We start from the raw sequence: 142,835 nt of genomic DNA, 5'->3' as shown, positions 1-142,835 counted from the left end.
CATTCCCCCCTTGTCTGCTGGTGATCTCTGGTCAGACACAGCTCTTGAGGTGCCCTGCTGAGTCACCTGGCCAGTGACCACAGCATGTTGTATGTGTAACACCCGGCCTGCTGGCCGTGCAAGCTAACACTGGCTTCCTGGCCAGAAGCGGTGTCTGTGCCCCCCTACCTTTGTCACACTGAAGGGAAATTCCCGAGTGTTGTCTTCTTTAAACGCTGCCTTCCATATCCCTTTGAAGTAAATGGCATTCACAAGGACCAGCATAGTATCAAGATCAACAGAGCCTGGTTTAAGGAAATCTTGAATCCGTCCTTTAAGGAAGAAGCAGGGCAGAGAGGGGTAAGTTTCATAGCAGTCACCTTGCATTTTAGAGGTCAATCAACACACTGCTGCTTGACTTGACTTCCTCTTCTTCAAACATCTGCATGTGGAATTCAGGTTCGTGAGGATGATTTTATACAGACTGGCTGGCACCTGGCCAGACATTCTTCAAGAAGACAGGTAGGTTCAAGAGTAGTATACATCCCTGGGAATATTTCTTGGAAATTCTGCTTGGAAAAAGATTTATATAGAAAAGAAGGAACAGCAGAGGGAAGTGTAGAACAGCACTACAGATTTATGTTCCTCACTGCGCTCATTTCTCACTCTTGACTCTTGTTATTCCTCCCACCTCAGCACAATAAATGTACGCAACCTCCTGAACCATTCCTTTCCCACCGTCAGCCTAGTGTGTGCACTACTTTCTCCCCTGGCAGTCCACTTCTTACTCATCCAGCACATCCTTGTAAAATTATGCCTATATTCTAGAGAGGCTGGAACTAACCTTGCATGAGTTAAGCTCTCCAGACACAAAAAGTGTGCGTATGAAGTGTGCATGTCCTGGCACCTCTGCCTCTACCAGATATGTTTAAAACACCGTCACTGCCACACAGGTGCAATAGAGTCATCCCTTTCCACAGGAAACATCCATTAATGGGGAAAGGAGGAGGAAATTTATCCTCTAATGTTCAGTCTTTCCAGAAGTTGTTCAAATACAGTTGTGAGAGGGAAGTATATTTCAGAATCTTGTCTGACCTTACCATTTGTATGATTTTCCACCCAGGAATTAATGAGCTGTCTGGACTGATCTGATGCTGTTTTGAAGTTGACTAGTTCCAGACCTGCTCTGTACAGTTTCTTCACACATTTTAAGTAGATCTGTAAAGACAGCAATTGTAGCCACCAAACTAGTCATTTTTTAAAAACAGTATGAAGGTGAAATAAAATATAGCTAAAAGGAGTTTTATAGTGATGCCATGGTTAGGCTGTTCTCGTTGCTTACTTCCTGGAAGAATCTGCTAAAACTCGGCCAGAAAAAATTATTCTGATCCATGACATTTTCAGATCTGACATTTTTATTGCTTGAACAGTTTAGAGTATATATTAGAAATGTTTAAATATTATCTTGAAGAAAGCCTGATCCAAAAAGAGTTTCAAAGAGTTTCAGGTTCGTGTTTTATTATCATTATGTCCACCCATTTTTAATTTTTTTTAAGCATTTTTCCTTAAAGATAAGACATTTCTTTGATTTAGAACACTTTTATCTTTTGTTTTGAAAGTGTCAAATGAAAGATTTTTACACTTTCAAAAGTTGTTTTTGAGGTGAGGTGAAGTTTTGAAGTGATGTGCTAAAGTCAAATTATTTCCTGGAAAAAACCCCAATCAAACGACCTATTAAAATGAACAGGCTTTGGGGAAGCAAGCAGGGACTGGGGAATTACATTACTAAATAGTTTTGATTATAACTCCATTCATTTTTAATTAGGGCTATCTTTTTGCCTGGAACTGCTTTCCACTCCAGTAACTGTCAGGGCTATGGCAAAAGCAAAAGCCATGGAAGTCCACATCAGGGGAGACCACTGGATTAACGGATCACTGGCTCTGGTTAGTCCTCCTGGATTACAGTTTTAGACAGTTTAGCAAGAAGTCATGCTAATGCACAACTCACCGGTAGGATTGAACATGTCTTTTCAGCATAGAGTCTGTTGGCAATGTGGAGTGAATAACTGGCTTTTGGTGCAGTGATATCGGAGAGGAGTTCTTTAAACAGTATGTGGATATTCACAGATTTGCCACACTGAGTTGTTGATAAGAAGAACAAAAGGTATAGCTGTTAGTTTATTTTGCTAGGAAAAGAATTATTTGTAAGGTACAAATAACATGGGAAAATGGACAGGATTTGGGCATTTGCAAATGAACATGTACTACAGTCTAAAAGCTCCATGGGAGGGATGTTCAATATAAACAAATAATGATGTACAATTGATTCATAGCATGTAATGACACTCATTCTAGGTGACAACAAGCAGAAAACATCAGGGATTAATCTGAAACCGTATGGCTCAGGAGTGAGGTGACAAGAAAAATTCAGGTGTCAATGATTGCAGCTGGTAGGTTATCATTGATGTGTAGCCTCTAGTTCCCAGCTTCTGCTTGCATTTTCTTGGCAGCTTTCTGCTGAAGCTGCAGATGGGAGGAGTGCAAGATAACAAGTGAATCAGGAGGTATCTCACAATACAGTGAAAAAATGGATCAACTGTCTAATGCCCCCCAAATAGTGCTCCAGGTGACACATCTAACAGCCTGTTAAGAAAAATGCAGAACGATAAACAGTGGCTGGGATTTCATTTTATGAGAATTGTATTGAACTGCTCCTTTCCAAATGCTTAACCAGCCACTAAATGTTCTAACTGATATTACCTTTATTTTTTAATTATTTTTTTTTTTTAAATCTTGTTCCTTGCAAGTCCCACCTTGTGCTTGTGGATGGGGATAGACCAAGGAGCATGGCTTGTGTTATCTTTACAGAAGCAGCAGATTAACATGGAGAAAAGCACACAGGTGGTATCAAGGTACTGGGGCCCCTCATGGTGCTCTTGGGGTAGCAGTGGGACTTGGATGCTGGACAAGTCTCTGTAGATTTTGGAAGAGTGTGCTTGTTTTCCAGCCTTTTAGGCTTCTGGGTTTTTTTCTGCTGAAGCACCTTCCCGCCCCACCTTGGAGTCTCAGCTACAAGCCTGACTGCAGCACCCCGAGTCCAGATGTTGAGCCTCTTCCAAGTGTTGTCCCCCAGCAGCATTTGCAGGTGAGCAGATGCTCATCTACACAAGAAGGTAGCCTGGTGCCCAGAGCATCCTGACCTGTCCTGTCACTTGTTCTGGTGCAACGTGTGCAGCCTGTCTTCTTTTTCTGATTTTTGGTTTTGGTTTTGCTTTTTTTTAACTTACATCTCTTAAATCAAGAGCATTAACAAGGTTTGGGAAGGTGTCAAACTTACTTCAAACACAGTCAGAACAGTCTATTCTCAGGGGAAAAATATGAAAGAGAAGTAAATGTACCTTAGGTTTCTGTACCTTGGTCTGAATAGTTCCTCCAAGTCCTGCAATTTTGTCAAAGTGAAGAACCTGCAATTGAAAGTAGTAGTAGAAGAAATTAAGTATGTGAAGTCCACTGAGAGTCACTGACATTTGTGTTGAAACTATAGGTTTGGACCAACGAGGTCTGATTAGCACATAAATGAACTGAGACATTTCATGTGAGCTTTAAACCAGTTTTTTTACTGCAAGTGCCACACTGAAAATGTGTAACTATGATCCTCAGTTAAGTTCCCTTCTTTTCCAGTTAATGGTATTCAGTCTATAAACCAGCTACAACCATGTCATATTGCATTTATAATTGTGACTCTTGTTTTCTAAACGTTTAATCTTTTGATATTACAAGTTGTCCTTTCCACTTGGACGAAATCAGTTCTGTGAGATAATATAAGCTGAAGCAAGAGACCGTTCTTCAGCACTGCTCTTTCTTAATAAGAACCAAAGGCTGCTTTTGCTGTTCATAAGGAAAAGCAATGGGAAGTGAAAACTCAGCTCCAGATCCAAACCTCAGGGTTTGGAATGCCGTTCTTTTTCTAGGCAGGTTTGAATCTAGGGCCAAATGTGACTATGTGGCTTTCTTCCCTCAACTGGAGAAAGTCCCAAAGATGTAAGTGGATAATCTGTCATTGTGTTGAACAGGATCAAAAGGAGTTTGTATCCATTTATGTAACTTACCTTCTCCATCTGATACTCAGTGTTACCTCTTGCTCCCAGATAGACCATGGCCAGGGCTGCAATGATGCTCAGTGGGGAATACAAGATGTTGTCGTTGGCATGGTGGACTTTCAGCTCTTTGAAAACATCAAAACAAAACTCTGCATTTGCTGCACTGATGGAGCCCATTGTGAAACTGGTGTTGTCTGAAGCAAACAGAAATAAGACTGTGTAATGGTGATACATAGCACTTGTTTTAAAAAGTACTGTCAATAACCCAGAAACTGCTAATTCATTGTGATGCTGGACCAATGAATGATGTGAAGTCTACAAATTTCGTGATCATTAGAAATGTTGTAGCTCCTGACCCATTTATTGCTGAATGCATATCTGTTTTCTTTCAGCAAGATACTAGCTCATCATCAAGATAGTCTTTTGTACTTGCCCTTTAGAAAATAGATAGTTTCATCCGTGCTTCGATATGATAGACATAACACTGACTAGATGAGTTTCCCTATGGTGATATAGAGGACTCTGAATGATGTGTGAGTCAATGCAAACTTCATATTTCATTTCCTTCTGTGGCTGCTCTGGACCATGTTCTGGACCTTTAAATCAAATGTAGTCAACTCACTGTACGCTTAGTGTACTTCTTACTGTTGCTTAGTACAAGCAGCCACAGATTTGGAGGTTGCATTCCTGTAGTTTACAGGAGTAATGGAAGTAAATTGATCGGCAAACCCAGCCAGTTGCTTAGATGCTGAGCTATAGATTTAGGGGGTTCTTTTCTGTAGTCCCATTTCAGACATTTAATCTCTGCTGATGCCTTTTTTTTGAGAAAAAGCACAAGCATATATATCATAAATACGGGTTTTGGCAGTACAGTTTGACACAGCATAGAGCTGCATTCAGTCAGTCAGGTGCAAGTCCTGTACATGCAAATCAATGTGACACATTAAGGATATTCACTGAAACCTGCAGGCATTCTCTATTTTGAATAGGAGACCAAGAAAGTTGCATACTGTTCGTGTATCTCTAAAACAGTTAAAGTTGGAGGAATAGCAGCGTATCCATAGTCTGGAGCAGATATGGTTGATACGTGACCTGAGAGGCATCTGACACTCATGACTGTGGAACCACAGACTCTGTGAATTGTCATACTGTACCTCACCTGCATTCTCCAGAGAGAGAGGCTGAGAAAAAAGAAGTGCCTTTTTTCCCAAAATAATTATGTAATTTCCCGTATAACTATAAAATAACAGTTTTAATGTGACACCAGATTTTCCATGAAAAAAAGGTATTTCCACTCAAAGCTGTGGTGTACAAATGCTCACACTTTGCACATCTAGAAATATTTGACAGTCAAACAGTATAAGATATATTCATAAGGCAAGGTAAAATTACTGTATATGCTGTCTTTTTACATATCTGTTTTATACTTACCTTAAAGTTCTGAAACATAATATCTCTTTTTTTCCATATTAAAGAATACAAATTAGAAATTATATTTTACTTGGAGAAATACTTACCCCACAAACTTCAAAACAGCATGGAATAATCCAGCTTGCCAGCTGAACCTAAACAGATTTCTGAGCTCTTGGTGATATATATTGTACCATTTGAGACACTCCCACTGTAAGCCTTCAAGGAGTCATCTTTGGAGTCACTACCTTTTGTCATGGCCTTTTGATTCATTGCACTTTGAAACACTGAGTAGACCAATGTTAGACTGGTATTCTGTCCTCAGCAAGTCAATCTTTATTTACTGAAGGAAAACCTAATAAAAAACCGAATTATTTAAGCCTTTTCTGTAACTTACAAGGCTGCACCAAAGCAATTGGAATTCAATTCTAAATCTGTGTCTCATGCAGTTCTTTTGAATTTACACGTTAATGTGATTGGGCCATATTAAGTAACTAGAGCCAAATGAAAATCAAACGCAAAAACCTGAGGAAAAACAGCGTTACAAATACATCCAGCAAAACAATTCATTTTTAATAAACCTAGCTGTAACATCAGATCAGGTGATTCTCAGAGCCAAGTGAAGCTAAAGGTCCCAAAATATTACTGGGAAATAAGACCTAGTCATGGTGCACTGATCTGGGAGTGAGCAAGCAGTTCCCACCACAGTTCATTGTTAGTGATCATCCATGGATATAGTTGAGGAAAGAGCCTTGTATTACCAAGGATTGCAAAAATGTGCATCAGCCCCCAAAAACCTAGCTGTTTCTCTTCTTACCTACAAAGTACTATGAGTGACACATGGAGCAATGTGACACAGTACTCCCACCAGGCGTGGAGGGAAAAGTGGATACTGGGCTAACTGCTGAAGGACTAATATATATGCAACAACTCACTACAGTGTCTGTGCAGTGCAACAGAGGTTAGTTCCTCATGGACAGTGACCATCTGATGTTGCCAAAATAAATTCCAAGACAGCTGCAATCATTATATCCGCCGGGGTGTGTATGTGTGTGTGTGTGTAGGTTTGAAGTGGAAATTTTCCATGTAAGAACAAACCCAAAATTTTCTGTTTATTTTTCAAGACCAAAATTGTACTGAAAGGTGTTTTGATCTGCCAAAATGCAGATATATGTTCCTAGAGTCCAAGGACTGGTGTGGTTTATAACTCGTACAAGCACAGCCACATCTATTTTTGTACCTCGGTAAGACCAAAGGTTTTTACCTGAGGTCAAACTATAGGGACTAAAGCATACATGTGGAGGAAGGGAGAAGGGCTCTGAGGAGAAAGTATGTTCTGCTAAAACTTCATTTTGATGGAAGCATTCAGAGCAGCAGTGCTGAGATGAATTAGAGGTTGGATGGTGGGCATGGCAGAGGAAAAGTCAGGAATTACATATTTGCTGGGCTGTGAGTCAGACCCCAGAGTAATCAGATGTTCAGAAATGGATTTTAGCCAGCTGGTAGGATTTAAAGGATGATTGAGGGTCAGCTTTTAATTTTCATTCTCTGCAGGTCATGGCACAAGGCCCGTGGTACATGCACAGGCCATTCTCATAGATCTTCCATACTTACCTTTTTACTATGGCAGGTGAATAAACTACAGAATCTGTCTGCTGGAACATTCATGGTCTGTTAGACAATCATAATGCACAATATCAAATATAATTCAATTGTAAGAAGCTATTACTCTTTATTGAATAATAGACTTGATGAGCAGTAAAGAAACACATCTGGCATCTGTAAAGGTCATAGGGATGGATAATAGAAATCCCAAATTTGTACATATTAAGTGACAGAGCACAGCGCAGCAGAAGCACCCTCTGTGAAAAGGAAATTGAGCTGCTTTACCCTTAACAGTGTGTTTTGTTCTGCTGAAACACAGGCATGTACATGCAGAGCTGGATGGTTGGAGTGGCTTTCAGTTTCCAAACTCAGAAAGAACTTTTTATCTGAGGATGTTATAGCAGGATGGGATAATCTAAAAACAGTAAGCAGCTTTGTTCTCACATTCTTCAACGCTCCTTGTTCTGTGAGCTGGGCTGCTGTAGCTTTTACTGTGTTGTATCAAACTGCTACTGCCTGAGGGCCCAGGTTTGCATGGAAAGAACTGTAGTGTGTCTTTTCTTATTCTCCCATTTTCACATATTCACATTAGAATTCCAGCTACTGGTCAGAAGGTGCTCAAACATGCCTTGGGGGCCTCCATGAAGAGCTTTCCTGGTCACCCACACTCCTTTGTAAGCTTTGGTTCAGTGTGTTTGTACTGTGTGGACACCTATGGAGCATGTACCTGAAGGACACAACTGGCCCTGCACGGGTGGCCAGCTCTTTGCCTCATGTCCAGGATTTTCTCAATAAACATTTTGTTGCGCCGACTCCTCTAGAAGAGGCCATGTAGATGTTTCTGGTATGTTCTCCCAGCCAATATGTTTGCCTTCTTTGTACACTCCGCATTTCGTACCTCTGCAGCAACATGATCGCCACAAGGGCTCTCCACGCAGGTAGGTTGCTTGAATGTCTGGTAACTGCTCAGTTTCTGAATTATGCTAGCTACCCTAATGTGAAAAACTACATTGCCAAGGCAGGCAAGATAGTTAACCCAAAGTAAATTAGCTCATGGAAGAGAGGAAGTTTGGTTCTGCCAGTAGTCATTGATGGGACAGTACAACTTCTTCAGAGACTAGTCTGTCACTACACACCCTTGGGTTTGTTTTGTATTTTTTCCTACACTGAATGTTAGTGCAAAAGTGCAGAAGCAGCCTGTGAGGAGCTGAAAATTTTGATTAGAATGGACTATCCATATGCAGTCATCAGCAGACAAGTGCTCTTTTCTAACTTTGCCTAGTTAGGGCACTGGACCTGGGAAAATCAGATGCTTCTCCTGAAATTCAAAAGCTAAGAGCGTGGTAGCAATGTAAAGGAAGACAAGCAGGTTAAAATATGCTCCATATCCATGTTTGTCCCAAGAAAGAAGTCAGCAAAGACTCTGCTGCTCTTTGTGCCTAAACCAGTTCATGGTGTTTGCCCTTCTTCCCCAGTGCTGGCATAACCAAAGAGACTTTAAGCAGCAGAAACCCTGGCTCTTTCCAGCATTTCTCTGTTCAAATTTTCACACTAAATGTCTTATGGTTGCTTAGAAACCATTGTGCAGTGTCTGGGGGCAATGTTTGCTTATGCTTTGGGTGGCCTGTCCAACTGCACCACACTTGGCAGAGGCTATACTGGCATCTCTCAGTGACCTTACATTAACTGAGGTGTGGCCAAAGAAGTCCCACTTGTAGGATTTCAGCTGCTTTTTATTCAGTCCTGACATTTGCTGTGCTGGAGGTGGTCAGCTCTGCGTGGTACGCACACAGTCTGAGGCAGACTGTCATTGGAATCAGTGCTAGCCCTTTTAAGACAACCGGCATCTTGTATTAAACCTCTCAGAGAGTCAGTGTGTCAAGCCCAGGGTAAAATGAATGCCTAACATGTGCCTTCCCCTTCAGAGCTCATAGTACCTGGTATGTCAGTGTGTATTGTGTTTGCACAGCAACTCAAGGCAAAAGGATACCAAGCACACCCACCAGTCCTCTGTGCTCCTTCGTTGTAATAATTCAATTTGTTATAATAAAGCAGCAATAAAACTGGGACTTTTTTTCTGCTGCACATGCTTGCCAAAAGCAAGGAAGAGGCTTGCTCTGTTGCCACTCCTCAGGTAGCTGGATCTCACTCCCTGCACGTGTCACGCTTGTGGTGTTCTCTGGCGAGCAGTGCTGCTCTTTGCCCGGTGCACACAGCTGCTGAGTAGCTTATCTGTGCAGCCTCTGAACAGATCTAAGCTTATCAGTGCCGCCTTCTTTTTCTTTACGTTATTAGCTCCAATAAGTGGCATTTGAAGTGATACTCTACGCACTGCCTTTCTTACTGGGATCTTGAACCAGGATGTCCTGGTGTAAAGCCTTCTGCCAGTTATAGTTTGAAAGAATTAAGCATTAGTCTTCATGTGGGAAAAAAAACTTACTCAGAACTGCTTTCTAGCTTTTTCAGTGCCCTTCAGTCCACCCATTGTAAACCTCTTGAAGATATAACAATCATGTTATACAAAGGTACTGAGAAACAGCTTAAAGGAAAGCAAAATGTCAGAGAAAAATGGGGAGAACTGCAACCATCAGAGATTCGAGTCCAGTGGAAAGGTGAAAATGTGAATTGAGAATTACTCAGTAATCAGACCACGGAAAGACACAGATCTGTCTAATGTGGGACAAATGGGTGTTATCTTTCCATGGATGCTCATGCAAATAGTATTTGACTTCTTTTGCTTTGCTTTTTGGCAGTGTGTGTACTTGTAGGCAGTGAGATACGCTGGTGTAGTTCAACAAGCTGTGCAGCAACACTCCGCATCAAGCCTGTCCCTGGGCAAGAAGCAGTGGCAACCCCTCCAGGGTTGTGTCTGCTCCATGCACCGTTCAGTGTCCAGCTTTTCTCTGCTCTGCAGGCTCTCCTGTTCGGCATCGTTACAAGCTATAGTTCCCCACTTGCACTTGCTGCCAGAGTAGACTAGTTAACCTTCTATTTTTAAGTAAACATCTCTGATTCTGTGGGACCATTGCCCTCTACACTGGGAGCTGCTACAACTACACTAGCAGCAGGAGGCTACTTTCCAGCTCCTAGCTGTTTTCACCACATTTTTAGATGTTTTATAAATTAAGATGGCAAATAGAAAAAAAGATTGTGAGGAGAAAATAGATAGTTTTTTAAAATGTATATTGTATTTTGTTCCTAGTTTTGAAATTATCTAGATATCCCTGAAGTAAGTTTTTTTAAAAAAACCCACAAAGATTGTAAGTGACTACTTCTGCTGTAGTAAGCTAAGTGGCAATCCTTGCTTCAGCCACACCTTCTCCTTTGCTCACACACAGAATTACTTTTCCTGTTGTGAGACTCATGCTTTTGGGGATAATATTTTACAGCACTTGCCTTTATCACACATGCCATTAATTGTTTTTCTTTTACATTTTACCTGAAAATATATACATCTGATTATACAAGATATTACATTCTAACACTGTTCATTTCACTCTTTTTTTAATAAGTAATTAATATTTGACACAAACCAGATATACACAAAATACTGATGGATGTTGTTGAAAAACATGCATGGCTAATTTGTGCATACCCTGTTCATGAGAAGAGCCCACAGCCAGTGTTCGGTGTTCTCTTATCAGCTAATTGACACGAAAACTGCCTCTACTGGTAATTTTACTATTTCAGGCTGTAATTCATACTGAAATTGCAGCTGTGTGAGACAGCTCTGGAGACTATCGTGAGTCTGCTTTATTTAGCAATTGAATTTGTGTCAAGTGCTGTAATTTGCTATAATTTTGCATGCGTATCTCAGCATTTGGGACAACCATTTGAATCCTCAGTTCTGAAAGGGCACTAGCATGCTCCCAGCATTTACCTTCTTCCCATCAGTGAGCAACAGGAAGAGTCATCAAGGAGTAGAATATTTTTTCCTTTAAAAGCAAGTATTTTTCATATATCTGTGGATGTTGGACATTGCCTACTGCCAAACTGGGCAGGCTGCTCTGTTCTCCATAACCCCACATTATCCCTTCCCACCACCTATTCCACAGGAGGTGGTTTAGGGAACTAGGTCATCAGCAAGAAAATTAACTTTACCAAAAATTCTCCTCTTGATTTATGTCCTAGAGAACTGCTCATCACCAAGTCAGGCAAGTAACAGTGATGGTGTAAGGGAGGGAGCAGAAACACATGGAAGGAAAGAGACAAAGGGAGCATTTTCCTCCTCCTCCTCAATGGCATTGGACTGGCTCAGCCGTGTCCTAGAAATTCACTCTTAATTCCCTCATAAAATCAAATACAAGAGAGAAGCAGCAGGCGAGGTTCGAGGCTTGCCTATCCTAATGTCAAGCTGTCCAATGCATAAATTTAGCATGATGAATATTTTAAAATGAGAGGGAGACTTCAGTGTCACATTTTTGAAAGGATTACCAGTATTTTTACTTGCTATATTAAGACTATGCCTCTGTCCATTTAATTCTGCAGACTACTACATTTAATTTGCAGTATATCAGTTTGCAGTGGTTTTATTATGATAAATGGAACAAAGACAGGCTACCCATCTAAATACCATTTCTATAAATATTTTAAATCATTTTTTTATGCTATTGAGGAATAAAGATGAATCAAGAAACTCATGGTATCTGGGGCACAAAGAGAGCTGTTTTTTAGAACTAAGAATAACTGATCACTGCTTAAAGTTTTATGTGGGAATTAAGTCTCTAATTCACAGCCATTGCAGGGCAGGCCTTGTCAGAAAAGGCCTTCCACTACCCTAAAAACCTGTTTGTTATGTGAAAGTTTACGAAGAAGTTAGAGAACTAAGACATACAGGATTTCTGACAGAAAAAAATAAGCAATGGGCCTGCTCTGCTTGAGAGCAAGCACAATTACACCAGAAAAGTCTTGTCCTTTCTCTGCTCTCAGAGAACAAATCCTGAGATTTCCAGTTTGAACCATTACCCCTGATCAACATTTAAAGGAGGCTCTCATAGGAATACTTTGCTACTCCCATACAAAGTGGCATTGTCCTTGAGACCTATACAGAGGTTGGGCAGGAAAAGCTAGAAGACTGAATACCTGAGTTCATCCTTTTAATGCAGATCCCTGTCCTCCTGTCTCCTTCATGTGGGAGAATGTGTCACTCATAGGGCACTAGAATCATGGGTTTATTGGAGACATATTACATTAGGAAAGACTCAAAATAAGATTTTCTATGTACATGCCTCTCCAGGCCTACAGCTCTTTGGTAAATAATCATATAGTGTATTTTAAGGTAGATGTCATTTTAGTGAGGCCCCCTAAAAGTAAAACATGCCTGAAGCTGATGTTAGAAAGGCAATAGTTAACACTTTTTAGGTTTTTATCTCCAATTTGGCTCTTATCGGATGGTCTTTTGTACAGCAGATTAACACATTAGAATAAAGCCTGGCGAAAATGTGCTTGTCTCTTGTTCTCAGTACCTGTCAACAGGGATGTTAGCTGGAGAAAGATCTAATTTCCAAAATAACCTCCACTTATGGGGAGCAGTATCTTCCAAAGAAGAGAATGGTGTCAGTTGGGTTGTGTCTGATGAAGAAGAGGAACGGATGGTCAGCTTTGAACTCATAACAAACTGGGTGACACAGAGGTATTACAACATGACCCATGGCACCAGCTGCTTCAGTGCCCTCTTCACTGACTTCCATGAATGACTTCTGGATGGCCTTGGACACAACCAAACCATCCTTCCTAGAGATTCCTGACAAATCAGCTTTTCCCCAGTCAAAAACATTCTTCATTCCCATCTCCTGGAGAGTTTTGTTTAGAACGTAACTTTCCTCGATCTTGAACTGAGGCAGGTACACCTTCACTCTCAGCTGTTGCATTCTAGCCGAGCTGGTCCATCCTGCCAGTTTTTCATATGTGAGGCTGCATTCAAGCTGTAAGGTGGTATTGATAACAATGAATGACACCATAATGAATGGAAGAAAAAGACAGTAAGGTTCAGTTTTTCCCACTTGTCTTCTGACTACACTGGAGAACTGTTAAAGTATTGCTTTTTACAGCCTGTTATGCATGCAACTAGAGACAAAAGGAAGTATTACCTGTTCTAGGCCAGTGAAGTCCTCACAGACCACTTCAGGAAGAAGAATGAACATGCTTAGTTCATCATCAAAGTATAGGAGCTCTATCACTTTCACTTTCAGTTCCTCTATGATGGCCATGTTAAAATAACCTTCTTGAAACATCATCTGCACTGTCCTTTTCTCATTCTGGAACATATGAAACATATTAAACAGAAAATATAAAAATGATCACCCTGGTTTTAATTGGTTTCAGATCTGAGTTAGAGTTCAGTCCAGAAACATTATTTACACTGGTCATGGGTTTAATGTACTTGTAGCATTGATGTGTTCCTCTCTCTTAACTAGCCCCAATGAAGTTATCTGTTTTAGAAGCGTAAAATCTACTTTTCCATTTCTACTGGTGCCAGATTGCTCACACCTCCCTCGTTACACCCTTCTTTTTTTCTGGCATGTCAGATGAGGAAACTGATGCATCTGATGCAACCATGAATCTAAATCCTTCATGAATAATGTATACGTTCTCCTGAGATAATTTGCCTTTAGCTCATTTTTTCCTGAAAACAAATACTGTTCTGCTGGTAAATAGTAGCAGAGGAACAGAATCCTCAGATTCAGTCTCAAACGCCGACTATTTTTGAAACAGCATCCTTAGTTGCAAAATCCCCGACACATGTGCTCAGTGACTTTGACACAACCAGGATCTCAGCAGCATGAGACCCGCTTCTGATGTGAATTGATAGAAACAGTCACACATTTGGTTATCAAACTGGAAAGAAGATGTAGCTTTCTATTGCTCTAGCTGAAGACCAGTGTTTTGTCTTGGAATAACAGAAAGGAGGAAAGATCTCATCTGTTGTTGCAGCAGAGACATCTTATTTCTACTCCCCAGCTGTTTCAGTTCCTGCTCATACTGACCTTGTTCAGCTGGAAATACATTTCCTTAGTGTCCTCTTTCTTAAATTCTACTGCCCACTTTCCTTTAAAATATATAGCGTTGACCAGGACAAGTACAGTAGAGGGATCAATAAATCCAGCAGCAAATAGGTCCTTGATTTTACCTTTAAAAATAATGAATTAAGAATTACTACTTTGTTTGGGCAATCAACTGCATTTGACTATTAATAATTATTTCTGTAAATCTGAAAAGTAGTATAATGCTGTCAGGCAAATAACAAAATATTTATGTACAGCTTTTGAAGCCAGGAACTCAAGGCACTTTTGTGCTTCTCCCTACATTCATCTCCTGTTGAGCAAAAAAATGCAGTGAGGGTTTTAAATATAAAAATCTCAGTACCTTTGGAAAAAAAGGTGGAAACTGAAATTCAGACATGGTATTCCTAACTGGTTCAGTTGCAAACCAAACAACCTGCACATTTTCTTCTTTACCTTTTGTCTCATTTTCCACCCAGAAGTTAATCTTCTCTCTGGCTTCTTCTTCAGTGTGTTTAAAATTGACTGGTTCCAGTTCTGCTCGATAAAATTTCTTAGTTGAATCTAAGTATTTCTGGGAAGTACAATAGACAGAAATTTATCACAACATGATGATTTTTATGATAGATAATTTCATGGTTTCAAGACAATCCCATGTAGTAGATCAGCAAGAAACGAATGAGTAAAAGAAGGCATATATAAGAAATTCACTGAAATAACTCAAGCATTCAGATTTTAGAGATTATTTATAAAAAAACATATCTGCAAAGATATTTTTCTGTATTTTCAAGCTGTACTGAGCAGCAGAAATTTCTCAGCACAGTAAAAAACTTTTCCAGACTGCTGGTCACCTTTATCTGGCTCTGAAAAATATCTCTTTACCTAGAGTGTAGTGTTTTAGAAGAAAGATGAAATCTTGACTTGAAAAGAGAAAAGTGGTTACAGAGAAAAAACAGTGCTGTTTTTAGCAATACTCTTATAAACACTTAAAGTCTGGTTTCCTGAGGGAATTATTTGCATGCACTTGCATTGCCTCGGCTGTCAGTATTCCACAGGAACATTCTGAGATGGTCATTCCCACTGAAATTAGACTAATTGACAAAAATGTCAAAGCTGTAACTTTCTTCTAAGCCTTGTTTGAAAAGGCAGCAGGAATCAGAGTCCCGTATTCGCATAGACTCTGAAGGAAAGGTGGAAGAGTATGTACAATTATTTTATTAGAAACAGAGAAGACACTGGGGAAGGAAGAAAGTCTTATGGTCACAGAGCTTTGTTCCTTGGATAGAAATGATGCAGCAAACACGAGATCTATTAGACACCAGGCATGTGTGGGAAAGGTGTGTTGACAGTGATTAATGCTCTCATGTTTTCTGGAATACCCAGGGACAGCTTTTACATAGATCTGTTTGTTTATATTAAAGCTTTTAAGTCATGGCTTTTCCATGTTTTGCTGTTTGCCATATCTCACCATGGGCAACTGAGATGGAAAGGCTTCTTGACTGAAAGAGCTGTGGAGTGCAGCCATTTGGCAGCACACCCTGCCAGCGTTGTTGTATTTCATTACCCTTTGTACTTTATGATGGAATAAATTCTGCTCCCAGGAGCTGTTAAAATGGACACCATGGCCACTTACCTGGAAGAATGGATAAGTAGTTTCTCCAAAGAGCCTGTTGGCAATGGTGAGAGAGCATCCTGGTCTGGGCTCACTGACTGCAGCCAACAGAGCCTGGAACTGGGAATGCACTCCTGCTTCTTCAGACTTCAAACAGGAAAACAGAAGTTTCATGGTAAGCTTGAGCTTTCCTATGCAAAGCTGGACCTGAGGGTGAATTGCATCCTCTTTCTGCATGAGAAGCCTGACTCCACCCAGCTGATACAGGAACATTGGAACAAATGCATGAGGACACCACCTCCAGCTCCCCCTGAACCAGATGTCCAGAATGACAAAATGATTCCCCGTCTGGCCTGCACTAGTCCACCCCCAAATCACAATGTATCCTACAGTGATGGCTCTGGGCACACCGAGCAAAAGTCTGCTGGCTTAGAGCCTGGGAGGAGCAAGCTCCAAGATGCCTTTGGCATGCCCTGTAGACAAACCTTTGCAGGTGGCAAGTTAAGTACCGATGACATTTTAGATTGGTACTGCTGTTTTGGTTAGAAACCTATAATGAGAAGGCTTAGCTGCTGAAATGTGTGATCTCACAAGGCCCCTAATAAAAGAACAGTAATAAGAAGGTCTGCAGATCTAGAGAGGCTGCTCAGCCCTGCAGTGCTTTCTGATTAAGTGATCGTTTGCAAGGACAAGGGTGGACAAACCAGCACCCATTTCTTCATCTCAGAGCTGCAACTGTGTCTTACCTTCTCAGAAGGGTATCTGTTTCCCTGGCTTGTACTGCTCAAAACTTCACTGAAATGAAATACCTGCAATGTAAATGTTGGGTGAATGCAGCTGAGTGATGGTACCTTAAAGCTAAAACAGTGTTTCAAGCCTATCCCAAAACGCAACCAGACACAGTCAACTGGGAAAGTCCATTTGTCCTTTATTACGAGACCCTTGCAAGTGAACAATAAGGTTTTGTAGAGGGTGAGCTCATGAAATATTTGACAGCTTTATTCTTAAGAAAGAAGACTTTAGGTATCCAGGGAAAGCAGAAGACCATATGAAAGGGAACCACTACTTCTGAGTCCTGGAGGGTGGAGGAATACCTTCAAAACACTTTCTTTACCACTGATGTATTCATTGAATGATCAATTACTGTAATAGTGTTTAGTCTGAAAAAGTTTGGTATTAGGAATATCATAAGAGAGGGCATTTGTAAAGGGCCCTCTATGTGCATCACTTCTCTGGATACTTAGGAACTATATCAGATGGTACGATCAGCCTCACGGCTCACATCTGGCTACTCTCCCCTTTTCAGAGCAAAGGAAACTCACCTCCTCAATCTGTTTGAGTGTGTTGCCCCTAGCTCCAAGGACAACCATCCCAAAGGCAGCTGAGAGACTTAGCGGGGAGAAGAAGATGTTTTCATTTCTTTTTCTTTTGCTCAGCTCTCTGAAAAAGTCAAGACAGAACTTGGCATTGGCTGTGCTGAGAGAGCACATTGTGGCACTGTGATCGCCTGCAACAAGGGAAACAAAGATTTAGGTTTCTTGTCCTTACACCTGCTAAGTTTAGGTGCCTTAGTAGAGCACAGTAAGGTTTTTCTGTGGTAGCATGGCTGAACTGTTCATCACTTCATGGAAGATTCCTGATTCACCACATCTGGGATTTCACAGTGAATCTGAAAACCAGCGCCCTGAATGGCAGGAGAAACACATTTTCAGAAACAGAATTCTCAGTTCAGGTGTTTCTCCAGCACTAGCACTTAGCCCTGACTTTGTCCTAACTACAGTCTCAGCGCACCTTACGTCCCCATCATTTTTGCCTCATGTTGTCTAAACATAGGTCTTATTAATTTCACCCCTTGCTTATACCTCACTCTGTCTCTCTCTAAAAAAAAATTGTGTGTATTAATCAGCTGTGTCCTTCTAAGGCTGGGTGCTTAACAAACATTTGACAGAAAATTGAACTACAGATAGGCTCACTTACTAAGATTTTCAGCAAAGGCACATTGTATATTAGGGGCAAATTGCAGTCACATTTTATATTTTATCTGCAGCTTTAACACTTTTCCCAGATAAACCTCAGTTACTATCACAATTATTACTAGCAGATGATCTTGAGTGTTCTGCAACACATCTTACACCTAGGACAGAGTTTCTTTCTAATGAAAGCCTTTTCCCAGTGTCTTTATCCAGTAAAGTGACGTAGAGGCATCTGATCCGTTAGAAAGTCACTTCAGTATTTTATTTTCCACTATTCTAAATCACTTTTGTTTTGATTCTGAGTCTGAATAACTTTCTCCACAAATGTGGAAGATCTCTTTCCCCCATTACACAAGAAGAATTAAATTATCTGTATAAATATTCAAAAGATGGAGTGGTATAGAAAGATTATGCTTTCATAAATTACCAATCTGGGCCATGCAGAAGAAGTGGGAAAAGGCTTGGGTTTAATCTTCTTTAGAAACACACCTGGCAAAGCCATTGTACAAGCTAAACACAGCTTTATCACACAGAATACATTTCAATGTAATCCAAAACATTGCACAACATCTTGAAAATATTCTCACTTCCTCAAAATATGTTATATACCATATATACGTGCTAAGCAGATAATCTTCTGACATTTCATAGTTATGTCTTTTGTAATATAAACGTTAGAATTAAAGGTCAAGGAGATATTTACCTTCTCCTCAGGACTGATGGTGTCAACTCGCCTGTTGAGCTTGATGACAAGGCTTCTGGAGCAATGGGATATAAAGCCATTGCCACTCCCAGCGGCAGCATAATTTTTGCTCATGATGAATCACTTTCCTGTTCCAATCAGTTAGTATAATTAGGGCACCTTTTGTGGAATCTTGAATTTTTCCTTACCCCTGGGAGTTCAGAAAGAAGTCACAATGTTAAATGCATACTGAGATGTAAAAATCTCTACTTAGTTATAAAAAAGAAAGCAAACTTCTAGCAACAAAGGAGATTTCAGGGGGTTTACCTGTAAAAAAATTAGTTCTACAAAGTTTGATGTGGGTTACTATCAGAAGTGGCACCATCAAATGCAAATATGTATGTTTTTGTAATAGAAATTAATTATTGAAACGTTTGCAGGTGGCACAGTAACAAGTGAAAGAAAAATACAAAAGCACCTATTTGGCCAATTGTGACTTAAGGAAATGGTTCCAGAGTGGAGGTAGAGCAATCCCCTTCACCTGCTCCAGTTCTGTGCTGCTGAAGACTTCTTTCTTAAAGATCCCTCCCAGGAACACACGTTTCTTCAACTGGAAAATTTGTCCTTGATGGAGAAAAGCAATTTAGCCATTTGTTCCAGAGTTTCTGGAATATCCAACAGCTTGGAGAAACAGTGGCTTGCTTTCATTCGCATGACATCTTGGAAGAGCGGGCACGGTGAGTGCACAGCGTGACTGTGCTCAGCATGTGTGTTGGGTGTGCTGCAGCTGAGCACTTTGCAGTCGCTGCAGTGATGTGACACAGCTTGTGTGCATTGGTGTCAGCCACACAGCATGTACAAACCAACTCTGATACACCTGGATGCAGAGACACTGCATTCTATGACATAGAATCATAGAAAAGACCTTTAAGATCATGAGAGCCCTCCCTGTTCCTCTCCTGGGGATTCCTGATATTTCTGCTGTAAGTGGGGAAGGCATCTGTGGTACAAGGGGCGAAATATAGAGAAGCTATCCCTGTCCACATAGTCTGCTTTCAAAACCTGGCATTCTGCAGTTGTGTTTACAGGAGACCTGGACGAGTTTTGTCCAGGCAGGCTTTCCACAAGACACTGATGTGTCAGCTAAGTTTAGCCCAGAACTTCTCATTACTCCTCATTTTTATTAGTGACTCCAAGAAAGTCTGGCCCTTGCCTTACATGGCTTCAGCAAGGCATAGGCAACAGGGAGAGAGCAACCTAATTATAAGAAGTAGTATGTTTCTGAGGTTATTTTCCTGAAAAAAAAAAATCTTCCTTCACATTCAGGTTGATACGTTGTGTGGGTGGGAAAGTATGTGCATGAGTGTATGCACGCACAAACACTTAACACTATTTTGTAAGAAGTACTTAGTTATTACTACTAACATATACTTACATATCAACCCAATCAGATGCTAGGCTTCTCTGGTATTTAGGAAGCTCTGAAAGCAGTTTCATATCCATCATAAGATACTCATGAGTTTATTTCTTTTCCAATTTGAATTTTCTCCTTTCTCTTGGATGAAACAAATTAAAAAACCTGCTGTTCATTCAACCCTCACGCCAAGAGGGTTAGACCTGCACAGATTTTGCCTGAAGGGAAGAAATCCATGGAGTCTGGTTTTACTTGCTTAATGCTGGGGCAAGAAAACTTCCCTGAGAAGTGTCTGCTTTGCTTCCCTGGTTTCTGCTGAGGAAGCGGCCGCCCTCCACACCATCACATCAAAACCCTGCTCATGAGCCTGTACCTCATGTTGTCACCGAAAGGAAACTGCAGAGCAGAACCAAGCAGATGGTGTTTCCTTTCTTGCAGTGGTGGGCTGTGCACTGCATTCTTAGTTTTGGCACTAGGCATAGCACAATTGGAGGAAAAATGTTGTGGAGTATGAGTGGGAGGTAAGCAAGTAAGAGCAATAAGATGCAACAGCCCTAAGTCAGAGTAGCATTGTCATCTTTCAGAACAGAAGTAGTGAGATTGTCTGCAAGCAGCAAAACACAAGTATGTATTTTTCTTTCAGGAATACTGGCAATTTTTATTCCAAATTAATATAGTGAATGGAAAACTACGGTCCTGGAACAGAATAAATTGTGTCCTTTATGCACAAGGGGGTGTGCTAGAGCCGCCAGTCCCCTTAAAATTTATTCTTTTGTGTATGAATCTGTTAAGGTGGAGTTCAAGCCACCTAATATGCTAGCAGAGTGAAACACTACACTCTTAGCCCTGCTTAGTTTTCTGATACTTTTGACCTCTTGTCTTAACTGTATTAAAAGAGCAGGTTTCTTTGTTGTTTGTTAAGCCTGTATTTCTCTGTTCTTGCTACATTTTGAGTTACCCTGAAGATTAACTGCTGCTCCATTGCTCCATTTGGTGGAGGTTTGTTTCACCTGGATTGGTTTCTGTCAGTGGTCAAATTACAGTTGATGAAGTAGCTGAATTGTCATTAATTGCCAGAAAGGAACATTTTCTGCTTCTCTTCTGGTCTCTTCATTTGATGTTTTCTGCTCTTCTAGGTTAGTATAATGCAGGTTAGAGAGCGGCTTAGACGGGCATAGCTCTCTGATGGGAATGCCTGAGAAATACAGGAGTTTTTGTTTAAGTAGATTGAAGGATCTGTGCATTGTAGGTTCTCAGGAGACTCAGTACACAAACACCTGCAGGGAAAGACAAAGCTGTAGCTCATCCTGTCTTTGGACAAGGATGGCTGGAGGACTAGGACTTGCAGCGCCCCTGTCAGCCCTTTGGCTCCCTTCTTGCTCTTGAAATAATGCAAAAGTTCATTGCTGGCCAGAGGAAAACTAAGAGGATTGAAGATGGTTGTGGTAGTCTCAGAATCAGGAGACTCTATTGCTTTCCAAGGATAAGCCTTCAAACAGGAAAGGATAACAGGAGGATTTTTTTGTAAGGTTACAGAGAAGTAGTTGCTGAGATGAGTTGTGTGGAAAGGAAGATGAAGATGTAAAAGGAATGCAAGTAAGGAAGTGACAGATTTTGTTTCAGAAAGACTGCTCTGGAAAGAACACAGATTTCAAAGACAGACCTTGTAGCTGGTGGTCAGGCGCTTGTCATGGTGAAGTTACTCTCAGGCACAGAGGAGTGGGTCACAGACTTAGCTGCTTCCTACCTCTAAAGTTCTCCACATTTAAATAAGACTGTAAACAGTGCCACGGCCTTAGGGACAAGTTTTCTTCAGCACTGTTTACCTGTCTGAAGTCATTTTGGCTGAAAGTCTCGAACTTTTCCTTCACTTGCCAGGGACAATTCTGTTACTCTTTCTGGTGGCTTTGGGGCCAGGACCAAGGGAATGAAGATTTCTCTGTATGATTTATAAATTACAAAGAGTTCTGATGACATGGATGAGACAAGCATAGGAAGGCCAAAACAAGGGACAAGAGGTTCACTCAGTGATGTCAATAAGCAGAATACAATTTCACAGCATGGAGCAACGACTCACTCTGTAGGGAACAGACCACCAGCATGTCCGTTGTGATTATTCTTTGCTTCCAGTGGACACACTGCAGTAAACCTGGATGGCTGTAGTTCTTCCTTGGCTGCAGGATGCAGCCGGGAAGCAGATTAATGTTGAGGAAACAGAAGCTGATCTCAAGCTTGACAGCAAAGGCTCTTCTTGTCGCTTTCATCTGACAAAATGTACATTCTGCTACCACTCTGAGACTGCTCAGGTGGTAATTACAGAGTAGCTGAAGTGTCTGAGGTTGAGTAGAAGTACCATTGGATTAGTAGGCTGCTGAGTAACAAGAACACAACAAGGACTCCTGTGATTTTCACTGGGTCAAGGACCAAGAGGGCCCACCCTATTTACCAGACACCTGCTACATAAGCATAACAAACCTTATACATCATATCAGAGCAATTAGCGTGATAAAGCATCTGTGGTGATCCACAGCAACTTTAGCATGACAGAAAAATACCTTTTGAAGTTGATGAAGAAGTGGGAGAGACTTCAGATGTTGCTGATGGTCTCAGCCCACTTGGGAAGCACCACATGAGCAAAGTCTAATATTAATTTCTGTGATTTTCAGGCTGTATGAGTCAAGAACCTAGTAAAGAGCTAGTATCACCTTCTAAGTTGCACTGCTGTCTGCTGACTCTCCAATACTGAATTTATTGGCAACAGAGTGCAGGAATTGATGAGTGTCAACTTTGTAGAGTCTTAGGCCACCTTATATTGGTTATTCAGCTTGCCAGGGAAAAGGTGAGCCCAGCACTGTTTCTTTCCACCTGAACTTTTTTCTGCACCAGAAGTCTTTCCATGATTGCAATGGAGCCCTTTACTCTCCAGGGAGATTTAGACATGATGCAAAACAGCACCCAAAAAGTCTTCATCTTTGATTCTCTTACCAATGTCCAAAATAGGCTCTAGCAATGCAGCCAGTTCTGCCTGTTGCACCTTCTCTGCTCACACCCCTTCTTGCCTGCTCATCAGCTATGACTAACAGGAAATTACAGTTGTAAGCAAAGATTCCTCCATGTGTTTTATCTGGCTTCCACAGAGTAAGGGGTTACGGCTAGACAGAAAAATGTTGGGGAAAATGGGCATGAGGAGCCTATTTTACAATGTCAGCTGATCCAGGCTTTGTGACCGATCTCATTTACATTATCTGAATATCATTCCTTTGTGGCAGTTTAAATCATTTTATAAGCCAGGTCCTTTTACCTAAATAACAAATGCAGCATTTTTTAAAGCTGTGAGATACAGACTGTCCATAAGTCTTCCTCTTCTAGCTTTACCCCAAGGAGTTAAACTTCCGTCCATCTCAATGCATAGCTTTTCTTGTCAGCCAGCATTGTGGGGTACAGTGATGAAGATAGTAGAAAAGTTCCTTTGCATTTTAAAAAAGGGGCTGGTTTTTTTCTATATTGATTAACTACCAAAAAGATAATAGATATTTTCATGCAATGGAGCTTTTGTTTGGGATTCTTGAAAGTGCAAAATACATTGATTTGCATTTTCAAGTTCATTCCTACAAAGGTGGTGGCTGGTTATGGTTTTTTTAACAATGAACATATGCATGAATGAAAATTCTGCTGAGATGCAGCATCAGGATTTTGGCATTTCAGTCTAGGCAACAGCAAACAGATGACATTGCAGCAGTCTCTCTAGATATCAGTTCTTATTATTCCGTTGCTGAGACCCTGATAATCCTCCAAACCAGTCATTCTGCATCCCAGAAAATGATGAAAACACAGAGCACAAATTCAAAGTGAAACTTGCCTATCATAATTCTGGGGGACTTTGGGGTGCTTCAAGTGACAGAAATGGCAGTTAGGCTTCTTTACACGCTTGTGAAAAGGAAATTCCTTGTTTTCTACCACTTAATCATTTCTCCTTAGAATCCTCAGGTTTTTTTCAATGTTACTGAGGACACTGGAGAGCAATAAACTCTCATCACACACATTTATTGTCTCATTGATGATAGAGGCATAGGTAGTATAATAGAACAAGTTATATATTCAGAGAATTAGGGTTTACCATCAGAATTTCTACAGTGTTGATTTAAATGAAATTCGGTGAGGAATTCCCAAACTTTTGGAGAATGCAACACATTCAACACAGATCAGTGTTCATTTTCACATTGTTCTTGGGGTTGCGTTGTAAAGAACAAAGGACTGCTTGGAAACGTTTTGTACCAGAAGAAATGGCAGAGACTTATCGCAAAATCTGCATTCAGCCACTGGGCACAATCTACATGGTGTGCAGACCCCTTCCTCTGGGGCTCTGGTATGCAACTATGGAAAATAGAATGGGTGAGTGATAGTTTTAATATAGAAGAAGCTGGTAATAAGACCTGTTGTCCATATGGCAAATGAAGTTACCAAGAGTAACAAAAAAAAGGAAAGAAAAATGTATTCCCACCAACAGATCTTGTAAAATTTTGAACAGATACATTGAGCAAATCTCTATTGTTCTTTTGCAACTCTGTATAGCCATTAATTAGCTTTGATTGGAAATGACAGAAATGTGTGGCTGGAGGAGCCTTGAGATTGTCTCGTGCATCTGCTGCCCTAAGGCAGGATCAAAGATGTCTGGATTACTGTTCATAGGCGTTTGTTGAACCTGTTTTTAGAAGCTTCTAGACAAAGAATTCCCAAACCTCTGTTATGTTTCAGTGCTTCCTTATCCCTGGAGTTTTAACTCATCTCTGTCCTAAATCATCCTGACTGTAAATTGGAACAGTTACATCCAGGCATCTTTAAATTTTGACATATGCTACTGGCCAAGTCATGCAAATACTTATTGGTCAATTTATTTTTTGCACAAGATGTAGTGTTTGGGAGTGTCTCTCTGGTTGTAAAATGTAATTATTGTAGATGGACTCATGACCAAGAACTTATTACCACACTAATCATGCTACCCAAAACACCGTGGGTATTGTTAGTGACTGAGCTACTTCAACAAATTATGGACTTGGAAATCTCAAATGCCCCTCAGGGCTGCTCAGGCCTGTAAGGCATTGTTGTAATTTTCACAGTTCTGAAGAGAAAGGTATTGCTTTTGGCCATCAGACTAGATATTAAAAGTAATTGTCCTTCCTCATTCCCATGACAATCCTTGTGGTGTGATTTCCACACCTAGTCAAATTATGCAGTTGCTTGGCAGTCTCATATGTTATTAGCACAAAAGCTAGTGTGGGGATGTGCTTGCCCGTCCTTACAGATAGTAAGACCAGAGGTATAATGGTTCAGAAGTGGAGGGAAAAGGATAGCCAATATTATGCACATAAAGTTAGTGACCAAGTTTTGAAAATAAAATACAATTTGGAAATACCCTTCCCAACCTGCCAAGCCCTGTGAGGAACTCACAGGTGTATAATCTGAAAACACAAGGTCAAGTTTTCAGCCAACATAAACTGATTCAGCTCCAGAGAAGATGTGAAAAGGTAATTTATTCCTGTGGAAAAAGGCTCTTCTTCATGCCACAGAATAATGTGGATGTGCAAACAGTATGTTTTCCCTGTCCTGCCATGGAATTTGTATAATATTTAATCATTCTGCAATTCAAATTTCCTATCTACATGCCTGGGGTAACCAAGGACTACTGAACTGTCCTGAAAATAAATTTCTTTACATTTCTCCCCACTTCTGCTCTCTCTCAGTTGCACTAATTTTTACCATTGATAAAGTTGTTGCTCTGATATTATCCGGGATAAAATTTGACAGTCTCTTCATTTCTAGCCTGCCTGTAATCTAGATACAAATATCTGGTATTTACAAGGTGATGTATCCCAGCTGGTTATAAACATTTACGTATAATCTAATGTAGACCCTATGACCAGTATCATTTACCAACAGCCTTGGTAAAACAAGATACTTCTTTAGTATGCAGAATACGATATTAGAGAAAAGCTGACTTTAAAGCAATATGCTTGCATGAACCATTATTTCATGCAGAACATGCTAAGTAGTCCCTGCTATTTTGGTCCTGCATGCTTGTTGGGTGTGAACAAGAATGCCTTGACAAAACATGATGTCCAATAGTTTTGGTATTTGACTTGGGACACCCATGTGGAATCTATTCACACACACAAGTATCTCAGACTGTTCAAGATGAAGGCAGGTGTCTAATTACAAAATGCGGATGAAGGGACATAAGGGTGTCTGGGAAATCATGACTCAATGCTTCCTACACATCTATTTGTGAACCAGTAGAACAGTGTCCCCGTGGTACAGCAGCACATAACCTGTTTCCTGGCCCTTGTTGTGAGATGGGCTTCACTTCTCATCCCACTGCGTGTGGAGCCCCATTCACTTCAAAGTGCCAGCAAATAAAATTTAAAAAAAGCAAGGATTTAAGCTCCTACATTGTGCCCAGCACAAACGAGCAGAAAGAACTGTCTGGGATCAGGCCTTTAAAGTCAGGTCTCAGCGTATACATGTGTGCACAGAGAGACAGAAAACGAACATGAACTCTTTCTCCAGAATCCCAGTTTGCAGCCTGGGCAAACTGGATTTTTACCTTTGTCTGGAATGATTTCTGTGGAAATGTTTTGCACCACACTGCTTCTCAAAGATGCAAATAAACTGCAGCATTTTTAAAAAATGTAGATGAAGGGTACTGATTCCATCTGTATCACAGCATAAAGAAACATCATTTGGGTGAAAATTGCTACCCAGGTCTTTCAAAAGTACTGTTATCATCTCCCCAGGAAATGCAGGCCCTTTTCCTTGACTTTGCACAAATCCTATTTCATCTCCCAAACTGCTCTCTCTATACTCTAATCACTCGGTGTTTCATCCCTCTGTGAGAGCTTGCTTTTTTGGCAAAGCAATACAGCAGCAATACAGAAACATGCAACTTGATGTCCTTAGCAGAAGTTCAAAGCATAACACATAAATTTTTCAAAGTCACAAAACCTGTGAACAGTTGTCACTTACCTGAAGGAACTAAGCTGTCACTTCTCCAAAGATCCTGTTGGAAATGCTGAGGGAATGTGGAGCACCAGCTTTGCCAAGGAAACTCCTGGAATGGATAAGGGGCTCCTCCAGCTGCAAGCAACAGGGGAAACTTTAGCAAGATGCTCCCCCCTGGAGCCCCATCTATGTACCCTCAGGCTGAAATCATAGTCACTCTCCCCGAATGCACCTGTGGGGGCCAAGGGGCATGCAAAGACCACAAACACATGCCTGGGCTTCCTGACCATCCAAAGTCTTGTCTTCTTCCTATCCTGTAATTTACAGCTTGAAAAAGAATCATTCTGTTTAAATCTATCATCACTACCCAGCAAAGCAACAGGGTCCCTTCTGCATGTGCACACAGGTTTTGCAGTTTGATGAGAACAGGGCTGAACTCTGCTCTTACCATGCCTTTGGATGAAATGCTGCCATTTAGCAGGTAAGTCTGCCTTGCTCTGCTTCACTTCATGATACGGTTCAACATCACACAGTTCAGATACTGTCTCACCTTTCTGGTAGTGCTCTTGGTTCCTGGACTTGCCATGCTCGGCACCTAATGAATATGAAGCACCTGTGATAAAAATGCAATATAAATCTATGCAAATAGATTAATGAAGACACAAAGAACACATTGAGGCTGCACTGAAGCCTCACAGGCACCACAGTCAGATGAGCATATTTGGAAAGGAGAGTTTTGAGACCTGTAGCTGTCACCTCTTTCAGTTTGCTGTTTGTGAAGAACACAACCCAGAGTGCCAGAAGGCTCCTGCCTCTTTTCCATTTCCAAATATAAGTTCACAGTTCACAGGAAAAGTGAAAGAAAATCACCTTTTTAATCTTTTTGGTTGTGTTGCCTTCAGCACCCAGTTGGATCATGCTGAGGGCAGCTGAGATGCTCAGTGGACAGAAGAAGATATTTTAATTTCTTTTTACTTTGCTTAGCTCTTTGAAGAAGTCCAGGCAGAACTTGGTCTTTGGTGCACTGACGGAGCAGGCAGGGTCTTTCTCAGGGAATTCAGCACCCCAAGCACTGACTCACTCCCTGGAGCAAGTTTCAGACCGCACTTAACACTTCATAGCAAAGTGCACCCCACACCCTGACAGGAACAACCACCTCTGGGCAAATCACCCCTTTAGTCACACTCTTGCTCTTCCCCTGTCTGCTCCAGCTAGCTCCACACTCACTTTCATGCCCTCAATTTTTTTTCTAAAGGCTGTACACTGTGTAAATACAGTCACATAGGCAACATCCTGTCTTTCTTGCAAGAACTGCTACATGGTTTAGAAGCATTGGTCAGCCTTCAGACGCTGTGCTCCACTGAAGTACATTGTCTAAAAATTTTTGTGTTTGTATATTGTGTAAAACATGGAGCATGCTGTATGAAAACAACCAACAGAGAGACCAACAAATGGGATTGCCAAGACAGAGCCAAATATCAATGCGGAAAGGCCTTTCTCTACCTCCTGAATTTGAGGTGGCAAGTTCATACCTGTCCCAGCACTGTAAGATAACTGCCTTGCCATTTACCTCCTTTTACCTTTTAAAGGGAATTAACAAATTCCCTCCTGATGTTGAGTGAGCTTGTTCACTCAAGCAAAGAATTTGGCTGCATGTATCCTACATCCTCGGACTGCCACATCCATGAAACGTGGAAGTTGGCCCTGTAGGCAGAAACACTGCAGCCTGCCCTTGTGCATCACTGCAACACACTTTGCTCCCCTCCAGCTTCTGGTTTTGGTACTGTCACTACCTTGAGGACACCTGACAGCTTCTTTGCTGATGGAGGGTGATGTCCTGCCCTGCCTTAAATCAAAACCAACCACTGTGTAGCTTGGCTACCTGCCCAGTTTGTAGCTAAAGAAAGCACATGCCTGGGGAAACCAGAGGCTGACAGACAGAGTGCCAGAAGAGTGGCTTTTCAAGTGTCTCAGCAAAGTGGGAGACATGATCCAGTCTCTCCTGGTTTTCCCTCTCCAGAACAAGTAATGAATAAAGGAAATGTATCTTTTTCCCCTCCCAGAGAAGAGGCACCCCGTTGCTGCTGCTGCATCTCATTAGCTTGCTCTGCTAAATCATCTCAAAGATGTGCCAAGCATCTGCAGACAGCAGACAGTAACAGCAAGAGGGAAACAGAAGCAAATCAGAAAATAAAAGTCTGACATGCAGCATTCAGAGAGGCACCTTTCCCTCCCCCTGAAGTACTTATGTGCATCTGATAACCTCTGTCTCGTGGGGGGCCCTGACAGTCCTGCAGCAGATGATAGAGCTGGGCCCGTAATGTCAACATGTTATTTCTTCCGTAACCCAGGTCATCCTGGAGAATTGCAATGATCCAGACTGTGCCCCAGCAGCTTCCGTGCCTAAGAGCTGTGCCTAGCTGGAGCTGCCTCAGCTTGGGCACTTTGTCTCAGGGATCTCAGCATGTTTTTCTTCTTGTGTCAGCAAGAGCCAGAGGGTGGAGGGAGAACACACGCTGGCCTTCACCAGCACATCCCAACCTGAGTTCTGAGCATCTCCCGGGTTGTGGGTCAGGAGGTGGCAGGCCTAACCACATGCTACAGGACCTGGTTCATGGGGCAGGAGGAGTCCCAGTTACACAGCTTTAGGATGCTCCCATATGGTGAGAATTTTAGGGAATAGGCTTTTTCCATTGTCCTCATGCAGGAAAAGGGCAAGAGGACATAAAGTAAAGGCACCACCAGCCCCACTTAGGAGACTTCAGTATGGTGAGCACTGCTGGTCATGTGCAGGGAACAGCACTGAGCCGGAGCAACTCCTTTATTCAGAATGCTGCCCCTTGCTCCGTCAAGGCTGACCATGGATTTTTGCCATGACACCAGAGTTAGACACTGCGATGGGAGCACTTTCAGATTAAGTGTTCAGCTCTGTATATCTGCTGCTGTATTCCAGCTATGGATGTGGTTTCCTAACCCCTAGGTCTAGCCCACATGTTCCAACAGAACCATGTGGGGAGCTTGAAACATTGATGGTTCTGGCTTGAAATGCGTGAGGAGCTCATGAGGCTTTTTGTTGAGCTCCACGGTCATCATCAGTCTGCACCTCTGGATGGCTTGCACAAAACAACAAGCAAAAAAGGCAACAAGGTGGAGTTGCTCCTGTGTAGGGGCACAGTAGATACACCAAAGGCCCCTGGATATGTCTTCCAGGATCCTTCACATTCATCATCATTTATGAACAAGAAAATGGGTACCACGCTGCCAAAGCACTTACTCATCTTTTGACCTCAGATGCTGATCTGCTTCACAAGCAGCATTCAGCTTCTTCACAGTGTTTCCCCCTGGTGTCTTGGGGCTGGTTGTGGGCTGAGCACTGCATTTATTTCAGACCAACAGGCACCGTGCTCGGCACTGCTCTGGGCAGAATACTGTATTTCTCACAGAAGACCAGCAGCTGACTCCCTTCAGCAAAATGCAGCTAAGCCCCCATACAGATAACACATGATGGGTGCATTAATATAATCTGAAAATATGATCTAGGTGACTTCCTAGGTTTCATAATTGAAACTCTGGATTGAGAAAGCCTTTCCCCTCAGTGGTTGCCCTTCTACCATTTAGTAAAAGAATTTCTCACCTGGCAGGCTGAGGGCTGTGGAAAAGGCAGGACTGGTCGTCACTGGCCTGTGTTTGGGACTGGTTTGTGCTGACAGATTGCAGGGAGAGAAGTGACATACAGCAAAGCAGGCTGTGGTGGCAGTCTTTTGGAAAAGGGGTTGTCAAGGGTTTGAGCAGAGGCAGAGCTGTGGCTGGTGCTGCAAGGCTGCAGGCTGCAATGAGTGCTGTGCCAAAAGCTAGCTGCCTCACGAGCTGTTGCACAAGAAAAGAAGAAACCCATCAGGATATGCAATAGAGGTCCTTCAGCAGTGTTTTTGCAGTGTGTTTAAAACTGCCAGTAAATGTACGGAAAAGCTGGACCCTGTCTCCAAACTGTAGCAGTCAAGTGAGGGAGTAATGCAAAACAATCCGAGAGCTGTGTAGGTGGCAATGCTCTTACACAAAAGCCGTGACACACCATCTCCTAAGTAAGAACATAGACCTTCGTGCCTGAGGATTCAGATGGGAAAGCTGCACAGCAGCACCCTCTGAAGAGCTGAAAGGAAACTCACAACTGAAGTACTTTATTCACTATTTTCTTTTCGAGGTAGGTATTAATCAAGTGAGGGAAAATTCATGCTATCAGAAAGATATAGACTGAAATACTTCTATATCATTATTGTTAGGATAGTTGCCCACATACATATGTTTTTTTCTGTGTTACTGGATTAAAACAAGAATATCCTGGGAGCAGAGACTGGAAACCAGAATACATCTACAATACAGTTATTGAACTGCAAAATTATCAGTCCTTGTGTTTTCGTCTTGTGTCATTAAGCTGCATTCATTAGCCTAAGGGCTTCAAAAGGAAGGTGGGCATTTTTCCCACCCAGCCTGTGCTAAAACTTAGTGCCTGATAGTGCTTGGTGCATTCTCCTGGGAGACACGTGTTTGAATTACAGTGAGGGTGTGGGATACACTGAAGAGTTCTGAGGCACTTCACAAAATCACGGAATGGTCAGTGTTGGAAGGGACCTCTAGAGATCATATAGTCCAGCCCCCTGCTAAAGCAGGTTCACCCAGAGCAGGTTGCACAAAATCCCATCCAGGATTCTAGAGCAGGAGACCCCACAGGCTCTCTGGGCAGCCTGTGCCAGGGCTCCGGCACCCTCAAGGTGTAGAAGTTTTCCCTCCCGTTCAGACGGAGCTCCCTGTGTTGCCGCTTGTGCGGAGCTCCCTGTGTTGCCGCTTGTGCCCGTTGCCCCTTGCCCTGTCGCTGGGCACCACTGAAAGGACCCGGCCCCGGCCTCTGGGCACTCGCCCTTGAGGTATTTGCAGACCTTGATAAGGTCCCCTCTCAGGCTTCTCTTCTCCAGGCTGAACAGGCCCAGCTCTCCCAGCCTTTCCTCACCAGGGAGGTGCTCCAGCCCCCTCACCATCGCCATGGCCCTCCGCTGGCCCCTCCCCAGCAGTTCCCAGTCTCCCCTGAACTGGGGAGCCCAGCACTGGACCCAGCACTCCAGGTGCGGCCTCAGCAGGGCCGAGCAGCGGGGCAGGATCACCTCCCTCGACCTGCTGGCCACGCTCCTCCTCACGCACCCCAGGGTCCCGTGGGCCTTCTTGGCCACCAGGGCACACTGCTGGCCCACGGGCAACTGGCTGCCCACCAGCACTGCCAGGTCCTTCCCCGCAGAGCTGCCTCCCAGCCCTCAGCCCCAGCCCGTGCTGGTGCGCGGGGCTGTCCCTCGCCAGGGCAGGACCCTGCACGGGCCTTTGCTGAACCCCATGAGGTCCCTCTCCGCCAGCTCTCCGGCCTGCCCAGGCCTCGCTGAATGGCAGCGCAGCCTTCGGGTGGATCAGCCGCTCCTCCCAGCTCTGTATCGTCAGCGACTTGCTGAGGGCGCTTCTGCCCCTTCGTCCAGGTCACTGATGAGTCAGTTGGACAGGACCGGACCCAGCAGTGACCCCTGCGGAGCACCGCGAGCTGCAGGCCTCCAGCCAGGCTCTGTGCTTGGCCAGCAGCTTGGAGAAGAAAGCTGAAACACTTTGCAAGCTGAATGCACCATGCCAGACTTCAGAGGAGCAGCAGATTTGTGTAAATTTCTACTGCCACCACTTGTCTTGCATGGAGAGGAAACCACATGCAAATTTAGTTCAGACTGAACACAAACATTAGAAGTGATACTATGAAAGTGAAACTTGCAACAGTGATCATGTATTTAAAGCCAGTCTCAAGTCATAAGCACTGAACTTCAACTTATAGCTTAAAAGCTAAATATTTTGCCAATAACCATTACTGTAATCACAGCTGAGTTTCTCCCACTTCCAGTTCCAGATGAGAGTAGGAAAACAAGACAACTCCTACACAGTTCAATAAGTATAACAAGGGACATTAAAGTCAGGGGAAACTGAGATTTTAAAATGTATATGTATGTTTTGGGTCTAAGACACAACACCTAATAACTCCTCCAGTTTTTACCGACTCAGATATTTTATGATACGGGATACAACGTGGTTACTATAAACTAGTTTGAGCTGCTGCAAATCAATAACTGATCTGAGCTCAGTGGAGTTAGCCAAATCCAGCTAACTGACGTGCAAGACAGAACTATAGAATGGGGTTTGGGTTGGAAGGGACCTTTAAATAACACCTAGTCCAACCCCGGGGGCTCAGGCCAGAGCAGTAAACACATCCGAACCTTGCCATTTGCAAAGGGGGTGCCTGCTGCCTTGGCAAGCTGCAAGGTATGGGAGGAAGGAGGCATTGTACCTTGTTTGCAAGGGTGGGATTAGTGGAGAGAGGCACTGCCTTCGGTAGAGTTTGAGCCAAATGTTAAAAAAATGTGAAAAAACCTGTTGCACAGACATTTGGTCTTTTCCTTCATGACATTAGTCTCCTTTTCATAGTTCATGAGACTGTGGCAGTAGTAAAACTGCTGCTGTTGTGCACACCAGAAACAGCCCAGATACATCTCCTATGCCACACAGGGATCACCACATGCCTCCACAGCTCCCATGCTCTGGCAGCACAGGAACGGCCCGGCTTAGCTGGTGCTAAACTGAGACTTGTACTGCAAACCTCCTCCTCTGTTTCTTTCACTTTCAGAACTAAGCTCCTGAATTCTTCACTGATAGCAAGCGCAGATCCATCCCCCTGCTAAACCACAGTGTAGTTGGAAACTCCTGATTTAGCTCAAGGGTGCTGAAAAATATGCTGGGTGTTGGGGACTGTGTACTCATTTCTGAGAAAAGACAGGAATAAAGGGAAGTTCTTTTTCCCCTGTGGCATTTGGCACTTCATCACAGGAATCCCTGTCTCTGCATTTTCGGAAACGTTGATTTTTGAGGTTGCAGCACTCAGAACTTCCCTGGGGAATGTTGACACTGTATGATGACAGCTTTAGGTAACAAAAACATCATCTAATAGGCAAACTGGGCTGCCAGCCTCCAGAAGGAAAACTTGGACACAGCCTGGAGAACTGCTGCTGCAGCCATACTGCACCTTCACATTAGACAGTCAAGAGTAGTTTGTTTATTTGACTTTTATTGCCCTGCTCCTGCCTGTTCTTGTTCAGTTATCACTCACTCTTATTTCCTAGACTTTCTTGTCCAAAGGGCCCCAGGTAACTTATGGTGCATAAGCTGTGGTGATCATGAATGAGGGTGCTTTATACCCAATTATATGGCAAAAAGCTAATGCATATTTTCCTTTTCATGGGTCATAAAACAGGTTGCAAACATTAATTTGTTGAATCTCATGCAGAATCCCTCTGAGGAAGACGTTGCTTATATTAAACCGGCAAATTAGCAGTCATCTCTTCCTATCAGTCAGCGGCAAGTTTTATTTTTCCCCCACAGACTAAAAACTTTCCCAGGTTATGTTTAACTGTGATTTCCACTGCCCTTTACAAAACCTTTCTTCATTTCTTAGAGCATGGAGAGAGCCCTGTCTTCCAGATCTGCATCTCAGATTGTTAAAATTCACCAGACAACAGCATGTGAGAAAGTAAACACATTTCTTGGAACTTCATGGCTACCATTTTCCACATCAGTAATTTCAATGGGGTGCTTTAACCATTTTTCTCCTATTCTTTGAGAATCAAATAAGTTGATCTATCCCCATATAAGAGGCAGCCTTCTTTACTGTGTATATAATTAACCATCTTTAGAAATGTTTGGGTTTGTATCTTGTTCCTGCAGACACTGTGCATGCGAGATTCTCTTCAGAGTGATTTGAGAACTTAGGGGGCGCATATGGGAGGTTGCCCAGGGAGGTGGTGGAGTCTCCATCCTTAGAGATAACCAAAAACCATGTGGACATGGTCCTGAGTAACTGGCTGTAGATGGTCCTCTTTGAGCAGGGGAGGGTGGAACAGAAGACCTCCAGAGAGGTCCCTTCTAACCTCAACTCCATCGTCACCATCATTAATATGCAGGAATGCATATGGATGCAGGAATACAGGAACATATGTGGGCTTTGAGAAAATAAAATGTTACTTGTATGCAGCGAGGTTAAGGCAAAATTTACTCCTATTCTGGATTCAGATCAATATTTGCAAATCAAAGAGCCTAGTGGCAGAGCATCCACTTGATGGGTTCTAAGCTAAACTGGTCGCAGTGATTACTTTGAAATACAAACTAGTTGTCAAAGGATTAAGAATGCATTGGGGAAAAATACAATTTCTGATTTTCATCCAGGTGTTTCTCACAATGTTAGAAAACATCCCTTTTTAAAAATTTTTTTGTTTAATTTTTAAGATTTTAAGGTGAGCAGAGTTTGCCAAAGAAAAGAATGGCATTAGTGGGATTGTGTCTAATAAAGAATAAGAAAGGGTGATCAGCCATAAACACCTCTGTGAGAGGAAGGGACCTCCTCACAATGACAGCTCCTGTACCAGCTGCTGCTGTGGTGCCTTCCTCATTGACTTCCACATACGTCTTATGGACAACGTTTGACAGCACCAGGGATTTTGCAAACGACATTGCAGAAAGATCAGCTTTTGATTCAGTGAAGATGTCAGTCATCCCCATCTCTTGTAATACCTCATTGAGGTTAAAGGTGCCTTCAAGCTTGAATCGGGGGAGGTATACCTCCACTGTTGTCTCAAACATGTGCTCGGAAGCCGCCCACAGCATTAAATTTTCATAGGTCATTGTGCTTTCAATCTAGAAGATGGGGGGGAAAAAGAGCTTTAAAATAGGTAGGCAGCTTTGAAAAGTTTAGATCTCTACCCAGCCTTAATTCAGACAACCAGCTTTCAGCCATAGTCCCTGGTATATACTGCCTTACCTGCTTCAGCCCACTGGTAGATCCATCAGCCATGTCACCTGGCAGCAGGATGATCATGCTCAGTGACTTCTGAGCATAAGGGAGCTCAAGGACCTGAGCACCCATCTCCTCAATGTAGCCAAATTTAAATGTGCCTTTCTGATACATCATCTGCACACTTTTTTTCTCATTCTATTTAAAAGAAAATTATACGGTCACTTAAGCAATACAGTTCTTAATGTTTAGACTTATTATAGGTGTAATATCAGTAGTCACGGCACGGTTTCAGCAGTAACTGTTGTGAAGCTAGACATTTTTCTTTATTTTGTTGCATCTACAGCGACAGTGACTGACAAAACATCAGCTTTGCCATGCATTAAAAAGGGTGATAATTCTTTGGGGGGGGGGGGGGGGGACACCAAACCCAATAAATACTTTCCCTGTAGTCGATCAGATAGTGAAACTGCTTAATAGTATTGCACTTCCAAACAGACTGATGCTAGTTTGATTTGCAGGTCCTAACTTAGACTGGGATAAAGAAATAGCACTGCAAGAATCAAGCTGTCATTTATCAGACTAATTTTTTAGACAGGAAGCAATAAATAGGTTAAGAGCAAAATCATAGCCTTTCTTAGGCATCCAGTTCTAGGTCTTGTTGTCTTGCCTTTTTTGTGATGGCATTGTCTGGAAGCCTTATGAAGGCTCAAGTCTCCTTTTACAGTTAGCTAACATTGATATATGAGGAACACTCACAAGAGACTTTTTCTCATACAAAGCACTGCTACTTAAGGTCAGACCTAAATCTGCTGCAGGTTTTTTTTGTTATGGATGAGAACTGATAGATTATTAAAACAACATACGGAAAGAAGACAAAACTGAATTAAATGAAAATAAATGGGTTTTATTGTCTTTTTTGATAATATCTCTTAGACTTAAAGGGCACACACAATACTTGGAGGAATGTGCTTGTTAAACCACTGATTTTGCAACCACACTGACAATACCTTAGCTAAACAATGAAAGCTTAGGTGATATCCCTATAGCAGCTAAAAGGGCTAAAAAATAAAAATATATTTAAAATAAACTTTCAAACGTTGCAGACACTAGAAAAAAATGAAAATATCCTATAAGAATGTCTCCTTTTTCAAATTGCAACTATATTTTTGTAGTTTGTTACTATCTGGCCTAGTTTGTTTGGTCTGTTTTAATCTCTCATATGAGTAGCTAATATTAAAATGTATGAAATGTATAAACACCAGGATGACCCCTTGGAGTCTACATGAAATGGGATGTTCAGATTTGCTTCTGACACAACTACCTGTAATGACCACTATGTTCAAAAGTGCAAATCAGGACTAGCACTTTTGTTTTGCCTTGCCAGGCACTACTCTGAGTTGTTAGAACTTCTGACTCTTGCATATTTTTTCAGTAAAGATTACACTTTCCTATTTTTTTTTATTTTTTTTTTAGCCTTCTGCCATCTCTACTCAACAGAAGAGGCAGCTTAAGCTCCCAGCACACCCACAACTTGCTCACAGGGCAGCTGAGCCCTGGACATTGTGCTTCTATGTTATGTTTGCTGCAATGCTCACAGTATCTAGGGTAAATAATGTTAAGGTTCACAGGATGCAGGTGTACCTGATTCAGTTTAAAATCTTTCTGTACTGTTTTTTGTTCCTCAAACTTGTATTCCCAGGATGCTTTGAAGAAGATTGCATTCACTAGCACCAGCAATGCATGTGCATCGATCACACCAGGAGCAAAGAGTTCCTTGATTTTACCTAAAGGAAATTTTGGAATACACAAGTATTTGTTAGTTGTCATTAAGACTCTGGACTGAGATTCAATTAGTTCTCTGTGGACTTAGTTTTGGAGAAATTTAGAAATCTAGTTCTTGGCTTATTCAAAGGACGGGGACAATATATGGAAATAAATGGTAGATTACTCTGCACTGTTACCACCCATGGAGCACAGGAGAGAGTGGGAGTCACCAAATTAGCCAGCTGTCGCTGTCAGGTGACATTAACCATGGGGAAGGAGGTAGCACCATGAGTCACATATTTTGATTTATATGAGGGCATCTTTCCCTTTGCACCAAGCGCAGCAGTTAACCAGCTGTGGAGCTTTTGACTGTTTACACAGAAGCTGAAGTAGAGTTAGCAGGTCCACAGTCTTCATACGAGCACCCAGAGCAACAATGGCCCCTAACACTGCACAAGGTGGCTCTTGAACCTTCAGCCCTCTTACTGGGAGCCAGCTGGGTTTAACAGCTCTTTCCCACACCAATCACAGGCTGCTCTGCCAGTAGAAGGACAGGTTTGATCAGGGGATGAGCAAATGAGAAATTACAGAAGCCTTCAGATCCATTTGCCTGTCCCCCAGTAATTTCTGGTTTCTGTTCAGCCAGAAGATATAGAAACTTTTCATCCTGTTGCTACTGTGGTTCTGGCAAAACTAAAGGAAAATGGCACCTATCATGTTTGGTCTAATCAGCAAGAGCCGATGGCCCCTGCTAGCCTGTCAAAGGTAAGAGCTGGTTGATTGTCGCTTGTGATAGTGACTCTCACTGGTGGTCACATCTCTTGTCTTCGTGGGCATTGCTCTACATATAACCAGGTCCTCAGTCATCCTTCTCCCTGCCTCCACCAGGCTGTTCCTGTTCTCACCATGAAGCTCACAGCTTCCACCCCCTGCTGTTCTGTATATGCATTTGGGGCTGTTTGCAGAAGCAATTTGTCTGGTGAAGTCTTATAGGTATTATTGCAATTATGCCAGGCATAAGGGTGTGAATACAAAAGTATTTGACAACAAACACACCTTTAATTCAGAAATAATTTAGCTGGTAACGGACTCTAATATTTCAAGACTGAATGGGAAGAAAAACTGTCTTCAAACAGCATAAGACTGAACACCCAGAAACGTGAACAAGTCTTTACTTTTCATACCGAGGAATTTCTGTTGTTGAAGCAGTGTAAGAAAGACGTGATGGTGTTGCAGCACAATCAAACTAGTAGACTGCAACAAGGCTTTACCGTTGGTCAGATTCTGTCTGTGCTGTATCTCCTTCCTCCAGAGGTCAGACTTGTTGCAGTCCACTAGTTTGATTGTGCTGCAACAATTGGTGCCCCGTGTGAGGCTGAGTTGGACTCAGACTACCTGACAGCATGGCTGTGGTTTTTGCTTTGTTTTACCTTGTGTCTCACTTTCAACCCAAGCATTAATTTTTATTCTGGCAGCATCCACAGCACCATGAAAGTCCACTGTTTGCAGCATTGCTCCATACAGTTCCTTAGTGCACATTAGAAATTTCTGTAAAGCAAAACAAAGATTATGAATTGGTCAAATCCTTTAAAATTCACTTTTGAAAGAAAGCAATGATTCAGAACTATTTTAGAAATGGTGAAGGACTTGTTGACTTCATAAAGCAAAATTTAATTTTCATTTCATAGCTGTTTCATACATAATGTATGAAATTTCATTTTGTAGATGTTTCAGCAACTATCTGAAGTTTGTTCAGAGAATTTTTGAAGAAGATTATTCTATTGCATAGGCAAAAAAAAAGTAAATAAGTAAAAAGAAAGCCAGAAAAAGTCTTCCCATGGAGAACTGCATGCCTGAGGTCCAGATAAAAATAAAAAATTAGAGAAGATGCAAGGTGTGTTGTTCACTGCTTAAGGATCACTCAACAGCAATCACTGATAGAAAAGCAAAGATGTGACTAGCAAGTTATCCATACTAGGTAGTTTAGATAACACTTTGTCATTCAGTAAGAAAGGAGTAAGAAGTTCAGTGCAGCAGCCCTATGCATGACACTGTGTAACACCTCAGGTGCTCAGCCCTCTCCAAGCTTACTGCTGCCCCAGCTGTGCCACCTGCAAGCCCAGGAGCGAGTAGCTGACAGCTTGAATAACCATTTTTTGGCTGTAGTCGTGCCTCTAGCTAAGTGCAGACATATGCCAAACCCAAACAGACTCTTGCTTCGTCTTTGCTCTACAGCCATTGATATCCACAGTGTGTTTTGTTTTAAACAAAAGAACTGAAAGCTGACACTCTTGCCTCTTTCCCACAAGCCCCAAGAAGCACATCAAGTATTCCAAAATAAACGTGAGGGGGACAACAGTGAGGCTCACAGTGACAGGGAAGCTTGAGGTCAGGGCCACAGCTGTCAGCAGACAGGTAACTTACGTGCTGGAGTTCAAATCCTTGTTGTATAAAGAGATTGTTGGCCAGGGTTAAAACATATCTTTCACCAAGGTTTTGTAGTTGTAAACGCAGTGCCTGGAATGCTTTATGGTCAAGGTCCCCATCCTTGTTACACTGGCAATATTACAAACACAACAATTATAACGATTCCCCCACATAGCTTCGGTTGTTAATTTGCATCCTAATTAGATTACACTCTAGGGCTAACTCCTGCTGTATTGATTTTTAAATCCAGCTAGTCTAAGCTTTGTAGCCTGATCCTCCTTCAGATGAGATCACTGAAGGCTTTGGTATTGACTTCATGGAAGACTTGGCCCTTAGTAAAACACATCAGGCATTTCCCAGCAGTGAGGCAGGCTGCCTGTGACCGTGACTCCCTGCGGTGGCAGGCTCCAGGGCTTTACACCCAGTGACCTGCCGTGGAGTCAGGAAGGGGCTGTGGTGCTCCCCACACCAGGACACACCTGGGGGAGGGAAGACTGTCCCTCCTGGCTTCGCTCTGGCTCCATCTCTGGGGCTGCGCTCTCAAGATCAGACCCAAGGCTCATTCTTCCTGCAGCTTTCCTGACATGGAGCACCTGCAGTCGGAGATGACAAATTAGGGCAATTGTAACTGGAACGTTTTCCTTATTTAAAAGATTTGTTATGCTATCCTGGATAAATGGTGTAGATTTATGAAAGATATTTTCTCAGCTTCAGTCAGTCTGAAATGACAGACTTGAAATTGTTCATTATTCGTGTTCAAATTCATATTTCTGTGTTAGCAAACCAAAAAGAACTTGCACTTAATCCCTCAAAATGGTACTCTCCACTACCTCAAAATATTTACATTTCATTTATATTTTTACTGCTGCAGTTACCTTAAATTTCAAAATAAAAAGCTGTCTCAGGCAAAGACAGAAAAATAGCTTGCTTTAAAAACATCAAAACCAGCTTTTTGCAATCATTTTTAATCTTTGCATCAGCTTAGGAAATATATTAAAACCACAGTGCTCTTAATGGAAACCAGTCCTTGTTTCTAATGTACAAATATTTAACTGAAAAATTTCCAGCTTCTTCTCCATTATAATAATGTTGCGTCATACATAGACTTAATTTTTTTTTTAATTGAGGATACTGGATCTTCATTGCTTTCCTAAAAATAAGCAAGAATCCCTGAGCATTTTGTTAATGTGGCAAGGTTATGGTACCCAGGGGGCTGTCGGGGTGGCCTCTGTGCAAAGAGGTTGGGGGCTGCCCCCATGTCAAAGAGAACTGGTTACAGCCAGCTCTAAAATAAGTCAAGTCTGTTTTGTCACGACAGTGATCGGTGAGTGATGTCCCAGTCCTTATCTCAGCCCACAAGCTTTTTCCGTCTTATTTTCTCTCTCTCTCCTTGTTGAAGAGGGGGAGTGACAGAGTGGCTGGGTGAGCTCCTGACAAGCCAAGGCCAACCTACCATGCCCTGGAAACCTCATGGGGAGGGTAAGTCCACCTTGGTTGTGGGTGACCCAGCAGTCAGACTGTGCACACAGCAGCGTTAGGATGCGATGGATGAAGACCTACTAGTACAAAGCCAGCTACTGACAAGAACCTCTGCCTCAGGATTCTTGGTCTTTTGCCACTCATGGGCACAAACAAGGAAGGAGAAGAAAGACTGCAGAAAGCAGAACTTATACTGCAGGGTGTAAAGGTGCAGTGATCAGAGGTGTGGCCTTCTTCACCTCCTCCCTGCCCACCTGGGTCCCTATGAGCTCTGCAGGTGAGAGACATTTTGACTCTTGAATGTCATAAGGGATAAGTGAGTTAATGCTTCCAGACATCCAGCTGCAAGCACTTCAGGTTTCTGCAACTCTCCCCGCTGCTACCCGGACTCACACTTTCAGGATTCTCACAGCAACCTTGAGAGGAACCACGTGCCCGTAATTTTGAACCGAAGTCTGGTATTCTGGCAACAGGCTGGGGGAAAGCCAGAGCGTCCCACTGTGGTGTATTGCCTCCTCTCATTCAGCTCTTGGTCCGTGCTCCTGAGTCTGTGTGGGGGCACACACACGAGCAGATAGCAAGGATCATAAAAGCACCAAGCACTACTGTGAAGGCAGCACCTGTGCTTCTATTTGTGCTTGTTTCTTATGAGACCCTTGTACACGTGTTGTGCTAGGATGCCTGGTGTTTCCATTAAGGGAACAGCAAGCAATGTGGAAGTGTCTTAGCATGTTTCATTAATAATTACTTACCTTTTCTATCTGAGCAGCAGTGTTGTTTTTTGCACCTAGACAGACCAGGGCCAGCGCAACAGAGATGCTCATTGGAGAGAAGACTATGTTTGTGTCCTCTGCGTTTCTGTTGAGCTTATTGTAGAGGTCAAGGCAAAACTCAGTAACTGGTCTAGAAATGGAGTCCATCATGAAGTGGCTGCTGACTGGGAGTACAAAAGAAAGAAGAAATTTAATGCAGCTTGTTGCCTAGCTAGAACACACTGTGAAGCATCTGTCTGCCCTGAGATTGTCCCATAGCTGGTTTCTAAATTATAGATGTTTTCTAAATTCTGAGAGTTTGAAACAGCCAACCTTGCACACATCTGTCAGTTCACGCTATGTAGCAGGTGCAAGGACACAGTGTCTGGAAAAGGGACCCACACTCACAACATATGTGAATTCATCAGAAAGGACCACTTCTCTGTCTTATCCCATGATGTATCTTATTTTAGACCATGGTATTGAAATCAGTCAGCTGTGGATTAACACCTTCCTTCTCCAAACTAGTTTGATCTATACAGTTATATCAACTCTTTCCTCTCGTAACAACATAGGATTAGTAACAGAAACTTAGTGACAGAAACGATGCCTGCATATAAGCAGGTCTGGTAACCAGAGCTGTGGTATGAGGGTTTCAAGCAAAAGGTTCATAAAAATAATCACTATTAATGAAATGTTTTCATATATGAAAAAAGGTCATTAACAGCTATGGAGAGTGACATACATTCGGAAACATGAATAGTTTGAAATACGCTTTTTCACTCCTCATGATTTTTTCCAGGAGCCACAGATTCAGGCAGGATATACAATTAAAATTTCCAAACAAAACGATAGCTCAACAGCCCTGAAAAGAAGTCTGTAAATTCCTGCTCAATGATATGACAAGACCCGTATCACTCTTTTCTGTTGTACTAAAAATGTTACGGTCTGATACCTTTCCCATGTGTCACTTAAATTAAATCCACTTGGTTAAGAGCAAATTGAGACCAAGTTCCAGCTTGGTCCTTGCAAGCAGGGGTCTATCTGAAAAAAAGGGATTTAGAAACTCCTTTCCTGTCCCTTAAGAGAAGAATCGTAAAGCTGTTGTGTGGATACCAGTTGGATCACATGAGCTTTTCTAGAATCATTATACCCCAAAATACCTACATCACTTTCAGCATAAGATTGTATTTTCAGCAGCACACCCGAAAAAATGTGTGGAAAGCAAAGCATACATTCCTGACTGCTTGCAGACGGAGAGATGAGTAGCTGTGGCCTGTGTTCCAGAAAGATGCTTTGTTTTGGGGGAAATACACAGCCACAGTACAGAGAGAAGGGAGAGGAGGCCCCCGTGTCTCCTGCGGCACAGACCTGGCTGGCTTTGGCTTTCAGCCTGCACTGGGACAAGTGTGGGCCAGGTCCATAGCGAGCTGCCAGAGCTCCCCTCCACCGAAAACGGGTGAGTGCAGAGCTGGGCTGTTGTCCTCACTGCCTGCAGAAGGCCACGGCGCAGCAGGTGCTCCTCAGCCCTGTGCTGCCCAGCTGCTGCAGCCTGCAAGCTAAGTTATGTGAGGAACTCCAGCCTGGGCCACCAGAAGGCTAAGGATGCGAAGATGCTGGTGCAAAGCTGAACTTGAGGATCTTTCATCAGCAGGTGATGATGTACAGCCTGGCCTGGGCTGTTGGTGTCCAGCAGGCCCTTTGAGTGGGGTCTAGAGCATTCTTGGGAAGGGGCTACCTGGTGCTGGTGACCTCCATCCCCTTCCAGCCAGTGCTCTCCTGCCACCCTGCTCTCCTACTGAGGGAAGAGCTCCAAATGAGCCACAGTCCCCACCCTCACAGACAGCCCGCCCTTCACAGAGTTTTCTTCACTCAAAGAGCTACTCAAAATGTCTTGTGTTGTCCTCAAGATGCAGAGTGTGTGCTACCTCTCGCCCAGCCATGAGCTAGACATGAACTCTGCATGAGAAGTCAGAGCTCAAGCACCAGAAGTTACCAGGGCATTGGGAGTTGATGTGGCTCAGCAGAGAGGTAGCATTTGTCTGCACAAGCCACCTTAGCCCACAGCAAGTGCCGAGGCAATGGGAATGAACTCAGCCCACAAGAAAACAGACTCAGCCTAAGACAGATTGCTGCAAGTGGCTTGGAAGAGCTGGAAAGTCAAGTTGCTGAATATATGAAGGTGCCACGTGTGACAAAAGCAAATGCTTCTTGCCTTTTAACTAGCTTGAAAAGCTCAGCAATAATCAATGCTTCATCATGTTTCTGACATGAACCTGTGATGCTGAAAGAAAAAGTTCATATACGTTTGACACCGGGACATTTGTTTTACCCTGAAGTCCAGAAGTACGTCACATAAAAACCCACTAGAAATGGGCAAAAGAGAGGAGAAACACCCAAAAGGTTCTCTCAACAAACAAATTAAAGATGGATTATACCTCATTAGTTATGAAAACTGCTGTTTGTGTCTTTGTATGAAACATGGTTTTCATTTTCCTTTTAATAACACAATCATCTTACCACAAGAAAAAGACATTGCACTAAATAATCATTTCTCTTTTCTTCCACCTTTATTGCCTACTACCCAGAACCTTCTGAAAACAAAACTCAGCGCTTCTTTAACGCTGATGTTTGTATTGCTCTACTTCTACACATCTTGAAGGATCTGAAATGGAGCTGTAAAATTGTTCACAGCAAATGTAGGTCATGAGGCATATTGTAGGTGCGCCCAAACCTCATAACAAGTCAAGGAGAAAAAACAGAGTTAATAAACTTCCTCAGCAGGAAGGAGGCATCTCCACCCCACCCTGCAGGGAGAGGAGAGACTGCCAAGCCAAGTGGAGGGACAGCCCAGGAGCTGAGAACAGGTTTTAAAAGCAAGTACCTGGTGTACCAAGGTGGCGACTCCTTTAGAAAAAGCTGCAGGCTGTCCTCAGGCAGATGTCCAGCTGCAAACACTACAGCCAACTCCATGGTTTTGTGAGTGGGAACTACTTAGAGAGCTGCCCTGGAGACCGAAAGCAAGGGAGGGGAGGTGTGGGCTGGCGGAGGAACTTTCTTACTGCAGAATGAAAGGATTTAGTGAAGTTTGTTAATCTAAATTGGGGCAGGCATGAGTGTATGAATGATTCCACACCATAAAGCCACATGTCTAATCCATGTAATCATTCAGTCAGTGAGAGTTTTGGAGTTACTGCGAGGACAGTGGAGCCTGAAGAACACCTACATGGTGGACAACCAATGGTAACATTACTTTTAAAAATCTTGGATGGTAAGGAGAGAAGACGTAAGATCAAAAGAAGTATTACAGGAAGATCATAGCTGCTGCTCTGCACCAGCTGAAGTACCTGCACTGAATATTAGCAACAGTGGGGAGACAGTAAGCAGGGTTGGGGCTTTACAGCTGATGAAGCGAAATGCTTTGCATGATGGTTCAATAGCTTTTAACATAGTCCGTCAGATGGAAATTGCTGGAGCTGTTACATGTGAGCAAGAAGCTACCCAGGAGAATAGCTTCCTTCAAAAGAAAACACTATATACCAGACACCTTGTAAAGATGATAAACTTATTCCATGGCTGTGTGAAAGGACAAACACTTCTTTTCTATAACTATTCATGATGTGTTCTCTCTTTACAATTTGTTTTCAGCTAAGGGTAGATGAAATCAAAACAAAAACTCTCAAAGAATAAAAAGCTGTGCTCAAAGCTATCATAATTAATAGGTGTATTAGATTATATTATGCAGTTAACAGGAGGAGACAGTAAATAAGGTGGGAAGTCTAAGAGAGCTGTAGCTTTGGTTTTGAGGTTATTCTGTATTTAATACAAGGTTACCAAGAAGGAACCTGTTTTCCCTGATGCCACGTGATAATTCCCATTGCATGTTTTACTTCTCCAGTCTGCCTCCCATTAAGGTGATTTAATACACACTCATGGTGATTTAATACACACTCATTTCTCATACACAAAGGAAGACAGAATTGTCATAAATTACATCTGTCTATCCTAGAAAAGGAGCACATGTGTTGTGGTTTAACCCCAGCTGGCAACTAAGTACCATGTATCTGCTCACTTACTCTCCCTCCCTGGTGGGATGGGGAGAAGAATCAGAAAAAAGGTAAACCCCATGGGTTGAGGTAAGAGCACTTTAATAATTGAAACAAAGTGAAATGTAATACTAATAACAATAGCAGTAGTAGTAGTAGTACTGAAAAGGGAGATAACAAAAAGTGAAAGAGAAAAACAGTGCAAGGAAAAAAAGCCCCACATGTGATGCACAATACAATTGCTCACCACCCACTGACCGACACCCAGCCAGTCCCCAAGCAGCAATCGCCAGGCCTTGGCCAACTCCCCCCGGTTTATATACTCAGCATGATGTTCTATGGTATGGAATATCCCTTTGGCTAGTTTGAGTCAGCTGTCCCGGCTGTCCCCCCTCCCAATTCCTTATGCCCCTCCAGCCTTCCCTCTGGCACAGCATGAGAAGCTGAAAAGTCTTTGACTTAGTATAAAGATCACTTAGCAACACCTGAAACCATCAGTGTGTTACCAACATTATTCCCATACCAAATCCAAAACACAGCATTGTACCAGTTACTGGGAAGAAAACTAACCCTATCCCAGCCAAAACCAGGACAACATGCCAGATAGTACTGTCTCCTCACATAAAAAATCTGATTAGTAGAAGTGACTTTCTTATTTTTCATGACCGTTCATACAGAAAGACGTTTCCAAGTGTTTCTGCACTGATTTGAGTGAAAGGGACAAATAGCACATGAAGAAAATGAAATTTCCCACAACACAGAAATTCTAATCATCCTTCAGTGACACAAAATATTTCCAAGGTAACACACGTTAAATTAAAAACCAATACCTTTCAGTACAAAGTAATTTTTCAAAGGAAATGTTAACCAAGTTCATTTTCCAAACAACTTAGGCTCTCAGGCTGCTACTTTGATGCCAGGAAGGGCTTTTTCTGACTGCTTTTATTATTTTGCCTTAGTACCTCCAGTATCTTTTCTACCTTTTTCTAGACCAATTATTCCTGCATAAATAGACATGGACGTACACTGGTCTGTCACGAGCTGTACTGTGGCAAGTTATTTGCTGTGCCTGTGTGTACTGCACAGGCTTCTCTGCAAGCTTCTAAACACCACTGCCAAACCCAGGAGCTAATATGTTGATAGCGAAGACTAGCATCCCCATTAACAAAACAAAATCTGAATACCACTCCACCCTTCCTATTTTATATAGTTGTTGTTTAAGAACATAAACAATCCCCCGGCAGCAGGGATCAGGGTACAGGGGAAACGCCTAAGCACCCAGTCAAAAAACTACATGCCTGCCCTCTTGCCTAGTGAACATGTCAAGGCTTTATCTTGTGCCATGAAAACCTGAGTAAAGAAGGGAAATTAACTTTTATCTCCCATTCTGTGGGTGGGTTTGCTCAGGTCATCAGCACCATCACTTCATGTGAAGCCCATTTCTACCAGCGTGGGTAGAGGTGCTTGGAAAGAACCTGCCTTTCAGCCCTTCTGGAGATACAGGCAGAAAAGCAGGCACTTTCTGGTATAAGCCACTGAGCTGATCAGTCCTGTGACAATCAGAACTTTCAGGATGGGCAGAGAGATCCTGGGGATATTTCAGATTCCAAAGTCTGTGAAATTTAGGCAAGAATCTTTGGATTCACCATTTTGGACATGTGTTTCTAAATTCCCCATCTACATCCCACTGAAGACCAGCTCCCTTTGGGTAAGCTCTTGAGCCAGCTGAATTTTAGCAGTGTGTTTTGCTGCCTGCCGCCTGTAAAGGTATCTCCCCCTCTATCCCACCTGTAAACATGTGGACTTCTTTGGATATGAAAAAAAAAAAAAATCACAAGTTATTTAAAAAAAAATAAATAATTGCTTACCTTCTTGCCCGAAGAGGTTAAATGAAGAGCACAATAGCTGAGCTCTGGAGCATGTTCTTGTGAATACTGTATTATAAAAATCTCCCACTCCCTTTGGGAAAGTTCAGCCTCTAACCAATTGTTGATGATAGCAGCATGTTGCAATTTAATGCAAATGCCATCAACGTGAAGTTTCCTGCAGAAGACTGGGAAACCTATATCTAGCAATATGCTAATAGTATTTCTCTCAAAGCTGCCCAACAAGTTTGGCAGGCAATATCTGCTGGCAACACCTCCTGCTTGCAATGCCAAGTCACCCTCAGCAGGAAAACTGGGCATTAACCCTGGAGATCCATGGCTGTACTGCTGTGTGTAGTCCCTCTCAAGTCTGATGGGGTCTGGTCTGGACACAGGGGTGTGCAGGGATCATGGTAGGGTTCAGAGAGTCCTCGTCTGGAGCTGAGCTTGCTTGCCAACATAGAGCAAATGAATGGGAGATGCAGGAGCTTTATGTTGCCTACAGCCATCTCTCTCTCTCAGGCAAGGAGTCAGCTTTATGTGTATGGAAGCAGCTTAATTAGAGAGGGGAAGAAGTATTTCCTTGAACTGTAACAAGAATCCCCAGCCAGGGGGTATTCTTTTAAATCATTGCAGTTAATAAAAGAAAGCTAGGAGTGGTTGATCATATAGGTTATGTCTCCAGCACAGAGTGAGATGGAGGTAAAGAGATGGGAAGCAAGGAGCTACACCAGCACAGTGTTTGATCTCCCCTAATCAGCACCCCCGAGCTCAGGTACAACACTGGGTTATGGAAATTGGACACAGGTCCAAATTAAGTCCTCTAAGGTTTTATGTGGCTTTGCAACTCTGACAATTTTCTCTTTCTTTCTCACCTCTTCTTTCTTCCTACAAAGCATAAAGCTGGCTCTGGATTCATAGGATATTTGAGGGATCAGACATGGTGAGGGGAGAAAGGAGGAAAGAGGAAGCAGGGCTCCCAGCACCACCTCACCCTTCCCACACTTCCCTCCTAGTGCTGGGCCACCCTCTCCCTCAGGCACAGCTCCCGCTGGCTCTGCTGTTCCTTGCTCCTCTGCCATGGTCTTACCCCAGTCTCACAGCCTCCGCTGCTCCAGCCAGAAAGAGGGATTTGTAAACAATGCAAGACACGATGAGAAAATGAGTGTTCCTGTTACCCCTATTCTTCTCCTTGCTTTTTCGCTTCCATTTGCCATTTACTTCTTTGTTTCTGTTTTTCCTTCCTGCACGTTAGTGTAGTGTTCCTTAGTCTTCCTCCTCAGTTCTTTGTCTCTTTATCTGGGTGGTTTGTTTTGGTTTTTTTATTTCTGCACATGGCCTTACCATGTATCTTTTTCTCTTGTGCTTTTATGAGTCCTAGCCTCTTTTTAGTGACAGTCTAAGTATTTTTTAGTACCTTTCAAGACTTTTCTTCTTCCAAACTCTGTGCTTTCTCCCTCCCTCCTATATTAATATTGTTCCTCCACTGATCTATTTTACTTGCTCTGCACATACAGTCCTTCAGAACTTCCCTGGCATCAGTTTAACTGCTTTGCCTCAGGAAATATCAAATGTATGTGTAAATTCTGTCTTTTCTAGGCCCTTAGGATAGTATATTCAGGGTTCAAAACTGTACTGCTTTTCCAGTAGGGCCAATTGGCTCTACGTAGCATTTTTCAAGTTTCAAAACCAAACTGCTCTTCCCCACAAACTACTTTTTTTACCACAAGACATTAAGATGTATTCCCTTCTCTTCTACAAAATGCTGGGAGCGGGCAGCGGGCAATGACTGTGCAGCTGAGCAGGTGATGAGATGACTAGACACATAACACTGCAGTTTGCAGCTGCCTGCAAAAGCCAGCCACAGCTTGCTTTTTTCCACCAGGGCTGTCACCCGTCACTGGATAGTAACGCTCTTTTGAAAGGTGGGGTGGAGCAGCTTGGTGATCTGAGCAAGTCCTCAGCTATGTTCACTTTCTCCATCGTAACCAACACCTTTCAGCACATAAACATTCTATACACAAGCTCCCACACACTTTTTCCCATGTCCTCCCATGCAATTTCTTGCCCAAGGCTCAGAAGCCAGCATGGGTGGAACCAAACAATAGACGGTAACAGAGTTTCTCACACCAGCAGGAGCCTTACTGATATTTCTCCCTCACATGCTGCAAGACGCCTAGGTTTCGTACGAGGACTGGTAGAGAGAAGAGGCAGAAGTGAAACATGCACCTGAGATTTGCATGGGCAAGCTATTCTGTTTATAAATGACCAATAAATACATTTGCCTTCCATAAACTAAGACAGCTTCATATCTCTAACATCTGCTTGCCTTGCCTAGGCTGGGATACCTCGGTGTTAGTCAGGGGGTGGAGAAAGATGGGCCCCACCCTGAGGCGGTGTTTCTCTGCTTTCATGGGATAACCCTTCCTGGCAAAGCTATCACAAGGAACTCTCTGAGAAGACATGCTTACATGAATTTGCGTGGATGTGCTAAATGCTCTGATCAGCACTTAGAGTATGACCTCTGTTGAATGAAGTCTGGCTCCTGGACTGGAACGTTTTCAGAACCTGAAAAAGCTGAAAGTGATGTCTGAGCAGGCAGAAAAAAAGGGATGCGGCAATCTGCCAGAGGTTTTCATCAGTCTAGCAGACTAGCACAGATGTAGCAACAAGTGTGATATGGCCTGCTGAACAACTGGAACTACCTGACAAAGAGTCGGTGCCCAAACACAAACAAACTGTACAGACTATAGGCAACTAGTCCCTCTTGCCTATGTATGGACTGCCTATACAGCTGCTTAGTCGGTCATCAACCCCATGTGCACTGCCCTGACCCACCTCCTACAGAAAAACCAGCAGAAACCACAGTGATGACAGCTCTGGATAACTCTGACCCCAGCCTCTAAAACAGATCAGACAGTGGTGGGGTATATAAAACATTTCTCAGTCGTTCAGCTGTCACTGAGGTTATTGAGCTGGTAAACATCTTTGCAGGTGATTCCTTCTCAGACAGGATGGGCTGAAAATTGCTGTATTTTGCATTCTTCTGACTACTATGCACTATCAGGACACCTGATGTGTATCAGCAAAGACCCCCAGAGGTCTGCAGAGTCTCACTTCCCATTATTTTTGGTGGCAGTTAGTCCCCTCAGTACCTTCAAAGATATGGGCCAACGACTCCAGTTAACCCTGTGGTATTAAACTGCGCTAGAGCCTATTAAAGGTCCACAGAGGGAAGGAAACTGGTAAAACCACTGAATCGTTGTGACTAAAGGCTTCTTTGTGGGTTGGCAAGGTGAAGAATCAAAACGGAACCCCTGTCTCCAAATTCACAATAACCACCGTGCTGTTGCGTTTTAGGGGTTGCATGTTCTTATTTAGAAATCTCTTTCCAGTTTCTTTCAGACCTAAAGCACCAAGAGGAATTCTCAAGTAAAATGCTCATATTTTTTGAGGCTAAATAATTGAATTCTCTGTATATTGTGACCAGCTAGTAACACAGTCCTTATTGGGACCTATCATTATATGATCCAGAAGGACAATCCAGGCACTGATTTAGTTTTTTATTTTGACTTTGTGGCCTAAGTGAATCTGTTCATTCCCATTCCTATCATTTATTGGAGGTCAAGAGTGAACTCCGACACTGTCAGTGATCACACTAGAGTGAACACACAGGCTGACACTGGAGGTATGCAGACATTTGACGCGGGTTTTATAGTGCTTTATTCTGAACAGTAATTAGGTAAACCAGTACTGAACATATGCAGCAGGCAGTCTTCAGATAGAAATGAAATCTGATTACCATGATTTCATATGGAATTTGGAGATGGGTAATTACAATGGCAATTTCACTCAAGTTAAAGTCTTTATTTCTTTCTCGTGCCTCAGACATCAAGTAGTTGAGTCTCCTTAGGGCTGAATCCAGAACTAGAAATGGCAGACAATCTGTGCATGAAAAGTGTGGCACTTCCATTATCAATACAACTGTTTGCTATCCTAGAATTGTGTAATGTTCCTTTTCTCAGGATATATACAACAGGGCTCTTCATAGCTTCAGTGAACTGGTCCCATCTTCCATATCTGAAAGGCAATGAGTCAAAAAATCCCACGCAAGAGTCCATCATCACCAGTATACAAACTGACATAGCTCACGCTGAAGAGTCTCATAGACATTTTGTCACCATGATTTGCTTCTTGCATCCAGAGGTCTCAGTGCAACTGTTGTTTCGCAGATGCAAACTCTGATGCTAGCCTGAATTGTCTAGCTACACTGCAGAACTTGGAGAACTTGGGCATTGGCAGGGTCCGGTAGGGCACCCTGGGCCACCAGAATGTAGAAGGGGAGTGCTATCACATCACATGTCCACATTTTCCCCTTCTAGGCAGTAGGAATCCACAGAGTGTGGGTCACGAGGGAGAGTGGTTTGGCTAGGGAGCAGGAATGTAGCTTTTCCTCCCAGAACCCTTTCCAGCTCCTGCTCTATGTAAAACAGGCTCTCAGTTCACTTTGTTTTTACCACAGAGAAACAAAATATACTTATTGCTGAGGCTGGGATACTTCTCAGTAAAATACGTGTTCTTCACAGTGGGAATCCTTCAGCTTAAGAGGATGAAACATAAGGAGATAAACTAGTTCTGCTGCATATGTAGAGTACATTGTTTTACCCGGTTGATATATGAACCTGTTAGATTTCCTTTCCAAGGTGATAGTCAGGATGCCAAGCTTTACAGGAACATCCACCACCATAAATGTAATTGTGCTTTTTCATAATGAATAAGCCCTGCTTAAGGGGAACAGAATCGGCCTGAAAGAATCACGTTGCGAGTTTTGTTGTGCCTAAACACAAATATAAATGGATGGTCAGCTTTAAATTCATCTTTGTGTTGCAGAATCCGATATCCTGGGACTTCTCGGGACTCTCCACCTTGTTCATTTACTTCCAAAGAGACTTTATGGATGATCTTTGACAAAACCACACCTTTTGTGTCACACATCTCCGAGAAATCTGATGCACTCTCATTGAATACATTTGTCATTCCCAGGCTTTCCAGAAGTGGCTTCAGGTCATAATCACCTTCCAAATTAAACTTTGGAAGAAATACATTCACTTTGGTGTTGGCCATCATGCTGGGATTGGTCCACTGTAATAATGTCTCGGGAGTGAGTGCCTTTTCCAGCTGAAGACATAAAGGAACAAAGGAAATTAATGAGCAGTCCAAGGAAAAAGTGGATGGGGGGGAGGGGGGGAGGCCATTCCTGAACTTCCCACTCCTATCAAGCCCCCCAAAAATAAAGTCCAAAAGGCAACCTTTGCTTTTGAATTCACAGCTGTAGCATTCAGGGTTAACATACTCTCAGTTATATTAATGCAAGTATGATTAATCCATAGGATAGGTCTCTGGAGCAGCTCCACTGCATGTTCATGCTTTGACCATTAGCCCCTTACAAGCTTTCGATACGCAATCGCCTCAACAACCACATGAAGGGACCTGAGAAAGACAGTCCCTACCCCGGTTACACCTGGCCAGCTGGCAGATCCAAACATCTTGATTCCTGACCCTACACCGTAATGAAATCGCTGGTATTTGGGACAGAAAAAGACTCCAAATCCAGAGCCTGATCTCAATCAAACACACAGCTGTTTGAGCAATTTTTTAAAAACTGGGAAGTGAGGAGCCAGAATTTGGGGCCACAACAAGTTGCTATCAGGAAAGGCCTCACCTGCATGTTAAGATATGTGTGTGCTGTAGTTTATCCCTACATATAAAAGTACCTTACAGCTGCAAAGGCAGATTCCTTCTGCCTATAGAATTTATGAACAGTTGCAGCAAATTACAAATGAGACTTGCCTGATCATCTGTCTCTTAATCCTTAAACATTGAAGAGAAGTGAAAATATGTTTTAAATTTTCATGAGTTACGTAAGAAATAGTTGTTCTTTAGGAAAAGTCTTACTTGTTTCCAAATTTACATGCAACTATAATAAAAAATGGCTCATTGTCAGGCACCTCTGCTTAAAATTAAAACCTAGAAAAGTGTAAGGCCTTAGTAAAATAAATCATGGATAAACATCAACTGAAAAAATGAGGACACTAGAATAAATAATGTCAGCACTACTGAGTACCCAGTAAGTATGACTTTAAGCACTCTACTGTAGCAAGAACAAAAATCTCAAGATGAAAAATTGTTTTGGGGGTCCAGGTTTTCAAATTGATGCAGATTCTAAAAGTGCATCAAGGGCACCTTCTGCAATTTACATTGTCTTCTACGCACACCCTATCTAAAACAAAGTCTTGTTCACAACTTCACAGTTGGCCACAATGAAAACAATGTCACAAATATGAGATCAGGAACAGAGAAGCAGAATGAGAAGGTAAATTCACAGGGATATTACTTTTTGTTTTCTTCTATATAGCATCTAAATAACAAAAGCATTCCATAACTACATGGCATTATAAGCGGGCTGTTTCCAAAGGAAGCATCATACCAATTCTTTTTTTTCTCTCACCTTCTCCAAGCCAGTGGTCTCATCTTCAATCTCTTTGGGCAGCAGAATGAGCATGCTTATATGTTTGTTAAGGCATGGAAGCTCAAGGATAGCAACATTTAATTCTTTTACATAGCCCAGGCAAAAAGTAGCTTCCAGATTCATCATTTGCACTGGTTTAGTTTCAGTCTGCAAAACCAGAGAAAACAATCTAGCATTCCTTTTAAATCACAGATAAGATGGCAAGAGAGGAAAGTTTGTAAGCTTGCATGGCAGTGGTACATTGAGTTACCTTCAGAGAATTTGTTGGCTTTCTTAGGTAATGAAACCAGCTGCAAGAGATCCTGTTGGATTTTTACAGTAGGCAGCTTTCCGAAGAAAAGTGGAACAGAATTCTGCTTAATACAATAGCAACAAATTGGGGATGTGCCTAATATCAGTGGCCCTGTTTCACTGAGTGCTACAAACTATACTGTCTACAGGGCATCGTAATGCCAGTAAGTGTCAGGCGCTGAGCACTTCTCAACAGTGAAGGTCAAGCTGTTAATGCAAGTAATTGATATTTTGGTTCAGGAGCTGAAACAGAATAAGAAATTTCAGGCTCACCTAAAGCCCAATGTCTTTGCTTTTCATGAATGAAACAAAACAAAACAAAACTCTTTATTTCACAAATAAGATTTACAAGCTACTCTGTTCACCTGGAAACTTATTTAAAATTCAAAATCAGTAGAAAAATGTTACTTCAGGGAAAAAAAAACTTGAGATGTTTCACTTAATTTTAATGCTGACTGTCATTTTAAAAACTTTTTTAGCTGAAATTGTTGGCTGATGTGGTAATTTATGAATATTTTCAGTGAACTTGAAACGTATCTCATGTGCATGAGAAACATTTCAAGTTCACTGAAAATATATATATATATACACATAGGTAGGTAGGTATGTATTTGGAGTATAATCTCTATCTCACATATGTTGCCCAGCTTTGTAACTTGGTTTAGAGCTGTCTGTCTGACCATAATACTCATCACTGGTCATGGATTCCTGAAGACAACAGCCATAGGTGCTGCACCCACTTGGGCCTCGTGCCTGAGCAGGGCTGATACACAGAAGGTTGCAGTCCCGAGCCTGACTGGAAAGAGGGAGATTAATGAGGTGCCATCCATGAAGAGGGATGAGAAGGGTCAGGCACCTCAGAGGTTTACTCGGAGAGATCCCACAGATGTAGATGTTTCACTAGCTCTGTGACGATGATAAATACAATGTTTTGTGCTTCACCCCTGCTGGTTCTGTGATGCAGCCCCTGGTACACGCTGCAACCTCTTGGAAGATGCTACCCACGAGATTGTGCACCTCCTTTTAAGCAAGGCTGCTTCTGATCATTTGTACTCAGCTCCTGTTGTCTAAATATACTAACAGAACAGTCAGTTTTCATACTGGGCCTTTGAAAGATGGATGTGAAAGCACCAGCAAAGTTTTAAAACAACACAGTGAGCAAACCAGTTTAGGGACCGCTGCAACAGCAATATAGGTTTAGACGAGTCTAAGAATGACATGGTAACAATAAACATTTCTCATTTTCTCTTGTTGGGATTTCCTTAGCTCAAAGTTTGCATTTTATTGAGTGGAAACAGACTCTTTCTTTTTTTTTTTTTTTTTCTTTCTTTTTTTTCAGAACATACCTTGTTGACTTTAAAAGGACATTCTTTGATCTCTGCCTCTGGGAACTTCTTCATCCAGTTTGTGACAAAATAAGCTGCATTGACTAGGAGGATCTGAGTCTGGTCACTTACACTATCCTCATTCAAAATATTCTCCATTTTGCCTGTGAACAGGTTTAAGATAGTTGTTAAAACAACAATTCATTATGAGTATGTCCATTGCTTCAATTGAATATGAAAACATTTCACTAAATTAAAAAATTTGTGTCCTGCATCTCACAGATAAAATATTTCAATTCCAATGGAAAATTCCAAAAAGAAGCACTCACTTAAGATTGCAGCTTAATGTTTGAAACGAGATTTGGGATCAAGGCAGATCTTCAAAATGATTCCTTGGCTTATGTAGCATGGAAACAAAAACAGGTCTACTGCTTTTGTTCAGTACCTTAAAGAAGGTACTGAATTTTCAGTGAAATCAACAGGTGTAAGCGAAAAAGCATTTGTCATTTGGAGAGCAAGACGAAGGGAAGTTCCAGATTAGCAGCTACTCATTTCTAGACTGATACATAAGAATAAAATAACGAGAATAACAAAAAGCGCTGCTCTGATTACAGTTCATAACCAAATACTGTTACAGACTTCTAAAAGGACATGGAAGTGTTGTCCCCATGCCTTGCTTTGTTTTAGACCTGTTCAAGCACTGCCATAAAAGACACTGAATTCGGAGCACTGGGGAGGAAAGTCATGCATGAATTGCACAGGCAGGGCAAGGTGCTTCCACATGGGCACCTGTGCCAACCTGGGAAGGCCCAGACTCATGCACCCATGTTTTCATATTTGTACCAACACAAAGGCAACAGGCAGCACCGACCCCAGAGCTACCTCTGCAGAGGCTGCCAGCAGGCTCTGTTATGGGCGCTGCATGCTCACATGGGCCAGGGCTGGACTGCTGCCCCCCACAGACTGGGCACGCTCTGCCCAGGGACCCTCATGGTCACTGATGAGCATCTCCTGTGACTCAGCCAAGTGTTTTGAGTATTCAGTATTGAGGGAGAAGTGCCTGCAGCCCCATTTCCACTGGAAGGCAAGAGACGCATGTCTCAGCTGAGCTGAGCTAAGCTGAGCTATTAATTAACAGCCTGAAATTCAGAGTCCAGCAAGTACTTCCAATTACAATAAAGCTTTTAAAGGAAATCAGGGCCTGGGTTTGATGTATTCATGTCAGGCACTTATGAAGCTCCACAGCCAGGGGCTGTTGTTCTCCCAAACTGCCCTGCTGCAGTCAAATGGGAGCAGCTTTCCCCAAGGCTAATGCAAGGCCAGTCTCACATTTCCATCTTCAGAAATGCTGCAGTAGTAAGGTTCATGATTTCAAAACAGGCTGACATTGCTCCTCCTTATGGATACAAATAGTAGGTCTAGTTCCACTGCTTTCACTATGTATTTACTTCTAAAAGCATTAGTAAAGAGGTGTCACAAGGACAAAGGTCTCTTTCTCCAAAGAGGCAAAGAGCATCCCCAAGGTTAAGCTGTACTCACCATCAGTTAGCTCCGAAAGAGATTTGTTGATCTTCTGTCGAGTTTCCTCAGGTTTTTCTTTGAACTCCACTAATTCCAGCTCAGATGGAAAAGGCCTCTTTGTGGAGTTGACAAAGTCCTGAAAGACACAAGGTACCAAAGTCATCCTTGGTTAAATGCCATCCACCCAATGGCTCTTTACAGATCCTGCAACATCAGCATTCTGAGCTTCACCAAGGGGTAGCTGGGGAGTTTATTACGATGGACAGCTATTAAATAACAGCGGGTGACAACCGGGATGCACAGCTGCATTCAGCACATCTTTCCCAAGGTTGCCTTCAGTCCAGTGGTGTTATACCAGCAGCTAAAGTAACTTTGGTATTGCAGGAGTAACCTCATTGCTAGAGTTTGAAAGGATGAAACAATCCCCAGTCCAGGCCTTGGATAAGAGAGGACCGAAATAAAGGCCACAGGCTGCTCGCATCATGCTCACCGTGTTTATTGCTGTGGTTGGGTATTGGCCTTTGCTGTAGCAGAGGCTGAACAGCAGGCAATCTGATTATAGCATCATTTAAGCATGCTGAGTTTTCTGAAACACCACTTTTAGGCTGATGTTGTCCTTCTTGGGGCCCTATTCAAAGGCAACTTTGAGGAAGAAGGGAAAAAAAAAACCCAAACCACTTCATTTTCCTCAGTTATTTTCAAGGTCCATAAGTTACAAGGCCAAACACCACCTTCCTCTCTTGTGTGGTTTCAATAGCCAGACTTCTGCCTCCTCAGACAGATGAAGAAATCTATAGCTTATGCAGTAATTACTTGGGTGTGTGAATTGGGCACACACTTGCACTGCCAACTTTTTTTAAGACTCCTTTTCACTCATACTAACGATTCAAAGACCTTGATGTGGCAAAGAAGTTATGCTGCATTCAAAACCTACTCAGCTACTGACCTAAAGCACATTAATGAAATAATGAGAAGTGTTGTAATAGTTGCATAGCTTGCGGTCAAGCAGCACACTCATCCATCCTTCTACAAACTTTTATGGCAGCAGAGAATATTACGTTGTTCATCATCTGAGTCTAGCAAGTAACAGCCAAAAGTGAGAGAAATTATTTTAAATAGCATTGCAGTCTGACACCATAACCTGTCAACATGCTGGCCAAGCAATCCATAGCACCAGGGCTTTTCTGCAGCACTTACTGTGGTAGGATTAAGAGACTTGTCTACAAAGAGCCGTTTGACCATTTTCAGCGCAAAGAAAGAGCTGAGTTTGGAAACATCTGAAGTTACTGTTTGAAACCCGAAAGAAACATCTTTGACATCTTGTAAATGGAGTACCTGTTAAATGAACATAATAAAATGCTAAGCATCATTTTTATTATTATTGCATAAACATTCCCAAGAGCTTAGCAAAAACTAATGCTAATTTGCAACCAGAGCTGTGACTTTTTGAGTTTAAGCTAACAACATAGCCTCTCACTGTTGTTACTAAAGAATTATTTATTTGACATCCTCACATAAACCTAAAAACCTGATGCTACCAGAACTTTAACCAAATGCATTTCTTTCCTGTAAGCCGGCCAAAGAAATCAATAGAGCTGTTCATGCTGGTGATATGGCTTAGTTGATTAAAACACTAAAAGAGTATGGAGTCATAATGTTTTCACCAAACTCATATTCTTGTCCAAAAACCTGGAGCTTTTAGGCCAGATAAATGAGGATCCCAGTCAGTCTCCTTTCTAGAAGCGGGTTACACCCTTAAAAATGCTCGACAGATCAAGTTTTCTGATTGCTGTGACTGATACATGACATCACACGATATTTCAGCAAAAATTGATCAGATAACTTTGTCTGTTTTGGCAGACAAAATATGAGCTGGAGGTAGGGGCTGCTGACCCACACATGGCCACCTCCCAGCTCCTGGGAATGACAAATCTAGTTCTAGGAAGTGCTGGGGTGACCTAAAACTCGCTGCTTTTAGGCACCAGAGAGAGGTTACTGCTGGTTTTGTTTGAAAATAACCCTGTAAATATGAATTGAACTTCTAATGCCTGCTTACTACAGGGTCTTTGAGGGTGGCTGTCTCATTACAGGCAGCCTGCCCAACCCTCCTCGCCTGCCTCAAGCTCCCACATGAGGCATGGCAAGCACTTAGCAACCTTCTTTTGGCTTTGTCCTTCACTCCTGCTCTTTCTCCCTGAACATATCATACCTTCACAGACACAACAAACTGCTGCCCTGCCTTACCAGCCCTCCGTGTCCCCCCCTCTCTGTGCACAGTGGGTCATTTCCTCAGAAGCAGAGAATCTCAGAATGGTCAGGGTTGGAAGGGACCTCTGGAGACCATCTGGTCCAACCCCCTGCTGAAGCAGGTTCTCCTAGAGCAGGTAAACAACTTTCTCAGCTTACTACCTTTTCCTCAACAGTTTTATTTCTTAGCACGTTAAGAGCAGAAAGCTTCTGTGCCTGGAAACTGGGTTTGGGGAGAAAGGAACACCACTGCAACCTCTCCACCTGCGAGAGTTTTTGGCACAAGTTTATTAACTGACATTCCAGAGTAAAATTGCCAATCTGTCTCCTTTTGTATCTAGTATTTAAAACCCAAGCACAAACTCAGGGGCAGGCAGAAGCTAGAACAGACATAGAAAATAGGAGATATTACATTTAAAAACATACCAAGCTTTCCTTAGTATTTGTAGTCAGCACTTTTTATATACCAGTTGAGAAATATGAAACATAAATGCGCTTGTGTAACTGAGCTCCATTGGTAGATGTGCACATTAACTTATTATGGGATGGTTCAAAGCAAATTGCAGACACAAGTGAAAACAAAATTAAGGACAGTTACTATTTTCAACTCCCCCATTAGAAAGACAACACTTGACTTTTGAAATGGTGAGGAAGCTGCTGGGCATAATTTAAATTTAGAAAAAATATCTAGAGTTAATTTACAATTTTAAAAAAAACACAGTGCTGTTTGGAAAAGTCTGGAACGCCAATAATATCTTCACAGATACATTGCTGTGCAGCTCTGCTCAGTAGAGTGCAAGATTCACTGAAATCTGTGGCATGGGTCAGGGCACAGGAGGCAGCACTTGGGGGTACCTTCAGTGAGTGTGGAAGTACAGGGAGGAATTCCCCAAAGAGGGCAAATATATTCAAATATGTAGTACTTCCATCACAGCCAGATGATAATCAGCATATAAATTCATCTGACTTTGCTTCTCACCCACATTTAGGTAACTGCAGAAACTGTGGGCACCCTCAACAGGATAAAAAGGAACTATGCAGGTCTCTGCTTACAGAGAGGGAGCAGAAGAGGCTGCAAGGTGCCTCCCTGCACCACAGAGAGAGCTTGATAAGCTGATTGCATCATGACTGCTGTGCTGCATCATGTTGTTGGAAACCCCTCGAACACCATGATCTGCTTGTAAGGAAAAACATGGTTGAAGTTGTGTCCTTTTCTACTGCATCCACCTCCTCTTAGTGGTATTGTGGATGAAAGGGGAAATGTCAGCGACAGAGCTGCTAAGCACACCTGCTGATGACAGATAATTTCCAATTCTATAAAGCTTAGGCATTCTTGAATAATGAAAAAACAATTATCCAGAAAATGCAGTGATCTTGACTGTGACTTGCAGCCATAATCAACGTTACGCTAAAGGAGTCAAGGCTTTAATGCAACTGTCGAGGAATCTGCCATGTCCCCTTCCACCTTGTACATGCTTGAGAAAGCTTTTTCTTTATGCCAGGTTTGCAACCTCTTTTGCCTGAAGTGTGGAACCGTTCAGGAATTTAAAATGGATGGTTTGCAGCCCGGCTTACAAGGGAACCAGATATCCAGTAGAATATTAACAAGAACAAATAAGAAAGCCACCTCCAACAGCCATAAAATTTTGCAGCCGCAGAACAGGATGCCGATATCTTACCTGTTTCATTTGGTCTGCAGTATCACCTTTTGTAGCTTTATATGCCAAAGCCAGAGACGTTGAGGTACACAGGGGGGAAAAAATAATATTGGCTGTTTTGTCCTTCTCACATAGTTGTTTGAACATATCAACTGCAAAGGCGGTGTTTGCTAGTTGCAGAGCATCCATTGTCATCCTGAAATAGAAAAGGGAAAAGACAGACGACTCAGAGTGTAACTCTAGCTCCTGCTGTGGTGGGGCTGGGTCAGAGCACTGAAGGACACTTGCCACCAGTATGGGGACTGGGCAGCTTGAACCTTCAGGGAGAGGAGAGGGTGGCCTGATCGAGCTGATTCAGCTTCTGAGACACTGGTGGCTCCTGAGGAGCAGGGAAGGTCTCATCCATGTCCAACCAAAGAACTGTGCGTGGTTCAGTAACAGCCATCATCTTCAAGTGACAGCTGGCAATGCCACGTGTTAGACGGAGCCAGTATTACCAGAAGCCCTTGGGGAAATCTGGGTAGGTCAGGGTGACCCATGCATATTGAGTCAGATTGGATCACATATGAATTTAATCTGTTTTTAATTGACATTCTTAAAATGTGCCAACTTATAAGGTACCTTGCCTGTGCTCTGGGCTCTCCTGGCTCTCAGACAGGCTTTTAACAGTCTCATAATCTTTCCTGTCTCTTGCTTCATGGCTAATTGTTCATTAAAGCTTGAGCTTTGGTATGTGTCTTTCCTCTAAGGGATGACTCCCCATTCTCCTTAGCTTTGTTAGAAGTCTCCAGAAAGCTGTCTGTTCCGGTAGGTTGAGATTGTCCTAGAAACTTAAAGGAGGCCTCCTAAATCAATACTTCCGTGTGCCTACACATCACTTACACTGATTTAACTGCAAATATTTTCCCAGCCATTCTTAATAACTGCAACGGCCACAGGGCTGTTAGGTGACCTGTGCAGTCAGGAATGGGAAGGGTGGTGCCCAAGGAACAGTTGCTGCAGTCCATGCTCTGGGAAAGCCGAAGAGTATCCCCATCTTCCAGACTGCTTTCACAAACCTGAAATCACACTTTGGTGTAACCACACTTGTGTTGATTCAAGCTAACATGGGCGAACCACAGAATTCCAGTCAACAGCACAAGTCTGGCTTTAGACCAGCAAGCACACAGAAGATGACCCCCTTGGCATACTGAATTTGACACTACACTGCCCCCAGTTTCATGTATCCCTAAAAAAAAAAAGGCAATCTGTTAAAATTGTTGTTAAACAGCTCCCTCAAAGCTATTGATAGAGACAGGAAGGAAATGGAAAAGATTAATATTGAGACTTCAAAAGATGTAAGATTTCACACAGAACCTAAAAGGTGTGTCCAGCACTTGCTCTCTCCAGGAAAAATGGCAAAGTAATGGAATTAGTATGGTGTGGAGGGGTGATTTTAAAAGTTGTGTTCTTATCCAGACACATACCTATCTACATCTGCATTTCAGGCTCTGACACTGAAGATCTAGGAGTCCTATTTTATCCTATTATGGAAAGGAAAGCCAGTTATTCCTTACATTGGTAGGCTGTTTGCTAATTTTTTGAGAAACACCTTAAGGACAGGGATTTTTTCTCCAATAACTGACTACTTCATACTGCAGTCTTAAACATTTACTTACCTAGTTCGTATCATTTGCATCCTAGCTAGGAAAGATCTCATTGAGTGAAAGCAGAAAGGTATGAGAAGACAGAAAAGAGAAGAGGGAACACATGAGCAGGGAACTGTCTCCAGCAAGGTACCCTTCCTGACCGTTGACCCTCATCCCAGTTTGGAAAGGTATTTTGAATTAGAACAATCTCGCATTTGAGTGCATGTGTCATGCTGCCCAAACTTAGCTGAACATCTGACACCATCGTAAAGAGACGCTGCGGAGCAGTTGTGCTACTTGGCAGTGGTGAATGACTTCCAAATAATTTGTGGTATTTATACATTTTTATGAGACTAACAGAACGGGTGCGTAATTTGCCTGTGACACAGTAGAAAAAACACTTTGATTTACTTGTAAGGCCTGTGTGATTAGAGAAGGTCTTTTACAAAATAAATGTCTTTATTTTTATTTTAATTAACTTATACATGTTCGTGGATCTATTTGGTAAGGCAACTGTTTTAGTTGGCAGCTGGTTTGTTTTGGGTTAAAAGAAGCTGTATAAAAGGTTACAGAAATGCATTGCACAATCTAATTAAGTTAAAAAAAAAAAAAAGATAATAATATCTTGGAATAAACCCAAGGCTTTTAAAATCCATGTTTGAAAAGCACACCTAACCAGCACTGCACTCTTGCAAAATAATCTGACTGTTGGTATTAGCAACAAATTGTTTGCTAACAAATCCCCTCCCACTGGGGGAAAAAAAAAAAAGAAGTTTCTCTTGAGGAGGGGAAACATTAAACATATATCACTGAAGAAAGTTATCCTAACATAAAAATATAGAGCACTGTGCTTTGCAAAATCTAGAGGCTTTGCCAGAACCGTGAATTCAGATTGGGTCCGGCTGGACTTGCTCATCTTTCAGTAGCCTGGCAGTGCCCAGCAGCTGATCAGTAAAGAGAGATTATCCATGTGAGATCCCATTTTACAGCGTCATCATGTGCCAAGCTGATGTCAGTGAGGTTCAGGGAACAGGTCTCAGGGATCCTATGGGTGTAAAGGGAGAACTAAGCGCCAGCCCAGCACCTCAACCTTTTACATAGTCACAATTTCTCACACGTGACAGCAATTGATTACCAGAAAAGTCAAGCTTGCCAGGAACCATGGGCTTAGCACACACCTTGGAGGAGGAGAACTTTGGGCAGAACAGTGGCAAAAGACAGTTAAAACAAATTTGAAGGACTGAGACTGCTGATGAAGGCATAACTTGGAACAAAAGAGGTAAAGGAGCAAAGGTAAAATCATCCTTTTAAATGCCTGTCTGCAGTTACTCATCCCAGACATGCACTTTTGTGCCTGTGCACGTCTTAAATAAACTCCCTTGCATAGGTTACCTATCTTATCTTCGTCATTAACGCACTCATTCACCCATGAACACACAATACATATGTAAGCTTTGCTTCCTTCTCTTTCTCTACCTGGTCCTCCCACCAGCTAAAACTTGAAGATTTGGGGCAAGTACTAACCTCCCAGGTATTTCTTACTGAGGAGCTGATGGAAAATTACCCAGGGAACCAAGAATGTGTCATTCGACGTCTACCACCCTCAAGAAGACAAACAATATGAAGAATCTCACAAGGCAGAATAAGGCATGCCATTCACCTGAAAAAATCTTATTTGCTGATGGGGTAGAATATCATTCTTTAGTGCTGGATGGCCTGATGTTATCCTGTTTAGGCCTCTGGATCTTCCTTACAAGCTAAAAATCAATATGCAATCATAACTGCCTAAAAATACTTTGTGTTCCTTTCTGTCTTAATATTGCAAGTGCTATGCTGTCATTCTAGGATTAGTATTTTCTGTTTTATTGGCAAACCTAGGGTGATTTTAAGATGTGCAAGTGCTATGTGTGTTTCACTTCCTTTGGTTGCAAGAGGGTCAGAGTCAGAAAATAAAATAGGAAAGTCTGCAAAATTGAATGAAAGTCTTCTTCATTATGTCAGTCAAAAGCTGTACCATGACTTAGAAACTCTTCTTTTCTGACATCATTTGTTACTCTGATACTGTTCATGTTGGATCATTTTCTACAGTTTTGATGTTTCTTTTCATTGAGGAAAATGGGATGTATTTCGTGGTGAACCTTTTATTTACCTTTTGTTCACACAGCAATTACTGATACTCTCGAAGCTTCTTCTGTGCAGAGTGAAACTATTTCTGGTAGTGGTAAAGTTCTCCATTCTTATAATTTCTTTCTTTTAGTGCTACTATTGAAGTAAAGCATTTTTGTTGGGAAAAAAGCACAGTTTCACCCTTAACCTTGAATGATGAGCTGGATACCAAAGAATAATCTCTATTCCGCATCTTTTTCAACTGCACTTGGTCAGTCAATTTTTTATGTTCTATTTATTCATGATGTATGATATCTAGGATCTCACCATGTTCATATTCTTGAAAAGAATTTACTGTAATAAAAAATCTTAAATCTCGTTAAAGCCTTGAGCATCCCAAGCCTTGTGAGTCCAGTAAAGCCAGTTTCAGTCAAGTAAGAAGGGCTGAGGATCCCATCAAGAGGAAAGCCCATTAGCTGCCCATCAGCAGTCTTAGAAATCAGACGCAGCTCCTGAGTCAGTAATCACAGGGAACCCTCAAACAGGGAGGAGTCAAAAAATTGAAAATGAAATTTTAAAAAGGGCCTGCTGTGTGGATTCTTGTGGAGTCCCTCCTTTCCCGGGAAAGCAGTATGTCAGCACTTCCAGAGAGGCCCGCGGCACTGGGGCATCTTCTAAGCACAGGTAGCTTGTGATCCACCCAGCTTTGCTTAAAACTGCGACTCTGCCACAGCGTTATAGAAATATGTTTAGATACAGGAGGGAGCTGCAAGCCTACTGAACCAGTTTAGAAAAACCTGATTTAAACTTGTTTATTGGTTTAAGACACCATTTTTGCTTACTCACTCTTGAATGCAACAACAACAACAAAAACCAAGAGAGACACTTTGTTTACTATCTACTGACTAAAAGAAAAGTTATACATAGCTTATCATTCAAAAATATAATCAGAAGAATAGTAATGCCTGTGTGGAAATGTCTGGCAAGTCAAGTTAGCTATACGGTAGGGATATTCTGATATATCAGATCAAGTATTTATTTTCATCTTGTCTCAATTAAGCAGTCCTTCCAGGAGAAGACAGCTGTGGCAGATAAAGCGTGGATAGTGCTGGCCATCCAGTGCTGGGGAGGTGTATTGGGTTTATAGCTCAGGAGCTGTGAGTGCCAGCGCTGTAGTGTCTCCAGGTCAAACAAACTTCCATTGAGAGGATAAATTATATACAACAACCCACACACACATTTCACAAGTGAGGCATTCATATTTTAAACTAGCTCAAGCATTTAACATGACCCTGTCTTACTCAGCAAACGCAAAATATAAAGGAAATAAGAGAGTTCCGTGTGCCTTTTCTTCTTACTTCTACACAAATCACAAGCCTCCACCTGGCAGACTACCTGGCTATACCAAGGACACAGCTTCCTCCGAACATACATTTCTTGGAGGAACACAAGCCATCAGATTGATGTGGGACCACAGCGTCTTGTGCGGTTAGGGAAAAAGTGCTGTCAGCAACATAGCAGGGAAAGTCACTCCGGGAAGAGCTACTGCAATGTGCTTTGTTGTACCTCAATAGGCAGTGAGTTCTTCAAACTAAATGGTCACAGTGAAAATAAATTGGTAATTACTGGACCTAAGTTCCTGCCCTTCACTTTAAACAAGTACAGGTTATTCACTTGATTAATAACTCAAAGCAAACAGAGCAGAGCATAAACACATCTGACAGAAAATGAGAGCAATATTCCTCTGTAACAGAGACTTACAAGACAGCCTAAATCCTGGAGACACATGGAGCACTTTCACAGCACCATACACAACCTGCTTTTTCTGATAAGGGGAAATCCATATGCAATAAACCACCATGTTTTAATAATTCCTAATGCCCTTCCTGTCTCAGCTGCCAGATCCTATTCACCGCTTCCAATGAATCTTTTCAGGTAGAAAGAAATATAGTATAGCAAATGCAGCAATTTTGGGATGAAACCAAAACATTGCAGTTTGGGAAGGCTTTTTTTGCTCCTTTAACTCCACACTGTATCTTTTTGTACAAACATCCTTATCCCACTTCCTCTACACGATTATGTTTCACAACGGGGTTTTATTAACTATTAGTCAGGCATTAAATAAAGTATCAGAGAAAGAAAAAACTGTACTTACTTTGCAAGGCTATAATCCTGGTAAACGAATCAATGAAACGGGTACAGCACGAAGAACTAGCTACCCGTGGTAAAACCTTGCCGAGCAGAAGACTCTGCTAGCTTGCCTGCTCATTGACACCACTCCCACTTTCCCAACCTTAAGTTGTGCACACACACACTCCCTCTCACTGTCACTTTCTTTTTTTTTTTTTTCCCCTCCCTTAATCATTCTTCATGGCAACTCCTACATTGGAGGAGCAAAATGATTCACACCAGAGTTGTCTTTGCCTGCCCAGCTACTGAAGACAACAACAAGCTCTGGCAGGAAAGAGCAGCCTCTGTGCATTGCCTTCAGCAAGCGCAGTACAAAAGGCACCAGACAAGAATGAACGAAGGCTATGAAGGAGAGAATACAAGAGTGGATGAGCAATTAAAAGACCTTCAGAACAAAACCAGTACTCCAGGTTACATTGGAATTACTGCTATTTGCGGAAAAATCGTTATTGTGAGAAAGATGCCCAGAAAGACAACCAAAACATGCAGGGGTACGTGGCTGGACACTTTGCATCTGTATATGCATTAAGACAGTCTGTCCTTGTATGGGGCACATGTGTGTATTTTGTTGCCTTAAAAGCCCAAGGCCAGACTGGAGTTAATGCTCAAGGAAAAATATCTGCCCTTCTTGTGGCTGTAACACAAGAGCTCCTTCCCATAGGCAGCCAGGTCCTCTGCAGGGGAGCAGCTTTCCTTGCTGCTAGGTGTCCCCAGAGATGGGAGGGGAACAGAAAGTCCCATCCCTTCACCTCCAGGATGGGGACCACTAGGCTCCTGTCATACAGCCCATGTTACTACTGTTGAACATGACAGGGTGGGAGAAGAAAGAGAGAGGGAGAGGTGATGGTGCAGCCCACCAGGTCTATCTTTATTTGAAAGATGTATGCAGTCCTTAGCAGGGAAGAGGTGGCCTGCCCCTGCTCCGCACCATTCCCTGGTCGGCAGCTGAGCCACCTGCAGCAGGGAACACCAGCAAGTACTCCTGAGAGGCCTTGGCTGCACCACAGTCCCTGTGAGGGAACGGTGTGCCACACCACAGGCACAGCTCAGGTTCACACCCCAGTAACCCCAGATGGCCCTGCACACTCTTAAGCTAGAAAAGGTAAATGCAAGGCAATTGAGTTTGCTTTCAGGTTTGCAGTGCTGGCATGCCCAGCTGCCCAAATGAAAGGGCAAGGAAACCAAAGGACGTGTTTTCACCAGCATGGTGCCTCCTTGGTGACAGTGGGAATTGGGAAGCTGTTATCTCCTTCTGGAATGACACGTTCCTGTGTTGCTTTGAGCATAAATCACGCCACGCCACAGCGTCCTGATCAGGTCTGACCCATGCTTCCTTACAAAAGGCTCCTAAGCTTTTACTACCCAAAGGATATTATATTTTACTTTCTGCTGTGATGCAGATGGGTTTCACCTTCCATCATCACCAACATTTTTGTATTACATTGCAGCAAATTTGTATGCTTTGCCATAAGTTTATTCATGACAAAGACAGGGTGTGGATATGTTTAAGCAATTAAAATAAGATAAAGGCCATCTGGCTAAACAGGGCCATCTGGGCCACCATTGTCATGTGTATAAATATGCCTTCTGTAAGAGAAATTTTGATGAAAATCCACAACAATATCTACTGCCACACTTCTCAGATTTCTGCCGGTAATCTAAAGCCAAACACTGCCACCTCTGCAGGAGCAAACTGTCCTTCAGACCCAGGTCTACCAAGTATGGTCACTGTGAAGTGGATCAAGAGCTTCTGAATAAGCTGCAGGCAGGTGGACAACAGCCAGACTGCCTTAGCAGAGACAGCACAACTCACCAGATCCATTTCCTTGCTAGTGATAGGTCAGAAATACATATATAAATGGGTGCATTAGTTTCTTTTAAAGGCTGGACAGTAGAAAAGGGAAAGGACTCTACGTTGCCAAGCTGGAGGTGTGTAAGCATCACTTACCCTCCACTAGATAACTGCTCTGTGACAGCTGAGGTCTCACACTACATAGCTGTACAGAAACCTTCAGTCTGACCTAGTTACGGCTGAGAAATTATTTCTGGTCGTGGTGCCAGGAAGCTAATAATCATGCCTGCAATTGTGATGCTTCAGATGAAGGAGTCCACACAGGCACTGGTAACTCAGCAGCTCAGAGGCAGTCCTGCTGCCCCGAGAGCAAATATGTTGGGCTTGTTTGCTGTTGGAGGTAATGTTAAAATAACTTGTGACTTCCTGATAGCTTCTTATTCATATTTATGGGAATTCCTGACATACAGCTCTTACTTATAAGCCAACCAGGAAGATTGGAAAAGCTAACTTGAAAAGTAGAAGATGCTTCACCTCAGCTAGTTGAGGTCTGCAAGGGACAAGAAGTGCAGCAGTTCTCCCCCAGTCCAGGAACGTTCTCAGTCTGACAGAATGACAACTGCTTGCATCAGCTTCCCTGTCTCCTGCATTTATCTTTCACTAGGTTAGTCTGGTTCAGTTTAATCTCAAAGTGTTTTCAACACACACCAATTATGACATGTATTTCTATCACCAAGTTAAAAAAATTATAGAACAAATAATGAGATTTTTCCTTATCAAAGAATCAAAACTATTTTTAAGTCCCCTGTGAGTTGGACACCTCCTATTGTAGTATTATTTCAGAAAATAAGGTAAATAAATAAGTCGAAACAATGGGGGTGTGACGTGGAATACTTTAAATGTTAAAGTCTGAAGCCTTGTAACAGACAAGCTACAGTCTACTGACAAAGTAATAACTGAGCTCTTGTCCTTATTCTTCCAAGTTTTCAACAACCCAAGGAAAAACCCAAACTAACATGTTGCTGGATGCTGGGATCCAGCAGTTGCATATGTGTGTCTTCATCTACAAACTGGCAAGCCTGACACACTTGGTTGCAGAAGGGATGCAACCAGCCAGGTGACTCTCCGGTTACTCAGCCTGCTGTCAGCCCTCCCTACCCCGGCTCTCCCTGCCGCTCCCTCTGAACACCTCCTAGGAACGCTCCTCTCACATGGAAAGAAAACCAGCCTTCTTCTCTCCGCTCTTCGAGCAAGTTCATTTGGCGGGGAGGGAACTCTCCTGCTGTTCAGCACAGTACAGAGAACTATTTCAGAAACTCAAAGCATCCACTGCGGCTTGGTTGGTTTTTTTCCCCTTCCTTCCCCCAGACTCACTAATGCTCAGCACATGTCTGATTGCAATTGATGCTGTCATGCTTTGGAGAGCACACGGGCAATCATCTGCAAGTGGGACTGAATAATCAATAGAACAAACTGGTGCATTCTTTCTATGCTGCCCGTCATGAAAGGTCTTCTAATCACGCTACAGCTTTCACAGTAAGCTTTGGATCTTGCAAGGAAACCTATGATAGGATTTAATTTGTATACTTTTATTTTGATTCAGTGACCTGCAATTTTAACACAGTTAGAAAAATTAAAAGGGTAAGATTGCAGTATGTATAAACAGGTATACACAGCAGAACTTTTCATATTGCTCACAAAATGTGTCTAGATTCCTGTTTAGCAACAGGAATAAGCCATAACCAAAATATTTTTATTTTCATAAAAAATGCTATCAAAGATCAGACTGACATTTATAAACCACAAGTTAATTTGAAATTAAAATAACAATAATAAAGTGTTATTCTATGGTTCCATTGAGAGAGACACAAACTGAACAGTAACAAGCTGTGTCTCTCTTTCTTCCCAAGGTGTTTGCACTGATACGCATACAGGATTGTGTCACATAGCAACACACTGATTCAACATGTATGGTAGCAATACGGTTTTCTTCAGACTAATCTGCTGACGTAGAAATATTACTCACTGGCGATTACTTCTAATAACAGACAGGAAATTAATTTTTCATAATTACATGTGTTCACTTTCGCATTTTTTTTCAGTGAGGCTGTTCTTGACTGGGGTATACATTTCATTGGGAAAAAAAGAAATAGGCAACCAAACAGCTGACAGCTTTCAATGAGAACAAAGCCTTTAATCTGGTGAATGGGAAATGAATGATCTCATGTGCTGGAATCAGGTTGTTGAGGATCTGACTATATTCTCTAAAGCACTGCTCCCAGCACTTAGCACCAGGCATAATGTTTGGTGCAATACAAATAAATCAGCTTAATAAAAATATAGATTTGACTGACTGCTTGGAAGAGCCTGTGAAAATAGCCCTGCAATATGGCTAGGAAGTCAAAATATAAGGGGAAATCCATATATGTAAAACAGACAAAAAGCCCTGACACATTATTCTGAAACTTTATCTTTTTCATGCTGTACAAAGACGAAGGCCAACTTCTGCGCAACGGAAGCAGAGAGACAATGCTTTGGATTAATTACTTCTCACTAAAGCCTCTGTGATCCACTTCTTCCAGGAAGAAAAAATTTTGAACCCATCCCTGTGTGCACTGCTGGTTCAGGGTGCCATCTCATGAGGACACAGATAATGGGTTTTTTTCCTTTGTCATTGATGCCCACATTTATTGCACTAGTTCTTTGCCAGGCTGGAACTACGACTCAGAATTGTCTGCCTTACTTTTGTCCATGAAAAAATGCAAACACAGCTCACATTTGTCATGTTCCCTCAGTCTTTGCTTTTTTTTTTTTTTTTTTTTTTTTTACATTTAGTGATAAATCCAAATCTTTGAAGTGCCACTCCTTACTATTGTTCAGATGGATTGATCCATCTTACTGGAACCACCTGACCACGGGAGCACCATTACTGAGGATGCTTTCTTTACAAATCCACAATTTATTGTGATTGACTATAGATCTGTGGAGGACCTCAACTAGTGAATTCTTAGCAGCATAATAATCCATTAGTAAGTTCCTAACTGAGCACAGGAGCAATGTTAGGATTATCCTCCTTCAACTGGCCAAATAAAATCTGGAAGGGGATAGGATTGCTCCTGCAACCAGATCTATGTGGAAACTCTAAAGAAAGAGGAGATCACATTGACATAAGGTAAATTAGCAGAAGTACCTTTCCTGAGAGGAGTAAAGGGACCAAGCAGCCTTCTCACTCAGCCACCAAACTAGTTTTAACTCAGATCTTCAGCAGCTTCTGAAAGGGAACACATGACCTTCACTGCCTACTGTAGCAAAGCTGAACTCTAACACAGAGCTTCCCTTCCATCTCTGTGTTTTTATTACTCCCTTAAGTGCCTCCTTATAATGTGCAGAGGAAGGGGGGATGAGAATTAGGGATTTCTTCCCCCCTCTTTTTTTTACCCATTGTCATCACTAGATGAGTTGCTTCTGTAATCCAGGTACTTAGGTGTCTGTGTGTTTAGTGTGGGTGAAGGCACACACTTTCCCAGAGTTGCTTAGTGCAGTTTCACAGCCTGAATATATGCATATGAAAGGAAAATAAAAGCTATAGAATTAATATTTGCTGAAGATTTCACTGAAAAGGGGCCAAATCTTCTCCTGTTGTGTGTTTTCAGTGAAGGATGGAGGGAAGGCCTTTGTTCATCCCTGAATGCAGCTAAAATGAGGTGTGAACAAGTTAATTCTTGCTTCTCCAGATGGTATTTGGCAGATCTGTTAAGGGCAACCAAATCCCAGTATGCATTCTTATGCACTGCTTAAAGGAACACACCCTGCACATTGTTTGTATGATCAGTAAATTATAAAAGTTATACCTGCAAGCCCATCTTGACTTCCAGATGTAAAATTTACAAATAATGGTCCAAAACCCCAGCTAATTTAAACTGATCAGTGCCCATGAAAGCAAGGGCACTGTTCCCATACTCAGCAGTTGATTCAGCTCATATGACCACTAACCCAGGACCATTAGACTTGCATCACAAAACACCTACAAAATAATATTAAATTAAGCCATAATAGAAAAAGTACAGAAAAGCTGTAAATTGTAAACAATTATTCTATATATTACAAAAGAAAGTGCTAGGACTTGATGATAGAATGCTTCCTTTCCACTTTCCCAGTCACATTTACCCAGGCAGAGTAAGCAGCTCCTGAGAAGTAGCTTTCTTCAGTCCTCCTGAGATCTAATGGTCCCATTAAGCTATGGGGAAAGTTCAGAAGATACTGCATGCATATTCCAGCAAGCTAATAAACTTACTGACACACTAACATTAACATTTATATAACAAGAGTAGGACATAAAGGCACAATTAGGTCTATAGGAACTTGTGGTAATGCAAATGCCCATCCATCAGTCTATCCAAGGTCAAGATTCAAAGCCCACTGCGAAGGTGGCTACCGACTTGAGTGGGTTTTGGGCAAAATAGGTGACAGACTTGTTAGTGAGAATTGTACTGAAAGGTGTGGAGAAAGTGTTGTACATGTGGAAGGATTATAGACAGCTTATGGTAGCCTGGTTCAAAGAGCTTCCTGCTTAAGATGAAAATTATTCTGCTGAGAGTGGCTTGGATGAAGAGAAAGTTAAATTACTTCTCTATCCAGTTTCTGCTCCTTTCCATACAGGACCTAATTAAAAGGCTTACGGATTAATAAAGAGGGATCTAGGAGGGAAATGCTAGCCCAGAAATGTAGTGCAGACTAGACTGCAGCAGCTGCACAGCCTGCTGCTCCTAGTACGGCTGCTGGCCTTTGGTGCTTGTGGGACTTCCTTGTGCTCCCCTGAGCCTGCATAAGTGAGAGGTGCAACAGCAAGTGTCTTACCACTGCAGTGCTCGTCCCCCAGCACACCACCATCGCATCTTCCATACTGTGGAAAGAGGGAACATCTTGGTTGGAAGACACCATGGATGGCCCTGTTTCTTCCTACCCTCCAGTGAATTAAAGAATCGTGTGAATTCCTCTGTATTTAAGATCTGCAGTTCTGAAGCAGACAGAATGTTTAAACCCTTACTTCTTGAAATACTGTTTTGAAGAAAATTACAAGACAAACCACCATTTAGAAGAAAAATTATTTGAAGGAGCTGCAGTACTGTCTAGTCCCAGACCAGTTGTCCTTTATCTCCTTATTCATTCACATTGCAAGCCATTCAGTAATGTAAACACTGCTCTCTACAGTCACACAGGCAAAAAACACTTGGAATTTAGCATGAGAATAAAGCCTGCTGGAAACATCAGTGGTAGAACATCAGTTTGAAAACTTACTCATGCAGTGTGACACGGTTTTGCAACAGCTGAATTCAGTTAGTCTGCTGTACATTGAAATGGCAAAAGTTATTCCCCTGTCATCTGTGTGGAGGAAATAGTTTTAAAAGTACCTACTGGGGCAAAACCGTTTTTCTGCTTCTCGATGCCTAACACAATTTAGATTTCTGGTATGCTGGAAACAGCAAGCACTACAGGCTTTCTGTTGCACAGGAGAGCAGATTCCAGCAAAGAAAACCTGGGTCAGCTCACAAATTTGTGTCTTTTTAAGACACTGAGACACAAGCTGTGACAACCAGCTGGCTTGAACCCTTGCATAACACAGGCTGCAGAACCTGATCTACTGATTTTACTAGAGCCATGATTTCTCTTTGGATTACAGCATACATTTTTCAAAAATCTGCAGTAATTAAAAAAGACCCCCAGGTGACGAGAGCATCTACAATATCATTAGGAGTTGTCCATAGATTCTACAGGTCATCAAAATCTTAAATGAAGACAACTTGAAGCAATCCAAAGTGCACAATCCAAACCTGAAGCTTTCTAAACTTGAAAGAAACATTGGATGGGGAACATTTTTAAATTATTTTAACAATAAAATCTTGGAAGTGAGTAGGGCCATAAGCCTGTTACATGCTGTGACTGTTAAGACATTTCAAAGAAAAATACTGCTACACCAAACTTCACAATGCATAGCCAAAATACCTCTCTGAATTCATATATGGGTAGAAGAGTTGGCAGTTCTATCAGGAAAAATTTGGTATCTTAAATGAACATCATTCAACGAATACAGCCCTGCCTGAAGCTCTGCTCAGTCGTTCATGAAGTCCTCACCGAACAGATTTTATTCCGGTCAATCTCAATGTGTTAACAAGACCTAAGATATGAAACACTATGCAGAGAAGACCTTGGTGAAATGTTTGTCCTTGGCCTGTATGCAGAATGCCAATATGAGTGTCCCTGTCTGTTGAATTCATCATAAGGAAAGTTTCAGAAATCCACAGACTTAGGCCATACAGGGCAAATATTACCCTTGACGACAACACAGGTAAACCTAAGAAAAATATTGTTTCAGATTTCATTTTTGTTCCTGACAATTTCTGCTGGTATTCATGTAACAGTAGAAGAGAGTCCTAAAATTCACTATGCTAAGTGTTGTTCAAAAAACATTGAAGTAGTGGAATGTATATTTCACAATTTAAGAAAATTAGCTTCGTTTTTCTTTCTGTGCTTTGCCAAAAGATCAAGCGAACAGTTTCAAAACATGCCCTCAATTCTATCTAGAATAATTTTCTCAGGCTATTTTCCTGATGTGCTGGATTAATCTTACTGTGAAGCACAGGTGTACACATCTGGAGTTATTCCATTGCCTAAAACAAAGAAGATAACGTGTTTCATACATATGCACATCTGAATCAAAATCATAGTGCGTTTTTTAGCATCTACATATTTTTGAGTTTCCAAGTTTAAAATCTAAACCAGAAGTAGAGTGAAAATTAATAAAACTGAGACGTCTGAAGAGTTGAGCTCAAAAGGTACAAATTTAAATTTTCTTTTCCTCCAGGGAGGCACAACCAGGCCCATTACTGTATTATGCCAGGAAATATATTGCCACCATCCACCACATACTTTGAATGTCTTCCTAGTGAAACGGATGAGTAAGACCAAGGTCTACCAGCAGGCTTCACGATCCCTCAAGCCAAACTGTACAAGTAGGAGATGGAAGAGGAAATGTTAGTTTTTGAATGCCGGTTTAACAGAAGTATACGAATCATCCTCCAGACTTGGTTTGAAACAGATTTTTCCCAACACTCTGTGACCCCACAGCCCTGACCAGCCATGCTGGGGCTGTGTCTGACCCCGCTCCCCCTCATGGAGGCTGACCCTGACCCCTACCCATGGGCCCACGTCCCAGCCCAGCCTTGGCTCATCCTCAGGGAGGTGCCCAATGCCCAGGGCTGGGGCTGCCCCAGTGCCCCCAGCTGCCCTGCTCCTGGCTGGGGTGGTGGGACAGGCTGTGACTGTGCCCTCACCAGCCTGGGGTGCCACCTCAGCTCAGATTTGCTCAAGAACTGATCATTCCCATGGGACAAAATTTAAAACCAGTGGCTGGTGGCGGCAGCAGATGCAAAACACTGGGTCTGGTGTACAGGAAGGGATGGGTGGCATGTGGCCACTGTCTGTGACCAGTGACACTCAGATGGGGAAAGAGTCGGGCATGGAGGAAATCCCTGCCTGACGGCCACTGCTCCCTCCTCTATGCTCGTGCCTGTGCCGAGCCTGCAGGCTCTCCTGAAAGGGCTGGGTTCGTTCAGGGAAGCCTCTGCCTCTCCCACCCACTGCTTTTACCCCCACAGAGAGGGAAAGGTGGGAGGGGGGCACATCAAAGCGGGAAGGTTCTTGCTTTCCAGGGCTTTATTTTCCTTCAGTTGCTGCTCAGGCTGCTGAAGAAAGGGGTGCAAAGACTCTGAGAAAAGCATCCCCAACCTGTGGTGACGCTTGCACTGACACCTCAGGCCATGGGATGGGATACAGAGTCTAGGGGCCACTTACTCCTCAAAATCCAGTGCTTCAGGTCTTGCCCTGAAGCTCACCCTTGCCTCTAGTGCCATAGATGTAACATGACTTTATTTTGGCTTCAGTTTTTCTAGTCCTCAGTACAGCTTTAACTCTCTTCCTCCTGGGCTCAGTAGATATACCAGACCCTCTCTGTGCCCAGAGTCCTGAGCGCATTAGAAACAAGGGCTCGCAGGACACAGTCCTCCTCCACAATGCTAGTGTGGTTCCAGTGCTATTAGAAGTGGTTACAGATGGCAGCCATCCCCCCAGGAATACCACCCCAGCAGTACTCCCAAAAGCACTGCGTTACAGGTGGGCATGTTCCTGAGGACAGTTGGTGGCTTGGGTCTCTTAGAACGGCACTACTCCTGCTTTTTGGCCCAGCATGTTTCCCAGCACAGAGGAGGAGGCTTGCAGGCCACATGGCCAGGCGGACTGTCTGTGCTCAGCACAGCGGCACTGCAGGACTGCTGGAGGTCCAGTCTCGGGTGCATGAGCTCACTGGGTCGTGGTAACTTCATAGGATTTGGGCAGCCTGAATTTTACTTGCTAGTGGTGTTGCTGACAGCCTTTGTTACCTGGGTCGGATTGATATTTCTGCATCATTTCATCAGGTAGGAAAATACAGAAAAATAGAGGTTATGTTTTCCTACCTTTCTTCTCTGCCTTGTCTATCTGCACTGTTAAGTTCTCTAAGGTGGCTCTCATGTCATGGAGTTAATACCAAAGTCTCACTCTGATACTAGCACTAGTCATCTCTAGCTACTTCTCATCTGCCACAGTGGAGGAGAATCACATATATGTGGTCTGGCTGTGCTGTAGACACAACGTGCCTTATTTAAAAGGATGTGTAGGTGTGGTGCCTAGGGACCTGGTTTAGTGGTGGACTTGACAGTGTTAGGTTTATGGTTGGACTTGATGATCTTAAAGGTCTTTTCCAACCTAAATGATTCTATGATGCTATGATTGACGTATCCATCTATTCTTGGCCCAAGGTGTTCACACAATGTGCAGCGTGGACCCCATTCCTTCCATACCAAGAGACAGCAGCAGGAAGCATTCTCCATGATGGCTTACTCAGCCTTAAGAAACACAGGAGATCATGCGTGCCTGTGCCACCTAACATCATAGCAATGTGAGCAACAATGCCCCAGGCAATTAGGAGATGGGCTTAGCTGAGGCAAATAAGTACCTATATTACCATCTTTAATACGATTTATTTTCATTACACTTAGTTGTACACAATCAGTATGATAGGGGTTCTTAGAATATGGTAACACAGGAACTTCAGCACTGGGAGGTGCCAGATAATGCGACTGTACCTGTCCATCAAATTGAAGTGACGTGACACTTCATTAGGTTCTCAGAAATTAATCTTGATGTTGTTACTCAGCATTCAGCCAGTCTTTTCTCAAGCAAAACTAGTTGCAAAGTCATTATAGTAGGAATGCTGTAGGAGTAAGATTTAAGTAAGAAGTGCCAGATTTAACAAGTTATCTGTAAAGACACAAGTGCCCTTTCTGGTTTGTTTTGGTTTCTTAATCTCATTCACATTTGCAGAAACCAGTTGTTTTTTCTGGTATTTCAGAAGCCAGTTTGGTGTGACTGGAGAGGCATTTACTACTTACACACGTGTGATGTGTTTATTGTTTTAGATGTTGGTCTAAAAGCTAAACACAACATTACAGATTTGAAAGTCATAGGTGCAGATGACACAGCCAGAAATATGAGTGACAGGAATGTATCTGAGAATACTCTGTTACACTAATCAGAATGAGAAGGGAAAGACAGAAGGGAAAAGATATCCTCACGGGAGTAGTGTGTTTTAAATAAGAAGGAGGTTAACGGTAGATGAAAGGCTCCATGATGGCATAATCAACAGGTGAAAGGATGTTTCTGATTCACTTTGAAGATGGAATGAGAAAGAAATGGATATATGTGATTTGACTCACAGAGGTTTTCGAGCACTTCACACCATTGATGCTATGCTTGAATCCTGATGACAGCACAGCTAGAAGATTCCTTTAAAAATCATCAGCTCTCCCATCACTTGGCCAACTTCAGTCATCTTTTGTGACAAACTCAAGAAACTGCACTTTCTCCACCATCTCCTTACCACCTCATTTCCCGAAGCCTGATCACATGACTTAATCTTTGGTATATCGTGTCTTTTCACAGTGGCAATTGACACACGGAGAACATCTATTACTGACTGTGCCTGAACATCCACCAGCACATCCTCCAGCACGCGGTGGCGTGAGGACACCTGACCGAGACAGGCTGCAAGCGGGCGCGCGGCTTGGGGACAGATGGCCACAGCCCCGCCAGGTGTAGGGGCACCTGTGGATGTGCCATTTGCCCCCCACTCAGCACAGGCCGCCTGCCAACCACATCAGAAAGGTTCAGCGAGCTATTGTGTTACCAAACAGGATCAGAAAGTGACACTGGAATTATTAAGGCAAACTTGTATTGTGGTGACTTGGAGGTAATTGGAAGAAGGGGGGCCGATTAGCGAACTTCCTCAGATATTCTTTTTTTTGCCCTAGAGGAATTACAGTGGCACAGGGAAGGGTACATCACAGATTTAGTAGAGGTCCATACGTCCACACAACAAGCTAACTTCCCAAAACTGGTCTGTCACTTGCTGTGTGCCCTGAGTCACTTCCTCCGCCATTACCTAAAGGCATCCCACGCGTTACTCGCGTTTCACGGCCAACCCAGGCGCGAGCAACACTTGGCGGCTCACGGCTGAGTCCCCGGTCGTTACGAGCTTATTACTGTTGTGGGGATACAAGTGCTCGGCACTTGTTCCAGCCCGCGCCACCGCCTGCGCCACCACCAGCGCCACGGCCAGCGCCAGGGCCGGGCACGGCGCGGCGCGGGGCCACGGGAACCCTGGTATGCGCATGCGCACCGCTGCCGCGGGCGGGGCGGGGCGGGGCGGGGCGGGGCGGGGCGGGGCTCGGCGCACGGCACTGACCTCAGGCTCGGCGCGCGGGGCGCTGCCCGGAAGCGGAAGTGGATCGGTCCGTCGCGGTGCGGAAGTGCCCGGTGGAGGCCGCGGTTTCGATTCGGTGGGCGGCGGGGGAAGGGGAGCTCCGCCACCGGCAGCCGCGGGCCTGCGCTCTTCTCCTGCCTCCTTCTTCGCCTCTCCGCTATGGCGGGCGCCACCGGCAACCTGCAGGTAAGAGCGACTTCGGCCGTGCCCGGAGCGGCGCGGGCCCGGCAGGCGGTGGCGGTCGGCGGCCGCGGGCAGCAGGGAGCGGGCTCCGGGGTGTCTTCGCCGCCTGCCCGCCCGCGGCGTGTCCCGGCGGGGTGGGGGACAGGCAGCGCAGGCACCTGCTGCCCCGGGGCCGGGGGCTGCCCTGTCGGCAGGCGCAGCAGGAAGGGGGTGCCGAGGGGGCCCGGCAGTAACAGTTCGCGGGTTGAGCCCCTCAGCAGCACTGGCCTCTGCTGGCGGGGGCGCTGAGCCCCTGAGGAGGGGACGGGGACCTGCCGGGCAGGCGGTCGTACCGGCCCTGCGGGGCGCTGGAGCAGCGGGGCCTGGTGTCAGCCTGGGAAACCCTGTTGCCTCTTGCGGTCTAGATGCGTAGTTTGGCTTAGGTTGCTTCTAAAACTACTGACCGAAGGAAGGATTTGCCTGCTCTTTCTATTTGAGTTCACTCTCAGTTGGGGCTGTATTGTTGTTCCTGCAGCTGGTTAGCAAAACAGATTCAGAAATGACCTGGATTTAAAATAGTAATTTCTCTTCAGCTGCTTTCAACCATGATCATTTCTGTAAGCTCATTATGACCATGTAATGCTTATACTGGCAAAGCTAGGGGTGATATTGCAGGGTCTAGAATAAGCAGGAGAATTAAACCTGTTTAAGCTAAAGATCTTTCCAAGGGCAATGTTTGTCAAACTATCAAACCATAGCCATATGAGTAGTTAGAGCTGGTCGTCTATGTCCTAGTTCATACAACTTTCTAATAAATTATTTCCCATTTGGTAGCAGTGTTCTTCATTACAGTAACAGGCTAAGGTGCCAGCTGATACAGTGAAGTACTAGAGTTGAGAATCTAATACCCAAGTAGTAGTCTTTGGGTGTTTACCAAAACAGAGTATACCAAAACCAGTCAATACACAATGTAGACTTTATTTCAGAGGAGCAGGGCTGCAACATGCCCTGTTTTCTCACAGTTCTGTTTTAGCAGGTGGTCTTTGATGTTTATTCTTTGTATTGTGTCACGTGTATCATTGTCTTTGTACTGGATCCAGGCATCACTGAACTCTACTGTGGTAATTTAAGGACTTCTAAGAAGACAGTAACTTCAGTTTGGGGTTAGTTTTTGCTCTTATGCTGGGTTTGAATGGTGCGTAGAGGGGCCTAATGGAGCCAGCACAAGGTGAGCAGCAAGGCAGGGACTGCTCGTTCATATGTGGTGAACTGCTTATCAGCTCATGACTTCTTCAAAAATGGAAAACTAAATTCTGTTCCAGAGAAACAGATGCTTAGTGTTCCAGCATTTGCCACAACAGAGCTGTAGAGTCTGCTTTATTGGATCATTGTTTTAAAATAAATTACTCTTTGATTTTGGGTAGATCTGTTGAGATGATCTTTGTTTCCAACAGAGCAACACAAAGCAATAGTGAGGGATTTTGCTGTTTCTTCTTTCATGGCTACTGTTTACCAGCTTTGTTTTGCTGGAAACACATCAGAGCGTCTGGTTAGTGGCAAGAGTATCTGTACTGGAATGTCTAGTGACAACTCCTTGCTGCAGTTGAAGCTCTCCACCTTGCTCCCTGGCATTACCATAGTCATCCTGAGCATACTAACAATGCTTAGGAAAAGAAATTGACTGAGTGTGGAAAAATACATGTAGGGCTATAGAAAATTTAGTTAGCATTGGTTAACTCTGGCTAACTGACAGCCTTTTTTTGAACTTACATGAACTGGTCATTCAAACTGATAGCTTCAGCTGTCCTGAAGTGGTATAGGCAATCCAAGGAGCAAAGTGTAATGAAAGATAATAAGCACTTAAGACCAAAAGAATAACGGTGATATCAACAAATCCACAGGCTGTCTTATACAGTAAGGGTTGGATCACAGTCAGTTTTATTGAAAATTAGCTGAACAAATAAATTAAAAATCCATCTATAACTTCTCCTAGAACTTCTCTTAGTGCTTGAGATTTGGGTGCATCCTCTGTCTGGTGGGTTTTTTTCTCCCCTCCCACTGGGGAATGGTAATTAGAATTTCTCATTTGGCTATCAAGAACTGAAATCCTTTGAGAGAAGTCTAACAAATAGACTTTGAAGATGTCTCCCAGCATAGCTGGAAGTGCTAGTTTAAGTGCATTGTAATCATGTACTTCCTGTATTGACTCTGCTATTGATGGGACTTAGTGATGTTATCAGTCATAGTTCAAAGTGTCTAGGTCTGTGATTTAAAAAAAACCCTTCCAAATCTTTCCATAGTAAATGTGAGAGATTAGTAAGGAAAACTGCATAGACAAACCAGTAGTAGTTCCAACTTGTGTTAGCAAATTTTAGCAGTTTGTTAATCAGTGTTCATAAAAAGTGTTATATATTATAAAAAGTTCATAAATGTATTCTCTCATGCACAAAGCACCACCTAAGACTTGCAGTTAATCGACTTCAACTTTTTGAGGTAAATGTTGAAGAGCAGAAAAACTGACCATCAAAAAAGTCAGAGCAACAGCTTAAAATGTCTCTGATGATGCAAAATGCACTTACACAACATTTGATGATTTGATTGTGTTACAGAAAGCAATAGACCTTGCTAGCAAGGCAGCACAAGAAGATAAAGCAGGAAACTATGAGGAAGCCTTCCGCTTGTACCAACACGCTGTGCAGTATTTTCTCCATGTTGTTAAATGTAAGTGTAATGTATTGGATGATTAAGTAGAGTTTAGTTGTCAAATTGCAGAGAGTAATCTCTTACGTTGACATCAGTATTTAAATTTTTACTTTCATCATCAGTTGATACTTGCTAATTGTAGTTTGACTGAGGTCATATATTTTGCAGCTTTTGCCTTTACTGTGTTGTGTGACTGCTCCATTCTTATAAGAAATCAGATTATTTTATATTTGTGTTTTGTTTTAGGGCTTTTTAAGACTGGGAACAGGGGTTTGCTCTCTTCTGGATTTTGGTAGCAATGTTTCAGGCTGGCCACTGCATGAGGAAATGTGACAATAAGTACAGGGATTCCTGTATTTCTGTTGAAAACCATGTGTTACACAAATAACACTTTGCTGTATTTTTTTGCTCCTGAAGTCATGCCACTTGCCTTTCTCCAATCTCTCTGCTGGCATTTTTTGCTCCTTAATCATGCTCTTGCTGTTCATCTTGGCCAAAATTTTGTAATTTTTCTTCAGTTTCCATATTCTCGTTATTTTTTGCCTGTTCACACTTCTCTGTACCTTTTGTGTCATGTCCAGTGTTTGTGTGCAAGGAGTGGGCATTGTTAATGTAGGTACAGCCCTAATCTGAGTGGGCTAGGGTTGCTTGCCTGACATAAATCCATTTAACAGATCTCCATGCTTTGAAAAAAAACACTGTTTTCTTTGTAATCAATTAGGATAATTTGTGTTTATCACTTCTTATCCTCTTATATTTTATGGACTTTATTAGAATATCCCTTCCTGTGCTTTTAACAATACTGATTTACTTTTGGAAACTTAACATATAAACCTAACATGTTAAACTTTGATTGCTGATTTCAAATACTGTAGTAGTGACTTGGAGAACAGTGTGGCTGTTGAACCACACAACTCAGGTGTTCTGTGTGATTTTTTTTTTTTTTTTTTACTTTGATGTGAACATCTTCTAAAATTAGCAGGCTATGGAAACATAAAGTATGCTTCTAAATAAATATTGCTTAGCACAACCAGCTTCTTGATGAACTATTTTAGAAAAGGAGCGAAGACAATGTATGGTGGCTTGAAAGTCTGATAAAAAAGCTTCCAGTGCCATTGTCCCTTAATCCTTTACAGTCAAATTTTAAGCCAAAACAGTGTTCAGGTGTATATTTGATTTCTGGTGGGTGATGACATCCTTCCTGTCACTACTTTCCACAGTATAGTGGAAAAATAAGTAGTTGAGCTGTTTGGTTATGTTATGAGCCTATATTGATAAGAAGTAAAGATGACAGAGATTTAGTCTTTTTTCTGATTGATGCACATGTGTTTTGCTGTTAACAAAGCATTGTTTCTCTTCAAACTCTTAGATGAAGCACAGGGTGATAAAGCAAAACAGAGCATTAGAATGAAATGTGCAGAATACTTGGACAGAGCAGAAAAGCTGAAAGAATATCTGAAAAAGAAAGAAAAATCTGCACCAAAACCAGTTAAAGAGTCTGGTCCTACTGATGGAAAAGGGTATGTTTTTGGAGAAGGTAAAGCAAAATACTTCCTGAACTCAGCTTATTCTAAAATTCTACTCTTCAAAGATCATTTTAACTAGTGTTTTTGGAATGCTTCAGATGATTACTAATGCTGAAATAGTGGGCTGCTTAAAGAAAAAAACATGAATTAGCATCACGGGCATTTATTTTCTTGTTTACTAAAATCTGCAAACATTTGTATAGGAAAGTCACTGAAGAATGAAAGCTGTTTCAGACTAACGCATGATTATCAGATTTAATGGCAGTGAGCCTGATGACCCTTAAAATTTTTCTACACTTAATACTTAGTAACTAGAAAATATATTCAGACCAGTGATTACTGGGGCCCGAGACTGATCTGTCTCACACTTGGTAATAATTGCAAAGCTGTACGTAAGGTGAAGTTCTGTAGATGAACTGAATCGCTATAATGCTGTGCTGCTGCCTAGTTTATTTGCTGCTTTCCTTTTATTAGATTTGTTTTCATTTTGCATATGAGAGGGCTGAAAAAGAAGAGCCACTTTTCCATTTGATGCTACCTTCATGGGGATAGGAGAGAGGAAGGGTTGAGGATGATACCTTCTGGTGGGATTGCAGGTTTTAGCAGTCCTGAACAGCTTGATTTGCTCAGTTGTCTCTTGAAACTTCACCTGATTTTTCAGTCTCCTTCATTGTCTGCTCGTCTCATCAGTTTTATTTTTTGAGCTGTACTGTGTTCTGCTGGTTTGTGATAGAAGGAACTGGTAATATGGTAGAGGCTACATGTATTTTCATGACCTCTATTTCAACTGTTGACTATCTAGTCTCTATTTTCCTTCTTCCGTTTCTAGTTTCCTTTTTCTGAAAAGATGAAGGTGTAGTTTCATAGTACTAGATGGAATTGACCAAGCCCTGTTGCAGTCCTAGATAGGGGACAAGTGCCAGTGTCTACAAATAACCATTTTAGTGCCTCCATGTTCCTCAATACAAGGGCTTTTGTGTCTTAAAGGCTGGCTCAGAGCATGCAGAAGTGTTCTGAGAGGGCTCAGACCCATAAAAGGTAGTTGAAATGGTGAGGAGGGTGAATTAGAACAGGGTGTAGAAAGGCAGGAGTACAATGATGTAAAATTGTAGAGATCTGAAAGCATCTCAGGGTTTCTTTCATTCCTCAGGCTGGTGTTTTTTCTGCTTTTTGTGTTCTGGTTTTTATCCTAAGACAGCAGTCTCTCTGTATTTCAACTTTTTTTTTTCTTGTTTCCAAATCAGGAATGATAGTGATGGGGAAGGGGAGTCAGAGGATCCTGAAAAAAAGAAGCTACAGAATCAGCTTCAAGGTAATTTTGAAGCATCCTTTTCTTTAAGTAAATGTGGCTTCATTCAAGCAAATTCCTATATTTTTGCCATCTAAATGTTATGGATTAGCTTAATGTCTGTAGGTGGTTTGACTAGTATGTATTCTTCACATACAAAAGCATAATTTTTTTATGTAAGTATGAGTTTGTGTGCCATGCAGTTATACAGTGACTGTGTTGAAATGTATCTCCTGCACCCTGTGCTTCATGTTAGAATTGTACTATTTGTCAGGGTAACATTTTGCAGCAGGAGAAGTTGCAAAATCCCAGGTAGCTATTGGCTAAATTGAATCAGTATTTTTTACTCCAGTGCACTGGAGTATTGCCTAGGGTTAAGGTAACAGACATCATACAAACACTTAGTGTAAGCAGGACCATTTTCACAGAAAAGCCTGTGCTCAGGTTTAGGGGTTGGGAATGTGGATTCTTGCCCGTTTATTGCAACAGGCAGCATTTCCTTATATGCAGTGATGATGCTCTCCCAGTTGAGTAACATAATAGCTTGGGTTTATGAACTCATGCTGAATACAGTCAGTGATGCAACGTATAGCAACTACCAGTATTTTTTGTAGATGGTAAAAAAGAGGCTTTTTTTGATATTTATTACCCTTTAGTGGTGAAAAACTGTTCAGAGCTTCCCTGCCAGAAGGTGCTTACGGATCTGAAGAAACTTCACTGTTCTTCCCCTATTTTTCAGTGTAACAAAGATCGAATGCATTTCCCAGGTCTCTGCCTGTGTCACTTCAGGAGCTATTGTATTGTATTTGTAAACTGTCATGCTTTTTCTACTTCTCTGCACATTTATTTAGTCCTATGCACAGTTATATGGGATAGTTTCCTGTATTTTAAAATGCTTGAAAAAGTATGAGCATTGGGCTCTTATCCTGTCGCCTGCTGTAAAGACTTTGTTTCTTCCCACGTGAATCTGACCTTCAGTTATTACTTCAAGAAACAGTTTCTTGCGCCCATCGCTAATCACTACTTTGATACTTGGTATAAAATGACAGTGTTCTTATACATTTGACTGCTTGGAGGTCTAAGGTGTGAGATCCTTGGTATCTTTGAATTTAATACAGGAGACTGTTACTTAGGTAATATGAGTCCTGGACAGACTTCAGATTGCTGATTTTCATTTTGCTTCCACAATAGCCACTGAAATTCCCTGTATTTAATTTTTCTGACTTTGCCTTATGAAGCTTTCCCAGATCTGTGGGTATTTATGAAGATTTTAATTATAATAGCAACTTGACCTATTGTGGAAGAAGTGACCAGTGACATTCAGACTGAGCAGTAGTTGTGGGTTGATTGTCATGTACTCTTGCTCAGAATTGTGAAGGCTTTTTGCACTCTATTAATCTTCCAGCTATTAATTTAGACCTACAAAATTAGGAAGCTTACAATTCCAGTGCCATTTCTGTCCTGGTACAGGTAATCTCTTACAGTGCAGCAGTTTCAGTTACCATGGTATGTCTGGTGCAGATAGCTGATATTTCAGCTTCAAAATGATCTCTTGTTCCTATCTGAACTGGTACCTGTTCTGCTAATTATTTCAGTGATGGAGCCCATAGTTCTCTTTACTTTAAGAAACTGAGGTGTAACTAACCTAGTAAAAGTATGTAATGCATTGGAAGTGTGTGGTTGAATTAATTCCAGTGTGTAGATTGCAAGCTAAGACAGTTTGCAGTCAACTTTCTCTATAATATTTTTAACATCTTTAACAGTATGATGCTGCTTCTGGTAAATTCAATTTTTTTAACAATTGCAATTGTTAACAGAAATTGTTCATTTCGATCTGATATAAAAGGAATGCAGCAAAAGAGAAAGTATCTAAAGAGATAGATAGAGTAAGCAAGTGTTATTGGCTTTATTCGTTAGCCAGTGAGTAACAGTAAATTTTCAATCCTGTAGAAGAAAAGTCTTAAATTACTTCACAGAGCTCTGAAGGCATAAGGTGAAAATGTTAAGAGAATAGCTGGTGAAAGCCAATTGTGAAATTATAGAAAACTCCTTGTAGAGAAATAGGGCAACTGAAACTTCCAGAGTACTGAGATAAGCATTGGGTTTGTTGGCATTTGTTTATCTGAGAAAACTTCTCTTACCTTTTGGATTTGCCTTGCCTAGGATTACAAGATCTAATATTCAATTACTAGTTCCAAGTTGTCCCATCTAAAAGTAGTCAAGACAAAATCATTTATAGCATGTCAGACTAAACAATCTGAAGTCTGAAGAGAAGGCTAAATTACAGCTCAGTTGACTAAAGTCAGGCTGAACTTGTTTGAGCGAGACAAGACTTGGCGATAGACTTTGAGAGAACATGGCAAAATTAAGAAAATATTTCTGGAACTAAACAGGCTCCATATAACCTTTCTGATGCTTTCAGCCTTAGCTCTCAAATCTGTTTACCATGAGATGATCCAATTGTTTGCTGCACATCTGGAGATACCCAACAAGTTACTTCATCAGCAGGAGAATCTTAGAAATCCTGGGCTAGTGCAGCTACATTGCGTCACCTGTTTAAAATGAAATTTCAGATTTTTTGGGAAGTACAATGGTTTAGCGAGGAGACTGTGCCTGTGGGTACCTATTAGAGAAGGTACTCCTCGGACAACTAAACATATATTTACTGGTCAGTTACAGACTAGCTTTGTCTATTATAAGACTTCTGCTAACTCTCGAGTATTCTGGTTATCCATGGTTTACTGTGGTAAAACAATGTGATGGATTTCTGTAGAAATAGCATCTGGTTTACTAACAGTATTCAGTGTTTATCTGCTGAGAAATGCCTTGGTTTTATTCAGTATGGACATGGGTATAGATTTCTTAATAATTTTTTTCCTCGGTGGAATTTATTGAATTTATGAGAAGATACGTATTTAATCTTTTCTTATAGGAGCAATTGTTATGGAGCGACCAAATGTCAAATGGAGTGATGTTGCTGGCCTTGAAGGTGCCAAAGAAGCACTTAAAGAAGCAGTGATCTTGCCCATTAAATTTCCACACCTGTTTACAGGTCAGAATTACAGCATTTATTTGCTATTGGCCGGTCAGACCAGCACTGGGGTCTAAGAGTGTTATGCCAGTGTATCAGAGACTCAAGCTGAGCTCTTAACAGAGATTGTGATCCATCTGACAGAAGTTTCACGGGTAGATGTGGAAAAACCTCTGAGTAAATTAGAGGGGCTTCATCAGAAAAATAGGTTCACTCTTTCTACAGTATTTTGAAGACTTCTCATTTCTCTCTTGCAGGAAAGAGAACACCTTGGAGAGGGATTCTCCTGTTTGGACCACCAGGAACAGGAAAGTCTTATTTAGCAAAAGCTGTGGCAACAGAAGCAAACAACTCTACCTTCTTCTCAGTATCTTCCTCTGACCTTGTCTCAAAGTGGTTAGGTGAAAGTGAAAAGTAAGTTGGAGTTGTCAGAGGTCCAGCAAAACACTGGCAAGAAGAAATTGTATAGAGGTAGAGCTGCTGTAAAGAAATGGAATTTGAGGGAAGGGTCACTTACTGTTTTAAAACAGATTTCAGGTGTTTCTATGCTTGGTGCTGCAGTGCCATATGAAGATATAATGTGCTGCATTTTGTGCTGCTGCAGCTGGACCTGTCTTCAGTCCTCAAGATAGTTTTTTAAAACTAGCTCAAAAGGTTTCAGGAGCGCTGTGGAGCTCATTCACCTTCTGAACTCAACTGTGATTGCACACTACATCAGTCTGAAGTGTTGAGATACTCTGCCTCTTGGCATCTCCCCATCATCTGTCCCAGAAGCTGTGCTGTTAACATGTGGCATTTCTTTGTCCATACAGAGGAGATTTTTCTTTATCCCCAATTTCAACCAAAATCTGGAAGACATAAGAGACTTGCAAAAGTAGGTTGGAGGGGAGCAGCTGTGAAAGAAAATTCCATGGTTCCCCATGCTAACTCTTTGTTTGTTACTTTGTGGTATGTGAAGACGACCAGGAAGCCTGAAGTGGCATGTTGGCTGCAGTCTAGAAGTGCAGGAATTTGACTGTCTAGGCTTCCAATGAAGATTATCTGAATTAAGAAGCAGCTCTGGGTTTGTTGTGCAGAAAGGACTTTGGTATGATAAGAATACTTGTCAAAACCATGAAATAGTTTGAAGTGTGGGACAACTAAGTTACACTATTTGTTGATAGCATGAGGAAGAAAGGCCTTTAGATAGTGTTTGAATTTTTTTTCTTTCCCAAAAGCTGAAAACCTGAAGCTGCTTTTCTTCTCTTGCAAAAGCAATACAAAACTGGAGCTTGGCATTTTCTCTGTTTGGCTTTGAGACTATAGTCTGAGATTTAGTGCTGGTAGTGTGAAGAATTTCCCAGCATATTCCTATTTATTTTGCATTTTAACTTAGTAAAATGTGTTAATAAGACATGGCAAGGTTTTGGGGGATTTTTGTTTGCAAACCAACTTTTCTTGTCATATAAAAAGTATTTACTAAAGTTGTATAAAGTAAATGTACACGTTATTTCTTAGAAAATCTCTAGAGTTAATCTAGTTAGGATACAAACGTTAAATAAGAGAAAGCAGTGTTCTTTTGATCCATCCAGAGTGGTGCTTTTGTATAGTCCAGGATTTCTTGTAGAAATGTAAACTGAAAAAACGGTGTTTTCTTGCAAAACCCTGCCTGGAGTACTCTAAAATGTTTCACTTCCCATTATACTGATATATACATATATATATATATATAAAAATACAGAGTATACTGCAGAGTCTTGGAGCTGGAAGAATGTTGTATCTTTGAGTAGCATTATGTTAACACTTTTCTCTCTTTAGCTTTCTCTAAAGGAAGTGACTGTATCATAATAAGTTATGTGTTTTTACCGGTGTAATCATTAAGATAACTGAAACTGTTTCCTTTTTTAAGATTAGTGAAAAACTTGTTCCAGCTTGCCAGAGAAAACAAACCTTCTATTATCTTCATTGATGAGATAGATTCTCTCTGTGGGTCAAGAAGTGAAAATGAAAGTGAGGCTGCTAGACGGATAAAAACAGAATTTCTAGTCCAGATGCAAGGTAAGTTTGCTTGGTTTTCAGAATTAGTCAGAGCAATTAAATGTATTTTAAGCATAGCTTGCATGAGAACAGTAAAAAGATCTGCAGTTCCATCCTGTTGAATTTTGATGGTATTTTAAAACTGTCTCTGTGATCATCTAAACAGTGAAATGATTTCTGCCTGATACAGGGGTTGGTGTTGACAATGAAGGAATCTTGGTCTTAGGAGCAACAAACATACCCTGGGTTTTAGATTCTGCTATCAGGAGAAGGTATGATGGCATTTGTTTTCATGGTATAAAATTTACAACTGTTGTAAGGGTTCAGTCTGAGACTACTGGAGGTAGTACTCCAGCTCGTGTTTCCAGATATGGCTAATGTTCTACAACTTAACTTCATGAGATGGACTGAGCCAAACTAATAGCCCTTTGCCCCTTTAAAGAGGTAGGTTGTTCACTTTTATATTCGCCCTGTAGTTTATTTGATTTCTTGATTAGATGATAGAGCTTGAGCAAGCAGAAAACTGTTCTGTTTCCTTGTTAGTTGGTTTCTGGTGGGCTTGGGGAACGAGTTACAAAATACACACTTCAGAAGGGCAGGAAGGGGTAGAGCTTTCCTTTTCAGCTGTTACCAAACTGTTGAGTAGCTTGAGTTCTTTCACGGAAATGTAGCCCTTATGTTACACAGAAACACCATGTTTTTCTACCGGTCAGGCATAATTTGTGATCTTACAGTGCGTGTTTTAACTGCTGTTTTGTAGACAAAGGGCTGCCATATATATATCTGATTAGCTGGATCGTTCTTTGAGCTGCAGAGCAGCAGAGGACAAATACAGCCGTGGGACAAATATGACTGTTGTGATAAGGATGCAGCTTGAATAATGGTCATTTTTGTAGGCTAAAGAAACATTACTTTTTTGTGAGTGTCTGTTTATTTATATACTTAATTCAAGCTGGCCATACTTTGATTGGGGGTTGGAGCAGGTGACCTCCAAAGGTTGCTTCCAACCTGTATGACTACAGTTTTGTGTAAGACCAATTTGGAGATGACCATGTTGCTTAAAATTTCAAGTAATTCTTGAAATTTCAGCTCTGAGGCCCACAGTACAAGACAGACAAGGACCTGATAGAGTGGGTCCATGTGGGGGCCATGATGATGAAAATCAAGAGGGCTGGAACACCTCTCCTGTAGTGATAAGAGAAAAGGCAGCGGCATTAAACTGAAGGAGGGTTTAGGTTTAGGTTACTTGAGAGAGACCCTTTTTTTTTTTTTTTTTTTTTTTCTGTGATTAGGGTGGTGATACACTGGAACAGGTTGCCGAGAAGTTGTGGATGTCCCATCATTGGAAGTTTTCAGGGCCAGGTTGGATGGGGCTTTGAGCAATCTGTTCTAGTGGATGATATTTCTGCCCATGGCAGGGGTGTTGGACTAGGTGACCTTTAGAGGTCCCTCCAAACCCAAACCATTCTCTGATTCTCTGCAGTGTGAAAGAGTAGCTCTCTAACTCTTGTCTATAGGACTTAAAGGAACTTGTAAACAATGGCAGCGATCAAATTAGGTTTTAATGGATTTGACCCACTTTGTCATGTATATAAAGTTAACTGTGTTCTACAAAATTTGCAGTCATTCTTATTTTGTTGGGAGGTAATCCCTACTGTGAGATCAGATGCTGTTTCAAAGAAAGAACTGCAGTTATCAACATTTTCTACTGACAACTATATTGAGAATATGACTTCAAATATGCTTCCAATGATGAGGTTTTCTTTAATTTAGTTGGAGACTGTAGGAAGTCATTGTGTCAGCTTGTTATCAGGCAGTTCTTTCTTTGAGTGTGAAAACTGTTCAAATACATTTCAACATTTAAAGACTTCTCCCTCAGTTTTTCCTTTGAAAACACAAACTGCTGAAGAGAATCCGAAAAAAACCTCAGTCTGAAGAGAAGATCTTTGACATGAAAAGGAAGTAGTTGTTATATTCTGGATTTTGGCTTATGCTAGCTACAGTATTATTTATGAGAACAAGTTGTTTGCCTTTGATTTTTTAAAAGATTTATAATACTGAAACTGCTTCTTTCTAATACTGTTAGGAACAAACTATATACTTATTTGCATAAGCTTCTTTCCACTGTGCACCTGCGTGAGCTAGCATCTGTGGAACATTTTGTTTTTTCTCTTTTAAACCAGGTTTGAGAAGCGTATTTATATTCCTTTACCTGAAGACCATGCCAGGGCAGCAATGTTCAAACTTCACCTTGGGTCAACTCCAAATCTCCTAACAGAATCAGATTATCGAGAGCTTGGAAAGAGAACTGATGGCTATTCTGGTGCAGATATAAGCATCATTGTACGTGATGCACTAATGCAACCTGTTAGAAAAGTGCAATCAGCTACTCATTTTAAAAAAGTAAGTAGGAATCAAAAAATTTTTTAGTTACTTCATCTCTGAGAACTATCTTAATTTGAAAATTCCTTGCAAGTAAACTGAATTTGGTTTTGGGTAATACTTACAAAGTGTTCTTTTTATCGTCAAGGGGAGAACTTGGGTATTTCTCCTGGCTTCCCATCCTGCCATGAGTCTGGTGGAGCTAGTTCTGGGTATTCATGTTGTGTAATCCAAGCTCTCCTGACTCTTCACGTCTCTAGGTAGTGTCAAAAGCATTCAGTTTGGAGTATGACTTAAGTGGGAATGTTAGAGGTGCTCTTTTTCTGGACCAAGTTATGTGATTCTTTCTTTGTTTTACTAGCGTGCTTAATTGAATGTATCCATCATCCACATGGAAACAGATGGATTATAATTAATGCGCATTCTGCTTACTTGGGATATTTTTCTTGACTGAAAAATCAAGATTCTTATAAAGTTCTGGTAAAAACAGTGAATCAGTGTTACTTGCAAGAGTAGTAAAGATGCAAGACAGCTGAGCAAGGCCTGTGGCCTTTGTTTCATAGGATGGGAACATAAAAACTAGATTACACTTATTGAGGTGTGTCTTAGAGACAATTGAAAATACATTGTTTGGCTTACCTTGCAGTTACCTCTACATACTATTAACTTAAGAAACACTTCTTCAAAAGAACCATCTAGAGTTCTTTAGCATCAATCTGAATTCATTAAATCTGGGAATGCTCCCCACCCCAACCCTGAGAATTTGCATGTGTGTCCTGTTCAATCAAATTAACTGTTCTCTATAAATTGTTAAGCTCTTCAACGGAGAAAAAAAAGTGTAATGTTATCAGTGGCTATGTAAAAAGTTCCAAATACATACAACATGTTTAACTTAAAATTATTTTTCCTGTGTAGTATTTTTTTTAGAGTAGACCCAGACTAAAAGTATTTTTTGTTTACGTTTTTACTGCACACTTTTTGGTTTTACAGAAATTCATGTATCTTGAGTGAAGGTGTGTTGAGGTATTCTGCAGAGGTTTTTGCTGCTGTAAAGGGAAGCTTTCATTTGTTGCTCCTTAACAAAGCAGGTGTGGGGTTGAATAAGTTAGCTTAGTATCTAAAATTGTTCCTGTTAAGAGATATGTACCATGTAACTTGTGTTGGCAGCAGTTCTTCTTCATCTCTGTTACAGGTTTTTCACCAGTAACTCAGCCTAACTTAAAAGGGTTCAGGGCCCTAAACTGAACAGCTACAGTTTGAACTCTTGAATATAAACTCTTTTTTTTCCATGGTTTCTTCAAGGAACAAATTCGGCTTAAGATAAGAAGAGAAAGGAACATGTAAGAAAGGACTACATAAGTTTCCTGAGTCTGCTTTGAGGAAAACTTGGGTCAAATTTGTAGTTACTAAAATAAACCTGCAGCCTGTCATTTTGGTGAAGGGGGGGGGGAACTCCAAAACATTTTAAAGGGTTTTTGAGGAGCTTTTCCCAATTTAAAAACAAAACAAGTATTTTGAAACAGTGACATGGTGAGTTTCTTTTGAGGACATCTCAGAAGTAACTCTGATGTAAACTGTGTTTGTTTAAAAATAAACAGCTGTTTTGGAGTATCAAGCATTTTCTAGATGCTTCCTTCCCTTAAGCAGTGATGCCTGAAGTATTTATCCATTGTTGACTTCTAAGTGACAATGACATTTCTGGCTAAAGGGCTGTTACCTTTTAGCATTTTGTTCAAATTTGGAAATCTGAGGCATGTCTCAGACTACCATGAAGCAATAAAATAACCTCAGTTGTCACAGCAACACAAAAGGAATTCTTACCACCTTTTACCCCCCAAAAAGGAAGGAATAAACCTCACAACTGCAGTACTTAAGTACTGGCCCTCAAAAGGGCTCTTGACAGAAGCCAGGTTGATTCCACTTGGTTAGTAGTACTTTAATTGGATGTGATTTCCTATTTTTATAAGCAAAATGTTTTTATTATATTTTTTATTATAAAATGTGTATAATCAATAAGGCTGTTACGATGCAAATAATTAGTAAAGCTGACTTGCCCCAGTTAAGCAGTAGTGCTTCTCTCAATGATTAAGAATTCATTGCAAAGGATTCCTTGCTCTATGTGATAATACAGGCTTGTCAGTGCATTTTGAATGTTACAATCTGTGCTCTCCAGCATCACACTTTAAATGCAGTTTAGAATAGCAAATCCAGTTCTCTCCTGTTAAAAATAGCCTGTTCGCATGCTGTCCTTCAATCTTTGTGCATGTTTTGAGTTCCTGTGAATATGTGATGCTGCAGGTAACGATAAAGGAAAATGAAACTATGGGTCCCAGATAATGTGCTGCAGAAAGGTAACAGACGCTGATGCAGCTTTTCTGGCTCTGTCCCTGTGTCTGGGATAAAAAAGGATGGCTTCTTGTTCTCCCACTAGATGGCCCTCCCTGTTTTCTATCCAGTGCTGCTGAGGTGGTGTCAGAAAAGGTGTTCAGAGCTTTGTAGTGCGGTTATGTCAAAGGCTGAAAAGCTACTTCTGGCTTCCTAACTTGAGGGGCACTCAAGGATAACTATTGAGAAGTTTTTAGAAAGGAACTAGGAAGGGTGGTCTTCTCAAACTAGATTTCCTGGCCATGTTAGTTTTCCACAGAAATCCTCAGCCTTAGGAGGAAGCGTTTCTTGGGATTTGACCTGATGTAAATTTAAGTATCTGGCTACAGTTGCATGTTTTCGAAGTGAATGATGCCAGTACATTTATACAATTTCTCTTTCACAGGACTTGTCTTCCCGATGGGTGGGGCATTGCATAAAATCAAGTTTTTGCTCTAAAGATGCTGTTCAGCTTCTGTTTTTTTGCCTTTAATATTGTAACTCCTATATACTCAATATTTTCTTATTTTCAGGTAAAAGGACCATCACTGTCTAATCCAAATACAATGGTAGATTTGTTCACCCCTTGCTCTCCAGGTGATCCTGAAGCCATAGAAATGACATGGATGGAGGTTCCAGGTGACAAATTACTGGAGCCTCAAGTTTCCATGGTATGTATTCTTCTGTAGCATTTTTTTCATACTTTGCAGATGTAAGGTAAAGACTTTCTAATGGTTATGCTAGGCAATTGGATGAATGGTTTGTTTTCAGAAACACTAGACATACCAGATAACATTTGAATTCCCAACATACAGTGCTACAGTACAGCGTTCTTGTGGAAAAAGCCAGCACTCTATCCTCGATAAACACTTCTTTCTTTTCTTCTTGTCTGTTGGCATGCAGCTGCTGTCCTTTCATCCATAGACAGCATGTGGCTCTTCCACTGCTCTTTCACTTGTCTTTTATTCATTTAAAACCTTTGCGATCCCTGCCCCATGATATGCTTCCTTCCCGTCGCTCTGGTAGCATTAATACTGATACTGGGGACTAGAAAACTATATTCAGTGTCAATTGGGAAGCGATGTGCTGTAGGTAACTACCCATGAAATGAATACAGGCATAAACAATACAATCTAAAAAGATTGTCCATGTAATGGTAGTTTTGTTTAAATTTTTTCATGGGTGATACAGCTCTTTCAGCTGGTTTTTTTTGTGTGTGTTAAAATACTGCTTTGGTCTAGGGAATAAAATATGTCATTTTAAGACAAACTGAAATTTTAGTTCACTGCATAAATAAAAAAAATAAATTGCTGGATGCTCATTCTGTATTTTCCCCCCCAAGAGCAACAAAAGGAGATTCTGAATTTAAGTACAGTGTTTGAGGGAAGGACTTGATAACAAATCATTTCTTGTCAGCAAACAGTCCTGTAAGTGAAAGAAAGAAATTTATGTATTTCATGGGATCACAAAACCTCTAAAACAGTAGGCACTGCTTTGTAAATATAGCAGTGCCCGTATTTCAGAAAAGAATTTGCATACTGAGGAAACACAAAAGGATGTGTGCAGGTGCAGGCCTGCCCTGAAACTTCTGCCTGCACAGTCTAAGCAGATTTTTAATCAGTGTCTCCTGGAATTAAACATACCAATTCCTTGTGTGCTCCTAGTGGTACCTGAGCTCTGATGCTCTATGGTTGCATAGGTGGTTGTTTCAGTGCCCCAGATCAGTTCTTGTCCTTAAAAAGATCAGGCTTTCATTCTTTCTAAGCAGTATCTCTAGTCTGATCAGACAGATCTCAAATGTAGGAAATCATACTAACTTTGGGTTTACCCATAATTTTATAGTAATAAGTGGTGTTAGGCATCTATGTTTTTCAGTTGCTTCTGGCTGGGACTTGATTTAGTTTTCCTGCCCCTTTTTAGTCATAGGATATTTTAACTGCTGCTTTCAACTTTGTAGACCTCTGATTTTCTGAACTCCTTTTTCTGGTGTCTGAATATTTACCTAGGAAACTGAATTGAAGAGACAGAAATTACTGATCATGAACAGTAAAATGTTGCTAGAGATGAATCATGAACTACCATTTTATGTTGCTGGACTGTGAAGAAATGTGGGAGTATCTATTTTCCACTTTAAACTGCTGTAGTTAAAGATGGATTGAAAATAATAACTGACCAAAGAAAAAAAAACCACCTCTTTTCGGTAAAAGGAGGTTAATAGAGCTTGAATGTATGAGCGGCTTAAACCTAAACCTGAGGTTGCGGTTTCGTTACTAGAAAACTCACTGACAGTTGACTGTCTTCACAGGGCTAAAATGCTGCCTCTGTGCAGAAGTGTTTAGGCTCAAAGTTTTGTGTAAATAGGAGCTCCTGTGGTCATCTTGTTCTAATGGGCTTTTTAATGTATATTTGTCTTGGCAACAAGATTGTTCGCAGTGATACTACACTTGTTTCTGAAAACACTTGTGGGGTTTTTTTCTTTTTCTGACAGATCGATATGCTCAGGTCGCTAGCTAGCACAAAACCAACAGTTAATGAACAGGACCTGGAGAAGTTAAAGAAGTTTACAGAAGACTTTGGTCAGGAAGGCTAAACCAAAGATATATGCGGAGTTTTAGAACTTTTTTGCTTTCTTAAGTATTCTTGTGTCTTTATTGATGGCACTTCAAGTAAATGCCAATAAAATCACTTCTTTCTTATTTTGCAGAAGAAATAGAAGATACCTTTGCAAAGACCCTTAAGCTTTTGTATTGTATTGTTTTCCTCAGATGTCTATTAAATGTATTCTATTGAAAATAATATGAAAATACCATTTTAGGGTGAGACAGCAAAGTGATGTGGTAATGTCTATTAAATACTAGAAAATTTTAAATGATTAGTTCAATTTTAGTTATTATATTAGACCTTGGGTACAAGTGAGTTTCAAACTCCCAATAGGCTCAAAAACCCTTTTTTGAGGGGTAGAAGAGAACATATTTGTTGAGTGTTTTCAGTATCAATCAGCCTACATATTAATTGCTGTCATTTAGAAAAATCAACAAAATTTGCTAATCAAGCATACTACATGTGTGGGTTTGCTATTAAAGTAAGAAAGAAAACACTGTGAGGATAAGACTACATGGGCCAGTACTTTGTTTAGATACTGATGGAAATGGTATTTGGCTTTTTCTGCTATGCTGTATTAAAATTTTGCCTTAAACAGCAAGCTTTTGTTTTTAACTCTTTACTAGCTGGTACACACTGTCACTATGCAATTTAGCAAAAGTTTGTTAAATGCAAGTATCTCAGAAGGTGTTTTGCTGGCTGTTCTTGGTGGTTTTCATGTTTTGTGGTGTTTTTTTTTTTTAAATCTGGATTTACCTTCTGCAGGAGTTTGACTAAATTTAGAAAAAAAGTGCTAGTAATGTCCTGTAAGATTCCACATGTCAAGGCTGGCAAGGTATAGGTAGTCTTTGGAGTGTATGGGAAGTATTTTGGGGTATAGCATACACTCTCCTCACATGTGAAAGTAACAGATGTTTTAGCCACAGAGTTTCCAGCTGTAAATTAACTCAGAACCCTACTGATAACTATTGCATCTGTGTTACATCAATTTGGTGACTAAACTTTGAGAGAAGGCTGGCAGTTTAGTACAGAAGTAGCACTTCCATTGATCTTTTTCTGAAGAATTACAAATTGAGATGTGCCTGAATGTAACTTACAACACTACAGTGTCAGCGTTGAGTTTGTGCCTTGTAAGTTTGCACTGGCTGTAGATACGAAACATCATTAGGATACCTAGAATACCGTGTTCCATTATCATTGTACAACTCTATCCTGCTTACACTTCGTTTAATTTGGATTAAAAGAAATTTGCACATTTTGTGTGTGTATATGTACATACACACATACGATCATCTTTTGATGGGGTTTGGTTTCCTTTATGTACATATCTTGTGTACTTTTTAAATCATAGGACGGGTGAAACTTGCTGTATGTAAATGAAGTAAAATGTTACAGTACAACATCAGCTATGTTCTTTGAGTATTTCTTCAATGTTAACTGTTTTCTGCTTGATTATTTTTTTAGACTTTGGTTTCTATGTTTAACAGCTAAACAAATTACATAATGAGAAATTCTTTGATCTACAAGGTGCTTACCTTTTGTTTGCTAACATGATGAAACATTCTTTCCAAAATCATTCAGTTACATACAGCTTTACCTCTGTCTTACATTGGAATGTGTCAATGTGAATCGGTGGACTGCGGATCTTTTTGTGCACCTTTGGGGAGATGAGGGCAGGATTTCCAGTGTAGGTGTGGGCAACTATGTATAGTAAACTTAATCCTTATTGCATCAGGATTGCTTTTTCTTAGTTGCTTCTTGTGAACGCTTCAGAAGTCAGCCACATACTGGCAGGGGTCTCACCCGGAGGTTTAGAAGCTACTATCTGAAGTACTTGTCTCTTGAACTTTTTTCAAAGGAGTCCTTACTGCAATCTTAATTCTCAGGAACTTTTTTTTTTTTTGTGGTAGGCTGATTTGTCCTATGGTTTCCATAAGCTTAAATGTGTAATCTCTTATCTTTAATGTAGAAGAAAAGCATACTGTGTGTTTTAAATTTATATGTTGCTGCTTGCTCAGTTGTGGGATGACATCTGTAACAGGAGCATTAATGTTTGATGTTTAAAGTTGTTTTTAGAAATTATTCCAAATAAACATCGCTGCTTAGAATTGCAGCTATGAGGACAACTTTTTGCTTTGCTGTCTTTGTAAAATGGGAATAACTTAACTGGAAAGCTCTGTAATATTATTAATTGATTCCAGAATAGATGATACACACACACTTCCCCCCCCCTCCCCAAATTTGGTTGTGTGGTGTGTGCAAAATCACTTTTTACTTTTCATTGTTAATTGAAAATACTCTAAATTACAGCGTTTATGAAGGGTTCTATTTGCTTTACATAATCAAAACCTCTGTAAACACTGGATGAATTAGTTATACATTTTTCATAAGGTCTGATGTATGACTCATCTTTGGCTACTTAGCTTACACATTTTTTTCCTGACTTCTGGTGTTACTGCTTACTGACTGCAATGTGAAAAGTCATTTTCTTTCCTGTGGGTAAAATATTTTTCAGTTAAATCAGTTGTGTTCTTCACAGATGGTTTCTTCACATTGACATTAAACTTGGGATTTCCTGTCACTTGTTGCATACATCTCAATGCATATACTCATAGGGTTAGAAAAGCACAGTAAATTGTTACATTTTTTTCTCCTGTGTTGCCTGATTGACCTTAAATTCCAGAGTCTTGTTTCTTCCCTGATTTACCTGTTGGCTTTATTTTGTCGTTCTCTAGCACGAGGCAAGTGTACAAATCTCCTTCAGTTTTCTTGTTTGATTGGTTTTGTTTTTCAAATTATCTGCTGGTCTTCCAATAGCCTTTTGTTTTAATTAGTGGAGCTGAACAGAGGTAGCTGAGGGAGTTATTTTTGAATCACTTTTGTCCATGCTCCTGGCTGCTAGGGGTGTCTGATCATACTTTGTCAACTGAAGCAGAGAAGCTGCTGAACATTCTCTGGTCAGGCATTTTGATCTACTTTTTGTGTTTGTTTAGTTGTCTTACTAATAAGAATACAACTAAATATTTTCTGTTGTTGTTTTTTGAGGATTATCTTGACAGGAAGCTTTCTAGTAGTTCTGATCTGTTGAAATACACAGGAACATCTTTATTTTGCTGTTTACTCTTTCCTTCCTCCAGAATGACAAGCTTGTTTCATGATTGGCTTCCATACATGTTTTTGGTCTTAACCAGATTCACCCTAGTAATCATGGTTGACTGAAAGCCATTCCTGTAACTTACGTAAACTATTGCAAGAACTTGGTGGACTGTTTTCTACTGTGCTGCTATTCCAACAGATACTTATTATCAAAACATTGTTCCTTTTATTCTTGAACAGGTAGCTTTTTGTTGTAGCTCATGTGGCATAGCTCCAGTGCTTTCCCCTTTGATTTTTCTTTAGCTTTTTATTAACACTATTTTAATTTAGGTATTTTATTCCACAAATCCTCTGTCATCATAATTAGCTGTATAAAAACTCTTAATTGTTTGTGCATCCTCTGTTCTGGCACTTGTGTAGTGACAGCCCAGGTATTAGATAAGCTTGTCCTGTTATTTGTCTTTTGGTCCCTGTGACCTAATTACAATTCTTCCTCTCCCTCCCTACCTCTACATACACACACACACACACACACACACGCCCTTCTGATAGCAGCTTTTTGACTAGGTCACTGTTTTGTGCTATTTTCTGTTTGCTCAACTTTCCGTCCTTCATCCTACCTAAGAGGCTCCAACTTGGATGAATAAACGCTCAAGGATACTTCTTCCTGTCATCACATTAACTCGGTGTTTGGGGATGCCAGCGTCCATCTGTCTGTACCATCTGTGCACAGTACCTGGCACGTGTACAATCTGCTTGCCTTTTGCAGAAATACTTTGTATTTTAAGGCTCGTTTATTTGGACTTCTCCACTATTAGTCATGAAAATATGATGTTCTAGCTGCATCATAGCAGGAGCTAAGTTTTCTTCTAAAGAGGCTTTGGTCACGTTTGGTGATGTCTCCAGGAAATAAGTCACCGACACCTGAGCGCAGGCCTGATGTTGATAATGAAGCCAGGGTTTCCTTTCCTGCTTGCACGAGCTGGCAAGGCTTGCCCTCCCTCCTCTGCTGCCTCAGCTAATTTAAATCTAAGCTATTCAAGGCAGGGACTTGGCTTTCAAACATGTGCAGTGTCACATGTGTTCTGTAAATGATAAACAATAATTTCCTCTGACTCACTCTGTTGTGGGCTGATGACTGTCCACAGGTAATTTGTTATACAAAAAAAATAGTACTTTCAGCTGGAGTAGTTGTCTTCTGCTACTGCTCTGTCAGTGTCTTGGCAATAACGAGTCAACTAGGCAAGGGACTGAGAAAGTTGCTATAAATACCACCATCTCATCCAGAAAATACAATGGCAAATAAGAACTGTTACAGCAGTGACGGGCTCTGGAAGGGTCGAGTGAATTGTTTGCCCAATAGAAAGCGAGGGAAAAAATTAAAATTCAAATGATCGTTTTTCTTTCCTCTCCTCCTTGGGGACTGGAGCATGATGGGCTGGAGCTGGGAGGCTCTGACCTGTCAATTTTAGAAAATCTGGAAAAGTAGCTGACTGCAGTTTTTGAATGTGCCATTTAAAATGCCAGTTGAAATGTTCATGCTCTTGCCTGGCTAAGCCTGAGCTCACTTGGAGTTTTAAAGATGTTCTAATGAATTAATCACAGCCGTGAATTGCTCTGTACACAACCAAATACCAAAGCAATTACTGCTTTTTGGTGTTTTTTTAATCTTTATACCTGCTTTTATTTTGATGTGGGCTTTGCGTTCGTGTCCAGTCCTGTTCTGTCTCTAAAATTTAAAAATCTTTTCTTTTTTGGTTTGTTTTTTCACTTGCCCAAAAACCTCATGCCCATGATCCACATGTCCACTATCAGTATGGAAACAAGCAGGTGCTTTTCCTGCCTTCTGTAGTTGTAGCAATAGTTTCCACAGGAGCTGTAGGTCCTGCTGACAGAGCCAAAGTCTTCTGCCTGCTCTTCATCGTCACTGCGCCTTCACCAGCTTCAGGGCAGAGAAGGGATGTCCCCACCAACAGACAGTCCCTGCCCCAGCACACACAGAGGGCTGTGATACACATGCATGTCCACACACGCAAATGCTGGTTACGGACACCTCAAAAAGGTGCCCGTATCTGTGTGACAACCCACCAAATGTACTACTGCTAGTTACTACAGAGTTACCTTCATCCAGCACTTGTAGCACTGTGAGATGCCTGCTTGTTCCAGGTTTAGGTGTTAGAGCATTTGTAGATTGTTGGGGGGTTTTGTGGGGTGGGGTGGAGTGGTGGTGGTGGTCTTCCTGGGCAGCCTGAGACTCTACACAGGGTAAACGCATCCCCAGGGGCACGTGTGGGGTGAGAGACGCTGGTCTGGGCCTCGGACCCCCTGTAGCTGGCACAGGGTGCGAATCAGCTGGTGAGCGAGGGCAGCGATGCCGAAGCCCCAGGCTCCCATGGGGTTGTGTCCTGTTTTTGTCCTAGTTGTAAGCTATGTGAAACGGTTTCCACAAGCTTTGCAGCTACTTGGCTTATTCTCTTGGGCCTTCTTTTCTGTAAAGATTGCTTTGCTGCAGTAGATACTGCAAATGTATGATGCTTCTTAGAAGGAGAAAAAGGTTTTTATCAGAATTTTCCTTTGATATGAAGTGTTAATTGGCAATCTATGCCTGCTCTTTCCTGCTGCTTTTGAGTAGTATTCTCTTTTTTTGCTATTCTAATTTTGGTTTCTTCCTTCTTCTGGCTGACTTACCCTCTGTCCTTCACACCATTTTTTTTCCTCTCAAATGGAAGATAAGGCACTGATTCCTTTTTAAATCCTATTTCAAAGCTCCTTATGTTCCTGTATTTCTCCAGTGTTTATACCAAAGCGAGTTTATATGCAGCAAAGCAAACGCTAACAGTGTCTCTGATTTCCTTTTTCCCCCTTCAAAGCGAAAGGGCCCATCTGTACACGTGGTCCTTTCCCTGGCTGACAGCTGGATGGCAATGAGCTGTGCTCCCAGAGGATGGAAACAGACCTGGAGGAGCACAAGGAACTCTGATGGATTTAATAGCAGTGCAAGGGGGAGAAATGGCTGAACTGCTTGCTCTCAGCAAGCTATTTTGTACTCGTTGCTTGGGTTAGAGGAGGAGAACAGAGCTATGTACAAGAGATCTAACTTTCCATTGCATAACAGCAGCTCCTCTGCAGTGCATGCCAAGGATAGTTTATCGGGGACTGATAACAAGGGCAGATGTTGCGTAATTGCATCCAAGAAATACAGCACTGGCAAGAGGCTGGTGTTTGTGTATCCAGCGTGTTACCTGGAACTGGAAACAGATTTAATTCGTGTTAAAAGATTGAGCAAAGTAAGTTCTCTGAATTGCTTTGACGGTGAACCTGGCACGAACCTGGAGGAGGTAATTTAACTTCTTCCAGTGTTTTTAAGAGTGCAGCTGCAGAGCAAAGAGCCATGGCAGAGTATGAAGCTCTCCCACGCAGCTATGTGGGGTAGGCCAAGCAACTCTAGAAACGTGAAACACTGTCAACTACCTAAGATCATCACCTACAAAAGGTAAGTTTTTTGAGAAACCAGAGGCCTACCAAGACTGCAAATCATTAATTCAATCTTCTGTAATAAGACTGAGTTATATAAATGCACATATAATAGACATGGCTTGACTGAATGACTTGTGGTGGTATAACTGGTAGCTTAATCCTGAAGCAGAGCAAACTCATAGACATTCAGGACCTTTCAATCTTTAAAATTACCTAGAGGTACATGTTTCAAAAGGTATGATGATATAATGCACAAAATTATGCCTATTTTGGAAAAACAACTCTACCAACTTGGGTAGGAGCAACTTTACCTCCAAGCTGCTGAGCAGAAATCAGGTAAAATGAAAGAAATAGGTCAGAAGTTGCTGCAAGTATCATCACAATAATACTCCCTATCTCGCTAAAATGTGAAAGCATTAATGAGAATACATATCTAGGAAGGTAATAATGACAGTGATGGGTGGAAGGCTGCTTCTGAGGAATGGTGAAACATGATACGAGCAATGCGGTAGCTTCAATAGTAATTCCTGAATCACTTCATCAAAAACAGCCAGGAAAGGCTTCCTCCCTCAGCTGTCCAGCTGGAATTACTACATGGAAACCTAAAAACAGATCGTGACCAAGGAGCTAGTTTCTCCACAGATGAAATTCTGTATTAAAGTGCACTGTGTCACAGCATCACAACATGAGCTTAGAGATGGTAACTGGTAACTGCAAACCACAGCAGCTGTGGATTTCCTAGACAGAGAGGGAGCAAAGGCGGGTGAAACCACAGTAATCCTCACATTACTGTTCTCAGTTTGTTAAACAAGGGGTCAGTGGGGTTTCTTAGGTCTGCGAGACCCTTCCCTTCCTCTGATCACCTAGTTTTCCAGTGAAAGGTAGGTGCCACCCCACAGAAAGTGCAGCACTGGCAGCCGCTTCTCCTCCATATGTGATGTGACGGAATAGGGGCGAGGCAATGGGGTATCACACAGCCTGCCATGGCTTCGGGGTCAGCCAAACGTGCACTTCACGTCTCTCTGGCTTCCGAGCTGGCCAGACAGCTGCTGTTAACAACGGTGTCACGTGTGCTATCTTGTAACATGAACTTCCATTGCAATCATCTGCTTCAGTATAATTTTTGGGGTGACAAGAACAACAGAGAATGGGTGCTTTTATGTCAAGAGACAAAGCAGATGTCCCAGTGTGAAATGCCTGCTTTCACTTCTTACAGATCTTTTGAAGTTTTAGCACTGATCCTTCCCATGTAAAGGGCACCACAGCCTGTTCCCTCCTGTGCCCATTCTTGCCTGCTCTTCCATGCCACCTGAGGAGAGGGAGGCTGCTTGGCATTCTCCAACTCACAGCACCCTAGGAATACTTAGCAAGCCAAGGAGTCTCTTTATGTCCAAGTGTGAACAGCAAATTGTTCCAGTGAGAGGTCTGGTATAACTGGTGTTATTGGTGTACCAAATAGAAACACAGACACCACATGAAATTGGACCCAAGTTTAATTTATGGCTTTTTAAGACACAAGACACTAAAACCTTCCTTTTACTATGGGTTGTCATTAATTTTATTTCAATAGCTCTATTGCACAATATGCAAAATATTGGTACAGTCAGTTCTTCAGCATTACATAGAAAACAAAACAGATAATGATTCACAATTTCAAGTTGTTCATTTTGGATATCGTTTTACTTTAAAAAAAAAAACAACTGTGGCAAACACATGAAACAGTTAACTAAGCTTGAAGAAAAGTATGAAGACAAAATTCTGGTTTAAACTGCTTTCAGGATTTGTTTCCAGTGTGTTCATCCCAACACTGTTGCAGAAGCCCCGAGAAACTAGGCTGGTGGCTGGCCTATATATGTGCATGTTGCTTGCTTCTGTACCACAAAATCAGCCCCCAACACCTCCTCTGCTCCCAGCAGGCAGCCTGCCTTGGTTTGACCTGAGCCTGGGCTACCTAGAACCACCACCTGTCTGTGTGCTGGCAACCTTGGGGAGTTACTCTGCAGAAGCCCCTGGGCCTCTCCCTGCCCGAGTTCACCAGATAAGGACATCTGGGGAGCTGGTGGCTGCAAGCAAGCACCTCCTGGCTAATACGCTGAGTATGGCAGTACGGGAAGTCTAGGAAGACCCACAAGATCAGCCCAACAGCTCTCCAGCAAAGAGGGTACCTAGCCAGGGTATTCTAGCCTGGGTAGTGCTCCGGGAGCCCTTTTGCCCTGCAATACAAGAACAATTCCATGATCTCTGCCCAGCACGATGACTGGTACGTGAGCTGCTGTCCAGCTATGGGGGGCCTGTTGATTGGTTTGGGGAAGCGCAGCCAGGCAGACAACCAGGTGTGATACATGCTTCAGCCAGCTATATTAGTCAACACCACATACAGGCCATCATCTCTCTCTTTCCCAAGTATCCTCTATGGACCGCTGTCAGAGACAGACAGTACATTATATATATGTAAAGACAGATCCTTTTCTGATCAAGTACAGCAGCTCTGATTTTCCCATGCGCTATTCTTCCTCAAGAAGAAATCAAGAAAGTTGGTTGACAGGAACCACCTGTCTAGGCTGCCATTATTCTAAAACCTGGAGCTTCACAGGAACCCAGAATTACTAACATGGCTCTAATCTCTCGTAGCCATTAATGTTCATTTCTTGAGGGCTGCTGGATGTCCCACCTAGGCTTGCTACAAAAAAAAGGGGGAAGGACAGAAAGAAAAACAGCTTACCTTAGAAGGATAAAAGGAAAAAGTTGTTTTCCTTGGCCTTGGAAGTTACTCTTTCACTGGTATTTCTTTTTCTAAATGCAGTGAGACAGGCTAGATGGAAATCACACCAAGAAGGCTCTGGCTTTACCACTGTGTAGCCTATCAATCCCAGTCTCCCTTTCCCCTTCCCAGTATGCAGAAAACACAACCAGAAAACTCAGCAGATGAATAGCTGGGCACAATACAAGTGACTCCAGAGGCTAGAGGCTGCAGCCTTGCCACCTGCTCTTCTAAAACTTCATCCCTTCTCTTGAAGGCATCTTAAAACAAGCCGTGTTTCTTTTACATGTACCTGGTATGTTTTGGGAGCATTTACCCTTTAAGAAGATCAAAAGGGCACTTCTAATATGGGCCATTTGTGCTGTAGTGTTACCAATTTACAAACTTGTTTCTGTGTTTACATGACAACTTTGATTCTTCAGTTGCCACACTTTGGTTAGTATTGAATATCTCAACCCACAACACTGTTATTGCAAAAGTCTGTTGAAAGATTTAAATTAACAAAACCAAAGAAGAAAACCACAGCTGCAACAGCTCTTACAGTTTGGCTGCTTTCATCTACTTGTATTCCCTCTCTAAACACATCACTGTTGTACTGAAGCTTCTTCTAAAGATTAATTAGCAAAGAAATGAGCATGTTTTATCCATTCTTTTTCCCTCCCTATCCTCAGGGTATATACAGACGTCGGTCAGCTTGCTCTTTACAATTATACACTTTGTGATGTTATTTATTAAGGTCAGATTAATTAAGTATTGCTTTATGTACAACTGCAGTTTGGAGAGCAACATTTATGGTAGCATTCAATTTCCAATTCCACAGTCACTGAGAAAACAGTTTTAGAGTAAACAATTCCCTTGTGCCAGCAATGCATTTCCTCTGTGAATGAGGTCATATGAGATGAAAACAAACCAGGTAACTCAGGGAGGGCAAGCTTTCATTTCCATTGGCATATTTCAAAAGAAGCAAATCTGCGGGGGAATTCATTGATGAGTTATATACAGTTCATACAGTCTTCACCTTTGAATACATTTTTCACACATAAATACATGACAAGGTACAATCGAGAGAACAAAACAAGAGAAGACATTATCTGCTGTGTTGTCAACCCGAAAGTTGTAAGGTGGCCTTTCAGCTGAAAGAAAAGAAACCAGTATGGATTTCTCTCTAAAATCTACTGTATAAGGGAACTCCATGTTAATCTAGAAGGGCTTTTAAAATGTCATTAGTAAGATGTGGTAACTGTGACTGATCAGGACCATATCATGCATTCAAGGCTTTTCAAGGCCCCCTACCAACCTTCATTTTACCAGAAATTTACTGCAGATGATTTCTTGCACCCATGCCCTCACCTCACCTTGATGTTGAGAGTGATACTACATTGTGAAAGACGGATTTATCTCTGTCTACTTTGCTTTATCTTCATACTTCTGACATTTGAGCTTTGAAAGTCTCACTGTCTTCTGCAGCAGAGGTCTATAAATAGCCTAGTTATTACCCAATTAATCTCTTCTTTTATGTTAATTTAATATTGTTGGAAAGGTAACATATATAGACTGTCCTATATAGCAAAGAGGAAAGGAACATATTTGATTGCTGCTTTTTCCAGTCCACATCTTATTTTGACTTCTGCTAACAATATAATTAACATACTGTCTTGTCTTAGATGGCTCACTCATCAACTTTCATTGTTGTCCCTGTAACAGCTAGCATCACTATGCACAATTTCTTCCTCTGACTTCCTCACACTTATGCCTTTGCAGCACTAAGCTCAAAATGCCACCAAAGACATATTCCAGGTCAATCCTGTTCCACGACTAATTCTTGGGTTTCTCATCCATTTACTGCATCAGATTCAGGTTCTTTGTTCTCACCGTGAAATCTGCATAATCCCAGCCCACATCTCTGTCCCCGTTTCTGCCTACTCACTAGTTCCAATTTCCTCTCCAGTATTATTTGCACACCCTCTTGCCTAGGGGATTTGGGTTTTCCTTTTTTTTTTAAACTGTTCTGTACAAGTCAACGGCTGCACAATAACTAGTGAGAAGAAATAATTTGAGGGTGCTTTTCAGTTATAAATAATTATAGCTTAAATTTAAAAAAATCAAATGCAGACCTTTATACTAAATAAATACCTAAACATCTAAATCGGATATATGGAATTATTTTATTTGGACAGCTCTGGAAGAGTTTTTTGTTTCTTTGTTTTAATTTCCTTCTACTATTATGCCATAAAGCTGAAACCCATGCTTTTATGGGGTGTTTTTTTCCACGCGAGTAACACGAAAAACGGGTAGTTTCAACCAGCAGTGAATAGCATGCTGAAAAACCCCTCGGATTTAGATTTTAGAAACAAGGGAGCAGCACTAACTCCAACGGCAGCCAGCAGAAACCGACTCCCGCGGAATCCACATCTTGTTTTTACTGGAGGCGATGATGTAAAGTATGTTTTAAAACCCGCCCGCGCTGAAGTCTATTATCTTTCATAAAACGTTTATGTTTTCTGCCCCACCGAGACACGGCTTTCCGGCACACGGCAGCGCTCTCTGCGGCTGTCCCCTCCCGAGTGCGCGTCGCAGGCGGCCTGACACAGCGCCACCATTTCAATCGCGTCACCTCGGGCAACGTATTAAAAGCTTTGCGTACGGATAGGTGCTTAACATTCAAGACATTTTTGTCAGCACACGAGGAAGCCAAGATAAGTGCTCGATGTTGCCATACCGAGCCGACGCCGCTTTTTTACCTTCTTGCCGTCCCCAAACCGGCGGTCACGGCCCCACGGAAGGGGCGCTGGGGGGTGACACACCGCCCAGGCCCCCGCGGCGCACAGCGACCGGCAGCGGCAAGCCCACGGGAACGGGACGCCCCCAAGCAGGGCCCTCGCTAACAGCCGGTACCTTTACAAGGGCTGAGCTCTCCTGGCCCAAGCTTTTCTTCAGGCACGTCCGGAGAAGCCTTCCCTCTGTCCCCGGCTCCCCCGACCCCCGCAGCCACCCCCTCGGTGCCAGCAGCCGTCCGCCCGCCCCTCACGGCCCCTCCGGCCCCGCCCCCCCCCTTTCGGCGGGAAGCGGCCGCCCGCCCCACGTGACCGGGAAGAGGCCCGCCCCCCGCGCAGCCCCGCCCGCCCCGGGCAATGACCCCGCGGGGCGGCTGGGTTCGGCTCGGTTCGGTTCGGCTCCGCTCCGCCCGTAGGGGGCGCAGGCCCGATCCCCGTCTCCTCGAGAGCGAGTCTCTTCCCCGCCGTCTTTTGCCGCCAACGATGACCCCGAAAACGCCCTCGGGCACCAATCTCTGAGCCCCGTCCCGCCCCTCAGCCAATCCGCGGACGCCTTCTCCTCCTCGCCGGCCAATCTGAGAGCGGAGGCCCGCGCCCGCCTCGGCAGCCAATCAGGTCGCGGAGTGGCGGCCGGACTCTCCTCCTCCCCCGCCTCACTCGACCCGCGGCAGCGCCTTTCCCCTCCCGCCAGGTGCCGCGGCGCAGGCGGCCGGTTGCTGCGCCGGGCCGCGGTCGGCGCCCCCTCCCCGCAGCAGCAGCTGCCGCCGCTACCACCAACAGCACCTCCTGAGGGGCTTCGCCCCCTGCTCGCCGCGGCCGTTCTCCGTGAGCGCAACCCGAGCCATGCTGCTCCTGGTAGTCGCATTCATCGTGGCCTTCGTCCTCCTCCTCTACATGGTGTCGCCGCTCATCAGCCCCAAGCCTCTCAAGCTGCCCGGCGCTCACGTCGTGGTGAGTGAGGCGCCCCGGCGGGGCGGGGGGGGGGGCCGCGCTGTGCGAGCCAGGGGCGCCCCTCGCCGGCCCCGCCTGCCCCGTGCCGGGAGAGCGAGCTGGTGCCGGGCCGCCGCCGCTCGGCCTCTGCGCCTTCCCGGCCGTGCTGGCGGGGGGTGGGTTCCACGCGAGCCGCGCTCGGCCGGTGTGTCCGTTGGGCCGGCAGGGGGGGGGGGCCGCTCCCGCCGGGGTGGGCGCGCAGCGCTGTGCGAAGGAGCGTCCCGCTGGCAGCCGGGGGTACGGCGGCCTGAGGCGGCCCCGCCGGGAAGGCCGCGCTGCAGCGGGGGGGGAGCGGAGGAAGCTTCCCGATCCCGTGAGCGGCGGGGAAGGGAAGGGGGCGCTGAGGCGGAGCGGGCGGGCGGTGGGCGCCTGCAGGGTGCGGTTCGGCGGCAGCCGGAGAGGGGCTGGGGGCAGGGCCCCCCCTGGGGCGGTGCGGCGTTAGGGGCGCCCGCTGGTTGCAGGGAGGCTGGGCAGCTCGCTGTAGCACCCCAAGCTACCGAAATGTGAGAGCCGCAAGTCCCAGGGATAAGGAAATGGGCTGTAGCGATGACTCTGACAACCGCTGTCTATCTCGATTGGCTTCAGGCGATCTGAGTCACCAGAAACGCAAACCGTCTTCAGTCTTAATGTTGACTTTTTGAGGCATTCCTTTTGTATTCTCAGGGTTTCTGTTTACCTTGAGGTTTGTTTTCTTTTTGCATCTCTTACGGTATTTAAGTGGTATGGGTGCTCATAAACAAAAGGCAAAAGCTATGGTTTCATGGGTCTAAAAACAGGTTAGATGTGAGGAAATGGGAAGACTAATGTAAAGGGAATGGTCAGGTGACACTCATGCACCTTTTCCTCTTTAAGTGCATAGGTATTGATGTCTACGAGCAATATTTTGACTGTAGTCAGGATGGTGGAAGTAAGTCTTTAGAAGGAAGTCTTCAGAAGAACAGTAACCTTGAAACAGTCTGTGAGTAGTACCATAGAATTTGGGGGGGAAGGGGAGCAATACCCATGTGCTTTCAGGTGGATTACAAAGTAGTGAATTTGGATGCATGAAAGCAAATGAGTTAAGTGGTTGGAAAAATCAAGGTCCTAGAACCAGCTTTTTTAACTTAGCTTATACCCTAAGGTATGTTCAGTGCAGAGAAGCTATAGTTTACTATCTGGTTAAATTTGCCTTTAAGAGGTGAGTAGCACTTGTAGGTGCTCTTTGTTAAGAGTGGGAGTTGGGGCTAATACAGAAATTAGACCTTTTAAGGTGCCAAGTGAATTTACAGCTACTCTAAGTTTCTTTTTTTTCCCCAATACTCTCTGGTGACTTTTTTCGGGTGCTTTGGTTTTTTTACCTATTTGGAGGATAGAGCTGTCCCCAGAATAATTTAAGACCTGTCCAAGTTGCAACAGTATTCACAAGTTGCTTTATGCAATAGGTGTTACTTAGATGCTGTAACTGGCTTTACAGCATCATATACTGTGTGAGGTGTGTTCGAGCCTGTATTAAGGTTCTTTGGTTTTGGCTCTTCCCAAGGAAGTAATGGTTATTAAGAAAGAACCCTTCCGTAGGATTTTAGGAACCGTTCAATACTCTATAGAAGCAAAGGCGAAGCAGACTTGAGGGCCTTCTGTGACTTTTATGCAGAAATAGAATATCAAACAATAAAAAAGTTTAATGGATTTTATTCTAAAATTTTTCTGGTTTTTATATCTATTTTGTTATTTTCCCAAGTTTTGTCTGTGCTTTATGTGATTAAATTCTTTGAAAGCTACTGTGCTGGTTCTTCTACTAAGAATGGTTCAGTTAAAGTTCACAAAGAAAATGATGGGAATATTTTTGCTGGGGAAACCTCCTTATAACCACTACCGCTAATTATATTAGTGGTTTGAGCTTTTTGATAGAAGTGTAAGTCTCAAGAACAGTATTCCTGCAAGCCTTATAAAATTAGGAGTCTAGCTAGAGAAGTAACTATATTAATGTACTGGTGAAGGAAAAGGCTCTAGGTACATTTAACTTGATGATACAAATCAAAGTCTGCAGGCAGAGTTCTATTGGTGTCACCACTGGCAGACTATTTGTTTATTTTCACTTAAAGTGTTCATTCAAACTAAGGAAATAATGGAGCAGTTGTTTCAGAGTTCACCAGTTCTAAGATTTGTAGATGCTGTTAATAACACTGGACACTTGTACATTTGGATTTTAAATTTTCTAGTGTAATACTTAAGGAAGAAATATTGGATCCTGGTACTGTAAAACAGAAATTTTGTTCAGGGAGGTTTTCCATGTTGTGTGTGTAAATTCTTGTATCATACACTGGGAGTAAATGTTCTCTGCTACTGAAATGGCTGAGAGACGATGAAAATATTTAAGGACCATAACATTATCTAGCAACTTCATTGAAGTCTTCTCACAGAAAAATATCAAAATCTGTTTAAGCATTCTGCTTATGGAAATTCTTTTTAGCTTATGACTTGGTTCAGATAAGACTAGATTAACATTTAATAATCTTTGTCAGGCCTCAGTGAAACTCAAGCTTGAAATAAAGAATAAGAGAATAAAGACCTGCAAATGGCTTATATAGCTGGCTAAGCCCTCTCAAAAGGGCAAGTGGTTACCATTGCACAGTAAATACAATTTTTCAAGATATACTTGAATAGATTGCTTTTCTGAAGCAGAAGTCATCAGTCATGTAGAAACTCTTCTTCCTGGGGACCTGTTGAAAGTATCATGAAAATACTTGTTACATTTCTGAAGGAACGTCATTGAGCAACTTCAGAGGCTGTTACATACCAGTTACTGAATTTTCAATTTAAGTCAGTATTTGTTCATTTTTAATCCTTCATAAAATAGTATTTCTCTTCACTCCTGAAGTTACAGTTACTAGATGTTTGAGTTATGACTAAGTAACTCTGGCTGCTTTTTGGGATAGAAATTTGTGGGGTTTTCCTCTCTGTCCTTTCCCAGAGGCATTTGCATGATGAAAGCACTTGCAGTGTTAAGCAAGGCATGCTTTCTGGAGGAATCATGATCATAAGTCTCCTTTTTTTAGAAAAGAATAGGACTGTTACTCAGAGTGGACATCCACAGAACTCCAAATTACTAATGGTCTAATCTTGTGGGGTCCCCCCCCTTATCTGCTCTGTTTCAGTGATCCCAGTGAACACCATTAAATTAAAAAAAAAATTCCCTGCTATCAAATTGGCTCAACCATCAGGTTTAGCTTATTTAAAGCAAAATCGTTTTTAGATGTGTAATACTACTTGCTTTGTTTCCAGCATGACTAGGAAAGTGTTGTCAAGTAAAGGCTATAACAGTTATTTCTGTGGTGTAGAGCTGCTGCTTCTTGTGCTGAGCATCTTCATGCTTAGAAATATGGGAGACTATTTTATACATCTTTTATTTTGCCATTGGCTTTAACTCTCCCTTTGAGTCTCAGGCTGTATACTAGCACACATCACCTATAAGAGTATGCTACTATTTTGGTAGGTGGTTGTAGTAGTAGACAGGAAAATGAAAACAGGATAAGGCAGTCATCGCTGCTTCATATGCATCATGCTCACATCTGTCACATTTAACTGCCCTTTGTCAGGGTTGTTACACCTGCCCTACACAGGTTCTCTCTGCTCTATTTCTTTACAAAGGTACCTGGCTTGATGGAGCAGAATGCAACAAAAACTTAAGATGTCAGGGCAAGAGCAGCCTTCTGTAAATTTCATCAGTGATGTTTAGAAACTGTGTTTGCTGAAATACCAGTGCTGCTACTCCTGCACCCACCTTGTTTCAGCCTTAATCTTTCTGAAACCAAGTTGAAATTTCTGCCCCTGGCCTCGTCCCCAGAGATCACAGTTTATCAAAGTTTGTGGATTAACAATGACAGTAAATGTCAAGATGTTCTTTGCTTGGGACTATCTCCCATTCAGATTGAAAAGAGCCTTTTGCTTGTACATAGTTCAGGATGATCATGCCAAATCCACATGCCTAGGGGTCATCTCTAGTCTAGAAGTAGTTTCACCACTTCTGTGCAGAGCCCAAAGCCCAGTTTGGTAACTGGTCAACGTAAAAGGGCAGCCAGTCTTGGTGTCTTGCATTGTATCTCTTGTGTTGGGAGTGATAAGATCTGTGGTTTGGATCAGAACCACTTAGAGCAGATCACAGGGATGTTCTGTTTTGGTGGAACTTAATACCTTCTGTCACAGTACTGCCTAAAAGCATGAAGCCAGTTTGCATCCAGTGCTAAGTGAAAGTTAACAAGCGCTGTTGGAAATACGTTATCAAGTCTTGATTTTGATCATTCCTGATGACAGTTCTGTTAATTTAAGTTGAACTGTCTCATCAATTAAATGGAATTTCCAGTATCTCAAATTTGAAAGTCGAACACAGCAATTCTTTGTACTTCACCCCAACATTTCGATTTATCAAGAGGGAAATAAACCCTGTGATCCTTAGAAGGTGAGTCCTGTTGTCAGGGGTCATAGCTTGAGAAGTTGGAGCCAGACCCTTCTTGGAATAGCTGATTTGGTACCTGTTCTCAAACACAGAAACAGCTCAATAACACTGCTCAAGGGCTGGTAGTGCTGCATTCCAAACATCTGAATTAATACTAGGATTTAATTGTCTCTCCCTCTCAAGAAATTAGTCTGTGTTTTGAATTGCTGTGACCAAATTTTTATTTTTGCTCACTCCTCTGAGGCTGGGTTATAGTGAAAATTGAAAATGGGATCAATAGCAATTTAGATGTCTGGAACTAATGAAATGCAGTAGTGTTGTAGAACTACTGGCTGCAGGGGTAAGTAACTGATATAACACCTTGTTTGTTGGAGTAGATGTGTACTTTTCCTATAATTCTGAGTATCTATTTTAGCAATTTACCAACCGAACGGACTTCATAGATTTCTTGGGCTGACTTTGTTGTAGCACAAAGCACAAGTTTCCACTAGTGTTAGGGATTTTTTTTTTTCAGTTACATTAGCATTCATTGTGAATGTTCCTGAAAGATGTGCATATTAGTAACAACTTTCAACATACAAGTAACAGTTTCCCACCTAAATATTGAATGAAGTTCCCAGCTAATTTAAGTGGCCTTTTGTCATTGACCTATCTGACATGAGCCCTATCCAGTGTTCTAGGGTGTGACTGTGAATAAAAACTTCCTTTTCCCATTTCTTGCATGACTTCAGACTTTATCTTTCTGAAATGAACATTAGCGTTGTCTGACAAGCCAGAGGCTTGATGGCAGTACCTTCACCTTCAAAGAATTCCTGAAGCAGTGGTTTAGTTGACCTGTTCATGATACTCAGCAGTTTGTGCAGGTAGTAATCAGCTGTTAGTGCTACGCCAAAAACTGGAATTGAAGCCGTCTTCCATGCATGTTGATCACTTCGTGTGCTGGTGTACCTGCTGCTGTTGAAAATCTGTAGAAGCAGCTCACGAGTGCTGTGGAACTGAGGTCTGCCTGAATGTATCAAACTGAATCTTTTAATCTTTTCAGAGGTGTACTGCAGTCTTACAAGCTATTTTGCAAATACACTAAAACTCTTTAACTACTTTCCATCATGAAACATTAAATTAATCTGAGGTTCTGCTATGGTCCCAAATTATTAACTAACACTTGCACTCTTACAGACTTAATTTACTTTGAAAGCAGTCATCCTTGGTTCAGAAAACTACAGACCAGGTTTCACGTTTCTAGAACAGGACGTGCATCTTGGAGTTAGCATCAAAGGTTAGCGTAGTGTGAAGCTTAATCTTGCAGAGAGAGTCAGTTAGAAGCTAATCTGAAGCAGCTGTCTCTAATAATAGAGGAAGCCTAAAGAGCTGAAATTAGTCTTTGTAAATGTTACACCCATTCTTGGCCCGTTTGTGACTGCAGACAAACCAGTCAGAAACCGTGGACCGTGTTGAAAAATCTTCTGTTTGCTGAGATTATTTGACTTAGGGTAAAGTACTCGTATGAAGGAACAGTTTAGTGTTCGTGGGAATGTACTTCTGACTTTATGATCTCCAACAGCGGAAAGAATTTTTAGAATAATGCATCTCTGAAAACAACACTGAGGCATTGGCAGATGAGGAGACCACACAAGGCTTTTGATAGGGTATGTAGTTAGACACCAGGGATCTTTGCTCTTTTGCTGATTAGTTCAATGCCTCCATTTTCTTGTATTTAAAATTAAGGTGATACTGTACTTTCTCGGGAGTCATTCGAAAGATTTTGATAAAGAACAACAAATGACCGTTTCCAGAGCCATTTGAATCAGTTCTTTTCCCAATTATTAGGAATTCTGTATTTCAGAACTTATTTCATGAACAGGAGTTTTTTGCAATAAATGCTTCTAGGCATTTCAATACAATATTTTTCTCAATTATAGCCTCTTAATGTGCTGTTAAAAGAAAATTCAAATAATTTGGGTATATAAGGAAGACAACAGTGTTGAAGAACCAAAGGCACATGGAGGCTGAGACTGGCCTTAAATGAACAAGTCACCTAAAGGCAGTGTCAGGCAGACATTTTAGTCAAAAAGAGGTCAGGATTGTCATCTACATCTGTTCCACATGGAGTTCATAAGTAGGTTTATGGAGGGTAGTGAGAGGTATTAGGTTGCTTTAACCTGTATATTAGTATCATTTAGCAGTGAATCCTCCTGCAACATACGATGCAGGGCTGTAGACATCACCCTGCATTTGTCTATAGACAAATTACTAATTTTGTGTTTGCGTATAAGACTACGCAGTGTTACAGTTTAGAGGAAGAAGAAAAGATAATGGAAGTTTAGGTGCTGGCATTCCCACAAAACTGGAATTGCAGGATGGCAAGGACAGTTCAACATCCAGACTGGGGGACTAAGAAATACTCTACAGAGGGCTAACTGTTGAATTAATTTATTTTTTTTAATAAGAAAAAAGCTATTTTCTGTTCGTGTTTATGTGATGGTATCTTCAGCAGGCAATCTACAATTTTTAATGTTACAAATACTTTTTCCTGTGACGAGGTATGGAGGGGCAGTATGTAATTGTATTATTATGGCTAATGTTAATAGTGATTTCAAACTTCTACCTACTTCTGCCTTTAGAAATAACATACAGAACTTATTCAAAAGCATGTGAGAGAGCCCATTTGGGGGTGTGGGTCTAAATATGCCTGATGTAAGAAATAAGCAAAAAATACCACTGAGGTAAAACTGGCTTTGGGGTAGAAACACAACACTTAGCAATCTATTGAGATCTTATTTTTCATTCATACTCAATAAGTAAACTCACTTTAATTTATCTTCTGTATGCATACCTCATTGGGTAATATTTCAATCTCAGTATATTTTTAGAATTTTCATTTGATCTGACACTTTACCGTATGGGAGAAGGGATGAATAGTGGACTAACTGCCATTTTCAAATAACTTTTAGGTAACTGGAGGCTCCAGTGGAATTGGAAAATGTATTGCTATTGAATGTTATAAGCAAGGTGCTTTCATAACACTGATTGCAAGGGATGAGGTAAGTATATGTTATTTTTACCGGCTAAACTCTACTCACAAAATCTGTATAGGTGGGGAATAATTTTTTTAATTGATATTAACTCATATTTTCTTCAGTGTATATTTTATGGGAATCTCAAATTGATGCATTTGGATAGCAGAGGTGACTGCCTATTTAAGGAGTGTAGCACAGCGTGGAATCTATGATTAGCTTGCCTTAAAACTGCCAGTGCTATCACTTCTGCTAATGGCATTCATTATTTCACTGTCTAGATCTGTGGCATAAGGCAAAAGAAGGAAAAACTAGAATTTCCCTATAGTAAGTGACAACTGGGGGATTAAAGACAATTCTTAAAATTCATAGAATATTTTGCTGTCTAATCATCACTATATCATACCTTTTTTAATTAGTGAAAAACTGTTCATCAAGACAGCTTTAGAGGAAAAAATGTTGCTTCCGGGTTTTTTTAACGGATGTATTCAGAATTTAGTTGGAATGACTCTGTTTTCATAAAGCATTGTTATTTTATTCATAGAGAAAGAACATTTATTCAGGAAATAAAAGCACTTAACTTTTTGGTGTAGGCCCTCAGTCCCAGCTGTCTTTTGATAATTTACTTACACTTGATACATTTCCTTTCTTAACATAACCTTGAATACAACCAGAATTAATGCAGTTTTTCTTGAAAGCGAGTATGAATTTTAGTTTAATTTTTATGATAATTCTATGATAGATTGTTGTTCAGAATAGTTTGAGTATTATATAAATGTAAAATAGAATCAAAATACAGGAGAAAAATTAATACCTGCAGTTTTAGGTGCTATGTGTACTTGTATGAAACAAAAGCATTAAATATATTCTAGAAGTCATTACTGGCTTTAGAAGATTAATTGAAAAGCAGGTAAGCAAGTTCTGGTAGCTTGATGGGAGTTCATGTTTTCATCATATAGTCATAAATCTGCAAAATGACAGTGGTGAAGTGTTATAACTAGTTGAGGAAAACTTTTTAGGGCTTTAGGGAATGTTTTTAAGCCTTATTGAAATACTGAAGACTAATATTGCTCTGACAAGTACAATGCTTTAGCTGTTCTTGTATCCATTTCAGAACAAGCTGTTGCAGACAAAGAAGGAAATAGAAAAGTATTCTGTTAATGACAAGCAGGTAAGATCACTCCGAACAGTGGCTGTTGTGTGTTTCAAGATAGTCACTACAACACAGTGCAGTAGTCCTATCTTTAAAGCAAAGCTGTTTGACAAAAATGAGTGAGGACTCAATATCTGAACTCAAAAATACCGATCTGCTTACATGAGATGTGCTGAACTCTGCTACATTTTATGTTGCCTAGCTAGTGCATTAGCCTGCTTTTCTTAGAGAAAAAGATTGATTCAGCTGTAGGTGAAGTATGCATTTGGGGATAGCTGCAATTTGCTGTCTCTCAATAAGCATTTGTATTCTTGAAGATGAAGGGGATTTGAAGAGATTTTGGTTCTTCTCTTTTTTCAGTTCATAAATACAGTGATTGCTTTGAGAAAGAAGTTAAAATACTTATTTCCAGGTTTAGTTCACTAACGAGCACTGTTTTAGAACTTGAAGGAGATACTAGTTTAAAATAGGTAAGCTTGCTATTTTCAAAATATGCAATGTCAAAATGCAATGCTGAAATTTTTTTTTTTCGGAACTAATAATCCAAAGGGAGAAGGGAAGCAGTAGGGACTGTTAAAATTGTAAGTAAAATTGAGACCGTTAACATCTTTGACTTCTTCCTTGTATTCCAGAAGTTTTTTGTTACTTTCATGATTACAAATACAAGCCATTTATTTGTCTGTGTAAAGGGATTTGAGTTGATGAATCGGATATTCTGTTGAAAAGAAGCAATGGAAAAAGCCAAATATTTGGAGGCAATAACGTTAGTACTAGCTGATACAAAATTTTCTTAATGCCTTCATTTATAAGTTTAAGTTCTGTCATCACTTCCTTATATTTTTGTCAAATGGCTCAAGCTGACTTTTTTTTTTTCTATGCATGCTGCCTTACTCAGATGAATTTTATTTGAAAGCCTAAGCCATTTGAGGTGAGGAGAAACTGTATTTTTCCCATTTAAATAAATAAATAAATCCCAATAACCATTTTCTTTTAGCTGTTCTAGTAGTTTCCCAAGCTTAGCATTAAAGTTAATCCCTTGTCAAACACTGTGTCAGGATGTTCTTGCTAAAATCTGTCCAAGCTTGATAAATGTGAACTTTTAAAAAGAATATTACTTGGTGCATGTTCATAAGAGTTTCAGTTAAAATCTCCAAGCAAGCTCCAGTGTGGACTGGAAAGGACTGCTTTTGCAGAAGCAGCTTTAGACTTCCAGCCATGTTAAACATAAGCAGTGGGAATGATAGGCTGGCTCTTCTGTAGCTATTGTTCGGTTGTAGACAAGGTTGCAGGGAAGCCTGCCTGATCTAAATGCAAAGAACAGAACTGAGAAGAGCAGAGATCACAGTGGAATAGCAGATAAGAAGCTGGGAAGCAAGGGTAGCTGAACCAAGAGAAGCTATACAAAAGGATTGCTGAAAGTGTAGAGAAAGATGCCTGACACTGATCGCGTACACAGAGACTGTTATGTTTACTAGATGTCGAGCTAAGAGGCAGAGGAAAATAGCACATATGCTGTTGCTATTCAGCTCTTGCATATGTACACAAAACCAGGTTGCATTGACACCAGGGTCTGTCATCTATGTATACTTTAGTGTTTGCACTAAACATTTGCATATGATTTTAGAGTGCTGACAATGCAGTCTTTATAGGTATGTAGTGGAACAAAATCCTTGCCCTTAGAGGTCTTTTGCAATATTTTTTTTAATCCCTTTCCTTATATAGAATATTCCCAGTTACTTCACTAGGAGTTGAATTGGTCTTTTATTGTGAAAGCTTTATTAATGATCCAACACCATAAATATTTAGAATGAGAGATGAGGAACAGACTATTTCTGGCAGTGTTTTCTGTGTCCTAAATGTGGATCTGTACTGCATGCTTTGGAGTGAAGATAATCAGTATATTATAGCAGAAGAAAGCAAATGTAATAGAAGCAGAGAGGTGAATTGTGTAATGTGATAGTAGTCAATAAAACCCATGGTAGTTCCTGAGTGTGTTGTTCACAGTGTGAGTAACTTTATCTATGCAATCTGATAATTAACCAACTGCTCCAATTCTGATACAGAACTGTGGTTTTATTTTTTTGTAATGTCATCACTGATCTTGCAGAGTCGTCCAGGTAATAAATTAGTGTTGGTTTTTTTCAACTGGTATTTTGTTCTAAACTTACGTAAAAGACACATTTCCAAAATGTAATAAATGCCCTAAGGGGAGGTGCATGCTGAGCCACCAATAACTTGTGCCACAAGTTTACTCTGATGTCCAACTACACATGATGCTAGGAGGCCTAGGAGGCAGGAATAGCCAACCTGCTGTACAGGAATGGTGAGCAGCTTCTGTTCATGCAACTAAGAAGTGTTGCAGTCTGACCAGAGGCAGAGCTGACAAATAACTAGCTGCCAAAGCAGTTAGTTACACTGTGGTAAGCTTTTTTTTTTTGTGCATGTGTCCACGTGCTCCATGACAACTGGTCATGATGATGCTTGCTACAAACTGGTGATGACTTTTATTTCACCTCAAACTGAGTTTAAATGAATTGACCAAAGTAACAAAGTATAAAAATTGGAACAAGAATACAGGAGTCCCTCCTTTTATTGTGATATGAGTGCTTTTCCTTTCAAGAGGGTGAATTGCCCCGAATCTCTACTGCTTGCTTAGCAGAGAGGGTAGCTTATTTGTCAATACCTGGGCAAGCTGGAGTTTGTAGTGATCTTACAGTTTGCAAGTGGTAACTCAAAGGCAGTGCTTCTTTTGGTCAGAAGTTACTTCAGAACGTGGATTCTGCAACTGTCTTGCTGAAAGTAATCGGTAACTTTCAAGAAGAGCAGGGCCTAACTTTCAGCTTCAACAAAACTTAGATATCACTGTCATCTGGTTTCTGGTGTCTCTTCCTCCCCACCCCCCCACCAATGCTTATTTTAACTTTTCTGTGTCTTTCAAACTAAAAGCCATAATCTCTGGTTTACAGACAAGAAGTAAATATATGCACATTACTTCACTTTTCAGATATTTATGTCACTGCAACTAGTCAGTTTCTCACAGAATTTTTATTTTATTTTGTCCTTGACATGTCTCAATTAAACAGTATGCAACTAGATTTACTACTATTCTTTAAAAAATAATTTATGACAATAGTGGGTAGCGTGCATTGCTAGTACTAACGTTAAAAGGTTTTTAACACTTTATAAATTTGGGGAAAGTTTTTTTTTCTAGCGCTGATACTGCAGTTTCAGAGCAACACTGTGCAACCATGCCTTTCTATGACATGGCAAAAAATGTGTTTTCTTAAAGATGAGCCTAAGCTACACAAATGGTTTGGCTTGTTTAGTGCTGCTGAAAGTTAAATGTAGCACTGTGGAATTTTGGCTGCTTTAGAATAGTTTTTCCTAAGCTTTATGTAAATAACGTGTTGTAGTGTGTCTTAGCATAGTAAAGTAGAAATCATATTTTGCACATGAGTAGCTGCTTTGAAGATCCTGAAATACTCTTTTGTTCCTACTACAATCTTTATTATACTAGAATATGTGTGTGTGTGAGGGGGAGGAGCTAGGAGAGAGCAGGGATTGCTTTCACCAGTGTGGGAGAAGTGCAAACTGTCATGTCAAAAAGATTGCTACTTTTTCTGGGAAAGATATGTCATTGGGTTTTGTTTCATTTTGAAAGGCTCGGAGTCAACAGTTACAGGACTTACTGTGCTGTAAAAGTACTCTTCCACTTTCCTTTTCTAGGTTGTACTGTGTATATCTGTTGATGTATCTAAAGACTACGAGCAGGTGGAGAATGTTCTAAAACAGGTGAGGAAGTAACTGATTTATGTGTGTATGTTAAGAAGCTTATCTGTGTGTGACATATTGCTTTATTTAGGAAAAATTCCTTCACTGAAAGGGCTGTCAAGCATTGGAACAGGCTGCCCAGGAGGCTTTTTAAAACATCCGTGGAGGTGTTTAAAATACACGTAGATGTGGTACTTGGGTACATGGTTCGGTGATGGGCTTGGCAGTCCTATGTTAACTATTGGATTTGATGATCACAAAGGTCTTTTGCAACCTAAATGTTTCTATGACTCTCTTTCTGATAGAAATAATTTTTTACAATGATGATGTACGTCAAGACTACAGGAAGTTTTTTTCCTGCTAAATAACATCTTAACCTCTGTCTACTCTTCCAGGCTCAGGAGAAGCTGGGACCAGTTGATATGCTTGTAAACTGTGCGGGAACATCAGTTACAGGAAAATTTGAGGATATTGAAGTGAATTCTTTTGAAGTGAGTTACCATACTTTTTTATTTTATGATGATTTCTTATTCAGCCATTCTGACAATTAGATTGCATTCCTGTGTCTCTGCAGACTTTGTATGAATAGTGATATACTTGATTTGTGGTCACTGTCAGAATTAGAATGTATCTTTAAATTTGTGAAGATTGCCTCTAATTTCTCACCTCTCAGTCCATGAATGCGTCAGAACAGTGAATTCTGGTCCTCAAGGTAGCAAAGAAGCCTGGCATGTATTTTTATGGTTTAATGCACTAGGAAAGGCACAGAGTTTCACATGGTCTCATTTATTTTTTTTCTGGTGAAGATTTTTGCATATTTTTAACCTGTTGAAAAAGTTGACTGTTAGGAGTGTTCAGTTCAGAGGTGCACAGATTGTTTGTAGCTTCAGACTATTGCTCTGATGAAAAAACTAAAAAAATACCCTCAAAACCCAAACCCCTGTATTATGGTTACATTATGCCCACAGCTCTCAGGCTCCAGTCGTCACAGATAATATGGCTATTTAGTATTTTCAGATGATTCAATAATTTTATAATAAATTCATTCTGTTGTTTGTATAGGCTCAGTTGTGTTTTAGGTCTTCTAGAGAGTGAAATTAAAGGCTTCCCCTTATCCTGCCAAAGATTAAAATCTTTGAAATTAATAAATATTTAGAATTTTTCCTGTTTTAGAAAGCTCTTTAAACTTTAATTTTGCTATGTTTTCATACATCATGCATAAATGAATTGCTTCCTGGACACTGTTTAGGTTAATTTTTTTTCCTTGAAGGCCATATGGTTCAGTATTATCAGTATCCTGGATGCTTTTTAGACTTGTAGATAGACTGGATTTCTTTTGGCTTGAAGTGAGATTTTTAGCTATAAAACAGTTTATGAAGCTGTAGAAAATAAAACAATTGTTTCTTTTGTCAGCTGATAGAACTACAGATCTAGTGAACTTCATTTTTAAAGCAGACTGAAATAGGAATTTTTTTATAAATAATACCAAACAGATGAGGATTCTGAATCTGTGGCTCAAATATCATGTTGATATCATTTGCACAGAGATTAATGGCCGTCAATTATCTGGGTAGTGTTTACCCAAGTCGAGCAGTAATCGCTACCATGAAGGAACGAAGAATGGGAAGAATTGTGTTTGTATCATCTCAGGCTGGGCAATTAGGCCTGTTTGGTTATACAGCTTATTCACCGACAAAATTTGCTCTTCGAGGGTTGGCTGAAGCCCTGCAAATGGAGGTATGTGTGCAATAATTGAAGTCTTTTTGATGGTAAACAGAAATAGTAGCACAGCACATTTTTATTTAAATAGTTCTCTTTTTGTCTTGTGCAGCACTGCTGATATCTGTGTGCTATGTTGGCCCTTTTTTTGGCAGCCATACAATCCTATTGCTCTGCATGGGGCTGCAGAAACTAAGCTGATTTCAGTTGCATAAGAGGGAATAGATTGAATCTGTTCCTAGAACTGAAGATGACCATGTGTGCAGATATTTTTTTCTAATCATTTATTTTAACTAAAAGGACTTGGATTTTGAGTCTTTTGAGTAAAAGTGTTTTTTAAGGCTATAAGTGCAGAATGATATTGAAGATCCCGTGGATGCATGAAGGGCAGGCCACTGATTCCCAGCTTATTTGTGAGGCCATGGTAAGTGGTATGTAAACCATATGAAACAGTAAAACTTGCAAGCTAGAATTTGAGGATTGTCCACAAAAAAAATTGTACTGACAGTTGTTCACTCTTCCAGATCTTGGTTTATATGAGCTTTTTATAGTGCAATGATCTAAGCTTTTGTTTAGATCAAGACTAAAGCCCCAAACACACTGTTTTCATTATTCAATGGAACGAGCTTTGTAAGTACATTGTAGTAAGACAGGTAAAGTTGAATTGGAAATTACTTGCATTATTCTTCTGTTAATAATGTTAAACACTTAACTAACATATATTAAGTGTCTGTGTTTGGTTCTAGATCCTTGCATAGTCCCTGTTGTTACCCTGTACGGTTCAGTGTAGTTGTATGCCTTGATCAGGATAAGAATGTGGGGTAAAACTGTCTCTAATCGCTTCTGGCCTGGCAAATGGAATAATGTGACTGCAGGGTCTTTCTTCAGACTGGTGACAGATATTTTTGTGAAGACTGAATTACTCAAAACTAAAAATAGGGTGTTTATGGACCTGTGATGTGGCATTTAAGTAAGTGTTTTCAATATAGAATGTTTTGTAATATAAATAAAAATGTGTAGTGCTTTACAACACTTTGCTTCATTTTAGCCCTCTGAATATTTTCATTAAAAGCTTCTTTATTTGTCATGGAGTACAGATTTGCATTGTAGTAGTTTCTGAATAGTGGTGCAGTAAATGATGTAATTTTTGACACATACATACAAATACATAACTAAATGCAATGCTTGACATGAGACCTTCCATTTTTCCTCACATTTTCTACTTATTCTTTTGTCTCCTTCGACTCTGACCCCTTGCAAGTTTATACCATGGGTTGAAAAGCCTTGTGACTTGAATATACCTCTTAAAAATATCTAATTTGAATTTTACGTTTTCCTTGTTTTTTCTCATATTTGTCCAGGAGTTAAAATATGTTGACATCAACAACAACAAAAAAAGCATGCTAGTGAAAGCCTTTTTGGCCTTGTGTTTATGACTGTTGGGTACTGGTGTTTGGCAATGGTTTAGTAGTCTTTTAAAACTGAAATTGGTAAAACTATAGAGCTAAACTGCTTCCATATTCCTCCTAAATGTCTTAAAAACCACTTAGATTCATAAAATACTTTACATAAAATGCAAAGTTTTTAGGTATCGTTAAACAAAACAACACAACCATCTTTTTAAAATCTTTGCTGTTTTGCTTTCTCGTTTGACAAAGCAGAGTCTTGCAAGTACTGAATACTTAACACTAGAAGCAGTTTAAATTCATACTTGCCATATTTCTTTGGTACAAGAGAAATTAATGATACTGAGGGACATGTAAAAGCTGTCAATATTAAGATAACGCTTACTTTTGTGAAATACAGGTAAAACCTTATAATATCTACATAACGGTGGCCTATCCTCCAGATACTGACACACCTGGCTTTGCAGAAGAAAGTAAAACAAAGGTAAGTTTTCCTTCATTAATATTGTAATGTTTTTAAAGCTTCGCTTGGTAGTAAGCAATGCATTTCAGATTTCATTCAGTTCCACAGTACTTTTGCAATTAGTGCATATTAAGATTCTAAGTACTTCCAAATGCTTTGATTTTATCAACTTAACTACTCAAACTACACAGAATTATCCTACAAGCTATTTATTATTCTGGCTTTAAATGGAAGAACTAGCTACCTTCAATATCTGAAACACTGCAAAGTGTTTCTGTACACAACTGAAATAAGCTTGTGGAATGGTAAACTGTAAAACCACTATTTGTTTTGCTATCAAAGCTTAATGAGCCAAAAATAATATTCCTATTTTGCATCTTTTATTATGTAGTTGTTCTGATAGATGTGACAGATCAAAATAAACCACAGTTCTTTCGTTGAAATCTGCAAACAATATATAGTGGCTATTGTCTAGTATTAAAGTAGGAAGGAAATTCTTGTGTTGTTTGTAGTGCAAATGACAGTATCACTTTCTGGAGGGATGTGTCAGCAGTAAGCCTTTTTTGTTTGGCGTACCTTAAAAGTGAAAGTTTTGACCTTCAGAAATTTAGTCACCTCTCTTCATTTGACATGTCCATACACATGAAGTATAATTCCAAAACCTACATTCAGGCCCCCTGTTCAGACTGAAGTATCAGGTAACCGGAAAAAAATGTGTCTTACTTCTCATTTGCATACGGTGAACTAGAAACCTGATATCTAAGGAGATCAGCCTTTTCAAAATGACCCACCATGTATAATAGGAAATTGGGGTTGAATTCCATTTTGTCTTTCACCTCTTGTGTAGGAATCAGTAGGGATTGTATAACACAATTCTTATTTCATCAGTTCTTGATAAGAGATATTCTGTGTATTCTGTATACTCCCACACATCCACATTAAGTGCCAGGATTAGACTTGTGCAGATACTTGTGTAGCTTGCATATTCTCTGGGATTTTATTCCATTGGAGTAGCCTATTTCAGGGGGAAATAGTCGCCAGCAAAATGCACTGTTCGTGTAAGATTCCTCTTTAAAAGAGAATCTGTGAGATTTTTCTTAGTTGTCAAAAAGATGTTGTTTAAGCAAAGACAGGCTTTGTTTTAGCATACATAAAGTCTTTGGGTGACTTGCTCCTATCATGGTAGCACACCGTAAATCTGCAGTATTGCATTGCTCTGACAGTTCAGATACTCATTTATTATTGTTGTATTTATTTAATACTTCTTAGTTTAGAAGACCTGTCTGTAGTTTGCATCTCATTAGGACTAGGCTGTTTTTCTCTGTAATCATTGAATATAGCAAAAGAAAATGTCAGGAACTATTAGGATACAGCTTTCCTGTGTTTCTGGCTAGTCAGATCAAATGTTTAGTGGCTGATTTCTGCTTGCTTTTTCCTTAACACGTCATTAACTTTAGCTCCTGAACAGCTGCTAATTTTTTTCCCAGACATAGTATTTTAATTACTGTTGACACCCCTGTATCTCTTTCAGATTTGGTTGATACTGGCCACTAGGCTCAAAAGTACATACGAGTTATGAAATGGAAATCTGATATACATAAGCTGTATCACTGTAGTAAAGCATGTAAAAGGTGTTCGTATGTCAGTCCTGCTAGCAAAGACTGATTCCATCCCATGCCCTGCCCCCAAATACACAAACTTAAACAAAATTTTTCAGTGAGCCTGGTCAGCAAAATCAGGATTCCTAATTCTACAGGTGCTTGGAAATAGGCCTATTTCTCTAGTACTTTGGATTGATAATGAGAGAAAAACCTGTAGTTGCTGAGCTGTTCCCTAGAAGAGTGTTTTTGAAGTATTAATCTAAGAATTAAACTAGTCCCAGTATTTGACTAGGCTTGAACGCATCAGTTAAATTTTGTTGTTTAATGTAACTGAATTAGCTATTGCAAGCTGACTTGCAACCAAGTCCTTTTTCTCCCTAATGTAATGCTGCGGGTTTTTTCGTGAACAGAACCATCTCTTTTAACATATTGAGCATTTAAAAAGCTTGCTGTGCAGTTAGCTCTGTCACTTCTTTATTTGTTAAAGGGTCATGAATGGCAAACATGCTTCTAAATACATTAAAGCATAATTTTTCCATTTGTTTGAGCGTTTTTTGTACCTGATATATATACTTGACTAATTTGTTTGGGGGTTTTTTGTAAAAGAAATTCTGATTGCTAAAGTAACTGCCATAATTGCTTGCTTCTAGTGAGGTAAAGTGGCATAAATGCTCTAAAACACAAAAAAATAAAAATGCAATGAGGGATTTTGGTGGAAACCAGTGTGTGGAGTTTGAAAAATAAAGAAAAAAATCCAACAAAAAATTGTTTTGTAGGATCTTAGTATTTCAGGCCTCTCTTCATTTCTGGCAAAAAACATATATGAACTAATACAGGTGTTGAGACAGCTTAAGCATTTTGATAACTTCTACTCAAAATAAAATGCTTGCGGGAAAAAACCTTATTTTAGTAGTAATAAACTACAAAAAAAAAAGAGTACGACTCGAGGAAAAGTTGGCATTTCCTTTCTTTAATTGAAGGTGCTTTTACCTTTCTTTAATTGGATGTTTTAGGTGACAGTATGATACCACTTGCTAACAGAGATGTCATCCACGACAAAAGACCCAAACCCAAAATCTGACCTTCATATATTTCTTTCCTGTGTGGTGTTAGTCAAACTTATATTGGTGTTTTTCTACTAAAGCCCTTAGAGACGAAGCTAATTTCTGAGACCTCATCTGTTTGCCAAGCAGAACAAGTCGCCAGAGTTATAGTCAAAGATGCTATAGTAAGTAAACTATCTTTTTAAACTATATTCTCTGTTGGAGAGACGAGGATTGCCATGTAATGCTTGTTTAAGAGTGCAAAATAATGTCTAAACTAAATGCAAAATCAATTTACAGGAAACAGTGCTCTTTGCTGGTTAGTTTGAACAGGAGGTATTTTGTTTATTCTTTTGCCGTTGTGCCCACAAATTATTTTATACAATCTCTTGGAACTAAAATTTATCTGAAGTTGTACATTAGACAGAACAAAATGATGTATCAGTATGACGCAATGTCTCAAAAACGTATTATGACTGACTTTAAAGCACTAAACTCGATTGACTTTTTATGTATCAAATACCATTTGTCTAACCTCAAAAGCTCATTAGACTTATCTTATTTTTCTTGAAGATGAGTTCATATAAAAATAATTTTACAGTAAATGGCGTCTAGCCTTTTTGGCTTTTAATGTCTTTAAGTATGTCATTTATGAGTGATTAAAATACATAAAATGCTGCTCTTAGTGGTTAAAGGTGTATTGCCTTTCTGAGGACTTTTTTTTTTAATGTTTTGTGCAGTGGAATGCTTACATGCTTAATAAAGCACCTCAGTATGGAAACCAACATGAAATTTCATGTTCATAAAGCACAGCAATCAAACCCTAAAATCTGTAATTATTTTGCAGTTCCAAATACTTGTAATCTTCAACATGATTTACATCTATACCAGGTGTTCAGTTATGAAGTTTTTACAATATTTTCACAAACACAGCACAAACACAAAATGATGTCTGGTTTTGGGGTAGTGAGTTTTAAAAGCAAGTACTATCTGACATACTATTCTGTTTAGTGCTTAAGGAAGACTAATCTCCTCTCTAATCTTAATCATCTGGTATTTCTACACTATGCTTTCCAGCACTTCGGATGATATATTTGTTCAGACTTGATCTTTGTGCACTCAAGCCATCAGCTGAGAGACTAAAATAGAAATTAAAAGGTAGCTCTGTACTGTAGGAACTTGCAGTCCTCTCAGGTGTGTGTTGGGAAATAAACAAATCTCATATCCTCTACTGCTTTGCATAGATTCACTCCTAACACTGATTTAGGAACACCACCTTTTCCTTTCGCTTCTGCATTCCACACAGATTTAGTCCTGCAGTGTTTCAGAAAGTCTAGTTTTCCAGCATAAAGTCTGATGGAAGCAACCAGGAGAAGCCTTGGGACTCAGAGCTTTAGAGCTGCAGTTTTCCTGATGGGTGATCAAAACCCAACCAAACAAGCAACTTTTTCATGGTGTCTGTTCCCCCTCTTCTGCCAGCTGAATTGCTTAGCAGGAGCAGGCTGTTCATCTCATGGTTTGGAGGAGGGCAAGTTAAAAATCCTTGACGAAGATGGAGGACCTGTTACCTAGCACTCAAAATACACCCCTCTGCCAAATCTCATGTGATAGCAAACTGATTTTAACAAAAGGCAAGCAGAATTTTATTCTACAATTATAGTAGAGATGGTTGACCTGACAGAGTTAGGGTGTAATTCTGTCTCTGAAATATATTTAGAGATGGGGAGACCATCATGTATTTTCTGCATCAGTAAGCATGCTTCAAGAGGGAATTTGGAGCCTTTCTATCTTGTAAAGAACTCTGCAGTAATTTAGCACACCTCTCTGTAACGAGAGATTACCTTCCTTGTCCATTTTTAAGTGAATGCCTTTTGGAATGTTGCTATATAGCACAAAATATTGTTGGATATTTTGATTTCTTATTGTCTTAGTATTTTTTTACGTAAAAATATTTGTTGTTAGTGACATCAGCTATGTTTGTCAAGAATAGCTGTTGAAATAAGACATGTTAGGGTTTGCCACAGCTGGGTGAATTACTTTTTTCTTTTCTTAATCGCTGTTTTCCTTCTATCCAGCAAGGGAACTTCAACAGCTCAGTTGGATCAGATGGTTACATGCTATCAATATTGACAAGTGGAATGTCACCAGTCACCTCTATTACTGAAGGTCTTCAGCAGGTAAGATTTGGGAAGGCCCTGTAGTCGCAATTTCGTACAGTTTCAAATACTTTAAAATGTAGAGCATCGTGCAGACTTTGATTATTTCTTCATCAAATGGCTGGTAATATTGTATAGACTTGGGTTTAGGAAACTGAAGTAGGATTTCCAAGCTGAAGCAGCAAGTTGATGGGAAAGCTAAGATTACTACCTGCTACTCAGTCCTGAACTGTTACGTGGTGGTTCTGTTTTTCATGAGTTCCTTTTCTTGAGGTAATATAACATACATGCCTGGAACTGTTCTTTATTTCATGAGTAAATAATATGCTGCGATCTGGGATCTTAAATGAATTGAAAGATGTTTCTCTCTGTTTCCAGGTTGTTTGCATGGGCATTTTTCGCATTGTTGGCCTATTTTACCTAGGAAGTTTTGACAGCATAGTTCGTCGCTGCATGATGCAAAGGGAAAAATCTGAAAATGCAGATAAAACTGAGTAATCTTTACTTTGACTTGAAAGAAGAATGTCAAACAGTCCTGGACAGCTTGCTGCTTAAGTGGGACTCAGTTTTTCTCCTGAAGGATTTAGATTGGAAGTACTTGCGTATGTGACAGATGAGTCCCCTCAAAAGCTATGAAAGAAAACAAAGTACAACTCCAGAAAATGCCAAACTATGCAAAAGTGTGAATGAGGATTAGATTCTTTTTCTGATGATTTGAGTTGGAGAGAATTTGGGGAACTTGTAAGTGATCTGCAGAGTAGAATTTGAGAATGGACTATGTGCGGTAATTCTGGACAAATGCTTTAAGTTTTCTCACTTTGGTGCTTATGGATAAAGTAAGTACCACGACAGGCTGGGCTGAAGTAGATTGAAGTCCCCTGAACAAGCTGGTACCTTTTGCTAATGTTTTGGGACTTTTTAATTTAGAATGTTAACTTTTCCTTTGGCCAGTCTACAGATCCTTCTGTCAATGACAGCTTTCATGGTTCTGTCCAACATGTAATTGTGGAAACCTTAAGATGGCAGATAGATTTGTATGATCCAAGCTTTCTCAGTTTGGGAGTAATTAAAAAGTATGATTTAATATGTGCATACTTTCTAAAGGGAGATGAAGAACCCATTCCCACAGAGAAATGCTGAGAGATGTGATTGGGTCTGTAGCTCTTCTGGCCTTTGAAGTACATTGTGAACAACAAAAAAAAAAATCAAACCAGTATCAAGTGTGTTGATTAAGACTTTCAGCATTTTAAGCCATTGAAATGATGTACAATTTTTACAGACACTTACTTTATCTGCCAGTTTTTGCTCTGAAAAGGAAAGTAGCGTATTGCTGCTGTTATGCACATTATTTTTCAAAGCTGCAAATGATGAGCCAAACCAGTAGTCGATGATGAATCAATTGTAATTAAAATGCCAGGCTCTTCCAGTAGCAGGAATGTAGCTTTTTGGGGCGTGTAGGGGTCATGAGGGAGAGGGGAGTGTGTCAGAATGATATTCCACGCTTAATTTTATGACTACATGGAAAGACTTTAACATGACAAGAAATTTATTTAAAATACTCTCCTTCTATGCCCCACTTCTAATTTGTTTCATTTACATTATATGAAACAAGGCTGCTCAGTAACTGCTTCAGAATACACAAACCCAGTGGTTGTTTCTAATAAATCTTAACACTGAAAAAGCTTGATGCATAACAATGATGTTTTAAGGGTGCACTATATATACTGTTTATTTAATGGACCACTATAGCAAGTGCCTTGTGAGCTGCATTTTTTTTTTTCCGAAAAGCTGCATATTTTGTGTTTGTTAGAAGTGCTGTGTTTTCAATGTCATAATTTCCATTTTCAGTCAATCTGAATTTAAAATTACTTGTAAAACTGGACACTTTCACTTCCTTGCAAGTAGTATGTCTCAACAAAATAGGCAAAATGGATTGCTCTTGTTAAGATACTCTCTGCATCTATTTAAGAAGCATTCAATTAAACTGAAATGAAAAATAATAGGTGGTTAACTGGAAAAATCTTTAAAATGTAATTTACTGAGGGTTTTTTTCCCTTTCTGAATTCAGTTGATTACTTTTCAAATTCTCTTCACATAGACTAAACTTGCTTTGAAACCTGGTTTACAAACATTTCTTGGGGAGAATCACATTGGCACTCATTTTAAGTGGTTAGACTTTAATTAGATTGCAAACTTGAGGCATTGTTGAGTTCTTCGCAAAGCCTACGTTTTAGGTCCTGCTTCCTGATTTTGTTTAGATGTGAAGTTGTGCATGCCTATAATATAATAGTAATTTTGAGAATAGAGTGTATTCCTGCATTTTTAAACAGCTGGGCTTCAGTGCAAAGAAATCTAGTGTGCATATGTGTGTTCTGTGCTGCTTAATGTGAGTGACATAATGGAGCATTTATCAGACATCCATTGCCAACATTGCTATGTTTCTTAAAGCAACATAACGATGCTATTTGGACCCTATTGTCTACGTTAATTCTTATTTTCATGCAAATCAAATACTCCTTTGACCACCTACAAAAGCTACCAAAATGAGTGAATCAGTTATGTTGTAGTTTGAGGGGGAAAAAAAAAATATTTAAAAAATGTTTATGTAAATGACATCAACACAAGCTTGAAGGTCAGGACTTAAAACCAGTAAGACTTTGGATACTTGAATTTTTGGATCTTCGACTTGGAATGTTAAAGAGTTTGCATAGAGGAAACAAAATCCAGAAGGTCAGAGCACATACAAGACACTATGGCAGCTGGGTCTCTTCAAATATTTCAGGTTGGACATCTTAGATCGCTAATCACTCTTTCTTGACTGAAGAGTCCTCCAAGCAATTCCCGATCTGATTCAGCACGAGTATCTGTGAAGGTGGAATAAGAATCCTGGGTGAAAGTTGTGGCCCTGATATGCAGAGACTTCAGTTCACACCTAACTTTGCATATAAGTGTCTGTATTGACAAGTAAAACTGTAGGTTGAGCCCCTCAGCAGTTGTGGAAACTGGAACAAGGCAAGTTTTTTGAAGGAACAAGTAAAGAATAATCTTTTAAAATGTTCTAGTTTCTGCTGTTGCAAATTAATGCAGTTAAAATTAACTGATAAACTTTTCAGCTGTTTTATTGTCAAAATATAGTGAATTTGTCAACTACAGCAACGTTTGGTGTAGATTTGTTTTCTTATGCACATTCTCTATCTACCAATGTACTCATTTTAAGATCCAATATTAAGTGAAGGAGATGCCTTATAATCTTGTGGGAAAATGTTTAGCAGCTGAAAAACTATTTTGCCGGTTTAAATGTTATGAAACCTCTGCGTTGAAATGTTTTAGCAGTGTATTTAGATCTGTGAAGAACTTCAGATAGGCTTTATTACTTTTTGTCAAATTGTCGATAATTTAATCACTTGTGCCATATCAGTTGGTGTCTTGTCTCTTGTTTTCTTGGTCAATCTTTAAGACTCAGTTTAGGCTTTGATAGTCTTTTCCATTCCATGTAGTTTCTAATGGCCATCCACTTTAATTATGGATTTATTGTAACTTTACATATAGTTTACTTCACCAAGATGTTCATGTGCAATTTAAATAGATTTAATATTTTACTAAGAAAAAAATATAGGTAGATAAACTTTATTTGCTGTGAAAAACTAGGCACTTTTAAATGGTAAAAATATATAGCATTATTTGTAAAAAGAAACTTTGTGCTTATTGCTTCATCATTTTTGTGCCAGAAATGTAAACTAGTTTTCATATTTTATATTTCTCAAAATAAATGGAGAATCAACCAAGCTTGTAATTTCTAAGTTCTTTGAGGGCATGAAGAGCAATGACTAAATTCATTTGCAGGGCTTGGTGGGTTTGGTTTTTTGTTTGGGTGTGTTGTTTGGGTTGTTTTTTTGGGGGGGGGGGCTGTTCTTTTGTTGGGTTTTGGTGGTTAAATCTGGGGTTAGTTCAGCAAGACCCCCTTAATCTTGTAGGATGGCAGAGGGGGCAAAGTATCCCTCCATTTTAGCAGCTTAGGGCACAGGTGTACAGCAGGTAAAGGATGTAAAGTATTTAACTGAATATGGTCAGCAGACCCAGTGTCGTCAAACCATAATGAAACTGGGATTAGATTGATAAAATTGCTTTGATCGCAGGAGGTGCTGCTGGTATATCCATTGTGCTGTCTTGAAGTGCTTGTGAGCTGTGACGAGCAAAGTGATGCTCATTTTTCCTAGTGGAAAACAATAGAAATCATAGTTGCGGTAGCTTGCTTTCTGTACCACCGCTGAGCATGCAGCTGTATAGAAAATTACTGTAGCATGTATCAGTTCTGGGTGGGAGGGCTTGAGAGGATGGTTAGCTCCTAAACGGCAGGGGAGAAACAGCCCTAAGATACTTACTCTAAAAGTAAATCCAAAATTGCAGAAGTTCAACCTTTCAGAAAGACATTGTTATGAAATTATCAGAAAGCCAGAATCAAAGATGGATGGAGGAAAGTATGCACTGTCTAAAACGTGTTTTAGAGCTGAGGGACTGATGTTGATCTTAGAATGCTGGAGAATTAAAAGTTTTGAAATGGAAGAAGGCCATGTTGTAACTGGAGCTGCTGGTTTTTCATTTTCGGTAAAAGTAGCAGGCCAGAGTAGATTGCTCTTTGTTCCTTTTCATAAGCAGGTTCCAGCTACAAGGCTAAATTATTTGGTAACTCCACTTTTTTTTTTTTTTTTTTTTCTCCTCTTCTCTTCTGCCCAGCCAGTACCAAGCACACTGATGAGTAGGCGTGTGTTTGATTGTCTGTCAAAGCTGGTAGTAAAACCTCATGAAGTAATTTCCTTTCGTCTGTCACTGGGGGGAGACTCTCAGGAGAGCCAGGGACCAGAATGAGGTGTGTGTTTTGCCACACCTCCCATCCTCTTTTGTTTTACTTCCTTTCTTTCAACCTAAATGCACTAAATTGGTGAAAAAGAAGACCGTGCTAATCTTCCGTTGTTGCTGGTCTGCGGTGGGGGGAGAAGATAAAACTGTTAAGTTTTTGGACAGCAACTTGTGCTGAAGGAAGTGGAAAGTGCAAATACTTTTTTTTTAAAAAAAAAAACAAAACAAAAAAACCCAAAGATGAGTATCTAATTTGATGGAGGGGGGCAGGGGGAAGCATTTTGTAAAGGTGATTTGGGAAGGTTTGCTGTTTGGGGAAATCTTGAAGGAATAGAATACCAAACCTCTGTGGTAGGATACCACCAAGTCAGTCTGAAATTTTATTTTTCAAAGTTGAAAACAAGTTTGTTTTCAGCTTGGAGGGGAATCCCCGTGTTAATTTTAAACCAAGTTCTAACTATGGAGTTCATTCTGTAGTAATGCTGCTACAGCAATGTAAATAAACACAAGGGGAGAAAGCAAAACATACATGGCAAGCACTAAACCATGCTACCAAGCACTGAGAATCAACTCCCATGGCCAAAATAAGGTGTTAAATCTGTAAAGATGCCAGCTGTAAATAATGTATATAAAAATGCCTAACACCAAATTGTAAATGTTCTAGGTAACTTGCAACTGAGGGGAATATCTTTTTCAAAGCTAGCAAGTGCTTCAGAGAAAGGAGTTAAAACAAGGTGTGTTGATCTTTATTTCACAAAATGCTTCCCCCTTTTTACTTTGAGAAATTTTAGCAGGTGTAATGAAAGCTTATGGATTGGGGATGGATGTTTCCGTTTGTCCAGCAGACTTCCCATTTCCTGTTCCTCCGTGCTGAAACAGTCTCCCTCGCTCTTCTGCTGTTGCAGTTGGGTAGTTGGCCTCCGATTCCTTTTTGCATGGCAGGAAGAAGAAAGAAAAGTGTGGGTGGCATCATCCCGAATCACAGGAATAGGTTGGTAGCTTGCGAAAGGTGGCAAGACAACTCAGATACTGTAAAGACCAGACCCTATTGCCACATAGCAAAGTCAGAGGTATCAAAGAGAAGAATTTCCAGAGCTGGATGCGGTTGTTTTGCCTCCTTCCAACCCAAACCATGAGACCTCTGTATTCTGAGAAGTGGTGATGGTTGAGGGATGAGTACAGTAAAAGGGGTCTGAAAGTCCGGAGCTGTTTGCTGTGTCGGACCCTAAGGATATTATCTGAGTACTTCATGCAGCTGCCTTTCCTGATGAGCACAATTAAGCCCCATGAAATAAACCTTAATTGCAGGTTGAGTGCGCTTTAAGCATTTTACAGTGGCATTCTCTGTTCTGCAAGTGCTTCCAGCCAAAAGGAATCCTCTCCACACCTGTAGCAGTTGCAACACCGGCAGGATGGAAGGCGATCTCCCATGTCAGGAATGTGCTCTGAAGAAATGAAGAACTTCATTCAGATTAACCTGCCACCTTCCTGGTTAAAAAATGAGAGAAATATGCATCCAGGCTGTGTGGGCACTACTTTTCCTTATACTTTTTACATGCAGAAAACTTTTTTTGAAGCCTTGTGTACCACCTTGTATAGCAATGTTGGGCAACACGTTGAGCAAAACAGGTGAGAGCCTTAGCAATAAATGGTGGTGTGCAGTTGACAGCAGAGAATTGCATGCATGAATGCAAGCCTCTAGGAGAGCATTGTTTTCAAGGCATTTAATGCAGTTTGGCGGACATGCTGTAGGTCCGTGGGTATCGTGGTCTCATGGACAGAAACAAATGTGAAAGATCTTGTGGTTGATGGTTAGTTTTAGTCAGGGCAAGTTAGAAAGCTCTTGCAGGCACAAAGGCATGCAGAGCAAGTACACGCGGGCGTGGGAAGGAGAAGCACTGAATGCCTTGAACAGAGTGAGGCACGGCTGTGGGTGGCACAGGCAAATGCCTCACTGGACACGGCACCAACAAGCATTTACAGTCCCATTGGCATTCATAGAGCCATTTGCTGTATGAGGAGCAGCCTGCTAATTTGCATATGTGCAAATTCCCCGCCTGTGGGCACAATCTCAGTGGGCTCTTTCCACAGAAATGGTATTTAAGCTGTGCTAGAGCATTGTAAAGCAAAGGACCTCTTTAGTTGTCATAATTGTATTTAGCTATACCGCTCTAAATACTACTTTGAGGTTACTCAGATTTAGGTTTTGGAGGGGGGTGTGTGTGTGATTTATTCTAGAATACAAAATCTCTGCAGATTTTCAGCAAAAAAGGTGGCAGTGTCCTTGCTCACTTTGAGTGCTGTCACATGGTGCAGACATACACCCCACTCATTTCATGCCTGCTCAGGCAGGGCTTGAAACAATCGCTTGTTTCTCTCCGAGATGCCTGCTCATGAGCCAAGGAAATAAAAGGGTGGGCAGGTCACCAGGCCCCAGGGTTGCTATTGAAAGCCTGTTGATGTTAATACAAAGGTACAGGGAAAAGGTGTCCACTTTCAGATTGTCAGGAAGTTCAGTGTTGCCAGGCATTACAAACTTTTCTAGATCATGTGTTAATAATGCATCTACTGTTCGTCGGGCATCTGGGAAGCTACCAAAGAAACAGCAGGCTTTGCAGGATCCTGCCTGGTTGGTCAGTTGCCCGAGCACAGATAAGAAAGCCATCACCAGAAAATAATCTGTCCTTTACACTGCCAGACCTGACTGATGCCAGTTGTTGATGCTCCTGCCTTTAATTGTCAGGGGCGCTTTTTTTTACGTGAGCTTCTGTTTGTATTCCTAACTGAGTTCCAATTCTTTATACAGCTAATTCTTATTAGTCTGATTAGCTGCGGTGGGCCAGTTCACATAAAGGTAAATGTGTCTGCAGAAGGATTTGCACAATCAGATCTTGAGTAGTCAGCATGTTCTTCTGCTACCTAAAAGCACTGTAATGATTTATTAGCTGATTTTATTATATGCTCCTTCCGTGTTCCTTGATAAATCCTGAGCCTCTCTTGCCAGTTTCTTCTATCTGCCCCTGGAACCATATTGCCTTTATTTTGGATGTCTTTTTAACTGTTTTTTTATCCTCCTAAGCTCAAACCAACAAGCAAGGTGAAAAGCAGTGCTGTGATGCAAACTTGTGACACTTTAATAGATGCTCATCACCCACTCAGGTAGCATTATAATTGGTTTTAAGATGCCGCCCTTCAATTACAGCCAGAAATGCAGGTCAGATGCAGTGCGTTTGACATATTAAGAACAAGAAACTGTTTAAATGCACGTAATTCTGGTTTGCTTTTTTACAGAGTCCTGATTTGTCATTCTTCAAGGCACACTTTTTGTTTCCCGTGACTAATCCTTAATATCCTTGCTTAAAGCCAAGAGTCCCTAGGATTTTCCCTTGCGTTTTTCAGTTTTGTACAGTCTCTGCTGTGTTTGGTATTAGCAAGCTTTCTTCTGAACCATGACCACTGTTTTCCTATTAAACTTTTAGGAAGGCTGGGATCTATCATTCGTCTAGCAAAGTGCTGAATGCAGAGCTGAGGGAAAAAGCACCACTACTAAATCCATTGCAAACAAGAGTATCTCGTAAAGTTTTGCTGTACCTGTTTCTATGAGAAATCGGTTATGAATTCTGAAACGATTTTATTTTACTGGTTATATGCCCTCAGTACATTCTGTTTAGTTGGTCTTACTTCTATTTCTGCATGCAAAATACATTTAAATACCCTAAGCAAATTCAGTGATATTTTCAATTTCTCCTTACAAAAGTCCATTGATTTTATATGCATCTTTGTTTTCTGCATCAGTCCCACACTGATTTATCCTCTGGGCTTTAAAACTGATCCTGCTATGACATTGTTGTGCAGCTCACCCAGACATTTTTTCTGTGTTACTTAACATTTGTGGCTGATGTATTTTCAGTTGAAGGACCAACTCCATTAGATTCAGTCACAAGCACAGAGACAGACTGCATCAGTAGCCTGGTTGGTTTAGGCTATTCTGATTTTCTGTATCACTTGTTCCATTTAAACCATTTCGTGTTACACGGTTACTTTCTGTACTCAGAGGAGGCCTGGTTTTTCTTCTTTTTATGCAAGAATATAAAGGCAGTGATTTACTTGGTTGACAGATCCCTTGCCTACATTTCTGCCAGCTGAAGCCATCCTGCCGCTCATGGCAAACACCTTACTTTCTGAGGCCTTTTACACAGCCAGAGCCAGGGTGTGTTTGTGTAACCGTGCCGGGAGGCACCGGCGTGCCTTGAGCCATGGCTGTGCGGAGCATCAGCTGCCTTTGCCCTCATTTCACCCACTGTCCTGGTCCCTCTTAATCCCCAAGAACACAACCAGCCGCAACCAGCCCCACCAGATACCAATCCGGAGTAGAAAATCGGAACCAAGCTGATTCGATGTAGTTCAAAGCTCCATCTTACAGGAATTTAGCAGGCGGTAACATCAGCAGGCGAGAGTGAATACGAGACGGAGGAGGGGGCACGGCCTTACTCCGCTGATTCCCCGGGTGCGAGGCCGCCAGCCGGCAGGGACGGGGCGGGGGGGCCCGGCCGCCGCGCCCGGGGCGAGCAGCGGCCGCTGGGTGGCAACAGCCGCCCGCCGAGGAACGGCGCTGCCGGCCCCGCACCGCCCCGCACCGCCCCGCACCGCCCCGCACCGCTCCGCTCCGCTCCGCACCGGCCGCCCCCGGGCCTCGGCCGGCCTCCGCGCCGCTCCTCTGCGGTCTGCGTGTGCTCCGCGCCCGGCGGGACGGGACGGGAGGGCTGGCAGGGAGGTGGAAAGCGCTGGCGCTGGGTACCGTGCCAAGCTCCTTCCCGTGCCCCCCGAAATCAGAGAAGCCCGAAGGATTAAACATCCCGAACGCCTCTTCAGGTACTTGGCAAGATGCTGGTTTGCACAGCTTGGAGACAAATTCCTCCGTGCGGCCTCGAAACAAATCCCTGGATCACCCAGGGCACAAGCGAGCTCCCTTAGTGCAGGGGGAATCCTTCCCGTCTGGGGGCCAGGACCCCCACTCCTCTGGATGTAGCAAGAGCCAACAGGTCACCCTCCCCGCTCCAGCGCCTCTGGCCGGAGCAGGGCTGCTGCCAGCCTGCGAACCGCGCGCGATGGGCCGCCGTGCGGAGGGGACGTGACCCCGACGTGGAGGGCAGCGTGTATTCCTTCCCCCTGTCCCCCGTCAAAACAAACTCACGCTTCACAGCTTTGTTTATGCATTTTATCCCCTTTAGGTTCAGGGCAGTTTATATACTAGACTATTATCCCAGTCACGACAAAAATTGGCAGAACTCGTCAAACGTTTCTTTTCCCCTCTCGTAGTAAGCAGGGAAAGGTGCCGAGTGCGTCCCGCTCCCGTTTCGCTTGGCTCTGCCCTGGGATCGCTCCCCGATTCAGCCGGGGCTGTCGCAGCATCATTCATCCCTGCCCTGATGCCGCTTGTCAGGGGGGCGGGGGGGCTGAGCCATCACTGTTTCCCAGCACTGTGGGTTTAACCTACTGCGAAGGTTACCTCTGCTTCCTTGCTCAAGCTCCAGATTAATCTAATCTCCAAACAGTTCCCTTCCCTTCCCCCCCCCTCCTTCAATCTAAAAAAGCCCCTTCGGGCCGGGCGCGGGGACACCTCCGAGCCCCGTTTCTGCGAACAGCCCCAACATCCAGCCCCCCGTCCCCCGGGCACGCCCGAACACCCAGCGGGCGGCGGGTGCGGAGCAGGTGTCCGGGACCTCGCACCGTCGGGGCTGCGGGGTGTCAGCAGCGGCGGCCCCGGCTCCGCACGGGCTCCGCGGCCGCGCAGGGACTGCTGCCCGGGCAGACCGCCTCGACCCGCGGCTCCCGGAGCCCCTGCCCTCCTACATCGGGCCAGTTTTATTCTTAAAAAGGGCGATTCGGATTTTTTTGCTCCTCTCCACCCCCCCCCCCCCTTTTATTTTCTAAAAATTATT

At 41.6% G+C, this 142,835-nt stretch overlaps 6 protein-coding genes and 1 long non-coding RNA gene across 7 annotated transcripts in view; 2 read left to right on the top strand and 5 right to left on the bottom strand.

Annotated features, from left to right (window-relative positions):
* Nucleotides 1–4,313, bottom strand: part of LOC101921209 (ovalbumin-related protein X-like) — a 7,255-nt gene extending 2,942 nt beyond the window's left edge. Inside the window, exons 1-5 of the mRNA XM_005233987.3 lie at nucleotides 4,089–4,313; nucleotides 3,393–3,443; nucleotides 1,988–2,116; nucleotides 1,080–1,197; nucleotides 169–311 (exon numbers count right to left, since the gene is read on the bottom strand). Of these exons, the coding sequence (XP_005234044.2) occupies nucleotides 169–311; nucleotides 1,080–1,197; nucleotides 1,988–2,116; nucleotides 3,393–3,443; nucleotides 4,089–4,313 (666 nt within the window). The remainder of the gene's footprint in view (nucleotides 1–168; nucleotides 312–1,079; nucleotides 1,198–1,987; nucleotides 2,117–3,392; nucleotides 3,444–4,088) is intronic.
* A 7,853-nt stretch (nucleotides 4,314–12,166) lies between these two features.
* LOC101922410 (leukocyte elastase inhibitor A-like) lies at nucleotides 12,167–17,207 on the bottom strand. Its single transcript, XM_027781792.2, has 7 exons — nucleotides 17,030–17,207; nucleotides 16,454–16,516; nucleotides 15,729–15,854; nucleotides 14,552–14,669; nucleotides 14,081–14,223; nucleotides 13,184–13,351; nucleotides 12,167–13,018 (listed from the first exon to the last, which is right to left on the bottom strand). The coding sequence occupies exons 1-7, from the start codon at nucleotides 17,195–17,197 to the stop codon at nucleotides 12,614–12,616; spliced, it is 1,191 nt and encodes a 396-aa protein (XP_027637593.1). The 5' UTR covers nucleotides 17,198–17,207; the 3' UTR covers nucleotides 12,167–12,613.
* A 17,920-nt stretch (nucleotides 17,208–35,127) lies between these two features.
* Nucleotides 35,128–43,739, bottom strand: LOC101921383 (leukocyte elastase inhibitor). The gene is made up of 8 exons (XM_027781790.2): nucleotides 43,729–43,739; nucleotides 42,055–42,232; nucleotides 40,303–40,416; nucleotides 39,821–39,952; nucleotides 38,827–38,944; nucleotides 37,274–37,416; nucleotides 35,657–35,827; nucleotides 35,128–35,532 (listed from the first exon to the last, which is right to left on the bottom strand). Exons 2-8 carry the CDS (start codon nucleotides 42,223–42,225, stop codon nucleotides 35,128–35,130), a joined length of 1,254 nt encoding a protein of 417 aa, XP_027637591.2. The 5' UTR covers nucleotides 42,226–42,232; nucleotides 43,729–43,739.
* Nucleotides 43,740–52,750: 9,011 nt separating this feature from the next.
* SERPINB5 (serpin family B member 5) lies at nucleotides 52,751–61,731 on the bottom strand. The gene is made up of 6 exons (XM_027781791.1): nucleotides 61,558–61,731; nucleotides 58,829–58,966; nucleotides 57,650–57,767; nucleotides 56,132–56,274; nucleotides 54,474–54,641; nucleotides 52,751–53,143 (listed from the first exon to the last, which is right to left on the bottom strand). Exons 1-6 carry the CDS (start codon nucleotides 61,729–61,731, stop codon nucleotides 52,751–52,753), a joined length of 1,134 nt encoding a protein of 377 aa, XP_027637592.1.
* An 18,385-nt stretch (nucleotides 61,732–80,116) lies between these two features.
* Nucleotides 80,117–99,585, top strand: VPS4B (vacuolar protein sorting 4 homolog B). Its single transcript, XM_055800819.1, has 11 exons — nucleotides 80,117–80,293; nucleotides 82,879–82,990; nucleotides 84,342–84,492; nucleotides 85,743–85,810; nucleotides 88,719–88,838; nucleotides 89,075–89,231; nucleotides 90,706–90,854; nucleotides 91,024–91,105; nucleotides 93,017–93,236; nucleotides 96,113–96,250; nucleotides 98,068–99,585. Exons 1-11 carry the CDS (start codon nucleotides 80,267–80,269, stop codon nucleotides 98,167–98,169), a joined length of 1,326 nt encoding a protein of 441 aa, XP_055656794.1. The 5' UTR covers nucleotides 80,117–80,266; the 3' UTR covers nucleotides 98,170–99,585.
* A 6,643-nt stretch (nucleotides 99,586–106,228) lies between these two features.
* LOC114011208 (uncharacterized) lies at nucleotides 106,229–110,477 on the bottom strand. The gene is made up of 2 exons (XR_008746691.1): nucleotides 110,410–110,477; nucleotides 106,229–108,647 (listed from the first exon to the last, which is right to left on the bottom strand). It is a non-coding gene; the product is annotated as an uncharacterized LOC114011208 (long non-coding RNA).
* Nucleotides 110,478–110,949: 472 nt separating this feature from the next.
* On the top strand, nucleotides 110,950–135,821 carry KDSR (3-ketodihydrosphingosine reductase). The gene is made up of 10 exons (XM_055800821.1): nucleotides 110,950–111,239; nucleotides 118,662–118,751; nucleotides 119,839–119,895; nucleotides 123,604–123,669; nucleotides 124,044–124,139; nucleotides 125,194–125,385; nucleotides 127,174–127,257; nucleotides 129,982–130,065; nucleotides 131,956–132,057; nucleotides 132,415–135,821. Exons 1-10 carry the CDS (start codon nucleotides 111,132–111,134, stop codon nucleotides 132,532–132,534), a joined length of 999 nt encoding a protein of 332 aa, XP_055656796.1. The 5' UTR covers nucleotides 110,950–111,131; the 3' UTR covers nucleotides 132,535–135,821.
* Nucleotides 135,822–142,835: the final 7,014 nt, after the last annotated feature.

Source organism: Falco peregrinus, chromosome 3 (assembly GCF_023634155.1).
Source record: "Falco peregrinus isolate bFalPer1 chromosome 3, bFalPer1.pri, whole genome shotgun sequence".
NCBI lineage: Eukaryota > Metazoa > Chordata > Aves > Falconiformes > Falconidae > Falco > Falco peregrinus.
Note: the sequence above shows the minus strand (reverse complement) of the source record. Positions and strands in the feature narration are given on the sequence as shown.

Bases quoted from the DNA above. Each gene is read 5' to 3' on its own strand.
- VPS4B (XM_055800819.1), top strand. From the start codon at position 80,267: ATGGCGGGCGCCACCGGCAACCTGCAG. The intron at 84,493-85,742 runs GTATGTTTTTGG...TTTCCAAATCAG, and splicing joins GGTCCTACTGATGGAAAAGG to GAATGATAGTGATGGGGAAG. The intron at 91,106-93,016 runs GTATGATGGCAT...CTTTTAAACCAG, and splicing joins GATTCTGCTATCAGGAGAAG to GTTTGAGAAGCGTATTTATA.
- SERPINB5 (XM_027781791.1), bottom strand. From the start codon at position 61,731: ATGACAATGGATGCTCTGCAACTAGCAAACACCGCCTTTGCAGTTGAT. The intron at 56,275-57,649 runs GTGAGTACAGCT...ACCTGTTCACAG, and splicing joins TCTTTCGGAGCTAACTGATG to GCAAAATGGAGAATATTTTG. The intron at 54,642-56,131 runs GTATGTTCTGAA...CTGGTTTTGCAG, and splicing joins GTCCTTTTAAAGTCAACAAG to ACTGAAACTAAACCAGTGCA.
- KDSR (XM_055800821.1), top strand. From the start codon at position 111,132: ATGCTGCTCCTGGTAGTCGCATTCATCGTGGCCTTCGTCCTCCTCCTC. The intron at 124,140-125,193 runs GTGAGTTACCAT...TCATTTGCACAG, and splicing joins TTGAAGTGAATTCTTTTGAA to AGATTAATGGCCGTCAATTA. The intron at 132,058-132,414 runs GTAAGATTTGGG...CTCTGTTTCCAG, and splicing joins TTACTGAAGGTCTTCAGCAG to GTTGTTTGCATGGGCATTTT.
- LOC101921383 (XM_027781790.2), bottom strand. From the start codon at position 42,225: ATGATGGACTCCATTTCTAGACCAGTTACTGAGTTTTGCCTTGACCTC. The intron at 40,417-42,054 runs GTAAGTAATTAT...CTCCGACTGCAG, and splicing joins CTGCTGCTCAGATAGAAAAG to GTGCTCCATGTCAGGAAAGC. The intron at 35,533-35,656 runs GTAAGGCAGTAT...CCCATCTTCTAG, and splicing joins CTACCAGTGGGCTGAAGCAG to ATTGAAAGCACAATGACCTA.
- LOC101922410 (XM_027781792.2), bottom strand. From the start codon at position 17,197: ATGTGCTCTCTCAGCACAGCCAATGCCAAGTTCTGTCTTGACTTTTTC. The intron at 14,224-14,551 runs GTAAAGAAGAAA...TTATTTTTAAAG, and splicing joins GGTGGAAAATGAGACAAAAG to GTAAAATCAAGGACCTATTT. The intron at 13,019-13,183 runs GTAATACTTCCT...ACCACCTTACAG, and splicing joins ACTTCACTGGCCTAGAACAG to CTTGAATGCAGCCTCACATA.